The 144,179-nt window shown below is 38.9% G+C and overlaps 1 protein-coding gene and 1 long non-coding RNA gene across 2 annotated transcripts; both read left to right on the top strand.

Moving 5' to 3' along the window:
* The first annotated feature begins 63,383 nt into the window (after positions 1-63,383).
* LOC123390933 (phosphatidylinositol 3,4,5-trisphosphate-dependent Rac exchanger 2 protein-like) lies at positions 63,384-142,879 on the top strand. The gene is made up of 3 exons (XM_045075833.1): positions 63,384-64,084; positions 137,727-137,849; positions 142,604-142,879. The coding sequence occupies exons 1-3, from the start codon at positions 63,944-63,946 to the stop codon at positions 142,841-142,843; spliced, it is 504 nt and encodes a 167-aa protein (XP_044931768.1). The 5' UTR covers positions 63,384-63,943; the 3' UTR covers positions 142,844-142,879.
* Positions 65,144-69,027, top strand: LOC123390934. The gene is made up of 2 exons (XR_006605519.1): positions 65,144-65,184; positions 68,977-69,027. It is a non-coding gene; the product is annotated as an uncharacterized LOC123390934 (long non-coding RNA).
* Positions 142,880-144,179: the final 1,300 nt, after the last annotated feature.

Here is a 144,179-nt window from a genome sequence, read left to right as displayed (position 1 = left end):
AGGCATATGTGGAGTTTGCTGATTGGCTCTAAGGACCCACGCGCGGGAAGAGAGAGGGCGGGAAGGGGGAACAAGAAGGGGGAAGGTAGGAATGCCATCATGGCGTCTCTATTATTTCTATAAGCCAAGCGGTTACAGAAGGGCAAAAGAGCGATTAATAAGCAATTAATAACCTAATTTACGCCTAAAAGCCAGCGGTTCACAGAAAAGGAAACAAGCGGTTAGTTATCCTATCTATCTTCTAGGGGAGGGGTCTTTCATTCCCCCCTTTTTCTTTATCATGGATAGAATCTTCTATCCATTCGTCTTGTTCTTGCATGTCCTGCCCTTGCATTGAGCTAGTCCAGGGCTCTGTTTGTTTGAGGAGTTGGTATCGCTGTGTCAGTACCATAGTCTGAACAACAGACCGGCGATCTTTAATGAACTGTACTAACCTGTTTAAGACACAAGGACCAAAAGTTAGAATTAATAACAGAATGATGAGAGGGCCCGTTATAGATGACAACAAAAGTAGTAAGCCAAGGCAATCTGTTGAACCAGTTTTCGTGGTGGAGAAGGGTGAAGAGGGGGTGCAAGGCATCAGCCCCTTCTCCATCCTCAGCCAGCCTCCTGCTCCTTCATCATTTCCCCCCCCCTGAACAATTTTGACTCTTAAATCTTTAAGGTGGTTGAAGGTGGAAGGTCTCTCATCTTCTGTAACTTCTTCCTGCTGAATAGGGGCGTAGAGCTGTCCCTACCTACTGGGGTCAATATTGATCAGTGGAGGAATGTATAGGGGAGTTACGAAAGGCGGAGGCAGCCGAATCCAGCGCTGACAGCGAAGAGGCGTCCTCTCACGCGACAAGGATCGTCTGTCATGGTGAAGTCATTGCAGCAATGGAGTCTCGGCACCAAGTAGAGAAACATTGAACAAAGCAACATATTAAGGTTAATGAGGTGATAAAAATGAGAAGCCCGAGAAGGAGATTTGGCCATAGCCCTCCTTCAAACCAGGAACTTAACCAATCACTAAAAGAGAGAGAGGGATCTTGTAGGGCCTTAATCTGGGTGTTCATATCCTTTATTATTCCTGTGACATTTTTGCGATAGTCTGGGATGTACACGCAACATTCTGTTTTGATGATTGCACATGTGCCACCCTGGGCTGCTGTCAGGACATCTAAAGCCATCCTATTTTGTAGGACTGCCTTGTGTATCTGTGACACTTTGGTATTAAGCAGGGAGATGCCATTTAGTGGATCATTGAGTGCCTTTGTAGTATATTTATTAAGGGCTTCTACATGCCACATGACATCCTCTAGTCCCGCAGATGGAACAAAAATGGATGCTAAGTGATCATACCATTTAAAAACAGATCGTGTCCATCTTTGTTTCAAGTTGGGGAGATTAGCTGGAGTTGTAATGGTTTTAGTAATGCGCCCATGGATCCAGGCAAATCCTAAAGTACAGCGACCTATCTACCCTGGAGGAAGCCAGGGCCACAGGTTGGTTCCACATATCCAGTGGGTTTCGTTTGGAGCTGGCCATCTAATGCCAGGTCACCTTACCCAATCAGTAGCAAAACATTCAGTAGCCTGGAGTACTATTATTTGGGAACACATTTCTAGTGGTAGCCGTTCTCGATACTGTGTGTTATTTGTCCAAGTATCCTACGTATGATTCTTTTGTTCCCAGCATAAAACTGCCTTTTAACTGAGCTGTCCAATCGTGGGTGTGAACCACAAATATGTATCCCGGATCTGATATATGCCATCTTCAGTATAGCGATAAGGAGGGTTTTGTAACTTAGGCCCATATTTGATTGGGGAGTTATGTCTCGATAGCAATCCCCTTTCCTTCCAAATAGCTCCATGGGCATGTAGTACCAGGAAAGCATATTTGGAGTCAGTATAAATGTTAATTCTTAGACTTTGGCAATTGCAAAGTGCTAGTGAGCACTATGGCACACCTAGCTTTTCTTATTCTTTCTATGAAAACTACTGTAAGCAAGATCAATAACCTTTTTTGCTCTATAGAGAAAGAAGTACAATGGTCAGGTTCAGGCATACAGGTAACTAGGTTTAAAGTTTGACAAGTTTTATTTCTGGCATATTGTTAATGTAGCCCAGTATTTAATAAGTTGGCCTCCATCATCCATTGGTGGCCTTTGCCTTCTAAGACAAATCTGGACCTGATGTGACATCATTACAGTCAAGGACTGTCCCATAGTGAGCTTTGAGGCTCTTTTATAGGAGGGCTGTTCCATGCTTAGCTAAAGCATCTATTTGCAATTGCACCTCAACAGAGGTGGCCTCTAGGATAAATATGACTAAGGGATGAAACCAATAAGACGACCTTTGAGTGGTCCAGCCTTAACAATATCCTGATTACAGAGGATCATTGTCAAGTGAGAAAACTTGTCAAGAGATAAGGGGAGCCCCCCATGGATCATCCAATCCACTCATAAAGAAAGTGGGGTCATCCATTATCTCCACAAGTCCATAGTTAATCCTATGGAGTGTGGTATGGTGGTTTTTAGGCAATTTCATTATCCCAGCCACACATAAGGTGTTAGTTAAGTTATACAATTGTAGGGGAATCAATCCCATTTTCCAGTTGTTTAATCATGTGCTGTGGGGTCTGCTAATATCCCCACAAAATAATAAGATCGACTAAAGAAGCTATGGTGCAACTTCTCTGAAGTTTACCTCAAATTGTTTAGCTTAGGTAAACAAACATTTAAAGACAATCAAATCTAGAATTTAACATCCATAAAGGTGTGTTACTAAAACAATTTTTCTCTCTAAAATAACCCTCATTTCCAGAGATAGCCAAATCAGTACTAATTCACTTGTGAAACAAGTCCAGTTTTAACAAACTTGGCCTAATTATTTACATAAGCTCAGCAAGAACAGTGACTGTGATCAATAGATCTTTTAGAATCTGCTTTGCTGGAACTTTGTATAAGGAATCTCTAGGTTGAACTTTTAGTAGCCTCTCCGGGCCAGAAGCCAAGCCCTGTACTTGCCATGAGGCATGCCTGCAATACCTTTGGGTGAATTCCTCTTCCGGAGACTGCACCTACCAAGGAGTGACATTCTTTACTCACCTGGTGGGGCTGCTGGGAACTCTGTAAGCAAGGTATCAGGCCAACAGTCCCAAGGGGCTTTATGGCTCCAGGTTTCATAAAGTCAACCTTAGTTCCTTAAAGCTGTCTGGTCATATCTGAGTCTTTTCAAATATGACATCCCAGTCAAAGCCTTGGTAAAATAACCCGTGTTTCCAATTCTTTCCTGTTACAAGGAGAACAGATTCTTATTGAACTTATGCAAATGACTGATTGCCATGGAAGAAAGAATACTTACTAAGACCTTTTGGTTTCAGAGGGTTCAGATAAAGAGAAAAGTTGAATGCTTTGAGCACTTTTACAAATGAGCACTTTTACATCTCTATAAGTTACAGATAACTAGGAGGGAGTATCCCTAGTCTGTAAGAGCAAACAGTAGAGAGAACCAGCAATGTTTAAAGTAAGACAAAACATTAAGAGACACAACACTATCATCTTTTAGTTCATTTAGTCCCATGTTACTAATTCTGGTGAATGCGGCTTTAGTCCGTTTTGGAAATTCTTACCCATTTCAGTTTTAGGATTTTCAAGTATATCAAATATCTGTATTTGTCCTGAAAGTCCTTTATAGGAATCTCCTTGAAGATAAAACTCATTTTACCAGAGAATTAAAACAATTATAAATTACAAAAACTCAGAATAGATATGGTTAGAGCTAAAGAGACATGGGAGTTTACAATTTAGCTGCAAGTAAATCAGGTTATTTCTGTGATACATAACATTTCCATAATTACAGTATCAAGCAATGATCTCTCAAAACATTAAAACTTTAGGAAGTGCGTAGAATCTCTAGAATAGTTATAGTATTTTCCCAAATGTAATCCAAGGTTTATCATTGGTTCCGTAGTACTTCATGAGCAACTTCACATACCAAGGAAAAGCCTGAGTTAAAGAGATTTACAATTTAAATCTTGTCAACATTTGCTAGAATCTTATGAAGTTTTAAAGCACATGCCCAAATATAATTAGGGATGTTAAACACCTGATAAACAAAACATAGAAACTGGTTTTTCTTAACAGATCAATTGATCTAAGAAAACACTGTCCTTTTGAACAGAGAATTTCAGTCTTGTACCAATGTACCTTTAAAACCCATTCATTTCAATCTTAATCCATTCTTGACCATAGATAAAATTCCTTTTCTGAAGATTTCCCTTCACAAACCTTCTACAACTTTCCTTTGCATTCAGGTTTTGTCCCAAGCCATTTCCTTCTAAACAACCATCTCATTTAGGACAAAATTACCTTCCTTTACCTTCAACAAAATGTATTCCCATTCCTTAAATCTTTCTTACATATCTCCTACTTTCCTACATACAGAGTTTCCCTTTATTTCCATCAGTCTTAGTTACACTAAGCAGAACTTTGTATTCTTAGAAACACCTTTAGTTATTAACCAATTGTGAACTGTTACAACAGAATTCTTCAGGTGGCAATTTATGAATCAGTTAAGTAGAAAACAAAAGCTTACCAGCAGATTTAATTATACTCTTAGTTTCTTTGCAGTAAGTAAAAAAAAAGCACAAACCTACATCCAGTAATTAATGACTTAGCATTTTATCCTGTTTGGTTAAGACCTAGATGTCCACAATTTAATTCCATTTGTCATCCAAGCAAAACTTTAAAACTTTCAGGTTACCAAAGACTTTGAAAGCTACTTCAGCAATTACCCATTAGAACTTTGAGACAGACAATTAACCCATCAGTTTAGTCATTTCTTTGCTAACAAATTTTAACAAGTAACACAAGCTTATTTGACCTTCAGTAAACTTTGATAGAATAAAAGCTTCACATTTACTGCTGTTACTTCAAAGACAGGTCTTATCTTAATTAAACCAATAAACTTAACTTAGTTCCAACACTGATTTACGTTCCACCTGGGCCCACTCCGTTTTGAATGTTTACCTGAGACATGTGTGGGAAGATCTGGAGTGGGTGTTAGGTCCAGGGGGTTCTCTTCTTGCTCCTTGACAGTGAAGAGAGGAGCTGTGGTGCATGATCTAGAGGCTAGTCATGCAGGTTGCACGCGCGTTGGTACAGAAACAGAAGGGGAAAACAGAGGAAACAAAGTGCTGCCAGGAGGCAGAGAAAAGATTCCCGGTTTCAGAGCTCATAAGCCCCAACAGAGGAGCAGACGCCATGCTTTCCCACCAGCAAGGGGGGAGGGGGGGTTAGGCAGTCCAAGTCAGGCCAGAGAACACAAGGAAACTTCCCCGAAACAAAGAGTTTCGGCAGCTGCTTGGGAATATTCCTTATAGTCTCTGTCTCGAGTTAGACCAACCCCAGTTGGCTCCAGTAATAGCCATTTACATGGGAAGTGAGTGAGGGAGAAGCCCCCCACATCTATTAGGAGAAACAGAGAGAAATAAAGCCAGAGTCCCCTTAAAAAGAATGTAACCTTCATGACCAGTTCAAGGCATGACCAGTACAAGGAACATATATCCACATTTAAAGACATAACATGGAGACATACATGAAGACATACATTGTTGGCCTCCATTCGGAGTCAAAGAAAACACCAAGGACAATAAGTAAGACACACAAAACAATTAACAAGAAGGACGCTGCGCGATTTCGGTACCGAACCGAGAGTACAAATCCAACCGGCCCAGGGGACCCACGAGGTCTCCCTGTGGCGGACAGAACCAGCCCAGGGGAACCACGAGGCTCCGCTGCGGCGGACAGAACCAGCCCAGGGGAACCACGAGGCTCCCCCGCGGCGGACAGAACCAGCCCAGGGGAACCACGAGGCCCCCCCGCGGCGGACAGAACCAGCCCAGGGGAACCACGAGGCTCCCCCGCGGCGGACAGAACCAGCCCAGGGGAACCACGAGGCCCCCCCGCGGCGGACAGAACCAGCCCAGGGGAACCACGAGGCTCCCCCGCGGCGGACAGAACCAGCCCAGGGGAACCACGAGGCCCCCCCGCGGCGGACAGAACCAGCCCAGGGGAACCACGAGGCTCCTCTGCGGCGGACAGAACCTTGATCCCTGGGGCGTCCCCCAGGGTGGCAGGGGAGAAGTCCGAGTTCGTCAACTCCTTCTCAAGCTGCCTACAGAATACAGAGCAACAACACGCGCTGTCGTACAGTCCTATACTACCGAAGCATAGGCAAAACAGAGGCCTACAAACGAGAACACGAGACTGGATACAAATGAGAACATGAGACAGGAGACAAGAATGTTGGCCAGCTTACCTCCCGGTGGGAGTCAGTTGGATCCGTGGGTAGGAGTCCGATGGTCTCGGTGGAACCTCCAAATGAAAGACCCGCGGATCCCCTTACCCAAGAATCCAACACTGCCACTGGATGCAATCAGCAAGAGGTTCTTTATTGTTACACAGGCGCCTGCGGGTGGTCAGCGCGCGCCTGCGGGTGGTCAGCAGCTCCTGCTAGCTGAGCACACCCGGCTGGGGTGGTGCCGGGTTTTTATAGACAGGTACAAACAAGTTTTGGGTGGAGCGCAACTGATTGGTTGACAGTTAGAACTTTTGAAAAAGGCATATGTGGAGTTTGCTGATTGGCTCTAAGGACCCACGCGCGGGAAGAGAGAGGCGGGAAGGGGGAACAAGAAGGGGGAAGGTAGGAATGCCATCATGGCGTCTCTATTATTTCTATAAGCCAAGCGGTTACAGAAGGGCAAAAGAGCGATTAATAAGCAATTAATAACCTAATTTACGCCTAAAAGCCAGCGGTTCACAGAAAAGGAAACAAGCGGTTAGTTATCCTATCTATCTTCTAGGGGAGGGGTCTTTCAAGAACTAGAAGAATCAATAGGAGGTGTGAAAGGTTAAGTCAGGAAAATGTTTCTGAAAATGGATAAAAAGGAAATGGACAATAGATGAAAATTAAAACAAATTTAAAGATCTGTGCAGGAGGTCCAATATTTGAATGATATGAGTTCCAGAAAGAAATACAGAGGAAAGTATGAAAATGCCTTAAATCAGAAAAATTTCTAGAACTGAGGGACACAGTTTTCCAGATTAAAATGACTCACTAGGGGTGCCTAGGTGACTCAGTCAGTTACACATCTGACTCTTGATTTCAGCTCAAGTCATAATCTCAGGGTTGTGAGACTGAGCCCACATTAGGCTCTGCACTGGCCATCAAGTCTGCTTGAAATTCTCTCTCTTCCTGTCCCTCTGGCCCTCCCTTCCTCTCTCCACCACCCCCTCCCCCAAAAAAGAAAAGGAACGGTTAAAAGACCCGTTGAATTTGCAGCCATATGAATAAAGAAAGGCAAATAAGAACAAAAAAGAATCTTAAAAATATGAGAAAGAAAAAAAATCAAGTCCTATACAAAAGATAGATTCTGAATGTCATTCATAGGAATTCTGAGCAGCATCGAGAAGCCTTGTGATTTAAGGAAGAGCACATCCAATATAGAATTTCTAGATGACAGGGAAATCCCTTCATGGAGGCCATATAATAAGGAAAGAAAGGATGTGGAATGTGTCAGGAGTGTGTGTGTGTGTGTGTGTGTGTGTGTGTGTGTGTGAGGAGTCTTGATTGCTGTGAAACCTGAGGTAAGCAGGATTAAAAGGCATGAAGAACTCATGACCGGCAATAGAATGGGCAATCAGCCTGGTCCTGATATAGCCCTTTGTATGGCGGGGCCTTGGCCAGCTGTTGTTTGTTCCTGTATCTCTACTGAGGCAGACAGAGGGGGACTCTGTGCTAATGAAAGTGCAAGCTCCAGCTATCCAGTGGAAATTATCCCCACCGGGAAATACAATCCTCTCTCGAGTCTTATTTTTGAAAGCTTTCTAATATGTGATTGCCAATGCCACCAAGAATTTCTTAAGGTGGAAAAATTCCCTCATAGGAACTATCTATTCCACAACTGCCTTTAGTCTCCATAATTACAGGTTACATGGATATTATACCTTATATGACATGGGATTTTCAAGCAATTGGTTATTTTCCTTTGTGACAAAGGCACACTTTTGAAGTCCTAGTGGAATTTATGTATTGGGCTTATTTTCTTAACAATTGGCACCAGTATGCCATTTGGGGAGGAAACTACCTTTGAGGAAATGACTTGATTAGCCACTGGGTATAAGGCGGGACCCTGTGGTGTGTGGTGTTCAGCAAAATGAAAGCCACAAAAGAGTCTGGTCAAATTGCTCTTAGGAGAATTATAGAGGAATTTCTTTTGTTTCTGAGAGGGAGAGGTGGGGAAGATAGGGAAGCAAAGAAGGGAGGGAGGAGAGCAGAGAGTAGAAAGAGGAAATTGTGATATGTGCTGCAGAATAGGAAGTAAAACAGCCAGTGGAAAAATTAAAGTGCCTGAAGGATTTTCTATGAAGACATATATTGAAGACTCAACATAAACTATCTGCATTTCTACACTAAAGACATTCCTTGGCTTGCCCATGCCACACTGTCTTAAGGCAAACACTCATAAATGGACTGACCAATTGGCTTGACGATAGAGATGATTTTTTTTCTTTTTTTAATAATTTTTTATTTTTTATAAACATATATTTTTATCCCCAGGGGTACAGGTCTGTGAATCACCAGGTTTATACACTTCACAGCACTCACCAAAGCACATACCCTCCCCAATGTCCATAATCCCACCACCTTCTCCCAAACCCCCTCCCCCCAGCAACCCTCAGTTTGTTTTGTGAGATTAAGAGTCACTTATGGTTTGTCTCCCTCCCAGTCCCATCTTGTGATAGAGATGATTTTTATGCCTCAGTCAACCTGATGTTAGAGACAGCAGATCCAGAAACAGATTTGACCTCCAGGAATGGGAAAACTTTGGATTTCCACACTGTGCAAAATGAGAGTTCAAGTCTAGACCTCTTTAGCTCCTAAGAGTAGAAGACTCCCGCTGATACGTAGATTATGTTCCTAGTAATGCCTCACTAACATGACAAAGTCTTAAATGTGACTTTCTTCTCTATAATGGCTGATTTCCTCTCATGTTATTTTGACCTAATGCATATTCAGTGCAAGCCACAGCTCGGTTTTCATTTAGTTACTTTCAGAAAACCCTGCGTGAAGTTAATTACATCTCATGAACGATATGGGTGTGTGTGTGTGTGTGTGTGTGTGTGTGTGTGTGTGTGTGTCCTATGCTTTAAAAAAGGAGGCCAGTTTCTTATTAAATAAGGTTTTTGTGAAAAATCATTTCATTATTCACAGTTGTCCATTGTTTCCCTTATTTTGTGATGCTTACTATTACTTTAAAAACCCTGTTACTATATTGCACTGATTTGTTCCACTGTCTGGTCCTTTCCCCCCTCTCTGCATAGATGGATAGATAGAATTTTTCCCCCTTTACCTGTGCATTATCCAGTTTCTCATCTTTGTAGCTAGGAATTTTGCCTCTTGGCATCTTGCCCTCATTAACAGAAGCGAAAGAAGAGCTTAACAGATCTTCCATTTCCTTTTCCTACTTGCTGTTCACTGTCATTTTTTTCTAACCAGATTAATTTTCTTTTTGCTGACCCTCACAAATTAATTTAAAAGGCTCCTCTGTGTTAGTTCAAAGATTTTTCATAGTTAACATTGCTCCCCTGTGCTTCTTATTAAATTGGTCTCCGTAATGAAACTCATCTCTGTTATAATTAGCTGATTTTTAAAGCTACCAGAGGTATTGTTTTATTTTTCTTTATCTCCAATATCAGGATACGTTCTTTTAACAAGTTGATACTTACTGCACTTACCAGAACATGCCTCTGATAAAAGACCTCATCTCTTCTAACCCACAATTTATTTGGAAGATACTTTTTTGAAAGCTAAACACACTGAATCCATTCCTAGAGTGTGATGTCAAGCATAATTTATAACCTGCTATTTCAAGGTTTAGTTCATTTGTAAATCAGGACACAAAAATCCTATCAGACCATCACCAGATTGTGTTGTTAAATAGTTAATTATTAGAATATGTGCATCATGGGGGTAATCGATGAGAAAGGATCAGGAAAAAGAATACTGCTACTTTTCTAGTTCTTGCATTGTCAACAATACCCATACTCTCTGTTTTCCTTAAAAAAATTGGAGCCACCAAAAGAAATACCCTCATTTTCCGACATGACCAGTAGAATTGCAGGCCTCTTCACTTGTCCTCTTCTCCTTGTTCCCAGATGCATTTCTTTCTTCAAGGTGTTTCCAGGTGTACCTGATATTCCATCCTGTCTCACTTTCTAAAAAAAATCTACTCTACTAGTTAGTTCCTCATCCTACGTTTTCTGGTTTGACCTATCTCATCAGCATTTAAATATGTCCTAACCTTTCCTATCTTAAAAAAAAAAATACAATTCTGCACTCTATTCCCACAACCATTTTAGCAGGTTTTTTCTCCTTTTTACAGCCAAACTTATCAAAAACGTTCTCTATGTTCACTGCCTCTGCTTTATCGCATCCCCTTTGTCCCTCCACACTTTCCATCTGGCTTCCATTCCCCATGAGTCCAACCAAAATGACTCTAAAATCTCCAGAGACATTTTCTATTAAGATAAACTCATGGTCTGCTGCTTTCCTTCCACCTGGCTTCTCCTTATTTGACACAGATTACCATGTTTTCTTCTGTATAACATGACACCTGGGGATTCCATCACTACCCACTCCTCTGATTTTCTACTTCTCTGGCCATTACTTCTCAACCTCCTTCTCTGGGTTGTTTTTTTTTTTTTTTTTTCTTCTCTTTCTTCTTCTTCTTCTTCTTCTTCTTCTTCTTCTTCTTCTTCTTCTTCTTCTTCTTTTTAATTTAAACTAGTCATGGCAGCTGCCCAGGGCTTGGTCCAATTACTTCCTCTCTTTTTAAAAATTTTTAAAAAGATCTTTATTTATTTATTTGAGAGAGAAAGAGAATACACACAAGTGGGAGGAGGGGCAGGGAGGGACAGAGGAGCAGGCTCTCTACTAAGCAGGGAGCCCAATGTGGGGCTCAATCCCAGGACCCTGAGATCATGACCTGAGCTGAAGTCTAACACTCAACCCATTAAGCCACCCAGGCGCCCCACTTCTTCCTCTCCTAATCCTACACTCTTCCTCATGCATTCATATATTGGCAAAGGTTTTGCTTCCCATCTTTTCTCAAAAGATTAATTTAATTGCCAGTGAATAAAAGTAAGATTCTGGTGATTGCTATTTCTGGAAAGCCTTTCTCTTTCAAGTCAGGGAAACATTCACAGGAATGGGTATGTGCAGTAGCTGACATTTTGCAATCCCCACATTGACAAATAATCAACATAGGGACTTCTTCAACAGATCATGGGCTCTTTGGAGAATTTTGATAGATCCATCATTTTGTTTTTCCTCAGGTCTCAGTGTGATCACTCAGAAGATCACACTCAGAGGATCTTCGTTTTTAAAGTTCTTATTTTAGCTTCAAAAGACTATTTCTTACATTGGATCATTGCTAATTTCCACCCAAGGAGAGCACATTTTCCTAGGCTTTTGATAAAATGACCTATTTTTATTATCAGGATACTTGATAATCATCTTAGTTTTCTCAGACATAATCAAGGTTAGCTCTCTGTTGGAAGAACTATTTAAAACATTTACTGTAGAAAAATACCTTAAAACTTTTTTAGTGCAATGTAATATTTTGTAGCTGAATGGACTAAGTGGCATGGTTACTTCAATTAATTCAGAAAACCTTACCTAACTGGAAACTTTGTTTAAAATCCTGTGTATTTGAGTATTGAGAAATGCCAGCACAGTGAAAGAGTCCTTCTCTGTGGGAAATATTTGTTGCTGAATCTATCAGACTGAAAGTCCTAGTTTTATGATATGCTAACTATATATCTCATTTGATCCTTGGTGGGCAATTTCTTCAAGGAATATTGACTTCTTCAATTAACCAGTTTAAAATCTTTCATTATAACCAGCAATTATGTAGAATAGCAGAAAGGTGTGTACATTGGCACTAAGGCAGCCTAGGTTCAAATGCTGACTCAGCCACACATTACCTATAATATTTACTAGGAGATGATTTAACTTTCCTGATTCTCATTTTATTATCTATAAATTAGTTTAAGAACAGTTTTCAGAACTGTTTTACATTTACAACAAAACAAGGGAAGGTATGGAGATTTCCCATAAACAGTTTTTTCAGAACAGTTTTACATTTTTTTCAGAACAGTTTTACATTTACAACAAAACAAAGGAAGGTATGGAGATTTCCCATAAACAGTTTTTTCAGAACAGTTTTACATTTTTTTCAGAACAGTTTTACATTTACAACAAAACAAGGGAAGGTATGGAGATTTCCCATAAACCTCCTCCCCCTACACAAGCCTAGTGTCCCCCATTATTAACACCATTCATCAGAATGGTACATTTTGCCAAGGATGAACCTACATTGACACACCATAATAACCCAAAGCTCATAGTTTACTTTAAGGTTTCTTCCTGGTGTTATACATTCTGTGAATTTGGTCAAGTATATTACATATATAATATGATTACATATATCCATCATTACAATATCATATATAGTAGTATTTTTTGCCCTAACAACCCTCTGTGCTTTGCCTATTCATTCTCTGTCTCTCTTCTGCCTCTATTCCTGGCAACCATTGATCCTTTTATTATCTCTATTGTTTTGTTTTTTCTAGAACATCATGTAGTTGAAATCAAAGAGTATGCATGAAACCTGTTCAGACTGGCTTCTTTCACTTAGTAATATGCATTTAAAGTTCTTCCATGTTTTTTCATGGCTTGATACCTATTTCTTTTTAGTGCTGAATAATATTTCACTGTTAATATTTCACAGATATATTACTATTTATCCATTCACCTACTGAAGATCAGCTGGGTTGTTTCCCAGTTTTGCCAACTATGAACAAAGCTGCTAGAATCAGCCATTGTACATTTGTATGTGTGTTTTCAATTCCTTTGGATAAATACCAAGGAATGTGATCACTGATCACACAGTAAGAATATGTTTAGTGTTGTGAGATGTTGCCAAACTCTCTAAAAAAGTGCCATTCTGCACTCCCAGCAGCAATGTAAGAGAGCTCCTGTTACACCACCCCCCCTTTGTCAGCCTTTGGTGTTGTCAGTGTTCTGGATTTTGGCCACTTTAATAAGTATAGAGTGATATCTCATTGTTGTTTTAATTTGCATTTCCCTGATGACATATGATGTGGAGCATCTTTTCATAAAAACTTATTTGCCATCTGTATATCATCTTTGGTGAAGTGTCTTTTAAGGACTTTGGCCCATTTTTAAATTAGGTAGTTTGTTCTTTTCCTCTTGAATTTTAAGGGTTCTTTCCCTACTTTATATAACAATCCTTTATCATATGTGTCTTTTGCAAAAATTTCCTTGCAGTAGGTAACTGTCTTCTAATTCTCTGAAAATTGTCTTTCATAGAGCAGAAGCTTTTGATTTTAATAAAGTCCAGCTTATCAATTATTTCTTTCATGGATTATGTCTTTGCTGCTATATCTAAAAACACACATTAAAGTCATCTAGGTTTTCTCCTATGTTGTCTTCTAGAAACTTCATAATTTTTAATTTTATGGTTAGGTCTATGATTTATTTTGAGATAATGTTTGTGAAGGGTATAAAGGTTTGTGTCTAAGTAAATTTCTTTGTATGTGGATGTTCAGTTGTTCCAGCTTCATTTGTTAAAGAAACTTTCTCCATTGTATTGCCTTTGCTCCTTTGTCAAAGACAAGCTGATTTTATATTGGTGTATTTCTGGGATCTCTATTCTCTTCCATTGATGTATTTGCTTATTGTTTCTCTAATACCAGATTGTCTTGATTATCAAAGCTTTAGAGTACCTATTGAAGTTGGGTAGCATCAGTCCTCCAAATATATTTTTATTTCCTTCAGTATTTGTGTTGGCTATTCTTGATCTTTTGCCTCTCCTTATAAACTTTAGATCATCAGTTTGTTGATGTCCATAAAGTAACTTGATAGGATTTTGAATGAGATTGCATTGAATCTGCAGATCAAGTTGGGTAGAACAAGCATTTTGTCAATGTTGAGTGTCTCCATTTATGAACATGAAATATCTCTGCATTTATTTAGCTTTTCTTTGATTGCTTTAATCAGAGTTTTATCATTTCCCTATACAGACATTGTACCTATTTAGTTAGTTTGGTACTAAAGTATTTCATTTTCTCAATAGTCAATATACATGGTGTTTTTAAATTTCAAATTCTACTTGTTCATTTTTGGTATATAAGAATTCAGTTGAGCTTTGTATATTAACCTGGTATCCTACATCATGGCTTTAATAGTTTATTAGTTCCAGGAAAGTTTCATCAATTCTTTCAGATTTTCAACATATGACAATCATGTCATTTGTGGGCAACAATAGTTTTATGTCTTCCTTCCCAATCTATGTATGTTTTATTTCCTTTTCCTGCCTTATTATTTTAGTAAGAATTTTCAGTCCGAAGTTGAAAAGCAGTGATAAGAAGGGACATCCTTGCTTTGTAGCTGATATTAATTGGAAATCTAACTTCTCACCATTAAGTATAATGTTAGGTTTTGTGTAGATAGTCTTTGACAAGTTGAGAAAGTTCCTCTTTATTCCTAATTTACTGCGAGATTTTCAGGGTTTTTGTTGTTGTTTTTCTTTTTTATTTTTTTTTTCAGTCACTTAAGCATCTGACTCTTTTTTCTTTAAATTTTATCTTATTTTATTTTATTTTCAGTGTTCCAAAATTCATTGTTCATGCACCACACGCAGTGCTCCATGCAATATGTGCCTTCCATAATACCCATCACCAGGCTCACCCAACTCCTCAAACCCCTCCCCTCCAAAACCCTCAGTTTGTTTTTCAGAGTCCACAGTCTCTCATGGTTTATCTCACCCCCTGATTTCCCCCAAATCACATCTCCCCCACATTCTCCATGTTATTCCTTATGGTCCACAAGGAAGTAAAACCATACGACACTTGACTCTCTCTGCTTGACTTATTTCACTCAGGATAATCTCTTCTAGTCCCACCCATGTTGATATAAAAGTTGGGTCTTCATCATTTCTGATGGAGGCATAATATTCCATTGTATATATGGACCATATCTTCTTTATCCACTCGCTGGTTGAAGGGCTTCTTGGTTCTTTCCAGTTTGGCCACTATGGCCATTGCTGCTATGAACACAGGGGGTAGAGATGCCTCTTCTTTTCACTACATCTGTATCTTTGGGGTAAATACACAGTAGTGCAATTGCAGGGTCATAGGGTAGCTCTATGTTTAATTTCCTAAGGAATCTCCACACTGTTTTCCAAAGTGGCTATACCAACTTGCATTCTCACCAACAGTGTAAGAGCACGCCCCTTTCTCCACAACCTCTCCAACACCTGTTGTTTACTGTCTTGTTAGTTTTGGCCACTCTAACTGGTGTAAGGTGGTGTATCTTAATGTGGTTTTGATTTGAATCTCCCTGATGGCTAATGATAATGAACATTTTTTCATGTGTCTGTTAGCCATTTGTATGTCTTATTTGGAGAAGTGTCTGTTCATGTCTTCTGCCCAATTTTTTATATGATTATCTGTTTTGTGTGTGTTGAGTTTGAGGAGTTCTTTATAGATCTTGGATATCAGCCCTTTGTCTGTAGTGTCATTTGCGAATATCTTCTCACATTCTGTGGGTTGCTTCTTTGTTTTGCTGACTGTTTCCTTTGCTCTGCAGGAGTTTTTGATCTTGATGAAGTCCCAAAAGTTCATTTTCACTTTTGTTTCCTTTGCCTTTGGAGACATGTCTTGAAAGAAGTTGCTGTGGCCAATGTCGAATATACATAGGCCAATACTGCCTATGTTCTCCTCTAGGATTCTGAGAGATTCCTGCCTCACATTGAGGTCCTTTATCCATTTTAAGTTTATCTTTATGTGTGGTATAAGAGAATGGTCGAGTTTCATTCTTCTACACACAGCTGTCCAATTTTCCCAACAACATTTATTGAAGAGACTGTCTTTTTTTCACTGTATATTTTTTCCTGCTTTGTTGAAGATTATTTGACCATATAGTTGAGAGTCCATATCTGGGCTCTCTACTCTATTCCACTGGTCTATGTGTCTGCTTTTGTGCCAATACCATGCTGTCTTGGTGATCACAGATTTGTAGTCAAGCTTGAAATCAGGCAACATAATACTCCCAGTTTTTTTTTTTTTTTCCTTTTTCAACATTTCCTTAGCAATTTGGGTCTCTTCTGGTTCCATACAAATTTTAGGACTGTTTGTTCCAGCTCTTTGAAAAATGCCAGTGGAATTTTGATCAGGATTGGCATTGAAAGTATAGATGGCTCTCGGCAGTATAGACATTTGAACAGTATTTATTCTTCTGATCCATGAGCATGGAATGTTCTTCCATCTTTTTTTGTCTTCTTCAGTTCCTTTCAAGAGTGTTCTGTAGTTCTTCCTGGTGAATATGGATGCCAAGATTCTCAAAAAGATCCTAGCTAATAGGATCCATCACTATTAAAAAGATTATCCACCATGACCAGATGGGATTTATCCATGAGATTCAAGGTTGGTTCAACACTTGCAAATCAATCAATGTGATAGAACAAATCAATAAGAACAGAGAGAAGAACAACATGTTCCTCTCAATTGATGCAGAAAAAGCATTCGACAAGGCACAGCATCTGTTCCTGATTAAAATGATTAAAAGTATAGGGACAGAGGGAACATAACTCAATTTCATAAAATCTATCTATGAAAAACCCACAGTGAATATCATCCTCAATGGGGAAAAGCTGATAGCCTTCCCTTTGAGATCAGGGACATGACAAGGATGTCCACTCTCGCCACTGTTATTCAACATAGTACTAGAAGTCCTAGCAACAGCAAACAACAAAAAGAAATAAAAGGTATTCAGATTGGCAGAGAAGAAGTCAAACTCTCTCTCTTCACAGATGACATGATACTTTATATGGAGAACACAAAAGACTCCACCCCCAAACTACCAGAACTCATACAGTAATTCAGTAATGTGGCAGGATACAAAATCAGTGTACAGAAATCAGTTGCTTTTTTATACACTAAGAATGAAAATACAAATAGGGAAATGACAGAATTGATTCCATTTACTATAGCACCAAGAACCACAAGATACCTGGGAATAAACCTACCCCAAGAGGTAAAGGATCTGTACTCAAAGAACAACAGAAAACTCATTTTAATTGTTTTAAAAAAATCATGAATGGGTACTGGGTTTTGTTAAATGCTTTTTCTGCATCTATTGATATGATCATGTGATTTTTCTTATTTAGTCCACTGATGTGGATTGCATTAATTGATTTTCAAATATTCAACCAGCCTTCCATATCTAGGATAAATTCCACTTTGTCATGGTATATAATTGTTTTCACATTTTTTTAGATTTCATTTGTTAATTTTTTTTAGGGATTTGTATATATGTTTACGAGAGCTTAGATCTGTAGTTTTCTATTGTACAATTTTGGTATTAAGGTAAGAGGCTGGGGGCGCCTAGGTGGCTCAGTGGGTTAAAGCCTCTGCCTTTGGTTCAGGTCATGATCCCAGGGTCCTGGGATTGACCCCTGCATCGGGCTCCTGCTTGGCGGGGAGCACGCTTACCCTCGCAACACCCACATGCCTCTATGCCTGCTTGTGATCTCTGTCAAATAAATAAATAAAATCTTAAAAAAAAAAAAGGTAAGAGGCTGGCTTCATAGCACGAGTCAGGAAAAATTCCCTTTGCCTCTACCTTCTGAAAGAGATTGTAGAGAATTGGTAAAATTTTTTCTTAACTGTTTAGTATATAATCCATTAGTGAAACTGTCTGGTCCTGATGGTTTCTGTTTTGGATAAATTGGCTTCAATTATGTTTATGCCATAGGGTTATTGTAACCATTAGATGAAATGATGTATGGAAAATAACTGGCAGTAATAATAATTATACTCCTAATATTTAAGTCCCCAGTCAGGATCGAAAGTTTCCTCTAGATATCTATGTGTTCCTGAAATGGACATATTTCCAGTTAGACATAATAATAATTAAAAAATGGACAAGATTTTGTGACTTTGTACATATATTATATAGTTTTATTCCTTAAAATAACCACCTGTTTGATGGACTTATCCCTATTTTGGATGAGGAGGTAGATTGTGGGAATTGCTAGATACTTTCTTCATAATTCTCTTCTTAGGTTAGTGCCAGAGGCAGGTGGTAAAATCATAGTCTCTCATTACCTTACAGTGTATTGACAGGGCTAGACTTCTGTAGACTGAAGTTAATTAATCTTAGAGAAAGTGTAATAATATTCAGCATGATGTGTTACACATAGTAAATGATTGTCAAATGAGTCCACCTAGAAATACTACAATGTGAGGCAGAAACCTAATACTTCTTTTACTTTTTTATTTATGATAGTCAAAATAATTAAATATTAAGCCTATTTGCAATACAAACTGAAGGAAAGCTGGAAGATAGAGTGTTAAATTATTTTTTTTAGAGTTGGTAATAAGTTATTTTAAGATAACCAAGAGTTTTATATTATGTCCCATGTGATGACTGTTTCAACCTAACTTTGCCTTTCTGACAACTCAGATGGAGGGTTTTAGAATTTTAATCATTGCAATATGCCAATTTCACATCCTACTCCTATGTTCTTACGTTAGTGTTTTTATTATTTTTTTTTTACTATTTTATTTATTTACTTGAGAGGAAGAGAGAGAGAGAGAGAGGAGGAATGGGGGAGAGACAGAGAGATTGGAAGAAGCAGACTCTCCCACTGAGCAGGAAGCCCCATGAAGGGCTCGATGCCAGGACCTGGGATCATGACTTGAGCCAAAGGAAGACACTTAACCACCTGAGCCAGCCAGGCACCCCCCTATTTTAGTGTTTTTAATACCAAGTGTGTAATCAATTTCTTAATTTTTACCCCCAGCAGGTGCACACATACACACACACACACACACACACACACAGACTTTAATTTCTCATTAACTACTTAGTGGAGCTTTAAACTTTTTGTTTAGTGCATAGTAAATGAGAACATAACTGAAATTAAAAGCTTTTTTTCACAAATTAATTACACTATTTTTAACTACTATTATAGTGTGATGAAAATAACACAAGTAGGAAAATTATTGGGTTCAGTTACTGTAATTTGGAATCACAGTTGTATAGTTGTGTTACAGAATATTTTTTTAAAGTGAAATCATGCTTTTCATAGAAATATAAAATGATTATAGGCCAAAGATTTTCTTATTAATTAAATGAGGAAAAAAAAAGATGTTACAACTAGTTTAAACATCAAAAAGCAGAGACAGTTAGGGATCAGGAATACTGAGTAACTGCAAATGGATGCAACACAGCCTTCCTCCCACTGCCCCCCACCCCACCCCACCCCCGCCCCTCTCTCATCTGGGAGTGGGGGTATGGGGGTGGGCCTTCCCTCCACTGGACAGAATTTCTTCCTATATTAATCACCACACTCTTATTAGTGTTTTATAATACAAAGTTGTAAAGTACCCTAAAGACAATGAAGGCCAAAGAGTGTCTATGGCCTCAGTCAGTTAACCCTGAAGATTGTGCTCTGAAGCCTTAAACTGTGCATAGTTTTCTGTTGAAGCATATGTTTTCCCTATTCTTAGAAAATGGTGATAGGACTTCCCACCTTATGAAACACTGCAGTCAGGTTTGAATAGTCTCTGTTTTAGTGTAGCTTACCTTGGGACAGAAATACTTGTTTACTTCTTAGAGCAAACCTGAGCATCAAAAGAATTCATGAGATTTCATATCAGCATGAGAGAATGGGCACAGGGTAACTTCTATGCTTCTGTTTTGACAAAGCCTCTGAAGAGTTAAATAAGCCATTTAGACCTTTGGACAACTTTTATGGTCTCTTCCAAATCTGTAATTCTAAGAATTTGTAGCAAAGAAATAATTTATTTGCCCCTCAACCCAGCCCAAATATACTGAATCAGTTTTTGCAAGATTAGTGAGAAGTTTCTAGAATTGGGCATTTTTCCAGCCCTCAAAGAGGAAGTGAGGTCCTAAAAAGTGTGTTCTAATTTGCACATTGCTCCCCGTTGTTCATAAATTTGATACAGAATCTCATCTTGAAACTCAGCAAGAGAACATGGCTTTGATTTTTAACAAGCTTAAGTGATTGGACCTGGTAATGCAGTGACCAGAGGTGTTCCAACATCAGGAACTGCTCACTGTTGGTGTAAAAATCCTCCTTAGCAGCCTTGTTTGCAACTGTGAGCCAGGGGGAAGGAAAACAAACATAAAAGGGAGAAGAAAAGGAAAATGGAGATTTGCTACTTTTTGGAATGTCTGTTATTTGAGGAATGTTGGTTCTTCATTTTTGAGAGCTTTCAAAATTGTTGAGTTTCTCACTGTGATCAATGTGCTTGAATAACGTAGTTTACACCATTTGATGGAGTTTGTATTTTTCTTTTAATGAGAATGAAGTTCTCCTTAGCATTAATGACAATTTCACATTGTTCTTGTGCCAATTTGCCAACTACCTTATTTCTTTTGGAAAATGGATATTTTCTTTCCATTTCTCCTAAAACTTCTCTAGCCTTAAATATTCAGGCAGGTCTATTTATTTATTTATTTATAACGGTTTTATTTATTTATTTATTTATTTGAGAGCGAGAGCATGAGATGGGGGAGGCGTGGGGGCAGGGTCAGAGGGAGAAACAGACTCCCTGCTAAGCAGGGAACCAGATGGGGGACTCAGTCCTGGGACTCCAGGATCATGGCGAGCCAAAGACAGTAGTAGCTTAACCCAATGAGCCACCCAGGCACCCTAATATTTAGGTGGATTTAAAATGTGTTTCAAAGCCCATTCTTCTATAACTTCCAAATATTTGCAAGTTACATCTTCATGCAACTTAGTGAGCATATCATGGTAAATAAGTGATGGAAAGAAGTATTAAAATAAAAGTTTAATTTCTTTAGTGGGATGTTTAACACATTCTTCATTAAGAAAGAAATACACAGGGGTGCCTGAGTGGCTCAGTGGGTTGAACCTCTCCCTTCAGCTTGAGTCATGATCTCAGGGTCCTGGGATCAAGCCCTACATCGGGCTCTCTGCTCAGCAGGGAGTCTGCTTCCCCTCTCTCTGTCTCTGCCTGCCTCTCTGCCTACTTGTGATCTTTGTCTGTCAAATAAATAAATAAAATCTTTAAAAAAAAAAAAGAAAGAAATACACATTTGCAACAAACTCCGTTTGTGTGTGTCTCTGTGTGTGCGCGCACATTTGTTTTCCTGCATCTGTTGTAGACTCCCAAGATTATTTTAGTATAAACTGTAATTGTCCGTTTTTGGAAATCAATACAGTGTAATGAGGCATATTTCCTCTAGATAATAGTAATTCTTTAAATGGAAAGTACCTTTGGCCATTGTTTCATTTTTTAGAGGCTCAGATTATTTTAGTATGATTAATGAGAGCAGCGGTTCCCTGACATTCTTCATAACTGTATCCTGTTAGTTTAAGACCTCACTTTGCCCAATTTATGATTAAATGCTCCAATTATACTTGTAACACAAACAGTTCTTGTGTTTGACTATGGCAGAATTTGGAAACTATAGCTTTGATCAAACCAGTATCCTCATGGATATTAGAGAATATAAATAATTACTGTGGTCACCTTATTATCTTGCTGGTGCTTCAGCTTTATTGACTAATATGGAGTAATTTTCCAGTTTAGTTGAAACTCAAAGCCTACCATATAAATCAGTAATTGATGGAATCTCAAAATGTCCTAATAATACTGATTTCCTTAAAGACAATACCTCCCGAGGTCTTACTCCTGTCATCCTTGGTATTCTGAACATGGCAAACCCTTCTGAGGAGGAATAAAAAGAACCTGTTTGGTTCATAGCCAGGACCTTTGTGCTCTCTGTCCTTACTTGTCTCTGTGATTCTTATATTTGTGGAACCTTAGTTTGGTGATGCATTTAGAGTCACCTCTCTGGCCTTCTGGACTCAGCTTTGATTGTAGTTCTTCCCAAATTTCAAATAAGAAATTCTCTGTATTCCTGCAATGACATACATCTTGCCCCTGAATTATTGTGAAGACCAAAAGTAATCTTCAGTCTTGCAGTTCTCCATTATTTTCAATGAATCCAGAATAATCTTTCTTAAAACTCAAATTGCAGCCTATCATTCTCTGCCTTAGAGTCTTTAGTGATACCTCTTTCCCGTCAGCTCCTTTGGGAAGGAAAAGAAGCCAAATTTATGGCTCCAGTCATTGCTCATGCCTTGACTCACCACACACATTATGTTCTAGTCAAGGTATTTTAGAATGGGATGCTCTGGCCAGTAGCACAGCACTACCTGGGAACTTGTTGGATAAGCAGATTCCTCAGGTTTCTACCCCACACCCACAGAATCAGAAACACTGGGATGGAGCCCAGTGATTAGTGTGTTAATTAAGCCCTCTAGGGGATTCTGAAGCAGGCTCAAGTTTGAGAACTACTGTTTTCATCCCAAACACTTGCAATTTTAAAGCACGATTTCTCTTTCACCTTTCCAGAATTAATTATCTGCCTCCCAACCCCCAAACTCAGTTCCCACTGCTCTACCCACCTCATCATTCATTCACTCTTCTATTTGTTCTTCAGTACAAGACAAAACCTGATCTGAGTGCTCTGTATCTTCCATACTAACTCCCACATCCCTTCTTTGTGTCCCCATGCAAACTCTGCGCTATCTTTATGCAAGTCCTTGTCAGCTAATAGCCTGATATTTTGCCATCATGCTCCCTTCTCCTCTCAAGATCATAATTACTACAAAAGTAGGGCAGTAAGCTGATGGTTCATGAAATTTCTTTTTTCTCAGGTGAGTATAATGCCTGAAGCAAAATAGATCAGTAAGTATGAAACAAATGTTTACTGGATGAATATGTTAAAGCTCTTTGCTTTATATTAGCTTCTAATTGTCATTTAAAACGACTGATACCATGTCATACATATATATGAAATGTGTATGTTTCCTTAGTTTGATTTTAAGATTGAAAAAAATCCGCAAGTGTACAGGTCACTCTTTTGGTATGTCCTCCTTTTCTTTCATCAATACTAAAGCAATACCATCTGTACATGGAATTTTATTTCAAAGCATTACCTAAAATGGCATACCAGTAAATGCTTAAAATCACTGACTATTGTCAGGAGGAGGATGAATGTGTAGCCAGGAAGATGTCTGTACCAGGACTAATTTTGAATGAGTCCTCATTATTCTTTTTTGTTCATGCATGTTCATGTATGTTGATTCACAGTATGGCAAAGTCTTCCGGAGTTTTCTTGGAATACTAGACTTATATATCTGGATTTTGAAAGTATGTTCTCCTATTGCCAAGCCTATAGTTTTTCATATAAATAATAACATTTATTCCAGAAAAAAGGCTGACAGATAATCAAGAGATAGTGAATTCCCTAAAATCACTGAATGACTTCTACCGAGAAGTTCTATCTCAACTAGTACTTCCATGGGTAAGTAAAAGAGTAAACAGAGATATCGCTAAGGTATATCCTAATAATTTCCAGGTTCATCCTTAATAAAATCAGTGGATGAGTTGAGTCAGGGTCCCATCTTATGGAATAGCTTCTGAAATTCTACTCTACAAATGGTTAGTGAAGATAATTTAAAAAGTAATTCAAATATGGAATTGCTTGTAATGCCAACGCTGTCAAATATCACTAATCACTTAACTTGTATCTTAAAACAAATGAGAACTGAATATTGAATCATATTTCCTTATGTGATCCAGTGTCAGTCCCTGGAATACGGTGTTCAATGTATGAGAATAAACTTCTAAGAATATGGGTATTTTATTTTATTTTATTTTATTTTATTTTATTTTTTTAAAGATTTTATTTATTTATTTGACAGAGAGAGATCACAAGCAGGCAGAGAGGCAGGCAGAGAGAGAGGAGGAAGCAGGCTCCCTGCTGAGCAGAGAGCCCGATGTGGGACTCGATCCCAGCACCCTGAGATCATGACCTGAGCCGAAGGCAGCGGCTTAACCCACTGAGCCACCCAGGCGCCCAAGAATATGGGTATTTTAAAAGGATTAAAGGGTTTTACTCTCTTCTTTCTGGAAAGAATTATCTCCTTGCTAACATTTATAAACTACTTTTGAAGTTCATATGGTGTAAGATAAAGCTAACTTATTAAGATACTTCCTGGGAAGACACGTGCCCTGACTATTTCTAATTGGAAATATAGACTTTGTTGTATGGGTCAGATAATTAGCTATTCATTTTTAAGAATGGATTGTTTCTAAGTTTTTGTTCTTTTTTTTTTAAGATTATATTTATTTATTTGTAAAAGATATGGTGGGAGAGAGAGAGAGAGAGGAGAGGGAGGAGGATCAGAGGGAGAAGCAGTCTCTGGTCAGCAGGTCTCTATCCTAGGACTCTGAGATTATGATCTGAGTGAAAGGCAGAGGCTTAACTGACTGAGACACCCAGGAGCCCCTAAATTTTGTATAGATTCAGAAAGTCCCAAAGATGAGATGACTAAACCTCAGGATCATGAAATTGAACCATGGTCCTTCATACTTAAAATGAGAGTGTAGGACATCATGATCTCTAAGGATCCTTGATAGTTTTCTAAACAGGAGGATTGTCTAGTTAGAAAAGAGAGGCTTTGTGGTCAGGCAACCCTAAAGCTACCATCTGCTGGCTGTGATCCTAAAAAGTTTTTCGGTCTCTATGAGTCCCACTTTGTAGACCTGCAAACTGAGAACAATATGCCTATATCACAGAATTAAAGCACAATTTCATTCATGGTTAGTGAACCCAAAGTACACAGGACTGCACCTGGCATGGTGAAGATGCTCCTTCAGGAGACGTTATTAAGCAGGTATGCTTCCACCACAGTTAGCAATTATGTGTGTAACTTTAGGAAAGCCACTTAAAAACCAAAATTGCCACCATCAGCCAAACCTGGACTCTGAGGTCTAATAGGAACTGCAGTTGTGAGTCTCTCACATCTACAAAGAATCCTTGGGTGAGAATATCAACCATTTTCAGGCTGACCTATTCTCCTGGGAAAAATATCCCATGGTTATTATTATTTTTGGGTGATTTACTGTTTAAAAATAGATTGCCTTGGGGTGGTGGGAGAAGTGGTGAAAGGATGCATTTTCACAAAATTTGAAAAACAGTTTCATGGCTCTACACACACCCCCTAAAGCAGTTTCTAAAAATGGTGCTTGGTGTTGTATTCCTTGGCACAGAACCTCTCATTCACTATGGGCACACTGAAAATAATACAGGAAATACTTTATTCGAGAGAAGTTAATTTATCCTTTCTTCAGACAGCCTCATCTGTGCCAGATCTAAACCACTCTTAAAGGTCTACATATGAAGCTGTACTGGTTGTGTTTTAAGTGAAAAGGAATATATTCCTTTGTTGCTGGGTTCTAAGATGCAAATGTATGCAGTTGAGTCAACAGTGCAACTGAAGTCCAAGCATGCCATCCCACTACTCAAAACCACCCAACAGCCTCCCAAACACGCAAATCCTCACTCTAGTGGACATAACCCAGCACAACTGGCCCTCTTTTCCCTGGGACCTCACCTACTGCCATTCTCTGCAATCACCAGCTCCAGCCACATCAGCCTTCCCCGATTTTCCTGCCTCAGGGCCTTGACACTTACTCCATCTCTGCTCAGAAGGCTTTTTGCCCAGATACTTACCTACCTTCCTTCTTTTCCCTCACACTTTCTTAAGGCTTTTACTGATGCTGTCATCCTCTCACTGTGGACTTCTCTGGCTACCCTGTTATTGCAACCCTATCATTTATGTATTTCTCCTTAGTAACTCTAAGTAATATTCTATACACTGTATTTATTTATCTTGCTAATTGCTTTCTCCACTACCTTATGGGTTATAGTAAATTATAATGAGTTATGAGTTATAATAAGAGAACAGTTTTTTCCCCTCTATTCACTACTTATAAAGTATTTAAAATAGGACCTGGCCCAGGTTCTTAATTCATTCTTATTGAATGAATGAGTAAATGAATGTTGGTAGCCTCACTGAGGAGAGATCATTCATCAGGACAAACCATCAGAGATCTTATGGCATAAACTCTCAAAGGAAAAAACTAAGTTTTGCTAATTGTCTGCTTCCTGAGAGCTTTGCGAAGCTCAGGCGTATGGTGAGAATACAATAAGTATTTATTTATGAATTAATTAATTTATTAATTAATGATGTAAGCCTAATTATCATCACAGAGTATTCTGAAATAAAACATCATGCTATGAGTAACTGGTTTCATATCATAATTTGGCTATCAATTTTGTTTTAGAAACAAGTAGATTCCTAATATTTTTGAGACTCAAAGTTCATATTTTTGGGAACAGTATCAATTTTTAGTGGAAGTATCTAAGAATTAGAATAGCTAGACTCTATACAATGTCTTATAGATAGTTATAAACACTATATATTATTTTTCTTTTGGGAGGAGTCAAGATGGCGGAGAAGTAGCAAGCTGAGACTGCTTCAGCTAGCCGGAGATCAGCTAGATAGCTTATCTAAAGATTGCAAACACCTGAAAATCCATCGGAAGATCGAAGAGAAGAAGAACAGCAATTCTGGAAACAGAAAATCAGCCACTTTCTGAAAGGTAGGACCGGCGGAGAAGTGAATCCAAAGCGACGGGAAGATAGACCCCGGGGGGAGGGGCCGGCTCCCGGCAAGCGGCGGAGCAACCGCGCACAAAATCAGGACTTTTAAAAGTCTGTTCCGCTGAGGGACATCGCTCCAGAGGCTAAACCGGGGCGAAGCCCACGCGGGGTCAGCGTGGCCTCAGGTCCCGCAGGGTCACAGAAGGATCGGGGGTGTCTGAGTGTCGCAGAGCTTGCGGGTATTGGGACGGGAAAGCCGGCTACAGAGACAGAGCCGACAGTAATCTCGCAGCTCCGTGTTACCTTGAACCGGTCGCAGGCTCGGTGAGCTCGGAGCGCGGCCGGAGGTCAGGCAGACGGGAGTAACTGGGCGCTGTTCTCTGAGGGCGCACTGAGGAGTGGGGCCCTGGGCTCTCGGCTCCTCCGGGCCGGAGACCAGGAGGCCGCCATTTGTATTCCCGTCCTCTGGAACTCTACGGAAAGCGCTCAGGGAACAAAAGCTCCTGAAAGCAAACCCGAGCGGATTACTCACCCCAGCCCCGGGTAAGGGCCGTGTAATTCCGCCTGGGGCAAAGACACTTGAGAATCACTACAACAGGCCCCTCCCCCAGAAGATCAACAAGAAATCCAGCAGAGACCAAGTTCACCTACCAAGGAGTGCGGTTTCAATACCAAGGAGAGCAGCAGAATTCCAGAGGAGGAGAAAGCCAAGCACGGAACTCATGGCTTTTTTCCTGTGATTTTTTTTAGTCTTGCAGTTAATTTAATTTTTTCTTTTTCATTTTTTTTTTTCTCGCCTTCGGGTAAAATTTTTTTTTTTAACTGTTACCTTTTTCTTTTTTAACGATTTTTTACTAGTTTATCTAATATATATATATATATTTTTTACATTTTTCTTAGGTGTTTTTTTAAAATTCTTTTCTTTTCTTTTTTTTTTTTTTTTTTTTTTTTTTCTCTCTTCCTTTTTGAACCTCTTTTTATCCCCTTTCTCCCCACTCACGATTTTGGATCTCTTCTAATTTGGTTAAAGCATATTTTCCTGGGGTTGTTGCCACCCTTTTAGTATTTTACTTGCCCCTTCATTTACTCTTATCTGGACAAAATGACAAGACGTAAAAATTCAACACAAAAAAAAGAACAAGAGGCAGTACCGAAGGCTAGGGACCTAATCAATACAGACATCGGTAGTATGTCAGATCTAGAGTTCAGAATGACAATTCTCAAGGTTCTAGCCGGGCTCGAAAAAGGCATGGAAGATATTAGAGAAACCCTCTCGAGAGATATAAAAGCCCTCTCTGGAGAAATAAAAGAACTAAAATCTAACCAAGTTGAAATCAAAAAAGCTATTAATGAGGTGCAATCAAAAATGGAGGCTCTCACTGCTAGGATAAATGAGGCAGAAGAAAGAATTAGTGATATAGAAGACCAAATGACAGAGAATAAAGAAGCTGATCAAAAGAGGGACAAACAGCTACTGGACCACGAGGGGAGAATTCGAGAGATAAGTGACACCATAAGACGAAACAACATTAGAATAATTGGGATTCCAGAAAAAGAAGAAAGTGAGAGGGGAGCAGAAGGTATACTGGAGAGAATTATTGGGGAGAATTTCCCCAATATGGCAAAGGGAACGAGCATCAAAATTCAGGAGGTTCAGAGAATGCCCCTCAAAATCAATAAGAATAGGCCCACACCCCGTCACCCTAATAGTAAAATTTACAAGTCTCAATGACAAAGAGAAAATCCTGAAAGCAGCCCGGGAAAAGAAGTCTGTAACATACAATGGTAAAAATATTAGATTGGCAGCTGACTTATCCACAGAGACCTGGCAGGCAGGCCAGAAAGAGCTGGCATGATATTTTCAGAGCACTAAACGAGAAAAACATGCAGCCAAGAATACTATATCCAGCTAGGCTATCATTGAAAATAGAAGGAGAGATTAAAAGCTTCCAGGACAAACAACAACTGAAAGAATTTGCAAATACCAAACCAGCTCTACAGGAAATCTTGAAAGGGGTCCTCTAAGCAAAGAGAGAGCCTACAAGTGGTAGATCAGAAAGGAACAGAGACCATATACAGTAACAGTCACCTTACAGGCAATACAATGGCACTAAATTCATATCTCTCAATAGTTACCCTGAATGTGAATGGGCTAAATGCCCCTGTCAAAAGACACAGGGTATCAGAATGGATAAAAAAACAAAACCCATCTATATGTTGCCTCCAAGAAACACATTTTAAGCCCGAAGACACCTCCAGATTTAAAGTGAGGGGGTGGAAAAGAATTTACCATGCTAATGGACATCAGAAGAAAGCAGGAGTGGCAATCCTTATATCAGATCAATTAGATTTTAAGCCAAAGACTATAATAAGAGATGAGGAAGGACACTATATCATACTCAAAGGGTCTGTCCAACAAGAAGATTTAACAATTTTAAATATCTATGCCCCCAATGTGGGAGCAGCCAACTATATAAACCAATTAATAACAAAATCAAAGAAACACATCAACAATAATACAATGGTAGTAGGGGACTTTAACACTCCCCTCACTGAAATGGACAGGTCATCCAAGCAAAAGATCAGCAAGGATATAAAGGCCTTAAATGACACACTGGACCAGATGGACATCACAGATATATTCAGAATATTTCATCCCAAAGCAACAGAATACACATTCTTCTCTAGTGCACATGGAACATTCTCCAAAATAGATCACATCCTTGGTCCTAAATCAGGACTCAACCGGTATCAAAAGATTGGGATCATTCCCTGCATATTTTCAGATCACAATGCTCTAAAGCTAGAACTCAACCACAAAAGGAAGTTTGGAAAGAACCCAAATACATGGAGACTAAACAGTATCCTTCTAAAGAATGAATGGGTCAACCGGGAAATTAAAGAAGAATTGAAAAAAATCATGGAAACAAATGATAATGAAAACACAACGGTTCAAAATCTGTGGGACACAACAAAGGCAGTCCTGAGAGGAAAATATATAGCGGTACAAGCCTTTCTCAAGAAACAAGAAAGGTCTCAGGTACACAACCTAACCCTACACCTAAAGGAGCTGGAGAAAGAACAAGAAAGAAACCCTAAGCCCAGCAGGAGAAGAGAAATCATAAAGATCAGAGCAGAAATCAATGAAATAGAAACCAAAAAAACAATAGAACAAATCAACGAAACTAGGAGCTGGTTCTTTGAAAGAATTAATAAAATTGATAAACCCCTGGCCCGACTTATCAAAAAGAAAAGAGAAAGGACCCAAATAAATAAAATCATGAATGAAAGAGGAGAGATCACAACTAACACCAAAGAAATACAAACTATTATAAGAACATACTATGAGCAACTCTACGGCAATAAATTTGACAATCTGGAAGAAATGGATGCATTCCTAGAAACATATAAACTACCACAACTGAACCAGGAAGAAATAGAAAGCCTGAACAGACCCATAACCAGTAAGGAGATTGAAACAGTCATTAAAAATCTCCAAACAAACAAAAGCCCAGGGCCAGACGGCTTCCCGGGGGAATTCTACCAAACATTTAAAGAAGAACTAATTCCTATTCTCCTGAAACTGTTCCAAAAAATAGAAATGGAAGGAAAACTTCCAAACTCATTTTATGAGGCCAGCATCACCTTGATCCCAAAACCAGACAAGGATCCCACCAAAAAAGAGAGCTATAGACCGATATCCTTGATGAACACAGATGCGAAAATACTCAACAAAATACTAGCCAATAGGATTCAACAGTACATTAAAAAGATTATTCACCACGACCAAGTGGGATTTATTCCAGGGCTGCAAGGTTGGTTCAACATCCGCAAATCAGTCAATGTGATACAACACATCAATAAAAGTAAGAACAAGAACCATATGATACTCTCAATAGATGCTGAAAAAGCATTTGACAAAGTACAACATCCCTTCCTGATCAAAACTCTTCAAAGTGTAGGGATAGAGGGCACATACCTCAATATCATCAAAGCCATCTATGAAAAACCCACCGCAAATATCATTCTCAATGGAGAAAAACTGAAAGCTTTTCCGCTAAGGTCAGGAACACGGCAGGGATGTCCATTATCACCACTGCTATTCAACATCGTACTAGAGGTCCTAGCCTCAGCAATCAGACAACAAAAGGAAATTAAGGGCATCCAAATCGGCAAAGAAGAAGTCAAATTATCACTCTTCGCAGATGATATGATACTATATGTGGAAAACCCAAAAGAATGCACTCCAAAACTGCTAGAACTTATACAGGAATTCAGTAAAGTGTCAGGATATAAAATCAATGCACAGAAATCAGTTGCATTTCTCTACACCAACAGCAAGACAGAAGAAAGAGATATTAAGGAGTCAATCCCATTTACAATTGCATCCAAAACCATAAGATACCTAGGAATAAACCTAACCAAAGAGACACAGAATCTATACTCAGAAAACTATAAAGTACTCATGAAAGAAATTGAGGAAGACACAAAGAAATGGAAAAATGTTCCATGCTCCTGGATTGGAAGAATAAATATTGTGAAAATGTCTATGCTACCTAAAGCAATCTACACATTTAATGCAATTCCTATCAAAGTACCATCCATCTTTTTCAAAGAAATGGAACAAATAATTCTAAAATTTATATGGAACCAGAAAAGACCTCGAATAGCCAAAGGGATATTGAAAAAGAAAGCCAACGTTGGTGGCATCACAATTCCGGACTTCAAGCTCTATTACAAAGCTGTCATCATCAAGACAGCATGGTACTGGCACAAAAACAGACACATAGATCAATGGAACAGAATAGAGAGCCCAGAAATAGACCCTCAAATCTATGGTCAACTAATCTTCGACAAAGCAGGAAAGAATGTCCAATGGAAAAAAGACAGCCTTTTCAATAAATGGTGCTGGGGAAAATTGGACAGCCACATGCAGAAAAAATGAAATTGGACCATTTCCTTACACCACACACAAAAATAGACTCAAAATGGATGAAGGACCTCAATGTACGAAAGGAATCCATCAAAATCCTTGAGAACACGGGAAGCAACCTCTTCGACCTCTGCCGCAGCAACATCTTCCTAGGAACAACGCAAAAGGCAAGGGAAGCAAGGGCAAAAATGAACTACTGGGATTTCATCAAGATCAAAAGCTTTTGCACAGCAAAGGAAACAGTTAACAAAATCAAAAGACAACTGACAGAATGGGAGAAGATATTTGCAAACGACATATCAGATAAAGGACTAGTGTCCAGAATCTATAAAGAACTTAGCAAACTCAACACCCAAAGAACAAATAATCCAATCAAGAAATGGGCAGAAGACATGAACAGACATTTCTGCAAAGAAGACATCCAGATGGCCAACAGACACATGAAAAAGTGCTCCATATCACTCGGCATCAGGGAAATACAAATCAAAACCACAATGAGATATCACCTCACACCAGTCAGAATGGCTAAAATCAACAAGTCAGGAAATGACAGATGCTGGCGAGGATGCGGAGAAAAAGGGGAACCCTCCTACACTGTTGGTGGGAATGCAAGCTGGTGCAGCCACTCTGGAAAACAGCATGGAGGTTCCTCAAAATGTTGAAAATAGAACTGCCCTATGACCCAGCAATTGCACTATTGGGTATTTACCCTAAAGATACAAATGTAGTGATCCAAAGGGACACATGCACCCGAATGTTTATAGCAGCAATGTCCACAATAGCCAAACTATGGAAAGAACCTAGATGTCCATCAACAGATGAATGGATCAAGAAGATGTGGTATATATACACAATGGAATACTATGCAGCCATCAAAAGAAATGAAATCTTGCCATTTGCGACAACATGGATGGAACTAGAGCGTATCATGCTTAGCGAAATAAGTCAAGCAGAGAAAGACAACTATCATATGATCTCCCTGATATGAGGAAGTGGTGATGCAACATGGAGGCTTAAGTGGGTAGAAGAATAAATGAAACAAGATGGGATTGGGAGGGAGACAAACCATAAGTGACTCTTAATCTCACAAAACAAACTGAGGGTTGCCGGGGGGAGGGGGTTTGGGAGAAGGGGGTGGGATTATGGACATTGGGGAGGGTATGTGATTTGGTGAGTGCTGTGAAGTGTGTAAACCTGGTGATTCACAGACCTGTACCCCTGGGGATAAAAATATATGTTTATAAAAATAAAAAATTAAAAAAAAAAAAAAATAAAAAAATAAAAAAATTTATGCAGAAGAAAAAAAAAAAAAATCACTGTAGCTCAAAGGTGATTCCTATGATACAATTTACATTTACATTGCTCTCTTTGAGAAAGAATTTAATATCTCAGCAACAACACAATCAACTGTAATAATAAAACAAATTGTAGATTCATATTCTCTTAAGTTCCTCCCTAAATTTCAAGTTACACCTGTACAGGAAGTATTATAGCACATAAACAAAGTCTTATTCATTGATTACCATAAAAAAAGCGGGGGGGGGGATCTACATCCACAGGAAATTCCAAGCACAAATTCTCACAGCTGCCTCTGTTCACTTGTTGTTACTGCTTTGACCATTGTTTTAACTAAGGCTCAAAAAGAGTGGTACTTTTACTGCTTAAAATAAAATACTATTATTACTCTCCAGCCTTGATGGTTGTAATACCTGCACTTATCAGCCAGCTGAATTAAGCTAGGCAAACTAGGAAGTGAAAGATTAAATTCTGGAAGTTAAATTTAGAGTGTAAAAATTTTTTATTCCATGTGCCATAAAGTGTGTATATAGTTCCTTCAATTGTAGCCCCAGAAATCAGTCTCTGTTGGAAGGCACACTTTATTAGCTTTCAGCTTCATAGGACTGGGGCTGACAAGAACATCATCTTATAAAATTAATAGTATTATGGTTATAATTTTCTTCTTATCATCAGGAGTAGAAAATTTATAAGAATAATTGTTTTAAGGGAAACTTGATAAGGGAACTAATATTATACTGCAGAGAGATTTCTAAATTTATCCCAATTGTGATCTTGCCCTATTTATCTAAATTCCTGGAATTTATTTTTGTTTTGTGCTGACCAGTCTTTGACTCATTCATCTCATTAGTCCTTCTTTGTTAAACTTTAAGCTCAAAGAGAGGCTATGGTTAGAAAACAGCACTGATTGCATGTGGTATAATTTATTGTCTGAGTTGGAAAAATTATCGGTTTTGACAATTTTGGGTCATTTTCTGACTTTTCAGAGTGGTTAAAACTTTAAACAAATATTTTTAAAAGTAAATCAGGCAAGTTAACAATTGGAATAAGTGTGGAAATTTTTTAGATATTATACATTTTGGGGGTAATTTGCTTGGAATATTAATAATATCTTAATATGATCTATAAAGATTGGCTTTGAAAGATTCTTAAATTCAAAGAGAAAGGCTCTCAGTTCCACCCAAATTAATTTTGAACTTAATGTTGGCTACTTTATATTGATTGCATGCTTTGGTCAAGACAATACATGGATTCTCCATCTCTATACAGATTATTATTTTTTTTAAGATTTTATTTTTTTATTTGACAGACAGAGATCACAAGTAGGCAGAGAGAGAGAGAGGAGGAAGCAGGCTTCCCCACTGAGCAGAGAGCCCTATGCGGGGCTCGATCCCAGGACTCTGGGATCATGACCTGAGCCAAAGGCAGAGGCTTTAACCCACTAAGCCACCCAGGTGCCCCTCTATACAGATTCTTGATCCTCTTTTAGATGCAGTAGCGAAAACAACAGTTTTCACTCACTAGATTCTCTGGGTTGATTTTTTTTCCCCTCTGAATAGTCCTCTGGCTAACCAATGCTTTTAGAAGGAGGAAGATGTGATATTTAGAGGCTTATGGTTGAGGTAACATGTCTAATATTTTCATTTATTTATACTACAAATATTTACTGAACACGGCTTTATTACCTATTGCTAAATAACAAACCACTTCAAAATAACAATAGCTCAAAAGAACAATCTCATTATTTTGTAATGATTATGTGTATTGGCTAGTGCTCAGCTAAGTAGTTATTTTGCTGATCTTGCTTGGGGTCTCACACATAAGATTGCAGGGGTTGTATTACCAAGATGGATTCTTCACTCACTGGTTGGGAACCTTGGTGTTCTAACATGTGGCCTTTCTCTCCAGTGGGGCTGGCTAGATTTCTTACACAATGGCTCATGATTTTAAGAGGTAGTTAGTGGAAGCTGTCACACTCCTATAACCTGATCTCAAAGTCCAAGGATGTCACTTCCACTATGTTCTATTGGTCAATGCCAATCACAAGATAAAGCCATTTTCAAATGACTTTTAAAGGAGGGAAATGAGTCCTTCAGCTCAGATTAGAAAGCTGATAAAACATCTCTCCAAATTCCATGATAGGAAGAAAGGACAAACTACATACTACTGACATTTTGTGAGCCCTTCTAAGAATTAAGGTCACTGGACGAAAACTACTTAAAATCTAGAGAGAGAGGCATGTGCAGGGTGAAATAAAATTTGGGCATTTGCTTACCTTGGACAGACCCCACCAAACACCATGTAAGCTGGTCTGAATATTCAGCTAGCAATGAATTGCTAAAGACCAAGTATGAACTTGAAGGAGAAAATGAAGCCCCTGGAGGCTACAGACATGCAGCAGGTGTTGGGATGGGTGAGTGTTTCATCCTCTTGCAGCTTTTCCTTGCAAGAGCTCTTTCAGGTACTGACAGGGAAGACCAAAGATAATCCTCAGAAAACTTCCCTAAAGTACTGGTTTGGGCAGAGAGTAGCAGCCACAGCCACAGCTTTGTCCAGATTTATCTCCCTTATCTCCTTTATGGAACAAAAGTCTTAATCCATTAGGAAAAGGGCAACAAAAACTATAGCTCGAGGGTAGTGGTAGTAGCTGGGAGAGGCAAATAAGAAAACAAAACAAAACAAAACAAAACACTTTTACCCCTGGTGGAGGGAAAGAATATGTGCTAGGTCCAACTTTACATATAAAGAAGATGCAGGAACATTGTGAAGGGCATATTCTCCTGCACTTGCATTCCATTGAGGCTTATTCAGAACACCAGAAAACAAGCCCTTTTCCCCACCATCACATTAACAACTGTTGAATACAATTAAAAGTGGAAGGTACAATGGGAAACCAATACAAAGGAAAGACCTTAGGCCAACCAGGGAGAAGGTGTTGAGAAACCCACTGGCAAATTAACCCTTACCCTAAACATAAGATATCATTAGAAGAATTTGGATCATTAGTGCACTGAGGGTAATCACAGCAACAACAAACTTAAAATCCTGCCTATCTCTGGCGATATTAACATAAAACTCCAGTTTATAAGCCTTACAGAAAAAAGAGGCATGCTTAACATTAAACTTAAAAAAACTTACTTACTTCATTATCTAGTATTTTGTACAACATGACCAGATTCCAACCATAAAAAGTATGAGGTTTGCAAAAAGGCAAAGAAAACAAAGTCTGAAAAAATAAAGCAGTTCTCAGAACCAGACTCAGAATATGACAAAGATAATGGAATTATCAGATGGAGAAATTAGAATAACTACGATTAATTTGTTAAAGGCTCTAATAGAAAAGAAATATGCAAAATAAGACAGGCAATTGCAGCAGAGTGGGAAATTATAAGATAGAATCAAATGGAAATGCCAGAGGTAAAAAACATAGTAGCAGAGATAAAGAGTGACTCTGATAAAGTGATTTTGACTTCATTGGTGGCCTTGACATAGCCTAGAAAAGAATCAGTGAACTGGAAGATAGGTCAATAGAAATTACTCAAGTTGAAAAACAAAAAAAGGAAAAAAAAACTAAAAAAAAAAAAAAATCAAAGATTACCCAATAGCTTGTGGAATAATATCAAATGGTATAACACATGCATAATTGGAATCTCAGAAGGAGAAGGAAAAGAGAATGGTACAAAAGAGGAATATTTTCAAAATATTGGAATATTTTCAAAATTAGTGTCAGACATCAAACCATAGATCTCAGAACCTCAGAAAACACAAAGAAGGGGCACCTGGGTGGCTCAGTGAGTTAAGCCTCTGTCTTTGGCTCAGGTCATGATCTTAGGGTCCTGGGATTGAGCCCCACATTGGGCTTTCTACTCAGTGGGGAGCCTGCCTCTCTCCCTACTTGTGATCTCTCTCTGTCAAGTAATTAAATAAAATCTTAAAAAAAAAAAAAACAAGAAATAAAAACAAGCCTAGGTGCACATCCTATTCAAACTACTGGAAACTGAAAACCAAAAGAAAATTATAAGATCAGTCTTAAGAATACTCAGTGGGTTAAACCTTTGCCTTCGACCCAGGTCATGATCCTGGGGACCTTTGATTGATCCCCACATTGGGCAAATTGTTGGTGGAGAGCCTGCTTCCCTCTCTCTCTCTGCCTGCCTCTCTGTCTACTTGTGATCTCTCTCCCTCTGTCAAATATATAAATAAAATAAGTTAAAAAAAAAAGAATACTTACTTACAAAGGAACAGTAATAAGAGTTAACAAATTTCTTGTCAGAAACAATGTAAGAAAGATGAAAGTTGAGGACATCATTCAAATGTTAAAGGAAAATTCTATATCCAGTGAAAGCAGTCTTCAAAAGTGAAAGAAAAATAATGTCTTCCTCAAACAAAGGGAGAGGAGATAATTTCCACTCTTGATATAAAAAGCATCCTGTGCATATTAGGGAGAGAAGAAATTGGAGGATACCTTTGGAGATTAGCTATAGGCATCTACTGCATGCAAGTTAAGTTTATGCTTTTGGGCAAAGTCCATGTTAACTCATTAGAATTAGTTTTTCCTATCTATAAATTGCTGGTATTGATCTCTATGATTTCCATGATTTTTAAAAATTTTACTATTTATTTTTTCATGGTAGTTGTACATTGTTTTTCATTCTTTTATCGGTCTGGACATAGGCATTTTTGTGTGTAATATATAAAAATAGTCTATTTCAAAATTCATTAACATATCTAAAAAATTGTAGAATGATTGGCTACATATAGTAGCTATGACTGATTATAATCAATGTTTAGAAACAACTCTCTATACATAAGCTGAAGTCTACATGCTAATGATAATAACTGTATCAATCAGGAGTCAAATTGATTAACAATGGTCAGCAAAGATAATTTCAATTTTAGAATTATTTTTTATTAACATTATCTTTGACGTTTCTCTTTTATCTTACGTTAACAAAGAAAGGCCCTGGATATTATAATTCAGTTTTGACAAATACAGATAGAGTCAATCTCTTCACTTTTTAAAAAAGATTTATCTACTTGTTTTAGAGAGAGAGTGTGTGTCAACATGAGCAGAAAGGACATAGGAAGAGGGAGAAAAATCTCAAAGAGACCCGGCATTGAGAGCAGAGCCTAATTCGGAGCTCAATCCCAGGACCCTGAAATCATGACCCGAGTCAAGACCAAGAATTGGATGCCCAAGTGACTGCACCACTCAGGTGCCCCAATCTCTTCACATTTAAAATACTAATAAAATTATTGGAATCAGTTATAGATTTGATACTCTTAAAATTATTATACTGCCACTTAAAAGGATATTTGTGACATGATGTAAACTATGACTTAACACTACAACTTCCAGATAGTCTAAAGCTTAATACATTTGTGTATATTTGTTAATAAAAATATAATTAATGAGGCTTTTTAAGATAGTGAGGTAGACTTTATTCAGGACATTGTGATAGGTGTAGAGACCACTATAATGGGATTGCACAAGGTGGGAGAAAGAAGAGGCTCAATTCCAAATACAGCATGGGCATATGAGAATTTATAGCCAAAGAGCAGGGGGGTGGATCAGTGGATGGAAAATCACTAAGAGGAAACACCAGAAGTAAGGGGGTGGGGGTTGGGTAAATGAACCTAACAGGACTCTTGTTAAAGAGAGGCCAGAGTGATCAAACATCAACTGAGGGATGGAGAAAGAGGAGGAATCTGATCCTATATTGAAGATGATGGAGATATCAAAGATATAGAGTGTGGGTTAAGCCATTTGGCAGGGTTCTTACTAAAACTGGATTTTATATGGAAGTGCACAGATGAACCTAGGAGAAGTTTCAAGAACCTCACTAAAGTTTAGCCAAGCAAAGAATATTTGTCATAATATAATAATCATTATATGATAATATATATTAAAAGGTAGCACTGAATAAAGCAGTGATTCTCAAGTTTGAACAGGCATCAGAAGTACCAGGAAGGCTGGCTTAAAAAACAAAAACAAAAACAAAAAACAAAAAACAGATCGCTGAGCCCTATCTTTATAGCTGAATCAGTAGACCCTGAATAGGGCCTGGGAATCTGCATTTATAACAAGATTCTGGATAATGCTATTGTCTTTGATCAGAGAAGCACCCTTTGAAAACTCCTTGCATAGATGAACAAATTTATTTTCAGATCAGACACACTGGAGTAAAACCAAGATTTGCTACCAATTCACTCTGAGAACTTGGGCACAACCTTAATGTTTTAATCTATAAAATGTAATACTGGGGTGCTTTAGTGGGTCAGTTGGTTAAGTGTCCAGCTCTGGATTTCAGCTCAGGTGATGATCTCAGGGTTGTGAGATCAAGCCCCATGCTGGGCTCCATGCTCAGCATGTGTCTGACCCTCTCTCTCTGCTCTTCTTCCCACTTGCTCTATCTCTGAAACAAACAAACAAACAAGCAAGTAGATAAAATGGAGTATTAATAGCTACTGTGTGTTTATTTCTAGAATCCCATGAAGTGTTTGCCACAGTGTCTAAATCACAGGATAAATCTAATACATTGAAGCTGTGAAACTATTTTGAGTGTTTGATAATGAAGGCATCATTGAAAGAGTATTATTGGCAATGAAGAAGTCAAACTCTCTCTCTTTGCAGATGACATAATACTTTATATGGAAAATCCAAAGACTCCACCCCCAAACTACTAGAACTCATATAGCAATTCAGTAATGTGGCAGGATACAAAATCAATGTACAGAAACCAGTTGCTTTCTTATACAATAACAATAAAAATATATAAAGGGAAATTAGTGAATCGATTCCATTTACTATAGCAGCAAGAACCATAAGATACCCTGGAATAAACCTAACCAAAGAGGTAAAGGATCTGTACTCGAGGAACTCTAGAACCCTCATGAAAGAAATTGAAGAAGACATAAAAGGACGGAAGAGCATTCCATGCTCATGGATCAGAAGAATAAACATTGTTAAAATGTCTATACTGCCAAGAGCTATCTATACTTTCAGTGTTAATCCTGATCAAAATTCCACTAGCATTTTTCAAAGAGCTGGAACAAACAATTTTAAAATTTGTATGGAACCAGAAGAGACCTGAAATTGCTAAGGAAATATTGAAAAAGAAAAACAAAACTGGGGGGAATCCCGTTGCCTGGTTTCAAGCTTGACTACAAAGCTGTGATCACTAAGACAGCATAGTACTGGCATAAAAACATATATATAGACCGATGGAACAGAGTAAAGAGTCCAGATATGCAACCTCAAGTCCATGGTCAAAAAGTCTTCAACAAAGCAGGAAAAAACATACAGTACAAAAAAGACAGACTCTTCAATAAATAGTGCTGGGCAAATTGGTCAGCTATGTGTAGAAGAATGAAACTTGACCATTCTCTTACACCATACACAAAGATAAACTCGAAATGGATCAAAGACTTCAACATGAGGCAGGAATCCATCAGAATCATAGAGGAGAACATAGGCAGTAATCTTCGACATTGACCACAGCAATGTCTTTTAAGACATGTCTCCAAAGGCAAAGGAAACAAAAGTGAAAATGAACTTTTGGGACTTCATCAAGATCAAAAGCTTCTGCACAAGCAAAGGAAACAGTGAACAAAACAAAGAGACAACCCACAGAATGGGAGAAGATATTTGCAAATGATATCCACGATCTGTAAAGAACTCCTTAAACTTAACACACAAACAATAGATAATCACATCAGAAAATGGGCAGAAGACATGAACAGACAATTCTCCAAAGAAGACACAGAAATGGCTAACAGACACATGAAAAAATGTTCATCAAAATTAGCCATCAGGGAGATTCAACTCAAAACCACATTGAGATACCACCTTACACCAGTTAGAATGGCCAAATTTAACAAGACAGTAAACAACAAACATGTGTTGGAGAGGGTGTGGAGAAAGGGGAGCGCTCTTACACTGTTGGTGGGAATGCAAGTTGGTACGGCCACTTTGGGAAACAGTGTGGAAATTCCTCAAAAAATAAAAAATAGAGCTACCTATGACCTGCAATAGCACTACTGCATATTTACCCCAAAGATATAGATGTAGTGGAAAGAAGAGCCATCTCTACCCCAACGTTCATAGCAGCAATGACCATTGTGGCCAAACCTTGGAAAGAACAAAGATGTCCTTCAACCAGTAAATGGATAAAGAAGATATGGTCCATATATACAATGGAGTATGATGCCACCATAGGAGGCATAAAAGATAGGATGAAGACCTATATTTTATATCAACATGGATGGGACTAGAAGAGATTATGCTGAGTGAAATAAGTCAAGCAGAGAGAGTCAAGTATCATATGGTTTCACTTATATGTGGAGCATAAGAAATTACACAGAGGACACTGGGAAATGGAGAGGAAAAGTGAAATGCAGGAAATTGGAGGGGGAGACAAACCATGAGAGACTGTGGACACTGAGAAACAAACTGAGGGTCTTGGAGGGGAGGGGTTAGGGGGTTGGGTGAGCCTATAGGTGGGTATTATGAAAGGCACATATTGCATGGAGCACTGGGTGTGATGCATAAACAATTCATTTTGAAACACTGAAAAGAAATAAAATAAAATAAAATGGAAAAAAAAAGAGTGTTATGCTTTTCTCAATACATATATTTAATTCATATAGCAGAAACATTGAGCAAATTAAGTAAATAGATTGAATATTTTGATCCCGATAACATTAATAGGACTACCTTTTGAATTAGAGGTGACTATTTCAATGCCATTTCTCAAGAGAGATTCCTGTTTTGCAAAAAAAAATTGATCAGTCAACCAATAATTACTGAGGACCTTTGTTCTCAGACAAAATACACTCTTTCACAGACATACTCATATATGCATATAAATTTTAAAGTGAATACAAATTGACTATTTTATTTTTCTTCTCTTCTCTTATGATATTGTCTATGGAATTGGTGCCTCTGTTTGTTGGTGGCATTCCTTTGCTTTGTGCCACCTCCCCCAAGCTTCAACAGACACATCTTGCATCAATTGAGTACCTACAGCAAAAGTGGCAAACAGATGTGTGGGCTCTGTTGTATTTGAGTATTGTAATTTCCTATTACTGGAAAAAAAAAAATGAGAAGTGTCACCAAGGAATCCAGGGGCATTTCCTGACTAGCAATGCCTTTGAAGTTGAAGAATATTTTACAAGAGAGGGTTTAATTGTAAAGAATCTTAATCATGTAGAAAAAATATGCCTTTGAAATATTTTCCTTTGAACAGCACATTTACCAGTTCAGGAAGCTCATTTCTATGAAATGATATTTTAATTTTAATACACTTACTTTCCTTACATTGCATGTATCCATAAAACCACAATTTTATTCTTAGTCTTATTTACTACATTACAATGAAAATTAGGCTACTTGCCTTTAGCTATTCTGTATAAAAATTTTTATTCCCCAAACCCATTATTTTGGAGATGTAATTTTACCTTTAATTGAAGAAAACAGTATAAAGTGGCACAACTGAGATTTTCTGGGTTTATATCCCTGCCATTTCTGCAAGGGACTATTCTCCACTTGAAAAGTCTAAGCATTCCTACTAATGTTAATTCTGGTTATAAACTCATCAATGTGAAAGAAAAGAGATTTTATTTCTGATCCAACTTCCCTAACAAAGGTAATTTGCTTGAAATTTGACTAGACTAGACTTACCTTGACATAGAGATTTGATCATGCAAAAGCTGACACAAGGGGAATGAAAAGCTTATCATTTGTTTAAGATAGGAGATTGACTCTGTTCAGTTTATGTCAAAAACACATATTACCATAAATATTTCATTATTTCTTCCAATTAGAAGGTAAGATTATTTGCTTGTATTCCTATGTAGCATATATATCATGTAGTATATATATCATGATCAGGAACATATTTCATGTCTTGTCATAATAACACACACACACACACACACACACACACACACCCAGGACCATTGAAATCCAAATGAGATGTCATTCATTAGGAAACCACACTGTTCTGAATTAACTGCGCTTCTGAAATGAAATAAATATTTTCAGTTCCTTTACTTAAAACACAGTCACTAATTACAAATGGATGTATTTATATCATCAACCTAGTCTGAATAAAATATCTACCATATTTGTAAATATACTAATAATTAGTATGTATGTATGTATATTAATATATCTTTTGCCCCAGTATCTCTCAAGATTTGGGTTGCAAATTTGATTTCTAGGTTGCTTGTTTTGTCTAGTTTTTGTCTTTAGTGGCGTCAGTATAAACTTGATTTTGACTTGAGGGAAGACCTACTATTATCTTCTTTTATCTTTTCCACAAATACTTATCAAGTTAAAACCTGTGGCTAACCAATAATATTTTCTCATAACAGAGGAAATGTAAGGCAAGGAAGACTATGCCAGGTAATGCAAGTCAGGTGAGGTCTCTTCAGAAGACCCTAGCAGCAGCCTTAAATTTGTGTAAAGGAAAGCTTATAGAAGATGAATCGAATAGGGAGTGAAAAGCTTGGGGAACCACCTAGAAGCTGAAATTAGACTGCACGTTTCACAAAGCTGAGGAAAAGTCAATGGAAAGTCACAAAGAATGGGGGTGGGGAACAGAACGTGTGGGGTAAGGTGGGGCTGGTGATAGGATGATGGAGATTATAGTTACAGTAAAGGTAATATAGAAAGAGGGTAAGAGGTATAAAAAAAGATTGGCAAATTTAAGTGTCAAGAACATTATTTTCTTCTTAACTAGGAGACTTCTGTGCTGAGCTAGTCAGTTTTTGAAAAATAAGAATTGTCTGGACTTCCCAAATATGCTTTCATCTCTGCTTTAGTGAGAAACCCAGAAAAAGACCTAAAGCAGTTTCATAAGACATCATTTTTGGCTAAAAACAAACAAGTACATTTTTAAAATCCCACATTCATCCATCTAAAAGTTTTCTTAGAGTCTAATAAAAATAGTGTTTCTTCTAAAATGAGCATTTAAAAAAACCTTTCCTTCCCACAACATGAGCAATAACTCCTGGGAATACTGGTATACTGGAAATTTCTGATCAAAATCAAGGGCAAATTTTCCAGGGCATTTAATTTGACTACATTTTCCCTAAATTTTTTCTTAAAAAAGAAAAGCTTGCATTAGCTATTCTTCAAACATCTCAAAAGAAATTATCAGATATATTCTCCAATGCCTTTAAATTTTCAAAGACCATGTCAATCATAACAAAAATAGTGCTTTCTGTTTTAGCAGGTTATTTTGAATTCTAGAAAAGAAATATAAAGTGAAAAATACTTTGCTCTGTTCATAAAGATTAGGGATTAAGGTCAACATTAATAAGTAAATATCTTTCCTGTGGCAACAGTTAAGGCATAGTTTGAATTTAAAACACTATAAAAACATTTTACTTATAAATAGGCCAAATTTTGATCTTAAGATCTGAGGGAGGCCTGTGAGCATGAGCCCCACTGCTGCAGACCTTCTCAGCAGACAAAAGGGCTTCCAAGAACTGTTATGAACTAGAAGGTGTTATGCAGGATGTTATAGCTGACCGCAGATAGACCACCCGGACATGGGGTACCTGCTACATGCTACAAGCAACATTAACAGCAGCAGACGAGCAGCTTCACACGTACAGCAGACTGCAGATTAACCGCAAGCGCCCTTGACGCAGTGACTGAACTGGCATATAAGCAACACTGGCCCTCTGCTTGTCAGAGTGTGCTCTTGGGACACTCTCGCTCAGATCATCCTCCCGGTCGATGCATCCAAAAGGTGTGCTCCAGGGAGGGCATCGGTCACCTTCTCCGTCGATGCACCCAAACGGTGTGCTCCAGAGAAGGGGATCGGGCGGGAGTACCCTGGGTCCTCTCCCTAGCCCATGCGGCTAGAGTTGTCTGTCTTGTATTAGCTATTGTGTGGTATGCGCTAATAAACAGCTTTCGCTTTCAGTTATTGTGTGTGACCCGTTTGCTCCCACCATCGAACCGGCTCACTCCCCTGGGAGCTCCGTGAGCGGCAGAGAGCTCCCAAGATCTATGGTTGCAGACATAAGGTCTATGATTCTGACACCAATTCCAGTGTACATGTCTTTTCCCTCATCACCAAGTAAGTCTTGGATACCAGCTCAATGTCCTACAATTCAACTCATTCTGATACTATCTAATTGAAGACAGTGTCTGGTCCCAGAGGTTAATTGCTCAGTCTTACAAGAACCCCCCAACCCCCACCTCAAGTCTAATCACAAGTCTAGGTTGTCTCCTGTGATTCTGACCTACAATAAATCGGAGCTTCCAAGGCCCTTCCTTCTCCTTGGGTTTCATTACTTTGCTAGAGCAGCTCACAGAACTCAGAGAAAGTTTTAGTGACTATATTATTCGTTTATTATAAAAGGATATAACTCAGAACAGCCAGATGGAAGTAATATACAGTGTAAGGTCCAGAGAAGGGGCACAACTTCTATGCTATCTCCAAGCATGCCACTCTCCCAGCGCTTCCAAGTGTTCAGCAACCCAGAAGCTGTCTGAACCCCACCTTTTGGGTTTTTATGGAGGCTTCATTATATAAGCACATTTGATTTAATCATTAGCCATTGGCAAGACATTCAACTTCTAGACACTTTACCCTTCCAGGAAGGTCAGGAGGGTGGGATTGAAAGTTCTAGCCCTCCAATCACATGGCTGGTTCCCCTGGCAACCAGTCCTTTTTCTCAGGAGCTTTTCAAAAGTCACCTCATAAATATAAACTCAGGTGTGGTTGAAAAGGGTTCATTATGAATATCAAGACACCTTCATTGCACTTATCAATTAGGGAAACCATAAGATAGATTTAATGGAGCTCTCAAGTTTGCTTATCATTCTTTTTTTTTTTTTTTTTAAGATTTTATTTATTTATTGACAGAGAGAGACAGTGAGAGAGGGAACACAAGTAGGGGGAATGGGAGAGGGAGAAGCACGTTTCCCACAGAGCAGGGAGCCTGATGTGTGGCTCGATCCCAGGACCCTGGGATCATGACCTGAGCCAAAGGTAGACACTTAACAACTGAGCCACCCAGGCACCCTTTTGCTTATCATTCTTAATAAAAATCAAATCCCTGGAAATACCATAGAATTTTCAGATTCTCAACAAATCTTAAGTGTAGGGTAGCCATTTTTATTCATAACTGTTTCAGAGTCCAAACCATCTAGATTTATCCAATTTCAAGTACTCTATTTGTTGTGCCCTTATTTGTCTCAGAATTTCTGATTTTCTAATACAAAAAACAAAATTTCTTTATCTACTGACCTGAATGCTTTCTGATTCTGCTTCTCAGAAAATTTAAAATAAGAGTAGAAATAAACCTCAGCTTATAAGGTCAATTAATCTACAGCAAAAAAGGCAAGAATATACAATCAGGAAAAGACAGTCTGTTCAATAAATGGTGCTTGGAAAACTGGACAGCTACATGCAAAAAGAATGAAACTGGACCACCATACACAAAAAAATAAACTCAAAATAGACTATAGACCTAAATGAGACATGAAACCATAAAACTCCTAAAAGGAAATAGAGGCAGTAATCTCTTGGATATCAGCCTTAGCAATATTTTTCTGTAACTGTCTCCTCAGGCAAGGGAAATAAAAGCAAAAATAGAGCTTTTGCACAACAAAGGAAGTGGGTCCTCACCAGAATCTAACCATCCTGAACTTCCAGGCTCCAGAACAGTGTGAAAGAAGTTAAATCCAGTCCCTATTATTCCATAATGGCCAGAAGCAGATCCTAATTTTCCTATTACATTCTTTTTCAATTCACAAGTTTTTATTTAAATTCCAGTTAGTTAACATCCTTATTATATTTGAATACTGCCTATGTCAGATATTGAATTTCTACATATATTATATCTATTGACTATTCTCTGTTAAAGTAGCCTATTCATGTGCTAATATCATTCTTTTGATTATGGTGGCTTTATGTTAAGTTGTAATATTTGCAAGGCAAATCTCTCCCCTACTTTTCATACATCTTTTATTTACTGCTCCCAGATATTTTTTAATGATAGAAAGACTTTCCCTTTTTAGACTTTGTTATATGACCTCAAATAACTTCTAATTATATTCAACTAATTGGCACTTTATCCTTACTGTTAGAAATAAATCGAAGGTTTTTAACCACATTATAAATGGAACATATTTCATATTTCTGTTTATTGCTTATTATTCCCAATACAGAATATAGCTACTAATTGTTGCATGTTTATCTTTTAAAAAGGAATCAAATCTTCCTGTTAATAATACCATAAATCATTTAGCAAAAAGATAATCTCTTCTTTCAATATTTACCAATACAGACTTTACCATATTTAAGCCATTTATTTCAATGCTTTCTTAGAGTTTTTATTACAATTTTGGCTGCCTTTTATCAAGTGCTATTTCAGAATGTATTGAAATGAGGAAAACAGTTTCTTCTTTAATGTGTTAATTAGGGAATTATGTTAATTGGGATATTCTGATGTTGAATTCCCTTCCATTCCTAAAATAAATCCTACTTGATAATTTTGATACAGTTATTATTATTAAAATTCTAAATATTATTAAATTCTATTATTAAATAGAATTCTATTATTAAAAGTCAGACACTATTAGATTGGATTGAAGAAAAGCCTAGAAATAGGTTGATTTCAAGAATTATTCTTAAAGCCAATAATAAAAAATACTGCATAGTGCAAAAGGGTGCAATAACATAAAAATATAATTAATTATAGTGGGAATTTTGATATAGCTCTTTCAGAATCTGATAAAATGAGAAAACAAAAATTAATTAAAGATATCATGCAATTAAATAATCCATAAAATCTTAATTTTATGTATATATAATATAACACTCTATATTGAGAATAAGCTTTTTTTCCCACATGATCAGTGCACGACTTTTATAAAAAGTTTTATCATAAATAAGTTTGCCACAAATAAATACTGAGTGTAGTGACACCTTGGTGGCTCAGTTGGTTAAGCTGCTGCCTTTGGCTCAGGTCATGATCCCAGGGTCCTGGGATCAAGTATCCCATTGGGCTCCTTGCTCTGCAGGGAGCCTGCTTCTCTCCCTACCTCTGCCTGCTGTGTGTACTATTTCTCTCTCTGGCAAATAAATAAAATCAAGAAAAAAAATACTGAAGGTATTTTTTAAAGATTTATTTTTATTTATTTATTTTTTATCTGACAGAGATCACAAGTCGGCAGAGAGGCAGGCAGAAAGAGAGAGGAGGAAAACAGGCTCCCTGCTGAGCAGAGAACCCCAATGTAGGGCATGATCCCAGGACCCTGGGATCTGAGCCTAAGGCAGAGGCTTTAACCCACTGAGCCACCCAGGCACCCTGAATGTATTTTTCAAAAGCAGAGATCACTAATTATCATTTTTTAAGAGTTAAAAATAAAGGGGCACCTGGGTGGCTCAGTGGGTTAAAGCCTTTGCCTTAGACTCAGGTCATGATCCCAGGGTCCTGGGATGGAGCCCCACATCTGACTCTCTGCTCAGCAGGGAGTCTGCTTCCTCCTCTCTCTCTGCCTGCCTCTCTGCCTACTTGTGATCTCTGTCTGTCAAATAAATAAATAAAATCTTAAAAAAAATATGAAATATATGACCCAAACTAGTGACTTGAAAATTAAAAAACACACTCCTAAATCACTTGGATCAAAGAAGAACTCAAAATAGAAATTACAAACTGCTAAGGAAGCAAGGTAAAGAAGAGAGTTAAAATTACTGAGATGTAAAAATCAAAACAAAACAAAACAAACAAAAAAACTGTGCATAGGAAGATGTATAGCCTTAAATAGCTTCACCATTAAAGAAAAATTATCGATTGTATAGGATCTTAGTAATTATCTTAGGAAATGAGAAAAACAGCAGCAAGAGAAATGTGATGAAAATAAGAAAATAAAATTAATAAAGAGGTAAAAATAATTAAAGAGGAAAAAAATGTATAAAGAGTAGAAATTCCAAAAGCTAGATCAATTTACAGACCAGTAAAACAGAAAACCTCCTCACAAACCTGGTTAAGAAGAAAAGGACACAAAACAAATATATAAACTATTAGAAATAGGGGCACCTGGGTGGCTCAGTGGGTTAAAGCCTCTGCCTTAGGCTCAGGTCATGATCTCAAGGGTCCTGGGATGGAGCCCCACATGGGGCTCTCTGCTTAGTGGGGAGCCTGCTCCCCACCCCCTCTCTCTCTGCCTGCCTCTCTGCCTACTTGTGACCTCTGTCTGTCAAATAAATAAAATCTTTTAAAAATAAATAAATAAAATAAAATATAAGGAATAAAAAAGACACAACATTGATATAGAAGAGATTAATTTTGTATTTTTTATAAACATATATTTTTATCCCCAGGGGTACAGGAAGAGATTAAAATATGGCATTTTTGTATTCAATTATATGGCAATGAAATGAAAAGCTGGGGAGTAATAAAGATTATTGTGCAATGGGGCACCTGGGTGGCTCAGTGGGTTAAAGCCTCTGCCTTCAACTCAGGTCATGGTCCTGGGGTCTTGGGATAGAGCCCCGCATCGGGCTTTCTGCTCAGCAGGGAACCTGTTTCCTCCTTTCTCTCTGCCTGCCTCTTGCCTATTTGTGATCTCTGTCTGTCAAATAAATAAATAAAATCTTAAAAAAAAAAAGATTATTGTGCAAAATGTAAACTACCAAATTTTTTCACAAGAGACTATAAATAAATGTTGCAAGTTAGGTTAATCACTACTATTTAAATAGGGACTATAATTAGATGGGTTGACTTCCAGGCTCACATGTTTAATCCAGATAATTTCGATGTTATTTAAACTATTCCAGACCACAGATTTTTCTAGATGATTTCTCATTTATGGTAAGAATTCAGGTTAACTTTAATAATAAAACTTGTTAAGGAGAGCACAAAAAAAGAAAACTAGGCATCCAATGCTTTTATGAATATGGATGCACATATTGATGATCAAGTAGAACCCATTAAGTTGGCACCACATTTTAAAAAATAAAATATGATTCAAATGCATACAAATGTGAGAGGACAGAATGTAAGAGTTGAGAGAAATCTGCCTGGGATATGCATATTCCTTTCCAGCTTTTTCTTTTTCACTCTCCCCTCATTCCACAGACTACACATGTCAACCTGACCTCGGGTGCAGCTGCAGAGCACTTTCAAAGCAGCAGCCAAATATAAGAAGTGGGAATACACAGAACCTCCTAGGGCTTCACAGTTGTTAAAGTGAGAAAATCCTCTCTGGCAGCTGTTGAGGGAATGTATGAATGAGATCCTGGAGCAATGAGACACTCTTCAGGGATCCAGATGTTTGACTTCCAAGAGAGGCCCACAGATCATTCTGGGTGGCAGCTGTGGCGAGTGTCCTAGAACTCAGAGTACTTCCTAAAATTCTGGCTCCTCCACTGGACATTGACTTTTCTCTCTTTTATAGATGATTTTGCAGTTGAAGCTGTTCTTGTCACCTCAAAGCTACTGTGCTTCTAATGGCAGGGATACATAGCCTTTTCCAGACCATCTGTGAATTCTGTGCCTTTGCAATCAAGGTGGGGCCAGATACTCTCCTCTTCTTCCCCATTTGTCCTTTATTTCTGCTGCCTCATGTCTTCTGTCTTTCCAACTTTACCTTCTTGGTTAGACCTTCTCTATACCCTGCTCTCAGCTCAGTTTAGGTTGGAATGCAGTCCAGCACTTTGACAGTAGCTGCAGCTCACGCTGAAAGTCATGATTACTGAAGCTATGAAGTAGTTTCATAATGTTGGCAGCAATGGCTTGAAGTAATGGCAGCAGTGATTAGGTAGACTCAAAGGTGACGATTCTAATAGTTGCAAGTTGGGCAAAGGTGCCAGCAGTTTCCATAGTGATAATGTTGGTTTCAAGAGAAGCAACAATGAATAATGGTCATGAACAGAAACTTTTCCAAGGTGAGTTACTAGCCTCCTCCCACCTGTCCTAAACATTGTAATTGCCTCTGTAGCATCCCCTTTACTCCTACTCCACTGGTTTTCATGAGATTGAACTCACCCTCAGTGCTAGGGATGACCTGGTTTGACCTAAGCCACTCATGACAACTTCTTGCTACACTAACTAGTTCAAGGAAAAGCAAAAATTCAGACCAAAGCCAATCAGTATACAGAATTCCTTCAGTCACATTAATTGCTGAAGAAATGAATCTGTACCATTAAAATGGCCCAATAAGAGGGTCACTTTGGTGGCTCAGTTGGTGAAACATTGAACTCTTGATTTTGGCTCAGGTCATGATCTCAGGGTTGTAAGACAGAGCCCCATGTCATGTTGGGTGTGAGCCTGCTTAAGATTCTTTCTCTCCCTTTCCCTCTGCCCCTCCCCCACCCCTAAAAGATGTTCAATTAGACACAAAGTTCAGAACTTCTGTTAGAGGTTGTTTTTAAAAATCCATTGCTCAAGAAAAAAAAATACATTCCAAAACTTAGTGACTTAAAACATCAATATTTATTATTTTTCTTAATTTTGTGAGTAGACCACGTGAGTGTTTCTTCTTTTGGTCTTGCCTGAGCTCATTCATATGGTTGCAGTCATGTGACAGCTCACTTGCAACTAGAGTCCCATCTGGTATCACTCTCATGTCTTACAACTGATGATGACTGTTGGTTAAGGTACTTTGGCTCTTCTCCACGTGGCTTCCAATCCTATAGTAGGTTAATCTGGGCTTTTGTCTAGATGATGCTCTCAGGTTTTCAAGATGGCAAAAATGGAAGTTACAAGTTCTTCCAAAGGCTTAATCTCTGGAACTTATAGATCATCACTTCTATCACATTCTTTTGGAAAAGGCAATTCACGACGTCAGTTAAGACTTAAGGTAGTGGGAAAAAAAGACTCTATCCCTTATGGGAGCAACCAAATTGTGAAATTACTAAATGATGTGGATATAGGGAATTCATTAAGGGGCATTAGGTACCTACAATGGTTGAATGAGGTCAGTTATGCTGTAAAATACCACATGTTGTGTAACCCACTATCTAGTATTATCTTTAAAAACTTATGTAGGGGTGCCTGGGTGTCTCAGTGAGTTAAAGCCACTGCCCTTGGCTCAGGTCATGATCTCAGGGTCCTGGGTTTGAGCCCTGCATCAGGCTTTCTGCTACTTCCCCCTCTCTCTCTGCTTGCCTCTCTGCCTACTTGTGATCTCTCACTCTGTCAAACAAATAAACGAGATCTTAAAACAAAGAGCCACTTACTATTTTTTAAAAATTATATAAACTCTTCCATCTAGTGTATTTCAGTTCCATAACGTTCCTTTTAGAACTGGTTATTTGTTCTACCACATCTTGTGTGTGTACACTTATTTAAGTGTATGTATACATGTCGTTAATCAAGATATGAAGTCACCACTAGTTTTCTCTTTTTGGTAATACAGACTTTTTTATTTAAATGTTCCACTGGCAGCAGTGTTACATAGAATTTGAAATTTGTATTTATAGATGGTACAAGATAATGGACAGAGGGTGTGTGTTTTTCCTTAATCCCTTCAACCCCCCCTACCAACGTTCAGTAAGAGTAAAAGAAAACACCCATTGCCGCAAAGGGAATAAAATAGAAACATGAGCAGGAGAGAGATTTCAACACATTTATGAAAGGTAAAAAGAGGATGGAAGATTTTCAACAAAAAAAAAGAGAGTGAGGCAGGTGTAGAGCAGAAAATAGGAGAAGGTTGACCTAGAGGAAAGTTGGAGTGGGTAAAGGCGACAAGAGTGAGAAGGGTGGCATATCTGAGAAGGCTATTTGCACAGCAGCTTCATGTTTTCTCCCTGACATGCTCATTTCTTTGCTTCCCTTCTCTGTGTAAAAATCAAGCATCAGTCTCAGACTAAAAACACCTAAGGATTCTTCTCTAATAAGATGCAAGCATCGATATAGGCAGAATTGGAACTTTTGGTGCCAGCACCCCAGAATAAAGTTCTCCCATTTTGGCAGTTGGGACCTCCACAGCTAAAGACCTGTTACCTGCCTGTACCCATTAAATAATTCATCTCATTTAGACAAGTCCTAGACACCTACATAAAGGTCTCAGTAAATGTCTATTAATGAGAGAAACCAAGTAGAAAAACAAACCCACATAAATAGAGGAAACACATCCCTGCTACAGAGAGAAACAACCCCATTCCCTTTTCTTAATTGGAATGAATATACTGTCAACATCACAAAAGGACTGGATAAAAGAAAGACAAGACAAAAAAAAAAAAAAAAGAAAAAGAAAAAGAAAAAGAAAAAACCCCAAAAAGCAACAACAGAAAAATTGTTGCTAGAAGAAACAAAGAAATTTCAGAGAAAGATTTGAGAAGGTAGTACCCCCAAGTACAAGAGCAGAATGCTACAAGAAAGAACAGTCAAGGAACAAATTGGAACATTCATTATATATTTAATTATATGCCAAATGAAATATTTAAAGAAGGGTTAGAATATAATGTGAGTAGTTCTCGCACAACATAAAGAGAAAAACAAAGAGATTGAATGAGACAGAGGCAACAACAACAAAACAAGGAGATTGAACACTTGAAATAGATAAGATATTCAGAGTATAATTCTAAGAGATCCAACTCAACTAACAGGATTTCCAGAAAAATGGGCATACATTAACAAAGGTAAAGAAATTTTAATTTAAATTTTAAATTTTAATTTTAAAAATTTCTATGCCTAGCATGGAGCTCAATGGGTTTGAACTCACAACCCTGAGATCAAGATCTGAGTTGAGATTAAGAGTCAGACATTTAACCAACTGAGCCACCCAGGTGCCCCACTAAGAGAAAGAAATTTTAAAGAAATACTACAAAAAAACTTTCCCAGAGGTCAGAAAACACTATTCTGTTTGAGCCTATCAAGTTTCTTGTAAATTAAGAGAAAATCCACATGTAAACGTATGCCTGAAATCTTTCTGTCAGAACACAAAAGAAAGAGAATTCCAAAAAACTTTCACATAGATAAAATAGGTCATCTACAAAGAATAGAGAGTCAAAGTCACACTGGACTTCTAATCACCAACACAACTGGTAAGAGAAAAATGAGCAATGGTATTTACAGTTCTAATGGATAATAATTCTGAAGCAAATGCATCATGGCAAAATAACTACATTTTAGATATCCTAGGACTCAGAAAATTTATATCTCATGTACTCTTCTAAAGGAAGTCATTTGAGATATAATCCAGTAAAATGGATGTAGATATCAAGTGTTGTCAGTTGAATTGTATGCCCCCATAAGATTTTGTCATTCTAGTCCCCAGTACCTATGAATGTGACCTTCTTTGGAACAAAGTTTTTCAGATCAATTTAAGATGAGGTCATTAGGAGAGACCACAATCCAATATGACTGTGTCCTTCTAAAAAGGGAATAAAGACATGCACAGAAGAAAAACAGTGTGAGGACATGGAGAGAACACACCTACAAGCTAAGGAGTATCTAAGAATACCCAACAATAGGAGAGAGGGATGACCAGATTCTCCCTCACGGACCTTAGAAGAAATCAACCTTTTTAACCTCTTGATCTTATACTTTCAGCTTCCAGTACTGTGAGATGTTAAAACTTAGTTATGGTAGCCATAGAAAATGAATATACCAAGAGAAAAGACTCTGAAAAGAGAGATTGTGGAATTCACCTGAAGGCCTTGGAAGACCAATCCCAGGATGACTGTTTTTGATCAGGTACTTAATCAATCAGTCCAGTGTGGGAATGAAATCAAGGACTCCAAGAAGAATGAACAGAATAAAAACAAAACAGAGCAACAGATAGTACCTAAGGGGCTGGAGAATATTAATGATATAAAGGATATACTTCTTCTTTTCACAGAAAATTAGAATCTCTACCAAAAATAGAAAATAAAACCCAAACCTAACAGACTGTGTAATAAAGTCATGGTTCAGATATGAAAGAAACCGAATGTCATGTAGGTCTTTCAGCAATTGATAGTGTGTTATGAAACAGAATCCATTTAACCTAGAAGAGGTCCCTGAGTGTCCTGAGTGTTATGAATTTGGACCTAAAGAGAAGGAAGTACAATTTTATTGTACTACTTATTTATGCAATGAGCATTATTTAAGTAGTCATATAATATATACACTGTTAATTGATTTTAAACTTTTAAAAAGAAACGTGGGTGTCTTAAATGTAGTTACAGAATACAAGATAAATATTATCAATCCTGACAGTACAAAACTAAAGATACTGATTAAAAGGTAAAGGTGGTAGGTGGTGAGTCAAAGAAAGAAAGGCAGAATTGTTAATAGTCTCATGTAATACAGTGGGTAGTCAGGAGACATTGCATAACTTTTCTGTAATAGGAAGGAGTATTTTAAGTGTGCTGCTTATTTACAGATGTTGCCAATATAAGAATTAAAACAACTATCAAAAATGGGCATACCCTCTCTCAACTTGATAAAGAACATCCTTGAAAACCTACAACTAATATCATACTTAATGGTGAGCAACTAGATGCTTTCCCACTAAGATCAAGAATACGGCAAGGATACGTGCTCTCACCCTTCTATTTTATATTGTATTAAATCATAGCTAATGCAATAAAATAAGAAAAGAAAATTAAAAGTATACAGATTAGGAAGGAAGAAATCTGTCCTTGCTGTAGGATGACATGACTGTCTATGTGGAAATCCAAAACAATAACAATACAAACCTCCTGTTACTAGTAAGTGATTAAAACAAGCTAGAAGGATACTAGGATAAAATAAAAGTCTAATTGCTTTCTTCTATACTAACAATGAATAATTAAAATTTGAAATAAAAAACACAAGACCATTTACTGGTAAACCTCATGTCCACACAAAAACCTGCACACTAAAGTTTATAACAGCTTTGTTCTTATTTTTAGTACCAAAAATTATACTTAGGTATAATGTTAACAAAGTATATGTAATATCTATATACGAAACATAATGAAACTCTGATGAAAGAAATCAATGAAGATCCAAATAAATGAAGAGATGTTCTATGTTCATGGGTAGAAATATTCCATATTGTAAGTATGTCAGTTCTTTCTAACTTGATATATAGATTCAACATAATTCCAAACAAAATCTCAGCAAGCTAACTTGTGAATATTGAAAAAACTATTCTAAAGTTGATATGGAGAGGCAAAAGACCCAGAATAGTCAATTCGATATGACAACAAAGTCAGAGGAGTAACTTTAAGCCATAGTATAAATCTAGAGTAATCAATACAGTGTGGTACTGGGGAAAGAATAGACAAATAGATCAAGGAAAGAGAATAAAGAGTCCAGAAAAAGACCCACACAAACATTATCAATTGATCTTTGATAAAGGAGCAAAGGCAATTTAATAGAGAAAGGATAATCTTTTTATCAAATCATGCAGGAACAACTGGACAACCAATGCAAAAAAACAAACCAAAAAACCCCCACAAATCTAGACAAAGACCTTACACCCCTCAAAAATATTAACTCATGGATCATGGGTCTGAATGTAAAATGCAAAGCTAAACATCTGAGAAGACAACCTAAGAGAAAATCTGAGCGACTTTGGGTGTGACAATGATAAATCCAAACATATTTCGGATAGAGTGCCAAAAATGTGATCTATGAAAGAAAAACTTGATAAGTTGGACTTCATTAAAATCAAGATCTTCTCTGCCAAAAGACAACGTCAAAAGAATAAAAAGACGAGCCACAAACTGGGAGTCATTATTTGCAAAAGACACATCTGATAAAAGGACTATTGTACAAGATATACAAATAGCTCTTATAGTTCAATAAAAAGAAAACAACCTAATTAAAAATGGACCAAAGACCTTAACAGACAGATTATGAAAGAGAATATACAGAAGACAAGTAAGCATATGAAAAGATATTCAGTCTTGTATGGCACTAGGGAATAAAACAACAATAGGATGCAACTACATACCAATTAGAATGGCCAAAATCCAAAATCCTGATACCGCCAAAGGCTGGTGAGGATGTGGAACAACAGGAATATTCGTTCACAGCTGATGGGAATAAAAAATGATACAGTCTCTTCAGAACAGTTTGGCAGAAATACACTCTCATCTTGTGATCCAGCAGTCATACTCCTTGGTATTTACTTGAAGGAGTTGAAATGTTCTATCTGTATAAAACCTGCCCAATAATGTTCATAGTAGCTTTCTTCCTAATTGCCAAAACTTGGAAACATTCAAGATGTCCTTCAAGAGGTAAGTTGATAAGCTAGTACATCCTGATAATGGAATTTTATTCAGTGATAAAAAGAAATGAGCTATCAAGCCATGAAGAGAGATGGAGGAAACTTAAATGCAGATTACTAAGTGGAAGAAGCTTGTCTGAAAATGTACATAATGTATGATTCCAACTATATGTCACTCTGTAAGAGACAAAACTACAGAGACAGTAAAAAGATCAGTAATTGCCAGGATGGGGGAACAGAGAGAGAAGCAAATACGTAGAGAGCAGGGCACTTTTAGAAATTATTTTCTGACCTGTAATGGTGGATATATGTCATCCATTTTTTTAAAAAAGATTTGTTTATTTATTGAAGAGAAAGAGAGCAAAAGAGCATGGTGGAAGAGGCAGAGAGAGAGAGAGGCAGAGAAGCAGACTCCCCTCTTAGCACAGAGCCTGATGCAGGGCTCAATCTCTGGATCCTGAGATCATGACCTGAGCCAAAATCAAGTTAGACGCTTAACAGACTAAGCCACCCAGGCGCCCCTATATCATACATCTGTTAAAACACACAGAATGTGCAACACAAGGAGTGTATTCTAATGTAAACTATAGATTTTCATTAATAATAATTTATACATATTGTCTGATTAATTGTAGCAAGCGTGACACACTAATGCAAGATGTTCACAATAAGAAAATCTGTGTTGGGAAGGTGGAATATAAGGGGGTTTACAGGAATTCTCTAGCCTAATACATTATATATCTGTTTTCAGTAAACTTGCTTTTCTGCTTTGGTAATGTGATTTCTTTCCTGAATTTATTATCATGTATTTCTTTCAGTTTTCCATGTTTGGTTTAGGAATAGTGTTTATTGATTTTAATTATGTGATTGCCACATTTCAGGGGAAATGAATGATACTTCTTTGAGAATATAAGAAATTTAATATTTGTAGTTTCTTCTTGTTCCTTAAACAGGCTCATAATTCACAGTGACAGTTATTTACATATACACCATTTTTCTCTGAGAAAATAAAAGGGTATCTATCTTGCCTTCTCCTGAAGAATGTTAGAGGAGAAGCAAAAAGCCAAGTCTAAACAAAGACCATTTATGTTTAGAGAGAATGATTAAAGAGTTCCAGTGCAATTCATTCATTCATTCATTTGACCAACAAATATATATTTAACAAGACTGTATGCCAGATTCTGGAGAAGCTGTGGTGACACTGTCTTTTCCTTGAAGATATTGTGGTCCGCTAAAGAATTCCATCAAGTGATCTGGCAATTATAATGAACGTAATGGATGCTATGATAAGGAAAAAGGACTGTGCTATGGATCTTGGCATTTAAGAATTCTGAAAGTACTCCTGCATGGCTGGGGTTCCTTTGCCAAGGTGAGAGTGGCATGAAATAAACCCTGAAAGGCTGGGTCATAAATGACATTTGCCTTTATCTTGAGGTATTTGAAGCAGATTCAAACCCCTTCTTGTATTCCAGGAAAAACTCTCTTGACCTCTTCTCTTATTCTTGATGACCATGGATGCAGTTCCTCAAATGCTCTCACCAACTTCATACAGGAAGAATCTAAGAGTGCCTCACTCTTCTTGCTTCCTGACTCCAGTCTTATCTGTGCAAACCTCTAAGCATTCACGCAAGGGCACCATGCAAGTATAAAGTCCTATGAATGCCTTATGAGCAATCCTTGACCACCTGGGAATAGGAAATAATGAATAAATTCTTCCCTCTTTCTTCCCCCAGGATAGTTCTGAGATTATTTCATAAGACTACTCAGAAGGTCCTGTAGAAGAGAGCATCTAGTTTCCCACTGGAATGGTCAACTCTATTTTGTATTCTTGTATTGGTTTTCCCTTTTTCTCTGTTTCACTCTTTCTTCCCTAGAATCACATTACCATATATATTATCTTCATGTTAGCTATTGTCTCCTCTCTGCTTTCTAAGAAAACCAGGATAAGACACACAGGCAATGACATGAAAGACATATATTTTTTATAAATTACATATATATATTGATAATAATAAAATATTACATATATTATATACTTTATGTACATTTATATATATTAGAATGAAAACCTTGGAGGACACAGGAGAGGGTGTTAATAGAGGCAACAAGACAACCGGGTAGAAGTTTTTATGGGGAGGAGGGAAATAACATATAGCTTGCAGTTTATGAGGTTGGAGAGGATTTTTAAAGGGAGCTAAGCAGGCAGATGGTACAATGTAAGAACGGTATTCTTCTGAGATTAACCATAGACAAAAACTGGCTGTTTATTTTGCAGGCATGGTTGTATAAGGACCTATTTAGCCAGAGTGGCTCCACCTTGGTAGAACAGCCATTTTGTTTTTTATGCAGTAAGCTTAAACAGACCCAACCCCCACCCCCCTCAAGGGGAACTTACTTAAAAGGAAGTCCTGGGAACCAGTAAAATATGGTCAACCAGTTCCTGATAACAGAGCCCAAATACAAGGGCGGGTCAGGTCAGGTGGAGATAACAGAGCTTGAATGCAGGCATGAGTCGGGTCAAGTGGAGACATCCAATCAGTGGAGTACGTATGTTGTCTCCTAGCTACCAAGGAGTGTGGGCCCCACCTTTTGGGTGCCTTTTGGGTGCCGATTCTGACCAAGGAGATAGACTAGTTCAAATAGCTACTATGGGGTGAATTGTAATACAATTGGCCACCTGTGTGTGACCTAGCATGACTGTGCAGCTTTCTCTGTGTGTTGCAATCTCATTGGCCACCTGTGTGTGGCCACACTCAACCACATAGCCTTTGCTCTATAAAAGTTAGTCTGTGAGGCTGGGGGAGGCCGCCCTCTCTTTAAGAGGTGGCCCTGAACGATCGGTTTGATTCTCGATGCTTGGCGCGAAAAAAAGCTTTGTATGACTTTCTCTTTGTATCAGTCATGCTCCTTTGATTATGAACCTAACAGTTGTTTAAGTTTCCATAATGAGGAAAGTGATTATCCATTACATGTTAGATTATGGCTGTGAGGATGATTTGAGGTTGATCAAGCTAGTGTAGAAAGGACCACACTTTTAAGAACTTGAGAGTCTTGGGGGTCCTGGGTGGCTCAGTGGGTTGAGGCCTCTGCCTTCGGCTCGGGTCATGATCCCAGGGTCCTGGGATTGAGCCCCGCATAGGGCTCTCTGCTCAGCGGGGAGCCTGCTTCTTCCTCCCTCTTTCTTCTGCCTCTCTGCCTACTTGTGGTCTCTCTGTCAAATAAATGGATAAAATCTTAAAAAAAAAAAAAAAAGAACTTGAGAATCTTCCTAAAGAAATTATATTCAAACATTTATTTAGTTTGCTATGCCATGAACATTGTATCTAAAATTAAAATATGGCTGTGAAACTATATTTGTTCTTTTAGGTAATACACATTCTAAAATCCTAAAGTAATAAAAGTATTTTTAGAATTATTTCTTGTCTAAGACTCTTCATTATGCTTTATACAGCTCCAACATACCTTTATTTTTGTACGAGTATAGTCTAGAATCATCTATCATAGGCTGGAGTAGTAAGGGAAATGCCAGAATCAATTTTACTTGTAAATAAAAAAGTCTAACTCCTAGAATTCTCTGTTTAGCAAGATGGCCGTGCAAAGAAGTGATCTTTCTTTCTTTTTTTTAGCCACTGCTATTGTCTTTTAATGACTTCCACATCAATCTGATTTATTACTTCACCTGGGCAAACACTAGTACCAGAATGGCAGGCAAGCTAAAATGATCTCTATCATAAATAGAAGTTGGGAACTTTTTTTTTTTTTTTTTTTTTTTTTTAAAGAGACCATCTTGTATTCTTCTGTCCAGGAGTTGTTCTTCTCTAAGTCTGACCAAAGAAAACCTACTGTGCATTGTACTTTGGCTCTTTGAACCTCATAATAATAGATTCTAAACCAAACAGTACATGCATATGAAATAAACCTAATGGCTGGGCTAGTTTACCACTTAGCCTTTTCTCACTATCTTCTTTTTCCCCATCCCTTTTTTATTGGATGCTTCAACCTCATTAGTATTTCAGGAAAAAACTGGATCCTGTCCATCATTTTTGTTGTTGCTTTCCTTTTCCTGGCAGACAGAGCTTAAAGTTTCAATAAAGGAAGTGGGGAGGGATACAACACATTCAGAGTTTATGAAAGACTTTATTTACCATCAAAGTGAAGGTTTCCAGATACTCTGACCCTGTTTTCTTATGCTCTTAAGTCTTTGATAAGGAATTAAGAACTCCTGCCAGGGCTACAGAAGACACTGAGAGGTGCCTGGCAGAAGGCACTAACTACATGGTGTTCTGAAGCTATTCATTAATTATAAATGGTGTTGAGGAATAATACACCAAGGAACAGAAGAATGGGGAGAAACTGTTAATATCATAATAATTTCTACATGGGCACTTCTGAGAGACAATTGGATGTCTTCGATATTTTTCTGTTAACGTCCTTGCACTTTTTTTTTTTTTTCAAAGCATGCCTTGCAGCTTCTTTTTAACAGAATTACTTATATTAATAACACTTTCCTACTCAATTACAATTCCTTAGGATGGTGGCTCTTAAATAGTAGTGGGGCTAAGAAAAATATGAAAACCCGTCAAAAGAGTTTAGGGTTTGCATCTCTGAGATTCTCATCCAATACATTTAGGATGAGGCCCAGAAATGTTTAACAAGACCTCCGTGTAATGGTCTGTGAAATACCTTCAGAAATATTTGCCTAGACATCAAGTCGCTGTGGTCCTCAGGCCATAGGTCTATGCAATGCACATAGAAGTACTCAATACATGTTTGTAGATTCAAGGCAAATGGTTTGGATAGGTAAAACCCCACTGGAGATTTAAGCTCAATATATTACTCTCAGAGATGAGGCTGAAGCTCTAGAGGGTTGTATATAAACTATTTTTGATAGAAGGATAATGGCATAAACAGCTCTCAAACTTGGGGGGAGTAATTGGTTAGAAATATATATATATATATTTATCTGTAAGAGTGCCTGAATGGAAAACGTGATTTGTTTAATTAATTTTTACATTGGAGAAGGGTAGATGTAAGGAGGAGGAAATGCATTCATTCCTTGCTGCTTGTGGTACATTGTGAAAAAGCTAAACCATGTTTGATTTTCCCATTCATTGTTGGATGTGTATTTCCTTTGTCCTCCCCTTGTTTCTTTTGTTTATTGTTTACTAGGGGTTATGAGATCTGCTCTTTAAGGCTCCTCCTTTTTTGTGCTTCTGTCACAAGGTGTGAAGCCATTTGCTTATTTGTCCTTTGCTCAGAGCTACCTGTAGATAGGCATGCACAAAACAAAGGAAAATCATATCTTGTCCATCAGCTCCTCACACATTCAAAAGCTGTGCCCTTAATAAAAGAAGAATATTTCACTCTCTCTTTGCTCTTTGAGGGACGTAGGGATTCATCATGCTCTGAAAAGATATCTCTGATAATTATTTTAATGTAAGTAATATGGAAAATATCTTTTATTTTTAGAGTTTTGCTAATGCTTTCCACTATTGGAAAAAATTAACATGCTACTTTCTTTCATCAAAACCATTCACTCTTCAATTTATTTAAATGTCATTAGTGTGGAGTGCTTCAAGTTCTAAGTAGGAAAAAAAATGACACTGAAAAATCAATGTGGATAATATAAAGACAAAAGTATATATGGATTATTCTGCTTGGAATTGTAAATGTTCAGTGCTCATTAGCTTCTGATTCTGTATCCAAGTGAGAAAAGGCAATAAATATACACATTCCAATCAGGACATGCTCTGTGTTTCTCTCCTTTTTCAAATCCTAAGAATATATCTGTATCTATATACCTTTATGTGTATCTACATATCTTTTGATAACCACTCAATAAGAGCTTTAGACAAAGCTGCTCATTTAGTGACACTGTTAAATCATAGCAACTCTTAGAAACGAAATTGGCACAAGTATTTTTGCCTGTGATTGAATTTCATATTATCTTGCTATTGGAAAAAAGTCATAGGCATGCAAAGCATCCCTCCAAAACAGCACAGTGCAATGGGGATGCTCATTCTATCTGGAGTCTGTTGTTTGGGCCAGGGCTGTCACTTTCCCATAGTGTCTTCATTTATTATGCTAATTGACTTTCCAAGAGCAGGCGGGAGGGTATCTGCCTGGTGAATTATTCTCGGTTGGGGGTCTTTTAAAAGCAAACCTATTTTGTGCCCAAACAAAACCAAAAATCAATGTGTTTCTTTTCAAAGATGGGAGGGTCAATACCATGGTTGTTTTGTTCCCATCCAGTTATGTAATCGTGGGGACTTGTGTCTTTGCTTTCAGGATTTGTACAAAACACATTAAAGTTAAACAATAGGCGGGAGTCATAGAAGCAACCCTCGAGCTGTGTCTTGGAGTACGTCCTCCTAGGTTTGGGAATCTCCAATTAGTTCCAACTCAAGTGCTGACTCCGTGTGTGTGTGTGTGTGTGTGTGTGTGTGTGTGTTTAGTTAGCTGGCATGCAACACACTTCCCCAGGGTTGTTTCCTTTTTCCTGAGATTTGGCGAAGGGTAAAGGGTCGGAGTCACATGGATACAAAGCATTTGATTAATGTCCAAGTCACCGCTGTGGCTGTCGGAGCTGCCTCCCCGCCAGCCCCGGCCGCGTGAGGCCGCAGCCGCGGGGCTCGGCGTGCAGATCCCGGACCGGGGCCGCCTCTCCCGGGAGTTGTCTGCCCAGAGCCTCGCGCCTCCCGCGCCGGAGTTCCAGCGAGCGCCCTCTCCTCTCCCACCAACCCAGCCTCTCCCCAGCATGTAAAGTCGCCCGTACCTCCTCGGGCTTCTCGGAGGCAACAACTTTCCCCTCTGGCCGGCGCGGGGCCGGACACCGGTTGGCGCGCGGGATAGCGCGCAGCACAGCAGCCCTGCGTCCCGCCGCCCACCATGACCGACGAGAGCCGCGGGGACGGCCGAGCCGAGAGCGCCAAGGACCTGGAGAAACAGCTTCGCCTGCGCGTGTGCGTGCTCAGCGAGCTCCAGAAGACCGAGCGGGACTATGTGGGCACGCTGGAGTTCCTGGTGTCGGTGAGTGTGTCCCCGCGCGGCGACGCAGGGTGTGGCGGGCGGCGCGGGGCGCGGATCCCCGAGCGGCCGCGGGCGCGTGGCATTGTCTGCGGGGGGACGGGGCACCGCTCGGGGCACCGCTCGGGGCACCGCTCCCGGCATCGCGGGACCATGAACCCGCGCACGGACACTCTGCTCGCCCGCGCGTGGACCCCGGGCGGGACTGTTTCACGCCTGGACACGGAATAAGTTTGCCAGGGCCTTGGACACATGCGGGCTTGAAAAGTTAGGTCCAATGGGAGAAGACTCTTGTCCCGGGAATCCCTGCGTACCGTACCCACCTTTCCTCACTCTTTACCCCGTCCCTGGCTGCCTTGTGTAATTTTTTTTACCCTGTTCTCCTCTTCCCCTGGGATTTTAAGACTTTGGCTTGGTGATTAAACTCAGTCTACTACATTCAGGTACATTTAGTTAAAAGAAAAAAAAATCCTTGATTGTTTTGGAGCTTGAGTTCATTATTCAGATTAGATGGCAGCGAAGTCCCTTTAGTTATAATAATCTTTAAAACACAGGATTCTGGCGGCGGGTTGTTGGGCTGGCAGGAAGGGGGCTACCAAAGATGGCGAAAGTTCCCGCCACAAGACCTGAGCTCGGACAGGAGAACAAAGGCCCAAGCAGGAATCTGAGACCCCCGCCCCGGGCTCCTGTGGACCAATGGGATCCCGATGAGCAGGCGGGATATCCAAATAAGGGAAACTTCCAAAAGACCCCTGAGCTTCCTCCGAGACCCCTTAAAAGCCCCCTCCTCCCTGCCTTGGGTGCGACTTCCGCCACTCTGCTTTCCAGAGTGGCGGAACCTCGCCCGAGGGTGCCCACCTCCTCCCGGCGCAACTTTCCTGGCTCCCCTTCTCCTGAGCCCTGAAACTTCGCCGGAGAGCGTTTTTAATAAATCTTGCCTTGCACCCACTCTGCCTGGTGTTGTGTTTATCTCGCCAGAAAAAAAAAACTACATTTGGTGCCGAGACCCGGGAAGGAGATTGAGCCCCCACACAGTGGGGAGGCTCTCTCCTTTCCCTGGCTGAACCGGACCTGCCTTTCCGAACGCCACTTCCGAAGCTGTGGTGAGTTTCCCCGATTCCGCGCCTCCTTCCGGAAAGCCCTGCCCTAATCGCGGCCGCGTCAGGGTGGACCCCGCCGGTCACCAGGTGACCTCCGTGACTCCGAGAGGCTGGGAGACGTCCTAACCTCTACGGCAGTCGACACAGTTTTTCCGCAACCCAGTGGTGGACGAGGGGACGCCTTCCTCCAGCCCTCGGGTTGCCCGGCAACGAATCGTGGGGACCTCCCAATCCAAATTCGACCCTAAAACATCCCGGGGGTGTTTTAGGCCTGCTGGCCAATCTTAAAACCCTGGAACTGGACCAGGACCTGCGAAAACGACGTTACTGTACTGTCGCTTGGCCAAAAATACCGATTAGACAATCAGTCCCAATGGCCTCCGGAAGGCACGTTTAACTATCAGACTTTCATGGACCTAAATAACCTCGGCAGGCACCAAGGCAGATGGGCCAAGGTCCCTTATGTCCAGCTTTCTGGACTCTGCACTCTCGCCCCTTCTCACTGCTCCACCTCACAGGTCCTCTTGGCCCGCTCCCCTCCCCCTACCCTGCCACCCACTGCTCCCAAAGACTCGGACCTCTCCTCCCCGTCTCCTCTCTCTGAACCCCCGGAGAGCTTCACCCATCCACTGACAAGAGGGCCTCTGGTTCCTCCTCCTCCTCCTCTTTACCGCGATCCTTCACCCCAAGGTCCCTTAAATTCAGGATTTCTGAACCGGCGCTCTCGTCTACCCCTCCTTCTCCCCCTCCCCACTCCTATCCGAACTCCTGACAAATTTATCCGCAGTAAACCGGAAACTCCAATCAAAGTTTACTGAAGGTCAAATAGGCTCTTGTTATTTGTTAAAATCTGCTAGCAAAGAGATGACTAGAACTGCTGGTTACTTGTGTCTCAGAGTTTTAATGGGTCATTCTTAAGGTAGCATTCAAAGTCTTTGGTAACCTTTAACAGAATGGGATAAAATACCCGAGCGCTGGTCGCCAGAACTAGGTTTACGCTTTTGAAATCTGTTGGTAAACACCTTTTGTGCTTAATTGAATTCTGTTGTAACAGCCGCAGGGCTACTGTTTGAGCTAGATGCTTTCGTAAAGAATGGAAGGGGAGACTGATCACCTCCCATTAGCCAGGGATACCCAAAGGGAGGGGGTGTCCAATCTGTTTGAATCTGAAGAGTGCCTGACTGCGTGAATGTGTCTGTGTGGCTCCAGCCGCACTAGGGCTCGAAAGCCCCCCGCTGAGTTAGTCTGACCCCCAAGGGAGGTTGCTGGAGATGAGGAAGTTTGAGTTCATGCGCCCATCTCTCTACAGGACCTTTCCCAAATTGAGAAACGTTTGGGCTCCTTTTCGGCCAGTTCTGATAACTACATTAAAGAATTCCAGTATCTGGCCCAAGCCTATGACCTCACCTGGCATGATTTACATGTGGTCCAGACCACCACCCTCACCATAGAGGAGAGGGAACCCATCCAGGCTGCTGCCCAGGAGCACGCGGATCAGGTCCAGCTCACTGATGCTGGAGCCCGGGCGGTCCCAGCTGTAGAACCAGGTTGGGATTATCAGGATGGCCAAGATGGCCACTGGCACCGCGACCGCATGGTCCAGTGTCTCATAGCCGGCATGAGGGCAGCCTCTAATAAGGCCGTTAATTACGACAAGATTAGGGATATTGTCCAGGCCCCTACGACAACCCCACCAGGTTTCTTAACCAGTTGACCTAACTTTTAACCCAGTACACTCGCTTGGACCCTGCCTCTCCTGCGGGGGCCACGGTACTGGCTACTCATTTTATCTCTCAATCGGCACCGGATATACAGAGAAAGTTAAAGAAGGCTGAGGAGGACCCTCAGACCCCCATTTCTGACTTGGTGAAAATGGCATTTAAGGTCTTTAATTCCCATGAGGAGGCGGCTGAGCTTAAACGACAAGCCAGACTCCAGCAAAAGGTTCAGTTGCAGACCCAAGCCTTGGTAGCAGCCCTGCGGCCGGCCGGCTCTGGGAGCCAGCAGAGAGGGGAAACCAATCGCACCCCGTCGGGGGGCCTGTTTCAAATGCAGGGCCGAGGGACATTGGGCTCGTGAGTGCCCCAATCCAAAGCCGCCAACTCGGCCTTGCCCTCAATGCCATTTGATGGGCCACTGGAAATCCGACTGCCCTAACCTCGGGGTATCTTCGACGCCTCAACGTGGGGGACCCCCCGAGATAGTAAGTCTGGCCTTTCAACTGCTTGGATTGGAGGACGACTGACGAAGCCCAGACTCAGCCACCCCTCTCACCCAGGCCGAGCCCAGGGTTATGCTCCAGGTAGCGGGTAAGTCCATCTCTTTTTTGCTGGACACGGGGGCTACCTACTCTGTTCTGCCTTCCTACTCGGGACTTACTCGAACCTCACCAATTACTGTTATGGGGATCGATGGGACCTCCTCCAATCCTAGGGTTTCCCTTCCCCCACTCGTTCCTATGATTCCTTCCTGCCTGGTCCCTCTACTGGGTAGGGACATTCTCCAGAAACTAAGGGCAACTATCTGCCTCTCCCCTTCCTCCCCTCTATCCACCTCAACCCGTCTCATCCTACACCTCTCCACTCCCTCGACCCCCACTCCAGATGACCTACCTACTGTAGACCCTCAGGTGTGGGACACCTCAGAACCCATCATTGCTTCCCACCTTACCCCGGTTCAAGTACAGCTTAAGGATAACTCTAAGTTTCCCTCAAGCTCAGTTCCCTATTTCCTTAGCCCACCTCCAGGGCCTGAAACTATCATAGAACGGCTTTAACGTCAGGGACTCCTGATCCCCATCATTTCCCCCTGTAACACCCCATCCTCCCAGTACGCAAGCCCTCAGGGGCTTATCGACTGGTACAAGACCTTAGGCTTATCAACGAGGTCGTGGTCCCCCTCCACCCAGTCGTTCCTAACCCTACTGTCTCGCGTTCCCCCAAACACCTCTCACTTTACTGTACTGGAGCTCAAGGACGCTTTTTTCACCGTCCCCCTTGCACCCTGATTCCTATTTTCTTTTTGCCTTCACCTGGGAGGATCCTGACACGCATGCTTCGGGACAATTAACTTGGACTGTTCTACCCCAGGGGTTCAGGGACAGCCCTCACATTGTCGGCCAGGCCTACAGACTTAACAGCAGTGCGTCCTTAAGGCCAGGACTCTCCTACAGATGTGGATGACCTCCTCCTCTGCAGCCCCTCCCTCTCGGTCTCCCAAGACGACACCTCCACCCTACTTAACTTAACTTCTGGGGGCCAAGGGATATCAAGTACCCCCCTCTAAGGCCCTCAACATGACCTTAGGGCAGCCCATCACGGTCTACTCTCCTGCTGACTCACAGTCCTTAGCCACCGATCCCTGGCCCATCTGACTCCTTGTCTCCAGCTATTCCATCTGCTATTCCTAGAGAACCCGCATCTCTCTCTCTCTACCTCTCCCCGCTTAAACCCTGCAACTTTACTGCCTACACCCTTGCCAGATAAGGGGTGGATCTACATCCAGGACAGGATTGCCCTGCCAGGCAATCTGGTGCACACCTTGATTACTGACATCCACCAATCCCTCCATAGTGGCCCATAGGCTCTCCACTAATTTCTTCAGCCATTGTTCTATCATCCTTCCTTATCTAAGGTAATCGAAGTTGTCCACAGGGCTTGCAAAACCTGTTCTGCTGTGAATTCACAAGGAGGAATCTGCAGACCAGGGCCTAACCAACAGCTCCGAGGTCATCAGCCGGGGGAAGACTGACACCTGGACTTCACTCCCATGCCTTGCCATAAAATTCATTCACAGGCTGGATCGAAGCATACCTCATCGCCCAGGAAACAGCAGACGTAGTGGCTACAATACTCATCGAGCGCATCATCCCGAGTTTCGGATTGCCCCAGACCCTCCAGTCGGACAACGGACCTGCCTTCATCTCCAGTGTAACCCAACAGGTAGCTGAGAGCCTCAACATAACCTGGAAACTTCACATCCCATACCACCCACAGTCATTGGTAAGGTAGAAAAGGCCAATGGGCTGCTCAAAGCCCAACTCACCAAACCTACTCTAGAAACCCGTCTTTCCTGGCCTACACTTCTGCCTATGGCTCTCACCAGACTCCTGGCTACGCCCCGCGGGTCTTCAGGCTTAAGCCCATTTGAATTACTATACATCCGGCCCTTTCTTAGAAATCACAGCCCTCCAGCCATTTCCCCACCTCTTTTATCCTATCTACCTTACCTCACTCCTTGTCGTAGGGATACCCCACCCTATTGACTGGCCACTCCCCAACTTCAGGGCCACAAATAATATGGTCCATATGGGCCCCATCGGGGGAAACATACCTATTATTAATGTGTCCTCCCTTACCACCGCAGCTGCCATATCACTAACTCCTCCCTCCTGTACTGTACTCCCTCGGGAATATTTCTCTTGTGCCCTCAGGGAATCTATCGCTGCCTGACCACTAATGACTCCCTGGGCTGTATATTCATTCTACTATCTCCTACCACCATCTACTCTGAATCCCAGCTGCTGTCCATCCTATTTCCCCAACACCATGGAGGAAGGGCTGCCCACCTCCCATTCATAACAGGGGCAGGAATAGCCACAGGGGTGGCAACTGGAACAGCGGGGATAGGAACCTCCATAGACTTTTTCTTACAAACTCTCCCAAGCCCTGAATGATGACACGGAACGGGTTGCTGACTCCCTCACAGCCCTACAGACGCAAGTCACCAGCCTGGCAGCCTTAGCTCTACAGAACCGACGGGCCTTAGACCTTCTGACCACTGAAAAAGGGGGGGACCTGCCTATTATTAAATGAAGAATGTTGTTACTTTGTTAACCAATCATATAGTTACCTCCAGGATCAAAGAACTCAGGGATCGGATCCAAGCACAGTGGCGAGACACATCCTCCTGGGGCCTGGACCCCTACAACTGGGTAACCTGGCTGCTCCCTCTGGCGGGACCCTGTAAGCATAATCCTCCTCCTAATCTCAGTTGCTCCCTGTCTTTTCCGGTACTTGCAGGGTCGCCTACAAGAACTTGCCTGAGTATCTGTCAATCAACTCCTCCTCCAGCCCTACTCTCGCCTGCCCACTTCCGACTACCCCTACGACGACGCCCCCTGTCAGCAGGAAGTAGCCAGAACCGAGTCAAACGCCCCTGACACCATTATATTAAGCAAAAGGTCGGAATGTTGGGCTGGCAGGAAGGGGGCTACCAAAGATGGCGAAAGTTCCCGCCACAAGACCTGAGCTCGGACAGGAGAACAAAGGCCCAAGCAGGAATCTGAGACCCCCGCCCCGGGCTCCTGTGGACCAATGGGATCCCGATGAGCAGGCGGGATATCCAAATAAGGGAAACTTCCAAAAGACCCCTGAGCTTCCTCCGAGACCCCTTAAAAGCCCCCTCCTCCCTGCCTTGGGTGCGACTTCCGCCACTCTGCTTTCCAGAGTGGCGGAACCTCGCCCGAGGGTGCCCACCTCCTCCCGGCGCAACTTTCCTGGCTCCCCTTCTCCTGAGCCCTGAAACTTCGCCGGAGAGCGTTTTTAATAAATCTTGCCTTGCACCCACTCTGCCTGGTGTTGTGTTTATCTCGCCAGAAAAAACTTTACACGGGTAGAGAACGAGCAGTGGGGTTATGATCTCTAGCAGCTGTTGGATATTAAAGCCACCTGTGGTGCTCACCCTGTTCTAGCCCTGCAGTCTCCTACCCCCCATCCTCCATCCCTGGTTTAAATTTGCCCCCCGCTCAGCTTCTGGATTCTCTGTTCACACTGAGCCCAGGAGAGCAGTATAATAAAACTAGTGTCAAAAAAACTTCAAGATTTCATAGAAAGAACTGGCAGGAACTTTGTTTCAAAGTTTCAGCTTGACGTATTGGAAGCCTGCTCTGGAAACGTTTCATTCATTTTAGAGCCAGAAGGGGCAAAGCTGAGTGAAAGAAACTTCTGAGACATCACTCAGAAATTGAATTTTTTTTCTATTCATTGTTGCAAAGACAAAAGAGTTTGAGCATTGGCTGCTTTCCACCCAGATGCCTGGGAGAGCATAGGACTGAGGAGCTCTTAGCCTTTGCAATCTAACTCACATCTTCAAACCTTCTGCTCCTTCCACCTCCGTGTTGCATGCCCTCCTGGTCCAAAGGGAAATGTTTCAAAGGCCAAAACTTCCAGCTCAGTGTTCTGTAAGATGTAAACTTTCTGCTTATAATTATGGTAGAGGAATTCACTTCCTCGCTGTGTCAAGAAGGAGAGAACAATGTTTCAACACAGACTGACTTCTGGTTGACTTCTCAAATTAAAATCAGTATACTCAGGTATACTGAGTGTACCTGGGGCCACATTCTTTGGAAATATTTAGATATTTGAGAATATATGGGTAATTGATGATAAATTGGATTGTTGTACACTTCCATGCAGCAATGTCAAAAAAGCATGGTTTTAAGATTTGACTTTTTTTTTACAAAGTTATTACAATGTTATAGACTATATTCCCTATGTTGTATGTTTCTATGACTTATTTTATAATCAGAAGTGTGTACCTCTTAATCCTCTTCATCTGTTTCACTTATCCCCCCACCACCCTCCCTGCTGGCAACTACTTGTTTGTTCTCTGTATTTATGAATCTGTTTCTCTTTTTGTTATATGTTTGCTTGTTTTGTTTTTTAGATTCCACTGTAAATGAAATTATATGGTGTCTTTCTGTCTGACTTACTTCACTTGGCATAATACTGTCAATCTGTGTTGTCACAAATGGTCAGATTTAATGCTTTTTAATGGCTGAGTAATATTCCATTGTGAATTTCATATTCTATTCCATACTACATCTTCTAGATCAATTGATCTATAGATGGATGCTTAAGTTGCTTACATACTGTAAATAATGCTGCAACAAACATAGGTGTACATATATCTTTTTGAATTGGTGTTTTCATTTTCCTCAGACAAACGCCCAGAACTGGAGTTACGGATCATATGACACTTCTATTTTTAGTTATTTGAGGAACTTCCGTACTAATTTCCATAAGGGCCCCACAAATTTACATTACCACCAACAGTGCATGAGGGTTTCCTTTCCTCCATGTCTTTATCAACACTTGTTATTTTTTGTTTTTGTTTTTGTTTTTTTTTGATACTAGCCATTCTGACTGATGTGAGGTGGAGATTTGACTTTTAATAGCTTCAGATTTGCCTTTCATGAAACTTCATTGGTAACAAAGTCCTTTGACTTTTGAAAAATCTGAGCCACTACTTAAACTGTATTAGTTACTTCTTTCTAGAGGTATTTGAAAAAAGTACTGTGCAGAGTCCTGAATTGTAGAAATAGCTAACCTAATCTACATCAAAAACCAATTTGTTGATCTTTATTTAATATATGAGTTGATTATTAAAATTTATTTAATATATGACTTGATTATTAAAGTTGAAAACTTATTGATAGAGTTGGGTAAAAAATTGTGGGAGGGGACACATGGGTGGCTCAGTTGGTTAAGCATCTGTCTTTGGTTCTGGTCATGATCCCAGGGTCCTGGGATTGTGCCCCACATTGGAGTCTTTGCTGAGCAGGGAGCCTGCTTCTCTCTCTGCCTGCTGCTTCTCCTGCTTGTGATCTTTCTCTCTGACAAATAAACAAATAAAATCTTAAAAAAAAAGAAAAAAAAGAAATTGTGGGAGGTTAAAATAAATTATATGTACCTATTTACAAGTAGTTCATTTAATGATTTCATTCTTCTTATTTCATTCAGAAATTATGGACTCTTCCACTTTTATTTTTCTTTGCCCATTATTTTGTGCACATAGGTCCCATACTTATGCACAAACTGTTCACACACACACAAACACACTAATTGGCCTGTCATCCTAAACAAAAGTTTACCCTGACTTCTTTTTAATCATAATCATTGAAAGCCTCAGATCTACTTGTAATACACGTTTAGATTTTCTTTTCTGAGTATTTATTTTTTCATTATTATTTATAGTAACACTGAATACGCATGTATTATTACTTGGTCACCTTCTGTTGATGTAGTCAATCTAGTCCTAACTCTAGCATAAGCTAATAATATACCAAGCTTTAAAAATATTCAAACTCTTTGGCCTGGCAGTTCTTTTTCTAGGAGTCCCATCTTGAAGGACTGATAAGAAATGTAGACAAACCATAAAAGTGATTTTTAAAAAAAAGTTAACACAAGTATTAAATAAGGGGCACATTTGTTGTAAAAAATCTGATAGTGCATTTCTAAGTCAAATATAAATATTTGTTAGATTAGTCATTGTTTTAGATTTCTGTCATTGTTTCAGCCATTAACACGCATGAAGGGTAACTCTTATCTTTATTATGAAGAGATATAAAATGTATTTTTAGTTTTATCAAGAACATATTTTTTACGTCAAGCCCATAAATAATCAAACAAAATGGTATTTTTTCTCTTGATTAAATGATCATATGACCTGAAGGGAAAAACTTTTCATACTAAGATCTTTTATACTTCTTTTTCTTTTAAAGATTTTTAAAAATTTTATTTGAGAGAGAAAGAAAAAGATCACATGATCATGAACCAGGGGAGAGGCAGAGGGAGGAGGAAAAGGAGAAGCAGACTCCCTGCTAGGGGGAGCCTGACTGGGGTTCGATTCTAGGACTCTGAGACTAAGACCTGAGCATTTAAGTCAGATGCTTAACTGACAGAGTCACCCAGGTACCCCTAAGATCTTTTCTACTTCTAATTCCTTTTTGTTCTGATTTCCAACCCTTTCATTTTTTAAAGCGAGAACAACTTTCCCCACTCCCACCCCACAGAGAGCTGGTATATAGAGTGATTCTCTCTTCCCATGGGATCTCTGGCTTCTTTTGTTTCTTGCTAGCCCTTCTATCCTTTTGTATTCTCACTGGGCTTTCAGGGCTCCGTTCCTTCAGGAAACTTCATAATCCTGTCCTCTCTGCTGCCCCCCCACCCCATCACAGTCTACAGTGCTCACTGCTTTGTAGTTTCTTCTTCCCTGCACCAAAGGAGGCTTATACATGTATGTGTTTACTTTGGTCTCATTCTATTAGAATGTAAGCTTCTTCAAGACAGGCCCATATTTTACTTGTCTGTTTTTCCCCAGAATTTTGTGCAGTGCTTGTGAAATCATAAGCCATACCAAGATCAGGATGTCTTCCCAGACCCATCTGAGTGAACAGAAGAAAAGCAGAGCAGGGCCAGCTTCATGGGTGTGCATGCTCTGCACTTTGCTCTGGGCTTCATGCTCAGAAGGACCTGGGACTTGGTTTAGAGCTCTGCTAGCACTGTCTTGAAATTTGTGCTCGTTTTATCTTTGAACTTGTGTTTTTACAAGTGAAGTTCATTGGGACAGTAGAGTGTGAGTAGAGCTAATATATGAAAGAAAGAGAAAAGCTTTATATTTCAGTACCACTTTTATTTTTTTAAAGATTTTATTTATTTGACAGAGAGAGACAACGAGAGAGGGAACACAAGCATGAGGAGAGGGAGAGGGAGAAGCGGGCTTCCTGCTGAGCAGGGAGCCCGATGTGGGGCTCAATTCCCTGACCCTGGGATCATGACGTGAGCTGAAGGCAGAGGCTTAACCAACTGAGTCACCCAGGTGCCCCTATTTCGGTACCTTTAATAACACATTTCCCCCTGGTTTTTGAGCAAAAGGCCTCACACTTTTATTTTGCACTAGGCCTGGAAAATCTTGTAGACACATTTCACTATGGCATTGTGGCTGGATGGCTCTGAACATTTTTGTCTAAAATGGGACACTTCTGAGAGTGAAAGGGAGTGCTGTTAATAATTACACTGGAAAACAGATGTAACCCTGGGGTGTTCCTGGCAAATCAGAATGTGCTGTTCCTCCATGTTGCGGGCACATGAAGACAAAGACTTTGAGTTACATGTCTTGTCATAAACAAAAGATGTTGAAATTTGTTACCTGTCTAGGCGTTGACCTCAGATAGCCCAGAATCTGAGTGCTGTTTCTAATATACTAGTTAACTTTGGACACATTCCTAAACTTTTCCAGCCCCATTTTCTTCATCTGTAAAATGGGGAAACAATAGCATTTCTCAAGGTTGCTATAAGGATGAGATGATGGATGCTTTGGGCTCTGCCCAGTCCCTGACTTACAGGAGTGCCCTATATATGGTTACTATTATTTCTTCTGATACTACTGTTGCTACACAGAGGTACCCATACTGGTCAGCCTTAGTGTCTAATTTTTGCATGTGTGATATTCCTCTTTACACTTTCTATCTCTGAGTCTCTTCTTTACTTCTTCCCCCGGTGTTTCCCTTTCTTTTCATGCAGTCCTTCTTCCCATGATATTCTTATTTTTTAAAAGATTTTATTTATTTACTTGTCAGAGAGAGAGAGCGCGCAAATACACACACGAGCAGGGGGAACGGTAGGCAGAGGGAGAAGCAGACTCCCCGTGGAGCAGGGAACCCAGTGTGAGACTTGAACCCTGGAATCATGACCTGAGCCAAAGGCAGACGCTTAACCAATTGAGCCACCCAGGTGTGCCCTGTGATATTCTTCTACATGCTCAGTTGACTTAAGACTGCGAGAACACTTTGCAGTCTACAAAACAACAACAATAGTTAGTATGCTATTTTACAGTTTACAGTAAACAATTGCATATTTATTATCTGATTTGGGTTAATATATGTGCCCCTTACTCTTTCAAATGGTGCTCTCTAGGGTTCCAGGGTTCTGTGGTTTGGCTTCAGGGTTCTGTGGTTTGTCCCTCATAGAGGGTGAGCAGGAACTGAATTGGATGGCTTCAGGCTTTCCACTGAACCTCTCCTAGCATAGCCCCACCTTCTTCTGATTTGTGCCTTTGCTAAAGCAGTTAGAAAAGCCTCTTACCTAGATAATAAACTCCAAGAGAACAGGAGTGGTGCATTTTTCTCTTAGGTACAATTTTCTTGGCCTAAATATAGTGGTGTGTAAATAGGTGCACAGGGAAACAAACAAATCAAACAAAAGCAAACACACAGTTTGAATGATTCCAAAAACAAACTTCCTTCAGTCATGATCTAACTTTTTCCAGGCAAGGATAAACTAATTCAACACATTATGTTTAGGTTTGTGCGATTCTGGCTGAACTGTGTGACCGTCAAATTCATATACTGCCATCCTAACCCTCAATGCCATGTGGGCGAGGCAATGATAGAGTAATAAACAAAGTTGCATGGAGACATTAAGCGTCCCCTTCAGTGCGGGGTCAAGGGAAGCTTTGGGAAAAGCTTCCCTTTGGGAGGACTGGGAAGACAGCTAACTATCCACCCGGAAAGAGCAGTGTGTTCCGTGTGACCTTTATATGACATTTTGGGGCTGCTGGCATCACGTTGTGTAGGCGATGTTGACAATTCTCTGTTGATGGGAATTGATAGGTTCTATATCCTCTTTGGATACTTTTGGGTATTGGTAAGAGATGAAGTAAGTTCAGTCTAGTTTGAGAAGGATTGTATGCTTAAGAATTCTTTCTCCCTTTCTTTCTTTCTCTCTATTTTTATTATTCATTTGAGAGAGAGAATGAGAGGAAGAGAGAGAGAATGAGGAGGGGAGAAGCAGACTCCCTGCTGAGCAGAAGCCCGATGCTGGACTCAATCCTGGGACTCCATAATCATGACCTGAGCTGAAGACAGTTACTTAACAAGCTGAGCCACCCAGATGCCCCAAGAATTCTTTTTTTTTTTTTTAATTTTTTTTTTATGTTTAAAGATTTTTTTAATCTATTTAAAAGAGAGAGTGGGGGAGAGAACATGAGCAGGGGGAGGGACAGAGGGAGAAACAGACTCTCCACTGAGCATGACCTGAGCCAAAGGCAGACACTTAACTGAGTCACCCAGGCATCCCTATTTGAAGAATCCTGACTTGTGAGGGGACACCTACTGTCCTGTTAGTAATAAACAAATTTGAGACCGCCAAAGTTGGCACTAGAAAGGGATGTCTTGTGGGATAAAGTTACTAGGCCAACATTTCCTGAATCACTGTCTCTGAATTTCACCTGATTCCTTCTCTTCATTCCCTATGTCTACGACCTCTCTGGTCATCAGCAATCCATATAAGCATACAGAGAAGACCTTTCCTTGCTTCTCTTAATCTGGGACATGTTATAATCTTCAAAACATTATTCTTGAGTAGGGAAGAACAGAGGCCGGTAATCCTAGAAACAGCATGAAATACAAACATAATCCAACTTGTATAATACAGATTCCTGCTCCGAACAAAGTGATCTTTTAGGTCCCGGAGACTCAGACCTATTTTTATCCTAAGCCCCAAGGTAGTTACTCCTGGGCTGACTTGGGGGAGTGCTTTGTTTTCTAAACATTAACTTGAACATGTATGTATGAGGATGGCCTCAGGACTCTGCCCTTAGGATGTCTTGAGTCTCGTAGTGAATACACCTTAGTTCATTCATAATTCAGATATTTGGAATATTAATCATTATGGCCAGAGCTTACTCCCTATACAGAGGAGTGTATCTTTTGTCTTATGGTTTCATCTGCATAGCTGTACCTTATTATAATGCCATTAATATAAGAATAGTATCTACTGAGATTAGCTTTGTTTCTCAGCAAGAGAGTTCTGTCAGTAGGATTGAGGAATGAAGACTGGAGTCTGGTTACCCATTGGGAGCTTCTGCCATTGCATTGGTCCAGGTAAGAAATGTGGAATGTCTGATTTAAGACAGAAGCAATGAAGAAGATAAACAAATCAAAACAGAATAAAAACCAAACCAAACCACAAACAGGCAAACAAACACCCACCAACTAGGAGACATCCTTGGGTGGAACTTTTGGTATGTGTGTTCCTTCAGAAGTGGAAGTTTCTGTAGAAGGGAGAACATTGTGTGGAACTTGAGCCTGTAGTTTGAAAACAAGACGGATACAAGGGGCAGAAGAGCATTGGGAGGAGGAAAAAGGTGAATTTGGTTTTGGACCTGCTGGGCTGCAAATTCTGCTGCTTTTTGAAGATATGTATATGAAAGTTAAGAAAGAATTTGGGGCAAAAATTAGAGTTATAGAAATTAACTTATATTTTTTGAAGTCATTAGGTGGATGAGATGCCCTAAGGGGAAGAACTTGAGGAAAAAAGCCATATAGACAGAGGGTAGGTTGTTGGAAAGCCAGCATTTGAAAGATGGAGAAAGAAATAGACTGCGCTGGTGACTCAGACTGAGCCATCAAGGGTTGAAACAAAGAACCAGGAGAGAGTGATCTCTTGAAATCCAAGGAAGGACCTACTACCCAGAAGAGAGTCTTCCTTAGAACTTTTGAGAAGTAGGTGTTGGGAAGACTGGAAAGGCCCCTGGATTTGTCAATTAAATGCCTGTCATTGGGCTTTAGTTCAGGAGTATGTGTGAGCAGAAGACTGACAGAGGATGAGGTGAGACCCCAGTGGAAGCTGAGGGCTGAAGACCAGTGGAAAAACTCTCCTGAGTCTTTGTCAGTAAATGCAAGGGGAGAAGTAGGTTAGTAACAGAAGCAGGTGATTTTTGTCCAGGGATGTTTGAGGAACTGCCATGTCACCAGGAGATAAAGAAGATCCTTGGCAAGATTCAATGCCACGAAACACCCACAACAACACATCGTTGCAGACTGTAACGCCAAGAGTGAGCCGGCTATCTTGGATACTTTTAAATTTCTGCTGCTTCTTTAGTGTAGCATGTGAGGAACTGCTGGGATGGCCCTTGTGCCTCCTTTTGCACACTCACCAGTGGCCCTGCTGGGACAGTAGGGTGCGGTGCATGGTACAGAGCATGGGTTTAGGGAATCTAAGGACCTGGGTTAAAGTTCTGGCACTGATACTTACAAACTGTGTGTAACTTGGGGCAAATTACATAGCCTCTTTATTCTTGGTTTCATATTTGGAAAACACATTTAATAATATCTCACAGGCTGGCGTCAAGTTCAAATCAGCTTCTGTAGGTAGGTACAGTCCTGATAGTAGTAAGGCTTTCCTCTTTTTCCTTTCTCTTCCTGCCTCACAGATAGAGTCTGGTGGTTGTTGAGGCCACCTAGCCTGCTTCTGTGCCCTTTCTCTTCCAGCCTGGAAGCATACTGGAGGTTTTAATAGATAAGTTTTAATAGAAAGGTCCTGAGGAGGCTGGAGGGGCCTTCAGGAATGCAGGGGAGGTGTGGTCTTAGAGGAGGAGAGGGAGTGGTAAGGGTGTGGGAGATGTGATTGGGGGTGTGTGTGCTGTGGAAGGTGCAGAGTAGTTTGCCTCTGGGAGGAACAAAGGATGCAATGCCCAGAGTTATTTTAGAGGAGAGGGGGGTTTGAGGTTTCTGCCTGATGACCTTTACTTTTCTATGAAATTGAACTATTGTTTTCTTTGTGTTCTATTTTGTTTGTTTTTGCTGAGAGTAAGGCCTATGAAGACAATGATAAAGATTTGAAACATACACTTTCAAGAACAGTAAGGGGAACTGAACTCAGGTATCTGATGTTGGATGTCTGTCTTTGTGTAATCATTCTTTTATTTATTTTTTATTATTATTTTAAAAGATTTTATTTATTTATTTATTGAAAGCGTGGGGGAGAGAGAGCATGAGCATGAGCAGAGTGGGGAGAGATAGATGGAGAGGGAGAAGTAGATTCTTCTACTAAGCAGGGAACTCAACGAGGTACAGGGGGGAATGACTCAATCCTAGGACCCTAGGATCATGGGATCATGACCTGAGCCAGAGCCGAAGGCAGAAGCTTTTAACTGAATGAACCACCCAAGCGCCCCATACGTTTTTTTTTTCCATTCTTTTCAAATGTGACTTTCTTAATGCATAAACATATATTTTTAATTTAGAAACTTCACAGCATTCAAAATAGAATGAATAATGCCTTCACCCTAATTTCTTTTATATTATGACTAGGTTCAAATCTTCACCTAATGACATAATCATCATTTTTTTAAACCATGACACAAATTGTGTAGAACATCTATACTATTACATTTAAGGCACACAGCAATTACTGTGCATACTCTTTGAAAAGAAACATTGATTTATCTGACAACATTTTGATAACATTACATTTTTTTTTCTCAGTACTGTCTTTTAGCATTGTTCTGTTGAGTGTTCTCTTTATTATATTCCTGGTTTATCCTTTAATTCCAAATAAAATTGTTATGTTTGAGTTTTGAGTAAAATTAGTTTGACCTAAAAATAGTTGTTTCTGTTTACATGAATTCTTTAAAATTCTTATCTATAATACTTACTTTTCATAATAGATGAATTTTTATTCTCAGTGTATTATAATTGCATTAGCTATATTAAAACCAAGATTTCTTTGACTTATTATATTATTGCCTCAAACAATAACAAATTCAAAAATCACCCCTTAATAAGTGTTTCTTTGCTTAAAAAACTATGGTTGGGTCACTTTTCAAATGGTGTTGAGTATATTTCATTCAAATCCTGAGACATCTTATAAAAACTTTTTTTCAATTTTTCCCATTCTCATGAACAATCATTGAATTTTATTCACAACCATTGAATTCAATGATTGTAATTTTAAGAAAATTGATATGTTAAGTTGAGGTTATGGTTTTTAAACATCTCTAGTTAGTATAGATGACTTCAGACTTTGATTCCATGCATAAATTTGTAGTAGTTTAGCCTTACCATATAGCTAAGCATACTGTATGGAAAAGGACCTGTGTTTTTAGAGAATAGCTAAGCCAAGGACATTATGTTCTGTCATCAATGTGAAATGAGTATTTTCCATTAAAAGACAACCCCTTCATTTGGAAAGGTTAAATGGTGTAATACTTAGAAATGACGGCATATGGTTAAATTTAGAATACTGACATAAAAATATTCTCTGGGTTAATAGCAAAAATGCAGTAATATAGAATATGAATGAGTAAACATTTTTATTTATTAAAATTTTTTTTTTTAATTTATTTGACAGAGATCACAAGTAGGCAGAGAGGCAGGAAAGCAGGCTCCCTGCTGAGCAGAGAGCCCGATGTGGGGCTCGTTCCCAGGACCCTGGGATCATGAACTGAGCCGAAAGCAGAGGCTTTAACCCACTGAGCCACCCAGGTGCCCCCATTTTTATTTATTTTAAAACTTTGTTTCTCTGAGAGAGTCGCCTAAGAGTTGATATCTGTGTTTGACTTTACTTTGCTACTTTTGTTCTTTTAATTATCTATTTAAGTTGTCTTCTTGACAGTAGAAGAGGTTTTATAGAAGGTGACACATTTTCAGTGATTGTGCAAGAAATGCGGATGTTTTCCTTTGATGCCTTGTAATGCTTCACCTTGGCCTTGTTCTCATGTTCCTTTGGTTTCTAGTTTTTTTCTTGTTTGAGACTATTGCCCCAAAGAAAGAAATCTTAGGATTCCAGAAATAACATCTCCCATTCCAAAGTTTTTTTTTTTTCTGTTAGTAACACTTGGAGGAGAGCTATGGAAAGACATTTTATCACCTAGATGTTAGTCCCATACTTGCAGATTCCAAGATTGCTTTAATAATTCATTATTTCCCCAGAACTAAAATTATGGAAGCAAAGGGAATTTTCATTTTCTACACTGTGTATCTGTGTGTTGGATTTTGTGTGACTTTAATATATTTTTGTATGTTATTTAGGAATATTTTTGTATTCATATATTTATTCTCCTAAAAATTTTTGCATATTCTAAACACTCTATGCCAGGTTTTCTAGTATCTCTTGAATAATGAGATGTCTGGCAGAGATTTCTAATTGCTCCCAATGTCCAATATTCTTTTCTTCCATAGTGATAAAAGTTTTAGCTCAGGACACGATTATCTAACTTAAGATTGCATGTCTCAGCCTCCCTTGCAGTTAAGTGTGGGCCTATGAATATGGTCTGGGCAGTGGGTTGTGAGCAGAAGTGGCATGGGTAACTTCCAAGGTGTACCTTGATAATGGAGGAGTATGCACTCTCTCCCTTCTCCCTGGGTGGTGTGAGGGTGTGATGGTAGGAAATGAAGCAGCCATTTTGGACAATGATTTCATTGACATGGAGTCACATGTTGAGGATAATAGAACAACAAAAACAGAAAGAGTCCATTTCTTTATTAAAAACAGTCTAACTGGTATCCTGTCAAAAATGGGCCTGTAAAAAATAAGTCAGTATTTACTTAGCTCTGTCTTAACATCATCTTTTTTGACATTTGTACATTGTGCTTCCAATTTTTCACTGATTTATGCAAATTATTAATGAATTGGCAAACTTTAATATATTTTTCTGCCTTTGTCTTAACTGAGTAATCCTAACGTGTTAAATTTATTTCTAGCTTTTCTTTAATGAAAAGCTCACCAGCGATTTCCCTGGATTACACTAAAACTACACTCTCTTTTGCTCTTGGTAAACTTTCTTTTTTTGTTGTTAGAAAAAGAACAGTATTATTTTTAACCTATGCTTCTATATTTTTTTTCCTGAAGACCAGAATTTGTGTGTTCGTTATGTATATTTATAAGAACATTTGTTCAGCTGCTTTCACTGAGGTTAAACAACAGTAGTTTAAACAACACGGATTGTTTGTGACTCTGAAAGCCGTATGTAATCAACATGGCTTTTTTTGTGTGTGTTCTGTCTTGGAGCTCTGGTTATTTAATTTTTCAGTTCGATTGCCTAACAGTATTTCAGAGGAGTAAGCCGCTCGGCTCTATCAGGTCATTGAGTATCCTGTTCCTTCTATCTTATTGCTCCACCATCCCCTAGGACCCATTAAATCAAAATCTATAGGAGAGAGAGCCAGGCATCAGTATTTTATATAGTTTCTCCATGTGGTTCCAATGTGCAGAAGGTTGGAGAACCAATACACGAGGGTCTTCTTGTCCAGATGGTCGAAGCTGGCTTACAGACCCCTTTCTCATTTCAGCTCTAAGGGGACAGAGGCAAATTCCACACATCACTTTCACTCTCATCCCCTTGGCCAGAATGTCATTACATGGCTGAACCAGCTGTAAGGGAGACTGGAAATGTGCCATCTAGTTGGGTAGCCATGTGTATGGCTGAAATTTGGGGAGTTCTGCACTAATATAAAGAAGTAGAAAATAAATATTGAGGAGCAAGGTGTAATTTCTGCCACACTTTAGGCTCCAGTGAAACCTTAGGATTGGTTCTTTTTTTTTTTTTGAAGACTTTATTTATTTATTTGACAGAGACTCAGCAAGAGAGGGAACACAAGCAGGAGGGACAGGACAGGGAGAAGCAGGCTTCCAGCTGAGCAGGGAACCTGATGTGGGGCTCAATCTTAGGACCCTGGGATCATGACCTGAGCTGAAGGCAGATGCTTAATGACTGAGCTACCCAGGTGCCCCTAGACTTGGATCTCAGAAAATCTTTTATATTAATTCTTGGGTTCCTTAACTATAAGAATCAGTTCTACTTAACATATAATTTGGATTATTTCCCCCTAAACTAATATATTCTTGTCCATATAGAAATCTATCTAATATTTATCTATCTTTTCACACATGTTTGTAAGAGCAACGTAAAGGGATTTTGTGTTTTTGTTTTTGTTTTTTGTTTGTTTTTGTTTGGTTTTTGTGTTTTTTATGCCCCCATTGGTTTTCACTACAGGAAGAATGAAGAGAGGGTTTGGAAATTTTGTGTAATTAAACTTTTTTTTTTTTTTTTCTGAAGTCTCAAACAAATGATAAAACTGTCCCAGGAAAATACGGACATCATTTAATATGTCTTTGTTCTATGTCAGGCACTGGATATTCATGTATAACTCACAACTCCTTTCAAGGCTTGTATCATTGTAACAAATACCTAAGTATACTCTGGTTAGTTCCTCAATGAGAGAGGGGGGATTCTGAGCTGATCCATTGTGCAGCTATTCCAAGAGGTTCTGCTGGTGATTTACTGGCCCAGGCATTTCTAGATTGTGGGAGCACTGTTATTAATCAGGACTCGGAAAACCAAGGCAGATGTTGGGATCAGGGCGCAGAACTTGTTGACTCCGGAAGTACACAGACGCTAGAAGTCAGGAAGGAACAGTAGTTCATTTCAGGCAAAGGAACAAGAGCAAAGGAGCAACAAGAATCTCATGGTCAATCCAAGACAGGGGTCAGAGCCAGGCAAGCACTCAGGAGCCAACAATTACCCAGAAGTCAAGAGTTTCCAGGACAGAAATGAGGAAATGCAATGAATCATTTAAAAATAGACAACCTTAGTTCTACTGTTAGATATCTGTTAGTGTAGATCATTGCTAAGGGTGATTTCAATGTGGATACTTTTGGATCTCTATGTGCTTAATTACTTTCTACTTACTCTTGGTTTTATGTGTTGAAAGTGGCTCATGTGTGTCCTCTATATGATTAAATCATATGCTATTTGAAGCAGGGATTAAATACACACATGCACATGCACACACACACACATCCTCACTCTTCAAAATGTATGTATTGTTCTGCATTCAGTGGATATTGTATAATTGGCATCGGTAGAAAGCATTAATGTAATTAAAACACAGAGGAAGTGAACTATAATTCAAATGATTGTTATTCCTGGAAGTACTCTATTTGCCAGGACTACTTCTTTTGATAGGATAGACAAGGGAGAGGAACAGGCATTGTAGTAATCCCAGAATGACGTTTGATAAATAAGCCATGTTATATAGGTGGGGCCATTTTTCTTATTTTCTTATTCTAGCAAGGACAGTTAGCACAGCTGTGTAATCTTAGAGTCCAGAAGGGAATCATGCTATTGATAGATGAATATAGCTTTCAAGTAAAATATGAGAAGTTGATGTTTCTCATGTATATTTTGAAATAATAATTCTCACATATAAATTGTACCTTCTCTGTATGGTGAAATTTTCTGAGGATAGCAAATATTCTTTGGGCTTTAGGGCTGTTTTTAAAAAAAATTATTTTACATTTAAAATTGACTTAATTATAAGGAATTTAATGAGTTAGGTTATCAGAAAATTTGAAAGTTTAGTTGACAACTTCATTTTAAACATTCACATTTCTATAGTTGAGTATTTGGTTCAGATTCAACTTTAATGGCATCAGAAAAATATACACAAACCTAAATGAGAGGTCCAGGAAGTCAGCCAGGATATTTGAATAAAATCTTAAAAATGAAAAAGTCTGCTAACTAGATTTATTTATTTTTTTATTTTATTTTTTTTTAAAGATTTTATTTATTTATTTGACAGAGAGAGTTCACAGTAGACAGATAGGCAGGCAGAGAGAGAGAGAGGGAAGCAGGCTCCCTGCTGAGCAGAGATCCCGATGCGGGACTCGATCCCAGGATCCTGAGATCATGACCTGAGCCAAAGGCAGCGGCTTAACCCACTGAGCCACCCAGGTGCCCCTGCTAACTAGATTTAAAGAGAAAATTATAGCTTTACTATATTGTATTATATATTCTTTCTACAAACCATTTCTTTTCCAGCTTGTCAGTATTAAAGTTCCAATTATTCTGTGATATTCTAGAATTTTCTTTTCTAGAATTTAATTTTTGCCAAGTGAAATCTGTAGTAATTTTGTAATAAGTAAAGACAGAACTAAGCAATCAGTTAAAACAAACAAACAAACAAACAAACAAACAAAAATTACTACGGAATGGAATTGGAGTGATTTTTAAATTTATTTCAAAACCAACTTACATTTGAAAAACCTTTTAACAGTGCAATTTATGTCTCAGGTCAATTAAAAAAATACCTCTTTTTTATACTAAGCCTTATGATTTAGTCTCTTCAATAATTGTTTTGAAAGCACAAGATTCAGGTATTTTGATTCTTTTTTTTTTTTTTTTAAAGATTTTATTTATTTATTTGACAGAGAGAAACACAGCAAAAGAAGGAAGAGAAGCAGGGGGAGTGGGAGAGGAAGAAGCAGGCTTCCCGCTGAGCAGGGAACCCCATGCGTCTCAGGGCAGATGCTTAAGGACTGAGCCACCTAGGCACTCCTGATTCCTTTTTTAAAGACTTATTTATTTATTTGAGAGAGAGAAAGAGAGAATCTTAAGCAGACTCCCCATTGAGCACGGAGCCTGATTCCAGGATCAGTGGAGACCACCCCTGCCGAAATGAAGAGTCAGATGCCTAAGCGACAGAGCCACCCAGGCACCCCCAGATATATTTTTTTAAGATTTTATTTATCCATCTGAGAGCGAGAAAAAAGTGAGAGGGAGAGAGCATGAGCGGGGTGAGGAGCAAAGAGAGAAGCAGATTCCCAGCTGAGCAGGGAGCCCCCTGTGGGGCTTGATCCTGGGGCTCCAGAATCATGACCTGAGCTAAAGGCAGACACTTAGCCAACTGAGCCACACAGTTGCACCAGTTTTTGATTCTTAATAATATTCATTAAGCACATATTGCATGCCAATCACTGTGCTAGGCTGGGAGGAGGAGTTAAAAAAAAAATCCCCTGTTTCATGGAGCTCCCTTTCTAAAACAGTAGCTACCAGGTAAACGAGTGAAATGTTTGGTATATTAGCTAGTTTAAATGGCAATGAGAATGAGTGAAGCAGATGGAGAATAAAAATCTGTATATGTTTTTACATTTTATATAGGTTGGAAAGGCAGAAAGTCTCTCCTTTCTGCAAGGCTCTAAGAATATTTAAAAATAACTTTTTTATTTTTATTTTTTTACACTCTAACTCAGGCAGTACCTAAGAGGAAAGTGCTACTCAGGTTTCTTGTTCAGCTCTTTAGTATAATTATAATTTAATGATGAAATTAAACCCAGATATACATTGCTAATGAATTTAATGGAACAGATTAGCAATAGCTTAGTGAGTGTAAGACTTAAGGCTTTAACTAGCTAATTCTTTAGCTGTCATTTCTCAGTACCCTGACTTTAATAGAGTAGGCATATGTTTTTTTGGAGGTTCAGCAAACTAACAATATACCTACCTCACCCTGTCACTGTTACATGTTTATGCCTTTGAGAAGCTTATTTTGTAGAGTGTTTGTCAATACGGTTTCACATCCTGGCAGCTTTGTGTCTAGTGGGAATTGCAGCCAGGGTTAGAATCCATCACTGGTGGGAACCAGCCAGCTGAGCAGTGCACCACCTCGGGGAGGCTTCTGCTGGAAATGAAGTGTCCTTCAGCTGCGAGTGAACTAAAGCATTAAGCAACGAGGGTGGGGGTGACAGGTTGAGGATCCTGAAGGTGCAGCAGGATCTCAAGCCAGTTTTATAACTGTTACCTTAGATAATCCCAGATGAGTTAAAAGGTAAGGTATGGAATGCTTTCTTCCATTTTTATCCATTAAGGTCTTCCCCTGAGAGGAAAAAGGAAGGGTAACGAGTGTACCTTGCAACCCCTCCCCATTCCTTGTTCTGATAGTATTAGCTCCCTTATGGCCCTGTAGAAGTGACTCCCTGGAGAAGTGTGGACAGCTGGAGGATCCCTCTGTGGCCTATAAAGTGTCATTGGGAGCCACAGCCAGAGACTGTGGTGGAGGGAAAGGGTCACTTCAGGACTGTGGAAAACACTCCCTTTTCTCTCAGCATCCTGAGGCCTTGTTTCTTGCGTTATTGTTAATAGAGTCTGGGAGCTTAGATTCTGGTGCTGAAATTTTTTTCCGGGTTAGTTCTATAAATGATATTTTTAAAGCAACCTTTTGTGGAGTTTCATTCTTTAGTTCACTGAATTTGTAGCACAAAGGAATGGAAAGAGATTTATTGCTATCGTCATTACCAACTTCAGAATAGAAATTGGTGAGTAATTATACTTATATTAGACTTTAAAAAAGTATAACTGAGGGAAAGGGACTCAGCTGGCTGTATTTTTTGATAAGGTTCTGTGCTTTCCTCTTCCGTTTCTCTTTAGAGACCATTCTATGGCTAATACATCATAAACATGAAAAGGAAGTGCAAAAACAATTACCACAGAAAGTCGAAATCTCTTCCATTCACTTCTTTATGCTGTTTGTGACTTGTCTGCCTGATTGTTTCAAAGTAAGAAAAAGCTTGGGATTCTTATCTATCATTATCAGTGGTACTGGTTTTGAGTGTGTGGTATGGTTCTGACAAAACTGGGACAAAATCAACCTTCATGCTAGCAGCCATTGTACCAAACTAATCACAAGAATGTGTACAGAATACACACAGTGAGCTTTAAAGGCAAGTACATTTGTCTAATGAGATAATGCAAGATACAATGCAAGGAGGGAGATCAGATACAGAATGAACATTCCGTTAACTCTGTAGCAGAATGTTCAGTGCCATCGGTAGCTCTTCCATGGGGGCTTTGAGATTTTCTGCTCCACTCTGCTCAGTTTCTTAGTCCTCATCCAATCCTGAAGCCCCCAGAGGAGGAGCTGAGGGCTGATGGGGCTCCTTAATCAAGAATAGAGTGAATGTGGGTGAGGTGATCCCTGGGAAACAAGGCTGGGTTTAGAATTTGGTCTAAGATAACATCTGGACATTTCAGAGGTCCCAAAAGGATCTGGGGTCAAGGGTTAACACAGCTGAGGTCTGCAGTCTGTGACACAGAGGCAAGGAGCAGCTCCGGGGGATTTCCACCATCTTTTACACTTGAGAAATGTAGCTTCTACTCCTTAGCCCTTCCTGTGCCCTCTGGTCTAGTCATTCCCTCTCCCCATTCACTTTCAGGTTCCTCTAGCAGTTTTCCTAGACTGACCAGGTAGCTTTGAGTATGGGCTTTAGGCTTATGGTAACTTCTGAGGGATAGATAATCCCATAATGATAAAGATTAGGATCAATATTTGTAATCCAAGATGAGGTCGATTTTGACTGCTTCATTAAACTTATTTCATTAGATGATTAGAATAATCATTTAAACCATTTGGTTCATAGTTACTCCCTTAATGCATTTTTTTTCACCTAGAAAGCTTTACTAATGTTTTATGATTCTTGTATAATTTTGAAGAATATTTATCGGACTTGAAGAACTTCCCTGATAGCTCGAGTCTGGTCTTAGCAACAAACTGTGTCATTTGGAAAAGCTTGAAAACTTTCCTGACCACTTGTTTGAGGTTTGCTGTTTATTTTGATCAACAGGTTCACTTGGCTACCCCTGTGGAAATGTTAGAAGGGTCTTCTTTCAGTTCATTTTTGGTCTCAGGTAGACACAGATGAAGTGAGTTGCTCCAAACAAAAGCAACAGAGTTAGAGAATCTTCCGCCTATCATCTGAGCCAGCCTTGTCTTAACATCTTACAATTCAAGTTTCTATGGCTTGATTTGTTCTAATTCCCAGGACCTGGAATATTTCTTCTCCTTTTTATTTATACCATTGCTATAATTTGTTTAGAAATTCAGGAAGTATGGAAGAAAAATTAAGAGAGAAATCAGTTATCTCCATTTTGGGAAACCAAAGAGCAAAGTGGTTTTGTTTATTAACTTGATGTTGTATGTTTGAGTAACAGTTGTTGAGAGGTTAAGGTCTTTTTCACAGAGTCATAATCTCTGAATTTCACATAAGACAGTATAAGGTCCAGATACAACTTAGTTTTCAAACTGCCACCCCAAACTGAAAACAAAAATGAGTAAAAAAAACAAAACAAAAAAACCCCAAACCCCAAACCTCAAATGAGAGCTATTCCTGTTCACATGAAGAAATACTGTAATGATCATCAGCCTTTCAACAACATGGGATTAATTATCCCAGTAAAAAGAACAATACCCCTAATCTGTTTTCACGCTTCTATGTCTCTGATGGAACCAATTTACAAATAAAGGCTGACATTTTACTTTGTAGTTCTCAGCCTTGCCAATCCCTCATGGCCATTGCGCTGGCCTGCCAGTTTGGGAAAATACACTAAAAATAACTCGGAGTTAAGAGTTCTCACACTAGTAGCTATAAACTCATGTTTTCTCGATCAGGAGGTAATCCTCTTTTGATTTCAGAGTAAGAAATGCGAAATGCATCAAGAGAAGACCATTCTCCTCTTCTAAGATTGTGATGCAATTGATGCAAGGATCCTCAGAACCTGCTAGACTAGAGCCTGGAGGGTCAGGACAGAGACCAATGGTTCAGGGCTCCCTTCCTCCACCTGTTGACTTAGTAGAGTTTCCACTGTCTGAAGGATTTATCAGTTATGTTCTTATACTAATTTACCTAATGCAAACAGATTCTCCTTCCTCTGTCATGCTAGTGCCAAAGAGGAAAGGCCTATGGTTTTTGATTAGATTATACTTTTGATGGAAGTTCCTGGAAAGACTGTCTTATTTTATGGTTTTGTTTTTTGTAGAACAGTTATTAAAGTGGTCTGACCAAAGGATTGGTGTAAGGGAGTCGTGGGTGGTCAAGGTAGCCTAGGGTCAGATGGTTGAGTGGCCTTGAATGCCAGATTCATTTAGAGCTATTGGTAGACAGTGGAGAGGTAGGGAGTTTTTTGAGCAGAAGTCACAGAATTGGGCCTTGATTCAAGAAGGGTCATCTGGCAGAAAGTCTTTTAGCAATAGGTTGTAGGAATGGCTTCATTGGGCATAGGTAAGACTGGAAGAGACCAACCGATGAAGCCCAACAAACGTCAAAAGATTAAATGAGTGGAGAATATGCTGAGGCCCCCACTCCAGACCACCTTAATTAGAATCTTGGGATGGGGAGAGAGAGTGGAGAGTCAAGAATTAGTATTTTTAAAAGGCTTCATAGCTGATTTGAATGTGTAGGTAAGGTAGAAAAATAAAAGGAAATGAATAAAATAACATTAACAATATATAACAATCAGGGATTGAGATGAATAATTTATTTTCCAATATGCTGCTAAAAAGTTGATAAGTGTGGTTTAAGTTGTGGGAATGCTTTCTTGAAAAGAGAGAGAGCTCTGAGATGACAGAGGAAAGATGTTGAGTTGAGGACTGGTATGCATTATGGAGTAGTTTAAAAACCATCACCAGAAAGACATTATTGCGTTAGCCAAAATGATCAGAAATGGGGCAGAATGATCATAATCATGACCCAGAACAAGCTTTTTCTGCAGTTGAATTTGTTTAAGAATTTTGTTTCTCCCTTTTCATGCTTTGATCTATTTCTCCAGATACATGAATCTCGGGGTGGGGGGGGGGAGTTTTTGTTTGTTTGTTTTTTTTAAGTTTAAAGTACTGTGCAGTGGGATAGTTAAGTGAAATCTGACTTCTGGCCCTTCTGCTACTTATTAGGAAAAGGGAGAAAGTAATTGATGTGTGCCAAATAATTCCCATACAGTGGGAATTTATATACATTATCATTAACCTGCCCAATAGTCCTGTGATGTAGGGATTAACCTCCTAGTTTTACAGGAAATAAAAGGAGGCTCTAGCTTTCAAGAGAGCACACACCTGCTCTTGCTCCCAAGCCTGTGCTATTTCTTATTACCTGTACTGTCTCAGCAGACATGAGAAACAGTGGAGATAAACCATGAGTGCAAAGGTTAGTATTATTATTGTCATTTTCAGGTATTATAGAGATAACCCAGATGGATGGCTCATTCAAGGCTATGTGAAAGTAAATGACAAAGGAGAAGGTGTATGGAGGAAAGCAGAGTTCATGAGCATACCCAAAGAACAGAAGGAAGGTTTAGGCTGAAGAGACAAGTAAATTCACTTCACTCTCCTCACATTTTCTTTTGAACCCAACCCTATGGGCTTTTATTTCATCACTCCACCAAATATATATTTATCCAAGTCACCAGTGCTATCCACGTTGCTAAATCCAGTGGCCATTGGCCAGTTTCTCAATCCTCTTTTTGCTTGACCTAACGGAATGTTGATCTTCTAATTGAAACACTTCCTTCCAGGACAGACTTTGTTTCTGACTCTGTGCTCCACAATCTCAGTGTCCTTTGCTGGTTGCTCATCTTCTCCATGATATGTAGCTGTTGGAGCCACATGGTATCTATCCTAGAGACACAGGATTCATTGTTCTGACCATTTTTCTTCTCCATGTACATTTATTCCTTTGGTGGTCACCCTGAACTTCAGTCTTGAATGTCTGTGTCTTCCATGAATGTCTAATATGTGTCTTAAACTTAACATGGCCAAAATCAAACTGCTTAACACCTCCCCTCACCTCATTCTACCTTCTCCCAGCCAAAACCTCATCTTTCTGAGATCTTACTCTTGTCAGTAAACAACTTAATCTTTTCTCATTGATCACATTTAATAGTGGCAAATCCTTTTAGCTCTATTAAAAAAAAAAAAAAGAAAGAAAATCCAGACTTTACATATGTTCATGATAAAAAAACCCTCAACAAAGTAGGCTTAGAGGGAACATACTTCAACATATGTGAAAAACCCACAGCTACCATCATTCTTAATGGGGAAAAAAACTGAGAGCTTTTCCACTAAGGTCAGGAACAAGACAAGGATGTTCACTTTCACCACTTTTATTCAACATGGTATTGGAAGTCCTAGCCACAGCAATCAGACAACAAAAAGAAAAATAAAAGACATCCAAATTGGTAAGGAAGAAGTATAACTTTCACTATTTGCAGATGGCACGATATTATATATAGAAAGCCCTAAAGACTCCAACAAAAAACTGCTAGAATGAATAAGTGAATTCCATAAAGTTGCAGGATATAAATCAAAGTACAGAAATCTGTTGCATTTCTATAGTGAAGCAACTGAAAGAGAAAGCAAGACAACAGTTCCATTTACAACTGCACCAAAAATTATAAGGTATCTAGTAATAAACCTATACTCTAAATACTGTAAAACACTGATGAAAGAAATTGAAGATGACCCAAAGATAGGGAAAGACAGTGCATCCTCATGGATTAGAAACAAATACATTAAAATGTCTATGCTACCCAAAGCAATCTACACATTTAATGTAATCCCTATCAAAATACTAACAACATTTTTCAATGTAGAACAAACAATTCTAAAATTTTTATGGAACCACAAGACTTTGAATAGCCCTAGCAATCATGAAAATTTGAAACAATGCTGGAGGTATCATAATTCCAGATTTCAACCTATTTAAAAAAGCTTATGTCATCAAAACAGTATGCTACTGGCACAAAAAAAATGGACACATAGATCAATGAAACAGGATGGAAAGCCCAAAAATTGTTCTATGAAAAAGGAGGCAACAATATGCAATAGGAAAAAGTCTCTACAACAAATGGTATTAGGAAAACTAGACAGCTACATGCAAAGAATAAAATTGGACCACTTTTTTTTTTTAAGATTTTATTTATTTAACAGAGAGAAAACAGAGATCACAGGTAGGCGGAGAGGCAGGCAGAGAGGAGGGGGAAGGGGGAAGCATGTTTCCTGCTGCTGAGCAGAGATCCAGACATGGGGCTTGATCCCAGGACCCTGAGATCATTACCTGAGCTGAAGGGAGAGGCTTTTTGAGCCACCCAGGTGCCTCTGGACCACTTTTTTTTTTTTATTTATTTACCAAGATTTATATTTATTTATTTGACAGAGAGAAATTACAAGTACACTGAGAGGCAGGCAGAGAGAGAGAGAAGGAAGCAGGCTCCCTGCCGAGCAGAGAGCCCGATGTGGGACTCGATCCCAGGACCCTGGAATCATGACCTGAGCCGAAGGCAGCGGCTTAACCCACTGAGCCACCCAGGCGCCCAGGACCACTTTTTTATTATACCCCATACCCAAAAAATCAACTAAAAGTTGAGGAAAGACCTTATTTGTGAGATACAAAACCATAAAAATCCTAGAAGAGAAGACAGGCAATAATTTCTCTGACATTGGCCATAGCAGCTTTTTTCTAGGTATGTCTCCTGAGGTAGGGGAAACAGAAGGAAAAATAAATTAGTGGGACTTACTCAAAATAAAATGCATCTAATTAAAGAGGGCACGTATTGCATGGAACACTGGGTGTGGTACATAAACAATGAATCTTGAAACACTGAAAAAAAATAAAAAAGTAAAATCCAAGTACAGAAAAATAAAGGTCTATCACTGCTGTGGGTAATTTTTCAAAATGCAACGGAGAATATAAATGTAACTCCAAAGTAAAAATGATCGAACAATGTGTTAAACTACTATAAAAATCACAAAAATAAGTGTGAAAAGAATAATATTCTTTAAAAGCTTTTAAAAAATAAAATGTATCTGCATAACAAAGAAACCATAAAACTAAAAGACAACATGCTGGATGGAAAGAGATATTTGCAAATGACATATCTGATAAAGTCTTAGTATCCAAAATGTATTAAGAACTATACAACTCAATCCTAAAAACCAAATAATCCGATCAGAAATGGGCAGAAGACAGGAACAGACATTTCTCCAAAGAAGTTATCCACATGACCAACAGACATGAAAAAACATTCAACATCACTCATCATCAGGGAAGTGCAAATTAAAATCAGAATGGGATATCACCTCAGACCTTTCAGAATGGCTAAGATCAAAAACAGAAGAAACAGCAGGTGTTGGTGAGGATGTGGACAAAAAGGAAACTTCTTGCACTGTTGCTAGGGATGTAAGTGCTGCAGAGACTGTGGAAAACTGTACAGTGGTTCCTTAGAAAGTTAAAAATAAAACTACCCTATGATTCAGCAATCACACTACTGAGTATTTACCCAAAGAATAGAAAAACACTAATTCAAAAGGGATACACGTACCCCTATGTTTATAGCAGCATTGTTTACCAATGCCAGGATATGGAAGCAGCCCAAGTGTCTATTGGTTGATGAATGGATAAAGAAAAAGTGGTATATGCACACACACACACACACACACACACAACACTGGAATATAAAAAAAAAAATTAAGTCTTGCCATTTGCAAGGACATGTATGGAGCAGAGAGTATTAATGCTAAACAAAATAAGTCAGGGAAAGGCAAATATTGTATGATTTCACTCACATGTGAAATTTAAGAAACAAATGAGCAAAAGGGCCTAAAAAAGAGAGAGAAAGAGAGACAAACCAAGAAATAGACATAACTATGGAGAACAAACTGTTGGTTACCAGAGGGGAAGTGGGGGGGCATCAGTGAAACAGGTGATGGGGATTAAGGAGTACAATTGCTATGATGAGCACTGGGCAGTGTAAGGAAGAGTTTATTTTTTGAAGATTTTATTTATTTATATGACAGAGAGAGCATAAGCAGGGGCAGTGACAGAGGGAGAGAGGGAGAAGTAGCCCCCCACCCCTACCCCACAGAGCAGAGAGCCCAATGCAGGGCTCAATCCCAAGACCCTGGGGTCATGGCCTGAATTGAAAGCAGATGCTTAACCAACTGAGTCACCCAGGCACCCTGACATATGGAAGTGTTGAATCACTATAGTGGACACCTGAAACTAATATGACACTGTATGTTAACTAACTGGCATTAAAATAAGGACTTTAAAAAATTCACACTTTAACCATTTTTCACTACCTCTGTCCACTGCTGTTATCCTGACACAGCAGCTTCCTGCTTGGTTTCCCTGGATCCCTACAACCAGGGTAGCTGGGTAATTCTTTATGAGCATGTCAAATCATTTCACTCTTTTGGTTTAGGCCCCTCCAAATACTTTTCATCTCCTTCAGAGTAAAAGCCATGTCCCTCTAATGGCCTGTGAGACCTTGTGATCTGCAGTCTTCTCTGTTACATCTCAATCTCATTTCCTGCTATTTTTCCAACTTGCCTTCCTCTGATCACAGTCACCCCTTTGCTGATCCTCAACCATGCTGGGCATGCTCCTGCGTCAGGAACTTTGCAGTATTGTTCTCTTGGCTTGGAATGCTCTTCCCCCAGGTACTCTCATGCCCGCCCTGACCACTGTGTACCAAGTTGTGTCTCTTCCCTTTTCAACCCAACATTCCTCACCCACCTTTACTGCTTTCATTTCTCTAAAGCACCTGCTGACCTACTAAATACCTCGGTTATCTTGTTTGTTCTTTTCCCACTAGGAAGCGAGTTCATTAGGAAAGGAAGGAGATCCATGAGTGCTTGTTTATGGCTATTCGCACAACCTCTAAAACAATGCTTAGCACATAGTAGGTGTTCATAAATGTTTTTTGAATCGATTGGTGTGACTCATACTCAATATCATATAAGACATATATATGTGTATATGTGTATGTGTGTGTATTTAAGCCCTTTGTTAAGAAAACTTAAAACATACACAATGCATTGGAAAGGTATTAGAAATCTCGTAAAGGGTTACAAATTTGAGTCTGATCTATAAATTCTAAGAGTTGAACAAAGTAGATATTGATAATAAAATGGATGATGAGAAAGGATATGCTGACAAAATTAACTCATAAAACTAAGAGGCAAGTAAACATTGAAGAAGATGCTAAAGAGAAATGAAATTAGCTAAGGGGCTGCATTTATAAGGAGATGTCATTCAGTGATTACCCAATAATACTTTTTAAAATTACTGAGAAATACTGTAGTGGAGGAGATATTGTTAAACTTTCGATTTGTCTTAGAAAGCAGTCAACTGGGCGCCTGGGTGGCTCAGTGGGTTAAGCCGCTGCCTTCGGCTCAGGTCATGATCTCAGGGTCCTGGGATCGAGTCCCACATCGGGCTCTCTGCTCAGCAGGGAGCCTGCTTGCCTCTCTCTCTCTCTGCCTGCCTCTCTGTGTACTTGTGATCTCTCTCTGTCAAATAAATAAATAAAATCTTTAAAAAAAAAAAAAGAAAGCAGTCAACTAATTATTTTCCATGTCTCTGATCAGTGTAATAAGACAACAGTGATTAGTGGAAAGTACTTTTGGTGTGGGAAAGGAAGTATACTACTTTGGGAAATAAGGATGTTGTAGAAATTAATATTTTAAAGTCTTAAGAGGATTCCCATAGGAGGCTGATGTATTTTCCAAAGTCCTTTGTTGTGATGAAAAATGGAAGGTTATTTTCTAAGTGCCAATTTGTGAACATAAGCATATGTATGCCAAGGGAGATTTGAAATTCAAGAAACTGATTTATATGAAACCACTTGTTTGATGTGATGTCCTTAATGATTTGGTTTTATTTTCATCCAATCCCTATGTCTAAACACACAATTAAAGTTCACCATTGTGAGAGGCTCAGATGTCCTTTCTTTTGGCTGTAATAGTAGAAGTTTGATTTCCAGTTCTAGTAATTCTTATAAATGAAGTCTACTGGTGATCTCCACAGAATGTAGGCTATTACTATATATGAAGAGGCAGAAAAAGTGTCATTTTAGTTTATATCTTTCTATGGAAATACCTTACACTATCAGATTAGGTAGGTCTTTTGTGTTGAGAAATATGAGTGAAACCTCCTGTGGATTCCATTGCTTCTTGCAGCTGCTGTGGAAATTCTCTCGCAATGCTTTCAGACTCCTTTCAGACCACACTGTTGTACGTATTTACTGTTGCACTGACTGCTTTCTTGCCCTGTTTGAGGCCTTTCCCAACCTGGCTTTTTTTTTTTTTTTTTTTTTTAATTTCACAGACAGAGATCACAAGTAGGCAGAGAGAGAGGAAGGAAAGCAAGCTCCCTGCTTAGCAGAGAGCCCGATGCGGGGCTTGATCCCAGGACCCTGTGACCATGACCCAAGCCAAAAGCAGAGGCTTTAACCCATTGAGCCACCCAGACGCCCCCCAACCTGGCTTCTTGACCCTTCTTTGCAGAAGAAAGACTCCTAACCTTTTCCCCATGACCATCTTTTAACCATATATTTTAACTCTGCCCTAGTAGGATCTCCTTTTGCTTCCCTGTGGCATTTGACATTGCTCATCAGTGTTGCTTTTTTGAAATTTCCTCCTTGGGTAGCATCCCTTGGGTTCACTGATGAAAGTCTATAATATCCCCCTTTGCTTTCAACTCTCGTTCTTGGCTTTTCCTTCCCTTTTTTATATAAATTTTATGTCTTTTTAATAAACTTATCAACTCATCATGGCCTCTACAATTACCTTTACATAAATAAAACTAAAGTCAAATATATCATTCCAGTTAAGATGTTGAGTCCTAAAGTCATGTCTTCTATATATGGGACATTGCACCATATGTTTCACTTTTGCCTCCAATTCTGTCATTATTTTTCCTCTCTTGGGCCCTACTACTTTCTTATAATTGGCATTTTCCAATTTCCTTAGACTGGAAGGCTCAGTGTCTTTTGGTCTTCTTTTTTTTTATCCCCTATTAAACCAGTCCCAATGCCCTATTGATTCCCTCTTCTGATTGTGTTTAGACATTTCTAAATGTGTCCAGGATGCTGCTACTTACATAATGAATTGATCTCCCTTTGTTCAGGGGAGATGTAACAATGACAGAGCGGGCAGAGTGATAACCATCCAACAAACATGCCCAGATTAGTTTTCCTAAAACACTATTTTCATCCATTTATTTATTTATTTATTTATTCATTCATTCATTCATTTATTTATTTATTTAGCCAAAGACAGACCTCACCTCCTTGAGGCTCACACGTCCTAATTTCTCCAGTTGACATTCTAGAACCTTCACAAAAATCTCCTTACCGTATCTGTTCACACTTACCATGGCTACCCCTAACAAATCTCTCCTGTAGGGTTAGTTTGTTTCTTAAGTAATCTAATCAGTTATCTTGCTGACTTATCTGATTGTCTCTGCTCATGCTCTTCTTTCTGTTGGGATAAACTCTTCTCTGTTCTTGGATGTCCATATTCCACTTGCCTTGTAAGACTTGATTCAAATATCACATTTCTATAAAGATATCCCATACCAATCTTGCCTTTCAGCACCTCCCAATGTTTTGTTGTTCATATCACAAATTTCATCATTTCAATGCTGCTTTTCTTGCATCATCATTTGATGACATCATTTGATGATGTCTTGCATCATCATCATCATGTGGCTTCTGTAGTAATTATTTGTTTGGACATCACAGTTTACAAGTCATTATTGTATTTGTGCCTGATAATAAGACAAATCAGTAATTTTACATTTGGGATCAATAATACTAGTAAGAATTTCAGAGCACACAGATAGTGAGAGTAAAATGTGAAATAGAAGTGCGATGTAAGGATTAATGCTAAATGCAGCACTTTTTCCATCGCTTTCAAAGTTTGTTCTTCCTTCCTTTCCTTTCTTCTCCTTTCTTTCTTCTCTTCTTTCTTTCTTTAAGATTTTATTTACTTATTTGACAGAAAGATACACAGAAAAGGAGGGAAAAAACACAAGCAGGGGAAGTGGGAGAGGAAGAAGCAGGCCTCCCACTGAGCAGGGAGAATGATGTGGGGCTCAATCCTAGGACCCTGGAATGATCTAAGTTCAAAGCAGATGCTTAACTACTGAGCCACCCAGGCGCCCCTCAAAGTGCTTGCACTTATTGCAAAACTTAACCCATTTTTTTCTTTATGCTTTCCACAGAACCTAGCTTATGCTGTTACCTAGTAGATGTTAAGTATCTTACTGGCTGATTGTAATATATGCAATAAGTAATCAAGAAAATGTTTTCTGAGTTCTAAAATTGCACTTAAAAATTTACCTTTCTGCATTTAGGGAGAAGGAACAATTGGAGAAAAGGTCAAATATTACTAAAATTTGCTTTGCTGTGTTCTGATAAACAGCTTTCTTAAAATAATTCAAATTCTAAGAACCTCATGTTTGAAAGCTCCTCTCTGAGAGTTGCTTTTGTAATACTACTCTGGACTTACATTGTTGAAATAGAATTTTCCTCATGTCTTGGTTAAGAAGAAAAAGCACGATTATTAGGTTGAAAAAAGTAAAAGGTATACATTTTGAAGGTATAAATTTATGAGCATTTTTATGTCATGTTCTAAAAATATATTTAATATATCTCTCTATATAAATATATACACTTTATATTTTAATAAATGTATCTTAGAACATGGCATGAGACCAGTTAGCTTAAATATTACCCAGAAATATTCTATTTTATTAAGGTTTGGAGTTAATTTTCCCAAATAAGGAATAACAAAAGGATGAATGAAAGGGAGTTGATTTTTTAAATAATGTTTTTGTAGTAGGTTAAAATAGTGTGATTGGTCAACTGTGAGGTTGGCAAAATGTTCCCATTATTAATCATGCAAATTCTGAGAATTTGTTTGGGACTGGTTGTACAAAACTAATACAAAGAAGTGACTTAGCTTTACTACAGTGAGTAGTTATGCCTGTTCTAATCAGAGACAATATAATGATGCCGTTTTAAAGATAATTGTTTCAAATCCATTTACTGCTTAGGTCTCTTTCAGTTTTACTCCCTGTTCATGTGAGGGTATAAACAATTGGATATTAATTTACTTGTAGAAACAGGTACAAAAATGGACAGTTTTTGTGTTCAAGCCAGTCTCTATTGTATCCTAGTTGCTATGTCTCAGAACCAGCACCTGATTTCTTTGTTCCTGGCTGTTTCTGCCACTCCCTGGTTTCCACGTTTGTTCCTCTTTCTGGAGCTCTCTGAACTGGTTTTTGCTTTTATTATCTCTCAATTTTTCCTTGCTAAGAAATTAAATTTCCTAATGAATGTACGGCTTTTACTTTATTCTTTTCTCTCTAAAAAATGTAAAAGAGCTCAGTGACTTACTGAGAACCAGTCCAAACTCATGGCCTCTTGTGGTTAGAGCCTCCTAGTCTTTTGAACTCTTATGAACAAATGAACTGGAGCACCTAGGTGGCTCAGTCGTTAAGCATCTGCTTTCAGCTTAGGTCATGATCCCAGGGTCCTGGGATTGAGCCCCACATCAGGCTCCCTGCTCAGCAGGAAGCCTGCTTCTCCCTCTTCCACTCTCCCTGCTTGTGTTCCCTCTTTCGCTATGTTTCCCTCTATCAAATAAATAAATAAAATCTTTAAAAAAATAGCAACAACAAATGAACTGATAGATCTGGTCAACGTTATGAGTGCATAGCCTGTGCTTTTCTGTCTCTATGTCCTTTTCATTGTGTTTTCTCTATGTATCTTTAAGCAGAAACTGTGCCTTTCTCCTATTTTTATTTTCTATAATTAGTTCATAATGCACTGCCAATCCTATAGTGAACCTAGAGAATGAATGAATGACCAAATGCATTTAAAGTGAAACAAATAAATGTTAGTATACATCTTTTTAAAAAAATCTCTTACATTTCCAAGTACATGATAGTCTGAATAAACTAAATATAGGAAAAGATGAGGGCAATGGTGTTGAACAAAGTGTTCGATGGAGATTATCATCAACAAGTAGGGCAAGGAAGTAGTGCCTAAGTAAGTATTATATTTTAGCATGTAATTATCTTTTCAACCATATCTTATTCATTTAATGTTCCCAGTATTTATCAGGAATTCAGTAACTGGTTTTTGTGAAATGAATACATGAATTATGTCTCATATATTTTTAAGTATTTGCTTAAATAATAATGCATGGCCGCAGCTGATTTCCAAAGTTGTCTCCCCAAGGAACTTTACCTCCCAGTGGTCACACCTTCGTGGCATCCTTTCTTTGACTCTGAGTTGACCCTGTAAGTTGCTGTTGACCAAAGACTCCTAGATCTAGGTCTTAAGAAGCTGTGCAGCTTGAAGGAAGATTTGCTTTTGTGATGCTTCACCTCAAAGCCAGCCACCATGTAGAAGTATACCTATTCTGAGACTACTGTGCCATGAGAAGCTTGAGCCATGTTAAAATCACACAAAAGAGAAAACACAGTCAGTGTACTATACTGTAAAAATGTACCTGTAAGGAGAACCATGCAGTTAAACTCATGTTAAAGGTAAACTGTTTTGTGTCTCCTATTTTTCACATACTACTGTTAGTGTAATTTACCTGTAGTTTTTTAATTGCTACATTGTATCCCATTCTGTGAGTGTATCACAATTTATCCATTCTATTCTTGATGGACATTGGAGTAGTTTCCTCTTGTTGACTAATATGGATAGTTTTGCTGTTAGCATTCTTATAAATGTCTTTTATAAAAGTAGGTACCCCTTTCTGTTGGGTGGTTTTGAATTGTTTTATGGCTACTTTGCATTGCATTAGTTTTGTGTCTGCAAGTAGCCTATATGCCATTTTAGAGTGTAATGACTAGGGTGTATGTGTTTCTCTTTCTCATCATAATGCCTACCAAGCAGAGTTTATAGTTTAATTATTCAAGAAATATACATTGATTGTTCATTTAGAAATTTTAAAGCACATATGCTTGGCTTTTCAAATAACGTTCTAAATTAATCATAGAGTTTGTACTCCAGTCTTTAAGGACAAAAAATAGGGAATATCTTTTTAATTAGACATTCCTGTTGAATAAATAACAGTTTGTTGGAAAATATTTCATCTGCCCAGAGCTATTGTTTATTGTTTTACAAATAGCATGAGAAAGAAAAAAATCACTTTTCTCATAATGATAAACAAAAGGATAGTAATAAACAACTGAAGTTTCTGTATACTATTATCATACCTTAGGGTTCTAAGCTTCAGTGAATCACTTGTTAGGATAGAGCTTATCAATTATCCATGTGTGTAACTTGAGAACAGTGTTAGAGTACATATTTTCTATTTGATGAGCTATGTTTTAGAGCTGCCTTAAATCATTTACTGTAATATAAATTAATGGGTACTAAAATTACAATATTTTTTCCTTCACAGCTAATCAACTTGAGGAATTTCCTTGTTCTTTGCCTCTTTGCCGTAACATTTGGATTATTTATTTTAAAAACTACAATGATAAAGCTATTCCAAATAGGCCAGGTCTGATTACTTTCCATCCCCAGCAAATTTACTTTAAGTGCCAATACCATATGGAAAAGTTTGACTTTGATATACCAGACTTTTTTTTTTTTTCTTTTTTGGTAAAGTGTAGCTCTTGAACAACAAAAAAGTGAGTGACATGGAGATTTAAATTAATTTCAGATGGTTCATAGTTTGTGCTTTGTGGTTGTTAACTCTAAAGAATCAGGATATATAAAAAGATTAAAGAATCTTTTCAACTACCAAGCTTAAAATATCCGTGTTTATGAACAAATGCCATGCATTTTCTATCTTGGTTTATCCTTGTTCCTTTCATTCCTCGTATTTTTTTTTTTTTTTTGAATACCATGATGTCTTTTGCATCTTCCTATTCATGTATTTATTCAGCAAACATTTACTGAGTGTTTTTCGTGAGGTAAACATTATTGTGGGCCTTCCATTTTCAGAGACTTGGCTCTTCCCTGGAGGAGATCAAGTGTACTGGGAATACCAGCTATAGACAGATACAATATAATATCAGTAAACCTGGGCAAAGTAGTATGAGAGCAACTCGTTCTGCCTAAGGGAGTCCAGGAAGTTGTTCACAGCAGATAACATTGGAAGGGAGACATGAAGAATGTATAGTAATTTGGGAAAAAAGTGGAAGGAAAGATCTTCTGTGCAGAGAATAGTGTAATACAGAGGCACAGATATGAGAGAGGTTTGGCATGTTCAAGAAACAATAAGTGCCATTTTCTTAGAGCTTAAAGCACACTGGGATAAAGAAGAGGGGGAAGACTTGAGATGAAGAAGGTTACCATTTCCACTGCTAGACATGAAAAGCACAGCCTTCCCCCAGAATGACCCCCTCCTTTTTCTCTTGGAACAGAACAGTAATATGGGAACTGGTAACCCTTTGTACAATTGGCAGGAATTGAATAAAAGTAGGCTTTTGATCAGCAAAGAAAATAGGATTGAGTTTTCTAAAAAAAAGTGTAAAAAGGACAAATGAGAGTAAAACCCCAGCATAGTCTCAGAGCAATAAGTAATCAGTGGTCATTCCCAAAGTAGAGATGCTACAGATAAGAGGGAAGGAAGCCTCCGTTAGAGTGCCTTTCAGCACTGGGTATGGTTTTCTTTATTTCTTTATCTTCCTTTATCAACCTGGGTGAAACCACAGAGGACAACTGGATGGAATTAGGTAGACACTAATGTGGTTGATAACAGAAATAGGCAACAGAATGATTATGATAGGGAGATATGCTGGTCTGAGAGTGAGAAAGTAAAGTTTAAAGGCATAAATCCAAATTTCTGCAATTCTATAATTACTGGGAAAGAGATGTTCTATGTTTTAAACAAGCCCCTAAAAGAAGGGAACAGTATTAGAAGACTGTTAGGAAAGTAAATGTGGTCTTACCAGGAAGGTGTTGGTAAAGACAGGTGACACTGGATAGAGGTGTCACCTCCATCAATGCATTTCCCTTTGTTCTGGAGGCCATATTTTTAGAGATAATTACAGAGAAGAGAATGGCCAGGGAAGGTAAACCAGGGTGGTGAACGGTCTGGGAAGAATATTGCAGGTAAAAGAGACAACGGAACTGAAGCTGATCAACCCTCCCATTGAATAAAGGAGACAAGATAGTCTAAAAGCAAGAATTGTCTAGAGGGAAGGCAACAACCACTAACTGGAGGTCTGAGGAGTAGATTTAGTTCTATGAAGAAATTTAGTTCTATGATCTTTCTTACGACTTTCATTGACAATAAGGAAATAAACAACTTTGGATAAAATACCTCTGTGTATGAGTTCTCTGTGTATTGTTAATGTTCAAGCTGTGATGGGTGCCAACTTGTCAGTAATGCTGTGATTTGTAGGCATTTTGACTAATGACCTTCAGTGTCATTAGAAGATGTCTGAGGATGTAAAATATGACACTCTTGATAACCTTAAGATGTATGTGAACCAGATGGCCTCAGCTGGATACATTTAGGAGCCGTGATGCCAGCAATCCCCTGGGCATGCGGTAGGGCTACATGAGAGCTTTCTTTGGAGATATGAATGGTAGGAAATGACCTAGTTGCTAAATTGAGATGAAATAACAATTAAAGCCATTAGGAAATGAATGCCTGCTAGTGCCCAATTCTCAGCTGGGTACTTTATACACACTATCTGACTTAGTCATCACAACAGACTTGGGTGGTGGAGTTTATTATCTATACCTTGTTTTATCAATGAACAAAGAAAGGATTGACTAGAGTGAGTCCAGCTGCAACATTTGTCAGCTGTGTCACTTTGGAGATTCACGTGTCTCCATGCCTCCGTCCCCCCATTGAAAAGTGTGGATAGTATGAGTGGCTGCCACATAGATGAGGGTTAAAATGTGTTTAGTACATAGTAGATGCTTAGTACAAGTTTGCTATCATACTTTAATTTTTACTATGGCTCCAAAGCTCATGCTGTTTTCCCTGTGATGCAATGGGTTGGGGGGGAATGTCACAGCTAAAGAAATTTGAAAAAATATTAGAATCTTCATTCTTTTTTTTTAAGATTTTATTTATTTATTTGACAGGGGGAGATCACAAGTAGGCAGAGAGGCAGGCAGAGAGAGAGAAAGAGGAAGGGAAGCAGGCTCCCTGCTGAGCAGAGAGCCCTATGTGGGGCTCATCTCAGGACCCTGAGACCATGACCTGAGCCGAAGGCAGAGCCACCCAGGCACCCCTAGAATCTTCATTCTTTACAGGGGTATATGTCTATATATTTATATATATATATATATATATATATATATATATAATAAAAATATATCATTCCACTTGGAGTTTGGGAGAGAGCCAGGTAGCAGTTGATGCTTACATGAGTAGTCTCGTATATTTATGTATAAGAACGGTGTACAGTATGGGGCTATATATCCTTCTTCAGGTAAACAACCTCTCAACACAACCAATCCAAAATGCTACTTACTTTATAAAATTTTCCGATCCTCTAACTGGGATGGGATAATGTTTTCCTTTAACCGCCCACCCCTGCACACACACACCCCCCCCCCCCGGAATGTTCTTACTTGCTTATTATTCCCTGATTTATATCACAGTTACGTACTCTCCAAAGAACCTGAAGCTCAGCTTTGGCCTGGCCTTTAGCATCTCCTCTGTGGTATTTCTTGGAATACCTCAGTTCTGGTATGCAGGTACTCCAGTCTTTATTTGAATTGAGCTGCATTATTAAGTTTTCATTTTTATCTTTTTTTTTTTTTTTTTTTACTGACCCCTTTAGACAATACTGAAAGGCATCCACAGAACATTTACTTTCTGTAGACCATAGAGTTTGTTTTTTTAAAGCGATAGGCTAATTCCTAAAATTTTAAGTTTGTGTACTTTAAAAACAAACATTACTTTAATGAAAAACAGATCCTGAATTTGGTATCTGCATACCAATGATTAGGAATTGGTGGGGGAGGAAACAAACTTTGTTTCACTCTGGCACCAAAAGGCTTTCATGCAAAAAGACTAAATGCTCCCTTTAACTGACTCAGTTGCACAGATGTGTGGATGCCTATGTCCCCCTTCATCACCCAGCCATGCTGGTGCAGTGCTGCTCAAATGTGCACACGCTTTGCAATACTTTCCCCCGCTCCATCTTCACTGTCACTTAATTTAAATTCTTATACCTGAGTTATTGTATTAGCTTCCTCATTGAGGTGCCTGCCACCATTCTGGACTCAGGTAAGTCCCCACCCTCCATGATCGTGAACATTCTATGCACAGAGCTGACCATGTTCATGGACCTAGAATGCCACAGGAGTTTGAAGCAGTGAAGCTGGCCTCAGGGTCCTTCCGAGATCCCCCTCTCCCCACAACAGATTTCTAGCAGCAGTCTTTCCCTGTCCGTTTCCTTCTGCCAGACCCCTTGGATTTTATGCTTCAGAAATATAGGTAGTTTTTTGTTGTGTTATTCACTCTTTGATAACCCCTTAAATGTTATTGTAGTTATTAGGGATGTGGGCTCTACATTCAAATTTTATTTCCTTCAACTTTCATAACTGTAAGATAGGGATTATGTTAGTGCCTATTGTTATGAGGATTGAGTTAATATGTGTAAAGTAGTACATTAGTGTACCTCTGTGCTCTGCCCTGCTTTGGGAATGTGTGTCATTATTCCTGTTCCTGCTGTTCTCTCTCTTTTTTTTTTTTTTTTAAGATTTTATTTACTTATTTGACAGAAAGAGCATACACATGAATGGGGGGGAGGAGGGGCAGAGAGAAGGGGAGAATCAGGCTTTCAACTGAGCAGGGAGCCCAATGCAGGACTTGATCCCAGGACCCTGAGATCATGGCCTGAGCGGAAGGCAGATGCTTAACCAATTTAGCCACTCAAGCACCCCTGCTGTTCCCACTATCTTAAGAGTTCTTCTCTATCTGAAGAATTTCTATCCATTTCTTTAGAACCCTCCTTTAAGACATCAGTCTCTTTTCATGTTACCCTTTATATGCTCAGAAAGATCTGATACTCCATCTACTTCTGAACCTTGAAAATAAATTTGCATGGAACATACTGTAATGCAAATATTTTTATATGTATCAGTTTCCTCTACTGGACCATCAACTCAACTCATGAAATCATTGTTGACTTATCATTGGTTCCTCAGAAGCTAGCTCAGTGTCAAACACATTATTTTTAATAAATAATCTTTGGACTTTTTTTTTTTTTGACTGAACAGAGAAGCATTTTACGACAGAACATAGTATTGAATTTCAAGATTTCGTTTGGACTTTGGTCCAGAGCATGGTGTTCTTGTGTGATTCTGATAGGTATAGATACATATCTGCATATGTGTACTTTTATTAGTGTATGCCTGATTAAATACAATCATTCCTTCCAGTTTGCATTTATTTAACTACTTCTGGTAGCTTATAAGAAATTAATCTTCTGACTTCCCATGTAAAAATGCAAGCCGGGAGTTGTGGTGATTCCGTGCCAAAGATCTGTTGCTGTTCACCTGGAAGACTGACGCGTCCTCTGGTTCAAGCTGTGCTTTAATAAACAGGAGCTCAAACACTTTGTGATGGGAAGTACAGCTGAGGACTCTTTCAAGTGCACAAGCGGATCATGCTGAATGCTTTTCTAGGTCATGTTCATTTCATAAAAACAGTCAATTCCCAGCCATCCCAGAAGAGGAAATGCTGAAGGTCCCTTGCTGCACTGCGCGGTGAGGAGGAAACCAAGTGCTGCGAGCGGGAGGGGCCCCACCGCCATACCCTTCCTTGGCTAGTAACTGGTGGGCATGGAGCCCGGTTGCACAGGTCCCCACACACAGCAGCTTTCAGGCTAAATTTGTGCCACTGTTTCAATGCAGAAGTTTTTTTGTTTGGTTTTGTCCCCCCCCCCTTTCCTTTTGCAGCCACCACATAGTTCCAGGGACCAGAGCAACATGACACAGAAGCAGAGAAAACACACTAAGTTCTTGCCAGTTGCTAAGCAGAGAAAATGCTTTTGGATGTTTGAAGTATGCTTCCCATGTTGATTTCCTAATCATGACTTGTTTTCAAAGCCAAACACAATAGCATCCTGAATACTCATCAGCATTTGGCCAGCTTTGCCCACAAGCTAATTAACAGATTTTTATTTAGAGGGATGAGAATAAAGGCGATGCTTTTGTTAAAGAAGTACCATCGTGGGAAATTTGATTTTTCTCTTCTGTTCAAGGATTGTTATTTCTAATTTTTGGATATTATGGTGTAAATATTAATTCCACTAGCCATGTTTGCTTTAATTTGAATATACACAGTTTTCAGATTATACTGACCATTGATACTGACACATTTGTGTTGGATATTACCAAGTTATCTTTTTTTAAAGATATTATTTATTCATTTGAGAGAGAAACAGTGAGCAAGAGCATGAGAGAGGAGAAGGTTAGAGGGAGAAGTAGACTCCCTGTGGAGCTGAGAGCCAGATGCTGGACTTGATCCTGGGACTCCAGGATCATGACCTGAGCCAAAGGCAGTTGCTTAACCACTGAGCCATCCAGGCACCACCAAGTTATCTTTTTAAAAACTTGATGAGTTATTGAGAAGGTACCACTTTGGATCTAAATGCCAAGATCAGAGCAGCTGACAAGTAAGTCTACTTGTGTGCTGACAAAACTTATTTTTCCTTATTTTCAGGGATTAGAAAACAACGTTTTAGTCTGGAACAGCAGGCTTCTCACTGCTAAGCCGTGAAGCCCGAGAATCCCAAAACCAGAGGCAGAGAATCCTGTGGAGGGTGCTAAGTGTAGGGGGCTGAAGGGGAATTGGGAAGGAATCTCTCTTCTGTGGCATGACCACACATTTGGAAGGGAGAGGAGCAGCTAGGTCATTGGAGGCAATTTGAGTGCAATGTCCGGACAGGGCATTTGGGCTTGGCTAAGGTCCACAATTTATCTGGGGTGTGGAGCTACTCCAACCTCATACAACCAGTGCTTCCCACCAAAAATATCCAGAATGATGTCTCTTTAATTCTGTTATCAGGACCATGAGGTTTCTTGTAGGGAACAGCTCTGCTGGAGGCTTTCAGGAAGTTTGATGAATAAGAAGACTCATATAGTGGTGGAAAGATCTCAGGCAGCTGTCACTTGGGAGATGGAAGTTCAAGGTTAATTTCACTTGGTTGGCAAACGTGTATTGAGAAAAAAGTTCATTTTCATAATGCTTCTTTTGGCTGGAGACAGGAGAAATGCAGGAAAGATTAACATTTTTTTGGCTCTCTTTTGGGCTAATCAGGTTATACTAATGACAATATTTTAGTGTGCAATACACAGTGTTAAGTGCAACATGTGTGTAAATTCTTTTAATTCTCACAGTAATCCCATGAGGTAGGTGCTCTTATTCTGCCTTTTTTACAGTTGGGACATTGAGGCACAGAGAGATTAAGTGATTGGCCCGGAATCACCCAGCTGATCAGTGGCACAGCTGGGATTTGAACCATGTCTTAGAGTTGAGCTTCTGCTCTTTGTCAGGACACTGTACTGCCTGAGCATGCAGGGAGCATATAGATACAATAGTTGGATTGGTCTCCGAGCTCTCTGTAACACTTCATGGAGCATTGATTTATCTCACTGGGTTTAAGCCATTGATTTCCATTTATATTACTTCTCTCCTTCTGTAACCTTCCAAAGGCAGGGGTTTGACTTTGCAACCCTGGCACCAGCTTGTGTTCCTGGCACCTTAGGAAGTTTTGGAACATGATGCCAGCAACCTGGGGTCCAGAAGAACAGCAAGGCTGGGAAATTCAAGTGACCCTGTTAGAGATAATGTGTCAGAGTTTAGAAGTCACTGAAACCAAAGTTAAAGATGAATAGAATCACTGATTTGTGATGGGTTTATGTTTGCTCTCCTTTTATTATCAGTATCTTCATCTTTCCAGAACTATGTAAAGCTGGTCAGTGTTCCCTGGAAGGTAAGCTAGTGAGACCGTTAGCTAGCAATGCTAAATAGATCAATTCAGAGCCACTATTGACATTATAAAGCCCGATTCTTTTTCTCTGTCCTGGCTGGGCAACTTTAAGATATTTATTATTTCTTTCCAACCTGCTGCTGTACTTCTGCAGGGATTCTGAGGTTATCTCTGGGGCAAGCTGTGTGCATTGGGAACAAAGATTCAGTTACTGAATGTGTCCAGAATTAAGTCGCAGACTGACAGTTCCTCTCCAGGTTTATTTCAAGTTCATCCGCCGCCTTGTTCCCCCAAGTCTCCATCTCGTGCACTGGACTGACTATTCCCACATAGATCTGGTAGCTGCTGCCCTTGGGTCTGGCCTCAGATTGTTGCCTTTTCGAGATACCCGATACCCCCATTTCTTTCTTCCTCTTTTTGGAAACCCTTCTTGGTCTATGATGTTCAAACTCCACTTTTTCTAAGCATCTGTCCAGAATCTCCCCACCTGCATTTGACTTCTTCCTTCCCTATTCTGATCATCCTTCTTTCTAGACTGTTCTTACTAAGACAAGCCTCATATTAGGTATTTGAATGTGTCTGTCTTTTTCATTAGGAATTTTGGAGGTCCAGAAATTGTGTGTGTGTGTGTGTGTGTGTGTGTGTGTACATGTGGTTACTCCCACGCACATAAATATACCCAATGTATTTGCTGTCCCATAAGGCAGAATAGCAGGTACTCAAAGATACTCTTTCCATTTGAATGACCACCCTCTGTCTTCCTGTTTACCTTTTGCCTTCACACATCCTGGATGCCTCATTCTGATACCACAGAAAATATTTGAACACTTCTGTTTTCTAGTCATACAGTTTTTGGATTGTTTCTCTTCCCATTCTTTTAATTTCTAAAATGCTACAGAGTCCACAGCCACCTAGCATCTGCCTGGCCTCAGTTCTAGCCAGCGCTCCTCCACTTCCCCCTGCAGTGGGACGAGGACTGGAATCAGAGCAGTAGGACTGATGATGATAGAGGTTTGGTGAAAGTCAATGCACTCCATAGCAAACATTCTCCTGGCAACCCTTCTGTCATTACTCCAGGAATGTTGCTTCCAAGGAGGAAACTGAAGCTCACGGAGATGATGGAGTGCAGCTGGGGGATCAAAGCCAGATTTCGCTACCAAATCCCATGTTCTTTTGCCTACCATTCCCTAAGTGTCCTAAGCCCTGAATGTGCACGACACGGTGCACTCATCACCCTAGTGACTCTTTACTCAGAGAGAAATTGGTAGCCACATTATCCAAAGAGAGCAAGCTCCACCCAAGGCCCCACCAATGATAGTGGGAGAGCCCATGATTCAAGCACAGATGTTCCCCACTCTTCTCTTTCCATTGAACCACACCATCTCCTGACACCCCAAAATATATATAGGAAACTTTGTGTGTCTTCTTTATTTCCGAGGCTTGTTGCCTGTCACTTGTTTTTTTGTCTTCCAGGCCCCTACCTTAGTTGTGGAGTCTTGTTCCTGAGTTAGGAGTCTCTTACTTGATTAGTTTATCCTTTTGTTGGAAACTCAGAAGCTTCCAGAGGTAAAGCAGTCAACGCACACATAACAAGCAGGTGGTGATAACTGGGTAGGTGGAGGGAGCCTGTGCCCCATCCAAAGGGGCAGCGATACTCACGTCCAGTCAACTGTTGCTAAAAACTGTGACCCCAATGTTCCAGGAGCCCCTTCTTTTCCAGAATAAGATAGAATTCTGGATTTTTATCTGAGTTTTCCAAATTTTTAAAATGCAGAAGAAGCAAACCAATCATGTGTATGGACCAGATTTCCAGGTTGCTGTTTTGTGGCCTCTGCCTGGGGACCTGACTGCCTGCCACTACTTTGCTGTTTTGTGTGATTTCCCTACCCTGTAGAGATCTGGGTTTGTGATCTTGTTTGGGGGAAAGGAGAAGGAAATTAGTACATGAGATACAGATATGGAAAAAAAATTCAAAAAGTGTTAATATTTGATTTAAAAGATTCATGCTTAAATAAGAAGGGCACATTTAAATTTACATTTAAATACACATGGCATCCTAATTTAGTGACTACAAAGAATATTACATTTCCTCAAAATAGAGTTTTCCCCAAATTAGTTATCCCTCTACTTAAATTTTGCCTAAGAATGATCTTTAAATGTATCTTAAAAACATCTAAATCTTAGATATTTTAATAATTAAAATTTCCAGATCTAATTAAAGACTGCTAAAGAATAATACTAATATTATTTTCTATACATGTAGTTTGATAAGCATTTAAACTGTTTAGCCAAATTAGCATAGAACTTACATATATATTAGCAACATTTTAATAATGTTGCTCTATATTTCCTGCAAAACTATTGATGATTTTGTTATTTTTAAGTAGAAAGCTATGACTTCTTTATAAAAATTTAAAGTTGTCTCACTATTAATTACAACTAGCTTTATATGTCAACCTTTAATTACTTAATGTGGTATTGCTAAATTCAGTCATTTTCTGAAGACTCAAAATTATTGTCCCTCAATCTGTGGAATGCACTTAAAACAGGCATTTAAAATCACTTGTGTGGGGATACTTGAAGAAATACCACATTTGTAAACAATGATCTTCCTATTTTTAAAAAATGTAACTCACTTAATCCAAAATGCAGACATGTTTACAAAATGAATATTTTCTGTCAGATGAATCAGTAATTTCTAGATTTTAATGCTTCCTAAGCTGCTCATTTTTTAAAATGTGAACCCCTGTCTTGTATCTTTCGAGAGTCCTAGACATGGCTGGAGAGGGCTGGTGCTCTCTCTGCCATGGAACAGTGATTCTCAAGCCTGTCTGTACATTAGAATCACCTAGATCTGACTTGCTTGTTTTGGTGTAGGACTTGGGCATTGTTTTCTTTAGTTTTGAGACTCTCCGCAGGTGACTGTAAAGTATAGCTAGGTATAAGAATGGTCCCGGGACTTCGAGGAGAATGCCAGCCATAACTGATACAATGCACTGAGTTTCAACCTGGGTCCACCTCACTCAAGATCCCCAGCAGCCTACCCAGATTGTGCTACCGGGGCTGTGGCTGGTGTTCCCTTGGCCTAAGGCTGACAGCCTCCGAGGTTATAGCTCTATACACCTAATGCAGTGGGGCAAAGGGGGTTTAATCTAGCCCCACTCGTGTGTGTCTGTGTGTTTTCCTTAATAATAAGTATATTTATGGATTCACTGGGCTCTGTACTTGATGTCCAATTGTTATTTTTAATTTCCCCAACAACTTTATAAAGTAGTGAAAATTATTATAACTTTTCAAGGAGAAAACAAAAGATCAGGGAGAGGGAAAAAAGTAATACGCCCAGGGTCATACAACTAGAAAGTGTTGGGATTTAAATCCAGGTAGTCTAACTGCAGAGTTCACACACTTAAACCAAAGGGTTCGAATAAAATGCTCATGAGGTAAGGCAGGGAACAAAAATGGCCAAAGCTGATCAGGGGCAAACACTAGGGAGTGGTGAGGACTGGGGAGCACAAGGAGGGCAGCACCCCTCTGCTCCAGCCAATTGCTGCCAGGCAGATGTGTGGCCCCAAGTATAGTTAGCACATCTGATGTTTTAAGAGGTACTCTAAAAAATCTAAAATTTTAATTTTTAAATTTTATTTATTTATTTAAAGATTTTATTTATTTATCAGAGAGAGATCACAAGTAGGCAGAGAAGCAGGCAGAGAGAGAGGAAGGGAAGCAGGCTCCCTGCTGAGCAGAGATCCTGATGCAGGGCTCAATCCCAGGACCCTGAAATCATGACGTGAGCCGAGGGCAGAGGCTTTAACCCACTGAGCCACCCAGGCGTCCCCCAAATCTGGAATTTTTAATATGAATCTTCCTCAACTTTTAAACTAGCAAACCTCTGTTATAAATTATGCTGTCTTCACTGTTCTTCATTCTCATTAAGGGACGCCCTAGTCACAGACAGAAATACTGAAAAGACAATATGAGCAATGCATTAAGCTCTGTGAAAAGAAGGCATGTACATTCTTTTGGGGGAGGGACTGGTCTTTCCACATACAGGACCTGCATTGATCTACATCCTCTTTGTGTTACTCTTCTGAAACTGGTATATACTGTTCTTTGTGACATTAAACTAAGCTGCAGGTACGGGAATGTCTTATTGATCTGAAGGTCATATCAAGGACATCTCTCCAGTTTCTTTGTCATCTCTGTGCTCTGTGGTTGAGCACAAGTGAGGGTATCATGATATCATAAACACAGGTGTTAAGATATAACCTGCCCCCATCAACTTAATATCCTAATTTTGCTTAATTTTCATGTATAAATTTCTCATTTTTGTGTATGTGCATTAATTAGACTCAGCTGAGAAGTATGATGAACATTTTCTTAGTATTTATTCATTCAACAAACATATAGGCTGAGAAGTATTTATGAACTTGGAAAAATAAAATGTTTTATAATTTAAGGAACATTGCTTTAAATCTGATTTGGTCAGATATTGAGCCTTTCTAAATAATACCTAAGATTAAGGAACATTAATTATAAGCAACTTTTTGAGACATAGATTTCTCCTTAGTGTTCTAATACAGCACAGTAGTTCAGACATTCTTAAAACAGTGCAGAGTTTTGCAAGAAATGTCTTTGCTAATGGCAGTATAACCATGGGACCAGAATGATAGCACTTTGATTTAGAAACAGTCAAAAGCTTATTTTTCATAGCCTCTATAGCAACGGTTTGGATTCCATTAGTTTGAGTTATTCATCTGAACATAATAGGAACTGTCTTCTTGTTAGAGGAACCAAACTGAGTTCTTTTAGAAGATGTAGGGGGTCATAACTGGTACCTTAGAAAAACAGGGGCAATGCAATTCGTTATTCTTAAGGAAAAACTTCAGATGAATTCATTTCTCTTGGAAAACCTAAGGTTATGAAAAAAATAGCACTGTTTATTTTAAAAAATAAGTTTTGAAGATTATGGATTGTTTATTTCAGAACTTGAACTGCTTAAAATTATCCTTGGCTTAAGTTTGTAAACAGATTTCAAAATATTCTGTTTATTGGGGCGCCTGGGTGGCTCAGTGGGTTAAGCCACTGCCTTCGGCTCAGGTCATGATCTCAGGGTCCTGGGATCGAGTCCCACATCGGGCTCTCTGCTCGGCGGGGAGCCTGCTTCCCTCTGTCTCTCTGCCTGCCTCTCCGACTACTTGTGGTTTCTCTCTGTCAAATAAATAAATAAAATCTTTAAAAAAATATATTCTGTTTATTTTTCTTTTAATGATGAGGAAATAATTATTAAAATTTGTTCTAGATTTATAAGTATTTAGAGATATGTGTTCTATTGTTTAAGAATTATGTTTCTTTTAAATACAGGTAGATCCTCAAATTAATGCCATGCTTCAACTTGACTTTCTAACCATACAGCACATTTTATTGGACTGTGTTCTTTTTCCAGTAACATCCAGTAACATCCATTTGTAATCATATGATTGAAGATGAAATGTTCAATTTGTACATAAAATTCTAGTTTCTTAGAAAGAATACTATGTCTAACTTTTTGAAAATTTAGAATTACTACTTCAGTTTGGTAGCTACTTATTAAGTATTTTATCTAGTAATTCCATGGGTTATCTAATTAAGAAAAATAATATATGGGCCAAAGGATTGGAGGTAATCTTCTGGAAGGAAGTGGGCTTTGATCTAGGCCCTGGAGGATGGATTGAAACCTTCTTTCACCACTGCAATAGTGGCTGCAGTTCCTATCAATGACACTGGTGATTGAAGGGAAATGATTGGAATTAGAGTATGACTTTGAGACGAGGAAAGGCTGAGCAATAATATTTAAAAAGCTAAATGAAGTTCTGTACGAACGATTTATATACTTTTAAACTGATTATTGCTCATCTACTATCATCTGGTCCTGGGTGATTCCACTGGTAAAAGCATATATCTAGTGCAAGCCAGATCATGCTTGCAGCTTTTTCTTCTTCTTCTTCTTCTTCTTTTTTTTTTTTAAAGACTTCAGTTATTTGACAGACAGAGATCAGAAGGAGGCAGAGAGGCAGGCAGAGGGGGGATGGGGGGGCAGGCTCCCCGCTGAGCAGAGAGCCCAACGTGGGGCTCCATCCCAGCACCCTGGGATCAAGACCTGAACTGAAGGGAGATGCTTTAACCCACTGAGCCACCCAAGTGCCCCTCGTGCTTGCTTCTGTTCCAAGGCTATAGACTACACTTATTATCTCAGAAACCTGCAGCTTGGGTCTTTAAGAAGGTGGCTATTGACAGGCAACAGGAAAAAAAAACCTGCATTAGCCAGCCCAGGAATCTTCTCTTTTGCCTTTGACAATTATTTGACATGGCATAGATACCAGAACAAAAATTCAGTTGGAGTTGCCTTAATATTGTCACTGAATGCATTATTCTAAGTTTTCTGGTAGAGAAGAGAGCAGATTCTTTCACTGTTTACAGCCCTTTGATGCTAATTGTTTCTCTTAAATCTTGAATGAAATATCTTCCTGTGCTTGAAGAAGATAATACAGATAATTATGAGTTATTTACATATAATCATATATTAAGCAGCTGTTGGAAAATTGGAATTCAAAGAAGAACACTAGAGAAATGAAATCGCTATACCCGATGAATTTAACATGTTTTCGTTACTCATCTGTTATGAGTGAGATTCTGGGCTAGATTCTGCGAGAGAATCAGGGAAACAGATTTAATCCTGTCTTTAAGAATTTTATCAGTTACTACCATTGCTGACTCAGTATTCAGGAGCTGCTTCACCATGAAGTCCAGATAATGTGTTAACACATGTGTATGGAGCTTGTGCTACGTGTCAGTCAGTATAAAATCCAGGACACATTAAAAGTAAGAGCTATGCCTGGAGAGGACACAGGGCTTAGACCTTAGAAGACAGTTTATGCAAAGGAGATCTATACAATTTGAATATAATTCGATAGGTGTATAATTCTATCCTAAAACTAAATTTTTAAACATTTTGAGGGGAAGAATTATTTCATCTTTTCTCTTTTCTTTCCTTCTTCCTGTTCCATAGTTTTCTCCCTTCTTTTAGACAGTTTACTTAGTACACTCTTTATGTTGATTGCCCTCCATACATAATGATATATAATAAAGCTTTACAGATAGTGGAAGTATAAGTTTTAGAGTTATTGTAAATCTACCAAATAGAATACCATTCTCATGCTTAGATTCCTTATAATTAGTATAATGCATAACATTTTCTTATTTAGCCTTTTATTATGGTTTTTAATTTTTTTATTTTCACTGCTTATATATTACAGACAGGCTATGATATAAATTGCTCTCCTGAAGATGATTGAGAATTGGCACTTGAACTTATTTTTAGAGTGTCATTTGTAGTCCTAGATAAAACCACATTCTCCCCAACACTTGGTATTGTTAGTCTTTATAATTTTAGTTCCTGGTATTAGTGTATCTTATTTTCATTTTAACTTGATTGTTCCTGATATTGGATTGGATGATCCAAGCTGCTCTTTTAAGTGTTTATCAGCATTTTTGTATCTTCTTTCTGTTCAAATGTTTACCTGTTAAAAGATTGTAAAGTATTTCTTTTTTTATTATTGATTTTAAGTTTTTGTATATTCTACATAAGGAGCCTTTGTCAGGCATACATATTACAGATATTTTCCCCCAGTCTGTGGTTTGCCTATTAATTTCCCTAATTAATGGTGTTTCAATAGGGGCAAAACTTTGATTTAACATCATAAAAGGAACAGTTAGCTTTCTGGAGAATGAGTGCTTAGGATAATTATCATCATTATTAACTCCATTGGTCATCTTCAAAGGAGATTTTATGCTGTTTTGAATTCATTAGTACATTGTTTTGGATGTCTGAAGACTGATTCAGGGTTTCAGGGTTTGGGATGTATCCTATGTCCTAAACCCTTATAAGCTCCTGTATTTCTCTGTGTAGTAGTAATACAATAATTTTGGATGAAAACAATAAGTCTAAGTATCTAAATTCCTCAAATGGTGAAAGGCCATTTCCATTTGTAGGTGAAACTAGTGGGTAGTATGCTAACCAGGCAGACTTTGGTCTGCCCCTGGTAATTGCTGGAATTCATTAGCTGAAAATAGGTACTCAATTGTATTGTGCTCTTTAATGTGGTCTTAACTTACATGCTATAATTAGGTTAAGAGGACAGGATTTTCAGAGAATTTTCTTCTGTAAGCAATATTCTGTTACAGATATAAGAGCTTACTCAAATTCTGTGCTTTTTATTCATTTCAGGAAAACGTCCCTACAATCAGATCAAGTAGCCTTAAACAGAAGCTTTCTGTGCTCAAAGATATGAGGGAGTGCCATCCTTTTCCAAAGCAGGGCTAGGAATTTTGGAAATCAAATTTAGAAACTGAACACAATTTGGTTTCTGTCTCAGCCTCTGCATGAGGTCTCCTGACTTAACTATTTTAATTTCCCTGTGGGGGAGTGTGGGTCTCATAATCCAGTGAGCTATGGGAGAGTTGGTGCTGAGTCAAGCATGAATATAATCCAGGCTCCCTCATATCCTGACTGCTTGACCTTGGAGAAGTTACTTCACTTCTTTGGGACTCAGTTTCTCCATTGTTAAAATTCAGCTAAGATTATATCCAAATTTACAGGATTATGGAAACATTAGTTGAGTTAATTTATATAACTGGTGAAAAAAAATGGACACTTTATTTATTAAATCATTAATAAATTAAATATTATTGCTCTATATGTGATAGAAATAGTAAGTTTGACCAGTAACCTTAATTATTCTGTACCTGCCTTTCTTTTTCTGTTCATGCGGCCATGGTTAATTATTTTATGTCCCTTTATTCATGTGTGTTTTTATTAATTAATTCTTTAGTGAATAGGCATCAAAGCAGTTATGTCTGTCTTTACTTAGCCAACTGAGAATTCAGAGTTGTTTATATTTCTTGCCACTGAGAAAAGGGCCATGTCAATTTATATGAAATACTCTTATTTTAGATTTTTTAGTTTAGTATTTAGGCAATTTACTTGTTGATTAAAATAATGTTTAATATTTTTCTTAAACAGTCACAATCCATATATGAAAATGTATATAACATTTCTCATTTCTGAACAAATATTTCAGCAAGTGTGGACTTTTGACCCGGGGAGTTCATCATTCATTTTTATCACTTTGGAATGAGAAAAGAACCCAGTATGGCCACATCCCATTTATTCTTAACTTAATGAAGTGATACATAAGAAAGCAATTGTTGACACTATAAGTAATATTTTTTGATGGCTTCCTTATTTCAGTCTACAGAACAGAAGGGAATATTTAAATGAAAAAGAGAAACAGAGAACAGAAGAAATAGTCATACATCTATTCCTTAACTGGCATTTTAAATGATTTTGAGAAATAAAAAATGGGATTACTTGGCTCAGTGTTTATTAATGGAAATTGTGTATGTGTGTGTGTGCACGTGTGCATGTGTGTGAAAAACATTTGTAATTATGGAGGTACGAACAAAATTCATTTTAGTGAATGAGAGATGCAATAGCTTCATCACTCATCTTCCTGCTTCTGAGCTTGCATCTCATTTTTTATTATCAGAAAGCTACCAGACTCCATCTAAAACATAGGCCAAGTCCTGTCACTACTCAGTTTGAAACCTTCCCCATTGCACTTTGAGTAAAAGTCGAAGTTCTCATAATGGTCAACAAGGTCCTATACTCTCCCCTCTCCTTACCTCTCTGCTCTCATGCTCTACCTCTTTTCTTTCTCTATAAGGTGATACTATTTTTGGCCCCTGCTTACACGTGAAGAAACGGAGACCCAGAGATTTCTTAATCTAGCTTGCATTCAGTCCATTGTTCATTTCTGAAACATTGAATTTCTACTATGTGCAAAACAATGGCCTGCTATTTTGGGTATAAAGGCGGTTAAAATATTGTGTTTATCCCCATAAGCTTCAAGCTAGAGGGGGAGAGGGGTACATAAATTTAATGCAATCAAATAGTGCACAAGGTACAATCATGAGAAAGTGCACAGGGCATTCTCGAAGCCAGAAGAGCAGAACCAACTCCAACCTAGAGAATTAACGCAAGGCTACCTACAGAAGAGGACCCTGAACCACTGTTAGGGAGGAGTAGAAGCTGACTAAATTTGGAGTGGAGGAGGGCATTCCAGGGAGAGGGCATGGTGAGGACACAGGCACAGAGTACGAAACAAGGTGATAAATGGACACTGGGAGATGGCGGGTGTTTCAGGGCCATAAACTTAACACAAAGCAACAAGCGATAAACAGACTGCATCGCCTCTTCCACCCTGGGAAGCAGGATCTGGAATTAGTTTTACTGTCTCAGGTCCAGGGAACTGGACCTAATTCCTCAGTTTCAAGCTGATAACGCACTTCTGCAGTGTGACTCGGCACTATAAAGTCACATGCTACTTCATTTCTGAATTTTATTCCAGTTCTTTATCAGCTTTAGGGTCCAAATCTAAATCCTATTGCATTTGGAAGAGGCCATGACAATAAAAATTATTCCCCGGTAAGTGCCATTTTCCCTTCCTCCCACCTCCTCTTCTCCCCACTCCACGTCAAGGAGCATCTGTATATTCGTATAACTTTCAGACCAATGACAGCGGGACACATGCTCCCATCTCCCTGAATATTATCATTGCTGCCTGAAGTCTTCTTGCTGGGGGCACTTAGGACTTCCAAACAAACCCCCAAATATTGGGTGTAGTTCTGATTAGATTTTAGTTTACTGTTTAGTTTGTTCTTTATATTGTTTGCATTTTCAAGCTCTAAGCTCTGCAAATAATTGCCCTAACCCATGTTAGTAATGTGCACTCAGCCTAGGGACAATTTCATTTATATCCCATTAAGGCTGCTTCTTGAGGATCTAGGATGATTTAAGTGTTCTGAAACAATGAAAGTACTGGTATTAGAGGGTATTTGCTGTTTTGGAGCAGTAAGCAAATCTATTGCATCTTTGTGGATATATAACAAAATTCATAAAGTTTTGAATGAACATTAGCTTTTTCTTTGTTATTTTACATAACCCAGGCCAGAAAAAATGCATAAATTTTTGTTGTTGTTATAATTGTTGTTATAATTTTCCTGTAAGGGCAGTTTTCTCATTTACCTGCATCCAACTTGCTTCATGAATATTCAGCTGTTGATGGAGCTGCAAGCTAATATCCATGGAAATGAACACATTAATAGTATTTTCCTCGCTCCTACTTGGTTCATGAAGTATACAGACCATTTATGATATTTCCTATTTCATTTTCCTGTTGGCTCTTGAAATATAATGAGATTATTGATAATAATTGTTATCCCAGATTTTCAGTTATTTTTTTCTCATATTTCTTGAGTGCATAAGCAAAATATTTCAGATATTTGCCTTTTTAAAGATTGTTAATGTGTACTTATAAAGCAAATTATGAATAAAAATTATAAATGGATTAAAGACCAAGATATTTTACATATTTATACATATATGATACTAATCCTTTTGTTAATGCATTGATTATCACATGTTGTATAAAAGACTGATTCTTCTTGAAGGTCTTTCAGAGATTAAATGTACTGTCATTTAATGAGAATAACATCTGGCAAGTATATTTGGTGATATAAAATAAAATAGGAAAAAAATAGTAGTTATAGCTAACAATGATATATTGGTTTCTGATGTAATAGTTGCTTCACAAATATTAATTTATTTAACCTTTGCCTGAAGGCTATAAGAAGAAATACCATATTAATTCTCATTTTACAGATGTTGGGACAGCATCAGGGAAGTAAATTTACTGGTGAGATGTCTTCTATCTAGCATTTGGTAGACCTGGGGTTTGAATCCAGGCAGACTGGCTCTAGAATTCAAACTTTAAAACCACTTCATGTTCTTTTTTTTTTTTTTTTTTTTTCTGTTGACAAAGTCTGCAAACTGAACTGACTGTTGTCTCAACACCTGTGCATTCCTTCCCCACTGATTTAAAGTACTACGTGCTTCATGGGGCATCTGGGTGGGTCAGTTGGTTAAGCCTCAGACTCTTGATTTTGGCTCAGGTCATGATCTCAAGGTTGTAAGATTGGGCTCCACGTGGGGCTGTGGGCCAGCATGGAGTCAACTTGAGGATTCTCTCTCTCCTCCTCCCTCTGCCCCTCTCTCCTCTCCCCTATGCATGCTTGCAAGTGCTCTCTTTCTCTATAATAAATAAATTAATTAAAAAAATAAAGTGCCACTGGTTTCAAATACAGAATTCCCTTCTACTCAGAGTGTTTTCTGGACTCTCTTCTGTTCCACTGATCTGTACTAGCCCCAAACTAACTGTTAACATTACTATACATTAGTTCCTTTTAGAAATAGAGTTCAGATAGAATGAAAATGGAAAGGAAACAGAACTATAGACTGAAAAGTGGATGGTATCGTGAATATCTAGACATGAAGAAAGGAGAGAAGGGGGTATGGTAAGTCAGAAGGGCAAAAGAATGTTGGTAGAAAAGTCATATGTATCTTAAGGATAGGAATGGACAATTTTAGGAGTTCTGAAGAAAAATTAAAATAGATACAGAAATTTCTAAATAAAAAAAGTTCTTTAAATTAGTTCAAGCATACATGTATCATGAAGCAAATTAAAAAAAAAAAAACCTTTCTTCTCGACCTTGTGGGATTATATAGTGAGCTTGAACAGAGTGTGGAAAAAAAAAAAAAAAAAAGAGGTCTGGATGCCAGGCAGAGACGAATCCTCGTGTTGGGATCCTCAGTCATTTCTCTGGGTTGTTTTCCAGCATTAAATACTTTTCCTTCCCTCGCTGTTACATTTCCTTTTCATGGGAACTGAATTCTCAAATAACAACTTAAACAGGAATAGTGTTCTGCACTTTAAATTGGGGAAATGACCAGTTTCCTGTACCAGAGAAAAATTTGTGCTTGAAAATATTATCTATATAATGTGCTTTGTACTTCCTGCTTAGCCTTTTCTTTCACTGTGCTGTATTTTTTAAGTTATCTGATATCACTGTGAATTCCTGAGCAGCACAATATGAAGTATTATATTAGAGCCACAGTAGTCTCCTGGCATCTCTGAATAAATATTTGTGCAATATTAAAAATAAGTTAATTGAGCTGGCATTTTATTGAGATAAAAATTTCACAAATGTGTTCCTATAAGCTTATGAAAGGCCCTTGGAAATTCATTTTATCCCATATCGATCACCAACACCGGAAACATACTTTTATCTTATTAAATGCCACCCAAAATTCTGAGATATTTGAAATACCCTTTTTTGTTATTAATTCAGAATGTAATGAAAGGTTCATTATTTTCATGTGACTTTGAGATCTTTTACAAATATTATGACTTGTAATACTTAAAGGAATAGATTTTAATTTTTGTTTTATAATCTCGCCTAATGCACCATATTTGTTTAATGGTTCTCTTGGTGCTATAAAGAATTAATAGTATTCAGAAGAGCTAAGGCAACTCCAAGAGTATTAGTCTACTTTCTGTACCTGATTTTTCTGTAGAACTTTTTTTCAGATTGGCCTGTCATTTTATTTTATTTTAAACTATTAATATTTTTTGATAAAGTGATTTTTTGGCAATAAATTTCTTTTGGCTTATATATTCAAAGTATCATTTGATTCATGATGATCTTGTATTCCTTGTATTGTTTTGAATGATTGAGGTCTTTTTCCAGAATGGTCAGTGAAACACCAAACTTCAGGAAAAAACCAACTAAATAAATAAGATTAAGAAGTGCCCAATGTTTATTGTTTGCTGTTTTTTTTTTTTTTTTTTTTTTTTTAGATTTTTATTTATTTATTTGATAGAGATCACAAGTAGGCAGAGAGGCAGGCAGAGAGAGAGGGGGTAGCAGGCTCCCCGCCGAGCAGTGAGCCCGATGTGGGGCTCGATCCCAGGACCCTGAGACCACGACCTGAGCCGAAGGCAGAGGCCCAAACCACTGAGCCACCCAGGCGCCCCTATTGTTTGCTGTTTTGAAACCCCTCAGAGCTAATCCTCCTCAACACACCTATAAACACCTACGCAGATACAGGATGTCTCAGGCAGGGAATGCAGCCAAAGCTCTGAGCCTTGGTTTCCTCACACATTAAATTAGGTTAGAAATATTAGTACTTTGGGATGTTTGGGTGGCTTCGTTGGCTGAGTCTCTGGCTTTTTGCTTTTGACTCAGGTCACTATCTCAGGGTCCTGGGGTAAGCCCCACATCCAGGTCTGCACTCAGCAAGGAATCTGCTTGATATTCTCTGCCCCCCGCCCCGCCCCTACCGCTGCTTATGGGTGCATGCTCTTTGGCTTTCTCTCTGTCTCTCTGTCTCATTCTTGTTCTCTCTTAAATAAATAAATAAATCTTTCCAAAGAATAATAGTACTTACCTCACAGAGAGGTGAAAAGAATTCACAGAGGTAATTTTGTCGGCACTTTGCACAGTGTCAGTGCATAATCAGAGCCAAATAAATGCTGACTGGTATTTCTGCCACTACTGCTGCAACCACAGCATCTACTGTGGTAGATCTATTACATCTACTGTGGTTTTATTTATTCCTAACACTAGAGAAAAAATAACTAAAGGGTAAACCCCCACCTCCCGTTTTTGCTCCTCTCTTAACAGTAAATCAAGCCAACTAATGCTAACTTCAAGACAATTCCTTGGTTTCAAAACAAATAAGTCAAGGTATTTGTTTGGAGGGGGTGCTATTGTTTGCTAAAATATATGTATATTCCATATTGTCATATAGTATTGGATCTTTTCTGCTCAGAATTCCAGGTTTGCCCTCAAATGTGGTTCATGTCAATCAATCTCTTCAGTCCTATTTTCTAAACATTTCAGAAATTTAAAAACTAACAAATGCAAAGAAGGTAGAAAAACTTAATTCAAGATCAAACTGTAAGGTGTTTATAGAGACTGCAGCCCATCTATAATCCTTGAGAGGACTTAGAGCACAAAGTACTAATATAAGTTGAACAATGTATGTGGAGTAAGGCCACACTATGGCTTTGATTTCAGTGATCTGCTAAATGATCTTGGTATGGACAGAACTCACACAGGTTGATTAAGTAAAATGACAGACCCATCCGAAAAAAAAAAATGTAAACTTTATGTTAGAATTAACATCTAATGTAATTGTTAATGCCTTGGAAAAACAGATGTTAAGTAAATAGGCTCCAATTTTCTTCGTGCTATTTCTTTAAGCTTTTTCTCTTCTCATCTGGGGACTTTTTCACTCTAATACTTTAAGACCATGTGCCATTTTAAACTCTCTCGGGCTCAGTCAGGGGACCATGCGACTTGATCTCAGGGTGCTGACTTCAAGCCCCACCTTGGGTGTAGAGATTACTAAAAATAAGCAAAACTTCGAAAATAAAATCAAATAGAGGTTAGAAGTATGGAATTATAAGGGCCCCTCCCGCCAGAGGGAGCCATTTCCTTGTGGGCTTGGGTTGACCCTGACCCTCCTGGAGTAACTTGCTTGCAGGCCCCAGATCTGGGGGCGGGCCAGGTCGGTTGGAGACATCCAATCAGTGGGGCACGCATATATTTGCCGTGGTAAGTTGGAATTTAATTGGCCACCGGTATTGCTGAGGGAGGGTGACTGCAGTTTTCCCTGTTTGTTGCAGTCTCATTGGCCACGTGTGTGGGCGGGGCTCAACCGCCTCCATAAAGATTAGTCTGCAAGGCAGGCAAGTAGTGATAGTCGTCTGGGTAGTAGTGGTAGCGTTGGGGTCGTTGGGGTTGTCGGGATTGTCAGGGTCATTGGGAGCGTCATGGGCCTCAACAGGGAGCGGCCTCGCCTCGCGGCCTGGCTTCACCAGGTAAGGGGAGTGGTCTGGCCCGGCCTTCCCTCGGCGGGTAAGGGGAGCAGCCTGGCCTGGCCTGGCCTGGACTCGCCTCGCCTGGTCAGGGGAGCGGCCTGGCCTGGCCTCACCTCAATGGGTAGGGGGTGGCAGCCTGGCCTCCTCTCGCCTCGCCCGGTGAGGGGAACCGCCTCCCGGGGTGAGGGGAACTGCCTCCCGGGGTGAGGGGAACCGCCAGGGTCCGTGTCCTGGTCCTCGTCGCCTCTTTGTAAGAGAGGGCCCCAACTGGTTTGGTTTGATTTTCGATGCTTGGTGCGAAGTAAAGCTTTGCTTGACTTTCACTTTGCGTTGGTTTCATTCCTTTGATCACGGACCCCAGCAGACTGATTACTATTAAAGAAAGCTTTATAAAAGCCCACAGGGCCTTGGCAAAACCTCAAGATTATGTGCTGAAAATTTAAAGGGCCACAGAGATTTCTAAGTCACAAAAATCAGTAAAATGAATTTTATGTAAATTAGATACTAATATTAGTGTCGAGAATAAAAAACAATTGCCATTTAGTTTTGGTCTGGGGGTAACAGGGAATAGTGATGACTGCAGGGAGGGAAGGGAACTTGTGGTTGCTTTTGCTCCAGGCTATTGCTGCCATTCAGGAATCTGGAACCTGGGTTGATTTTTTTTTTTTTTTTTTCTAGTGTTTGAAGAGGGACTGTAATGATTGATTTTTATGTAAATGTTCTTATTAAATGGAAGCCGTTAAAACAATATCTTAACCAGTTGTGTTATGTTCAAAAATACCTCCACTTCTTTCAATCTCCGCTTTAGACTTAACTCATTGCCTTAAGTCAATGGAAGTTAAATATCCAAAAAAGATGGCTATTATTAATCTACTTTTATGGGTTGAGTGGTGAGGATGAGACGGCAGGAACTGAAATCACAGAAACACAAGAGAAAAACAAAAACTTAACAAAGTAACAAAAGTTGACAAAAAACACAATTCAGAAAAGTTTGCTTTTATTTTGGTACGTTATTGAAATCACTTAATAAAATTCTGATTTTTACTCTTCGTTCAATTTTATGCATCTCCGAGATTCCATTGATCATGGTTGTGGTTTTTCCTTCATCTTCTGTCCATTTTCACTAGTGGCTTTCTAGCCACCTCTTAACCACCCTTAAAATCTTGTGCCTTGTATGTAGTTAGAGTACCGATGACATGCTGATCCTTCATGAATTCTTTCCCCTGAGAAGTCCTGAAGAGCACAGTTCTGTCATGCTGCCTTTTAACACATTGAGGTCAAACAGAAAACACTAAATAATGTTTTAATTATCCTCAAATCCCAGGAAGTTTAAAAAGTATGGTTGTATGGTGAAAAATTATCTTCGCCTAGATGTTGGTGATGTTAATTTTGGAATAATAGTTGTTTTGAGAAAGAATAAAACATCTTTTGTGGGAAATTAAGTATATATTAATAGGCTCTCAACAAATATGACATTATAAATCCTTTTGATTCTGAATCATGAAAAACACCAACATTCCAAGATTTTTTTGGTCTGGATATTGACATAGTGTTTGGTATCACTGTGATGTTTTTAGGCATCTATCTGAGTAACCCAGGGTGGCATATATTTTCTTTTAATGGTTTGTAGAGAGATAGATGCCCAAGAGGGTCAGTCTTCAGTGCTACTGAACAAGTGACAAGTGATTTATTATTCTCTCAGTTTTTGGAGTTTTATACGGATGGAATGTTGTCATGGCAATCTAGGGTCAAACTAATATCTGTTCCAAAAGATGAAAACATGCTGCCCATACATTTTCTGTAGCATCATATAGTCTGATGGAGAACAGACATGCAAACTCAAAGTATTTTATAATTGTTGTTCATTGTGTCTGAGTTGAAACTACACAGCAAAGGGAGCTTTAAAAATTCCGCTTTGTTTGAAAGGAACTTTAAACTCTGCCTAATAATTTTATAAAAATGTGGTGGACTTTTTACTTATAATCTAACGAAATCATTGTGGGACATTGCTAAAGCCCAGGAAGCCAGAAAAAATTACTTATTTTTATAATGTAGCCCAGAGATGTTGATAATGCAGATGCTTTTAGTCTCAAATTTGTGAATCTCCTTAACAGTGCTATAGGTATTTTAGGATTGTATATACCAGGGATGCTCAACTGCACCACTGTGGTGGTGCTGAGTCATGGCAATGTGGAGAGACATTTTTGGTTGTTGCAACTGGGATGGTAGTTGCTGTTAGCATCTAGTCAGTGCAGGCCATGAAACTCTTAAATATCCTACATGTAAGGACAAACCCCACAACCAATATTTTTCTGGCGCAAGTGTCCAGAGTGTTAATATTGAGATACCCTGGTATATGATGATGAAAAAGAAAAGCAATTGTATGATATTTTTATACTCTAAGTTGCTGATGATTAGATATATTCTAATATCTGGGAAGATAATACAATAGGGGAATTAATACTACATAGTCTGGTAGTCTTTAGAAACGAAGATCTAGTAAAGAAAATATTTTTTACTTATACCACTAAACTTATTGAGTGCTTACCAAGTGCTAGGCATTGTTGGGAGACACTGGGGAAACCCAAGTGAACAAAACAGATAGACTGCCTTCACAAAGCTCTGGTATGAATGTGGGAGACTAGTAAACTAATACATAAAATGGGACATGGAGGAGCAGGTAGTGCCATAGGGTAGATAAAGTGGAGTAATGGGGTAGGTAGGTAATGATAGAGGGTGGGAAAGGGAACACTTAGACTGGATGGCCATGAGAGACCTGAAGCTTAGGAGTGAGTGACAGCAGGAGGCAGCCTGATGAAGTGGGTTTTAGGCAGAGGAAGAAAGTTGTGAAAAGGTGTCAAGGTGGAAAGTAGGTGTGGCTTGCTGGGAAGGCGCAGAGAGGTGGCTGTGGTTGGGCAGTGGTCCAGAATCGGGAAGCTGGGATGAGACAGAATACAAGAGGAGGGAGGGGCCAGATCATGCTCATTTCTTTTTTAGGTTGAGAATATTCCATTGTCTGGACGCATTTATCCATTTACTTACTGAAGGACATCTTGATTGCTTCCAACTTTTGTCATTTATGAATACAGCTGCTATGAACTTCTAGGTGCAGGTTTTGTTATGGATAAATTTTTCAGCTCATTTAGGTAAGTTCTAAGGAACACGATCCTTGAATTCGCATGGTAAGAACATTTATGGGAAGAATATGCCAAACTGTTTCCAAAAGTGGCTGTATCAGTTTGCATTCCCACCAGCAATCAGTGAGAGTTTCTGATTATTCGCCATCCTGCCAGCTTTTGGCACTCTGAGTATTTTGGATTTTGTCCTTTCTGATAGGTGTGTAGTATTTCATTGTTTTAATTTGCAGCTGCCTAATGACACTAGATTTGAACACCTTTTCATATGCTTATCTGCCATGAGTATATCTTCTTTGGTGAGGGGTCTGTTCAGTTCTGCCCATTTTTTAATTTCATTGTTGACTTTCGTATTGTTGAGTTTTACTTTGTACCTTTTGGACAATGGTTTTTTTTTTTTTTTATCACATGTGTCATATAATTCTTAGGGAAATACTTCCTGGTTTGTGGCTTATCTTCTTCTCTTGTCATTCACAGAGGAAAAGTTTTTAATTTTAATGATGTCTGGATTGTCAATTATTTTTTTCATGAATCATACCTTTGGTGTTACATCTTAAAAAGTCATCACCATCGGTGGTGTCACCTAGAAATTTTCCTCTATGTTAATTCTAGGCACTTTATGGTTTTGTATTTTATATTTGGGTCTGATCCATTTTGAGCTAATTCTTCTGAAGGATGTAAAGTCTGTGTCTAGATGATGATTATTATTATTATTATTATTGTCTTTTTACATGTGGATGTCCAGTTGTTCCCAGCACTGTTAGAAAGACTGTCCTTTCTCCAATGTATAGCATAGCCTTTGCTCCTTTGTCAAAGCTTATTGAACTATATTTGTGTGAGTCTGTTTCTGGGCTCTCTGTTGTATTTCATTTATCTATTTGTTCTTTAACCAAATCCATATTGTTTTGATTATGGCTTTATAATAAGCCTTGAAATCAAGTAGTGTCAGTCTTCTGACTTTTTTCTTATTTTTTAGTACTGTTTTGGCAATTCTGAGTCTTTTCATTCTCCATATAAACTTATCATTTTGTTGATACCCACAAAAGAACGTGCTAGAATTTTGATTAAAGTTGTGTTAAACCAGGTTGGGAAGAACTAGCATCTTGACCTTACCAAGTCTTCCTATCCATTAATGTGGACTACCTCTCTCCACTTATTTAGTCTTTTTTGGTATATTTTTATCAGAGTTTTGTGGCTTTCCTCCTGTTGTACATATTTTGTTAGATTTATACCTAAGTATTTCATTTTTGGAGGTGCTAATATAAATGGTATTGTGTTTTTAATTTCAGTTCCATTTGTTCATTGCTGGCACAGAGGAAAGTGAGTGAATTTTTTATATTAACCATGTATCCTGCAACTTTGCTATAATTGCTTCTAAGTTCCAGGAGGTTTTTTTGTTGATTCTTTTGCATTTCCCACATAGATAATCATATCATTTGTGAATAAAGACAGTTTTGTTTTTCCTTTCCAACCTATATGCCTTTTACTTCCCTTTTTGTCTTATTATATTAGCTAGGAAATAGAGGACAATGCTGAAAAGGAGTGGTGACAGGAGACATTCTTGCCTTGGTCCTGATTGTAATGGGAAATTTTCTAGTTTCTCACTTTATATATGATGTTAGCTGTAGGGTTTTTTTTTTTAAAGATTTTTTTAAATAATGTTGAGGACATTCCCTTGTATTCTTAGTTTACTGAGTATTTGTAATGAGTGGGTGTTGGAATTGTCAAATGCTTTTTACTTCATCTTTTGATGAGATCATATGATTTTTCTTTTTAGACTGGTAATGTGATGGATTTCATTAACTGATTTTAGAATGTTGAACCAGCTTTGCATACCTATGGTAAATTCCCCTTGGTTGAGGAGTACAATTGTTTTTAGACATTTGTGGCTTTTATTTGTTAATATATTGCTTAGAACTTTTATACTTATAAGAGATATTGGTCTGTTATTTTCTTGTGAAGTCTTTGGTTTTGGTATTAGTGTGATGCTGGCCTCATAAAAAAAGTGAGGAAATATTTCTTCTACTCATGTCTTCTGAAAGAGATTGCAGAGACTTGGTGTAATTTAAATGTTTGGTAACATTTAATAATTATTATTTTTTTCAAATGTGTGTAGATATGTTTTTATTATTACAGTAAGATCATTGCTCAGTTTTAGCACCTAGCTTCTCGTATGCTGAATATATGTTTATTGCGTATTGTCTGCCTCCTCCCACTAGAATAAGAGCAGAAATTCTTGACTATTTTGTTTATTTGATATGTTTTATATGCCTAAAACAGTGGTTCTCAGTGTGTGCTTTGCAGTTTCTTGGGGTTTTGCAAAATCCTTTTGGAGAATATAGAAGGTCAAAGCTATTCTTGTGGTAATACTAAGACTAAGAATTAATTTGCTTTTTTCTGCCCCACTGTGCTGTTGCTCACACTGGTCAGGGAAAATCAGTCATGTGTAAAACTGCTGATGTTTTAGTGTGAATGGAGCAGTGGCACCAAATTCTACTAGGAGCTACTACATACTTCCTGGTCCTCCCTCATGAGGGAGTGACAAGGGGATGCCAATTTCACTTAAAGCTGTAAAAAATATGAGTTTTATTAAGTCCTGACTCTTGAGCATGTGCCTTTTTAATATTCTGTGTGATGAAATGGGAAGTATACCTAGTACTTCTGCTGCATACTCAAAAATATGGTTGTCTCCAGGGACTAGAATTTGTGATTGAGTTGCTATGGAACATTATATTTACTTGAAATAACAACTGTGAGATAAACTATGTTTCAGTTTCAGGGCACTCAGGCATTTGGCAGATACTTTTTTACAAAAAAAGAATGAAGTAAGCTTTTCACCTCAAGGAAAACAACTAATAGTACTTGTTGATGATGATAAATTCAAGTTTGCAAGTAAACTTCGAGTTTTGGAAAATTTATATCTATGAGCTGGATACTTTCCTAATACCTACAGATTTTTCTATTGAGTTGGATACTGATATTAACTATTGTGATGGTGGGTTTTCTTTGATATAAAATAACAAAATGTGTTAATATCTTGAAGATATATTTAACTCCCAGTGAATCATTGCTAAAAAAAAAAAAGTACAGCATCAAGCATATGTAATCGATCCCTTCAAACTGCAGATAGATTAGTTGGTTTTAATGCAACAGAGTGTGGAGAGTTCACTGATATCGTTGGTTTCAGATTAAAAATCATGACTACCCTTTAAGAAATGACCACTTAATGAAGTTTGGTGTTGTATTAAAGAAGAATATCCACAACTATCTGAAAATGTTATAGCAATGAACATGTCTGTGTGACTTTTAAGAGTGATCTACTGTGCGTGCCTGACAGGAAGAGTGGGGAGGACAAAAATGAGTTGAAGGAGATAAATTAGTACATCAGAATTATAAAGTAAACTGGTACATTCTGAGAATGAAATTCATCGTGGAGTTTGTCTTACCCTTTCAACAAGCAGTGGCCCAGATGGGCAGACATGGAGGAAGGGAATTGCTGTTTTCTCTCTCTTTTATCCTCATGAGTTTTCTTCCTTTTTTTACTCTCTTGGTAGCACATTTGTGACATTTTTAGCTTTCTTAAGCTTTAATTAATATATGGCATTTACCCCGTTTTACCAAATACATGGTAGGAAAAAAACAAAATGGAAGAAACTGAAGAGGAGATGAAGAATTCTGTTCTTGGTGTAGGGAAAGAGAAGCCCCTGACTGCAGTGAATCTAGGAATGTGTTGTGTAATCATTGTTAGCTGAATGCTGGCAAACTGAGTTCATGCTGACACACCTGCAAGCTGGAAGGCACAAGAAAGTGGTAACTGTGAGCCTCACCTCTTCCAAATGCAATGTAGTCTGTCTTAGGTCACTGGTCTCTGGTCTCTGCATCTCCCTAGCCTTCAGACATATTATGCCCCGTTTATGCAGCCCATATTTGAGGTTCATGGTCCAAACGGTATCCTCTGGTATGATGATCAGGAACACCAAGTGGCAGATCCAGAGGTTATTGTGAATAGAGGGAGCTGACATAGGGTTTGAAAATAAAGAAGAAATAACTGAACCCATTTTTGCTATTGAGACTCACTTATTTCTTCGCGGTCTGTTTCTTTAGTCTTTGGAAGAATAAACTCACAGGAGTGTTCATCAGATGTGGTCTCTATACCAATTGCATCAGAATCATCTGGGGAACTTACCAACGTGCAGATTTCTGGGTCCTCAACTAGTCTGCTGAGTCAGACCTTCTGGGGATAGGGCAATCTGCAATTAGAAGAAACTCTCCAAATTTCATGCACAATAAAAAGCTTGAGAACCACTGGCATTACAAGCTTTTTCCAGTACTTACTTTCAATGTATTCATATCAAAGTGAAGATGACCTAATTCTGATGAAACTCTGGACCAATAAGAATTAATGAATGCAGAGATAAAACAGTGTATGAAATCTCTCATGTATTTTTGTATTTAGGTATTAATGACTAATTGGAGAAAAATGCTCCAATTACAAAGACTGAAAGGACTTTGTAGATGCTGGTTTTTACAAGAGGATTCTGAAAACATGTTATTTTTCTTTATCTTAGGGAAAGAAGACTTACATGTTTTGTTAAGAATGTCAGTTTTAGTGATTTTGTGCTCTAGGCAAACTATCTGAAATCTGACTGAACGATGTGTATAAAATGAAGCTCTTAGAAAGATAAATGCCTCATCAGAAATGTTAACAATTTCCAGGTTTTCTTTCATATACAGTTAAACAAAAAGTTCCATGTTGTCACAGAGGCTAAGAAGATAAAAAGTCAGGTGAAGATACAGTTTTCTTTCTTAGTTTGTATGTGCCTTTCTAACTCATATTTTGATCCATTCGTACTGTCTCCTTACTTTAATTCATGGGCTTCAGAATGTGATTGAGTTTAGCTCCTAAGAAAAGGTTTATAAATGTAGAGGTGAACTTTCGGTTTTGCTTGCATGAGAGGTTACCTGTTTACTGTGTGGTCAACACGAAATGTAAACTAGGCGACTACACCACCATGTTATTTTAAGACTAAGTGGAAAGAACTGATGGAGCCTTCTGATATGAGTGTACAAAACCAAATCTAAAATTAAAAATGAGACTGATAGTGATTAAAATGGGCAAAGTCAGAAATTTGAAATCTCTTTTCATGAGTAATTTTACTTAACTCTAGATAATAGTTCAAAAATCATATCACAAGTTTCCAATTAAAAAAACAAGGACAAGACATTACTTTCTTATTAAGTTTATTATTACTTTCTTATTAAGTTTATTTAATTCAGCCGAATTATTTCATTCTGTTGAGGCTGTTAGTATTGATGTGGCTTCGTAATTATAGACTGAAACATGAACTAATTGAATCAGGAATAGAGATGAGTTTGAAGCTAATGCTAGGAATGAGGTCCTATGGCTCATTTTTTAATAGTTTTGCTTTTCTTTTTACTAATGTTACAGTATGCTCACAGCCAAATATTCTGTGCATAAGGAGGTATACAAAGGTCACTTTAACCACTGTTGCATTTTGATATTTGCTACATATTTTTTCTTAGTATGAATGCACACTGCCATTACACAAGTATATTTATGCCTATATGCTTGTGTGTGTAATATGTATTTGTGTGTACATATAAGTGTGTACCTATCAAGAAAGCTGTTTGATAAATTTGTTCATGAAACAATATTTTATAGACATCTATTTACACATATTTCTATGAAATTTTTGTCACATTCCACTTATGATTATAGTTCTGCATAGTATTTTGTAATTTGCATGTACCATTATATAAATGATTCCCTTTTGAATGGGCATTTATGTTGTTTCCAATGTTTTCACTTTTTGTAATTAATATTTCATCTTATCTGAAAAGTTTTCTTGAGATAAATTCATGGAGGTAAGAATTTCTGGGTTAAAGGGTATGCCCATTTAAAATTTTGAGATATATGGTCAAGTTATTCCCAGATATGTTGTGCCATTTTATATACCCCCCCCCCTTTTTTTAGAGAGGGAAGGGGGAGGGGCGGAGACAGAGGGAGAAAGAGAATCTTAAGTAGGCTTCACACTCAGCCCAGAGCCTGATGTGTGGCTCTGTCTCACAACTCAGAGATCAGGACCTGAGCTGAAATCAAGAGTTGGATGCTTAACCAACTGAGCCACTGAGGCGCCCCTGTGCCATTTCATATTCTTACTCCAGTGTGCTTGAGAGTGATTTGGAACATTATGAGCAATACTGGGCTTTCTTAATCTCTTAAGTCTTTGTAAATATAGCATGTCAAAAATGGGATTCTTACTTTAATCTTCATTTGTTTGATATAGTATCCAGAGGTTCCTTGGAGAGTCTGTGTGCCCTGGGGATTGATGGGCTATGTACTCATACCCCAACTTGGCTGGTAGTACTTGAAGTTCTTAAGACAGACAGGGAAACAATGATTTCACCTGGTTACTAGGTGGCTAATGAGCAATGTCTTGAGGACACAAGTGACTGCATGGAAAGTCACTTCTCCTTTTGCTTCCGAACTTTCTCTTTTAAGGCCCAATATAAAAAGCTCTTTCTACTCTTTTCTTCGTTTGCAAAAATAATAGCTTACTTGGTCATGGGTCCAAGTTCAATTAATGACTTATTAAGGAGAGTCCAGATCTTTGAAATACTAAGGAACTTTTCTGCCTACCATAGGGCTTTGGAGAGCCCTGACCTGATCCCAGAAATGCAAAATCTGGCTTTCTAAAACTTGGCAGGGGGTAGTTAGGAAGGGAAGGGAAATTGTTTCATTCCTTCTTGAAGAGTCACTTTCTTTCTCTCTTTCTCTTTCATTCTCTTTCTATCTTTGACTCCCTACTTCTTCCTTCAGTCTTTCTCAGTCTATCTTAGTTCCAAAGGATCATCTTGGAATTTCTGACCCCTCCCCTTTTTTAAAAATCAGAAATCCCATTTTTCATTAGATCTTGGTGTTTTGTGCTTCACAAGACTTAGAAGTTTAGGAAACATTTGACTCCTGTTTACCACAGAACAATGAGATCGTGATGGATAAATTTAGTTCATGTATATACATGGTCACTTTTGGGCTTGCCCCCAAATTCTGAAGGATATAATTCCCAGGGAAAAACCAGGGAACCAGGGTTTCACTTTTGAACAAACTATTATTCTCGGGCGCCTGAGTGGCAGGGTTTTCACTTTTTACACAACAAAAAACTATTATTCTCAGTAGTTATTGGGTTTTTTAAACTCTGGCTTCCTACAAAAATTTCAGTTCTAATCAATACCCTGTTATTTTACTAACCTAATGTTGCCTTCACAAAATCTTTTTTTATTTGTTTGTTCATCATGCAGGCATTCTTACAAGAATGAACCAGTGTGCAGCATCAAAAATTGATAAAAAATGTAACAAAAAGAAACAGTAAAGGTGAGGAGGCATAGTCAGCCCTTAACCCAAGTACACATTCCCTTTTAGTTAAAATTTCTTCTGTGGGATGTTACTCTAGGCTTTTCAGCTTCTCCTCAGTTCCACTATAAGTTCTGCACCAGTTACTTGTGTGGGCAACACCCTGAGATAAAGGGAAAGAGGGTTTGGGAAAAGAAACAGAGACTGATAAGGATGGTGAGAAAGACACCAGGAACAACTGCTTTCTGCCAAGGCCTTAGGACAGTTTGAAAAGACTCCAACTTTCTGACCAAGAACCTCAGTGTCTGTGAGCAGGGGGGAATAGAGCCCCTAAGTGGAAGAATTGCCAGATGTGGCTTAGGAAGGCAAGGGTAAATGATTTGAGTGGTTCCGTGGTGCGGATAATGTCTGCATAATGTCTTCAACTCAGAAACACATGTATAAGCCCTTCCTTTTAGGCTGCAGGAAAGGAAAATGATGAAGGGTTTTGTAAAGGGGGGAGGAGGTAAATGAAAATTAATTGCACTACATTACTATTCATTTAAGCTGCCTAAATTATTACTGATGTTTATTTTTTGGTGCTGATTTGCTGTTTTATTTTACAAAAAATAAAAAATTCCCAAGGATTTTTATAGGCTCTTCTGACTATTTTTTCATAAATTAAAAATGAACTTTCAAATTCTCTTACCATGGGAGCATTTTAGTTTGTGTGCTTTAGGTCTCAAGCAAAAGACACTTATTATTCAAATGACTTGGAGACACTTCAGCTCTCAATTGGGGACTCCAGACAGAAAGAGAAGGTTCAGGACCTGTGACTCAGGGAGGTCGATAAGATTGCCAGGTTCTGTCTAGCTCTTCACTTTGCCATTCAGGTTATCCACTTTGCCCCAGGAATGGCTCCTCTCATCCCTGCAAAATGACGTTGTAGCTGTCCAAGCTATCACTTCCAGACACAGCACCTTCCCAGAGGGGAAGCTGTCCATTCCAGGATGCCGTTCCAGAACCAAAGAAGCCTTTGCTCTGAAAAGCCTACCAGCAAATCTGCCTGCACTATGTTACCTGCTGCCCATTCTCACTAATGGGTTTGGGACTGTCATGCTTGGATTTAGTCACTCGGGCTTTTCCTGAGAGCCAGGAATGGGTTCCTGGTTCCCAGAGCTGTGTAGGAGTAGAAAGGATGTCCATACAAAATTGGTCCTCTGCTCTCTGGGTGGGGGTGGAAAGGATAAGCATGCCCTGAAATTTTCAGCTTGGAAAGAGAATACATCCTCTCATGGACTTTTTTTTTTTTTACCTGCATCATTATTGCACTTATATTTATTTGTAGATGCTGTTCTCAAACATTGAAGATATCCTTGCTGTACATAGGGAATTTTCAAAAGTCGTGGAAGAATGCCTGCATCCAGAACCTAACGCTCAACAAGAAGTGGGAACCTGCTTTCTTCACTTTGTAAGATCAATTTCTGTTTATTTTGGAAGCTCTGCCCCACCCCACCCCCCAGATTTTAAGGTTTAGCTTTTGGCACAGTAGCATGTGAGAACTCAGTGTAGAAGTAAAATGTGACACGGAAAGTTTGGGGTCTTTTAAGGCCAATGAAATCTTCCACTGAGAGCCAGAAAGGGGATGAGGGCCTCACATCATCCATTTTATTCAGTGAAGAACAAACAGCCTTTTCTTTTTCCCAGCAAGTTAGTTCTTTGCATCCTCTGTAGCTTTGAGTCCTAATGAATATTCAGGCTGTTCATAATGAATGGATTTTTATGTTTCTCCCAAAGACAGAGCATTTCCCTTTTGAGGCAGAAAATCCTTACTCTTATAATGGCGTGATGAGCCTTTTGTGAGTCAGAATGTTTCCTTGTTAATCGGCTGGTGACAAGCCTGCGGGTGAACAAGGGGTGTCACTCTAGGTACACAGACACCAGAGTCTTGGTGTTTCTCAAGGGTAGTTTCTCAGAAGGTCATACTGAGTGGTGGAGAAGTATAACCAGTCAGTCCTCAGTTGTTTCAAATTACACATCACGCTCATGTAATCATTTCTGTCTCTTTGGACAGGATAGTTGAAATTATTTGTGCAATTGATTTATAAAATAAGAAGTCACCTATAAAATGAAAATTATTTTTAGAACTGAAGGGCATTCATAGCAAAAAAAAAAAAAGAAAAATAGTGCTGCTATTTATAGCATTCCACAGACGCTAATTTTCCGAACACCTACCTGAATTCCTTTCTATACCAAAGTGCTATATAATTGATGTTTTATTTTAAAATGCATAAGAGTATTTTGTCACAGAAGTCAATGTTTGTTTATTTTTATTTCTATTTAGCCTTTAGAAAGGTAATGGTATGTAGTCTCTAAGGCTGTAATTCTGTATGTAGTGGGCAGAGCTGCATATGTCCTTTTTATAATCAGGAAATATTTCATAAAGGTAATTAATATTAAATGGAGAGAGGCTCCTTGGCATAGGAAGATCAAGCCGTACTTTCCTTGGGTATGACTAGAAACCATGCATGTTTGTGTCCACTTAATCCAGATTTTTCCTCTTCATGAAGGAATTCCCATCTTCTGCCAGATCAGCATTTGCTGCCTTAGTCCAGGGCCTCACATGGGAATCTTGCACTCTGACATCCATTTCCTCAGTAACACACTATGAATCTGTCATCCGTGAATTTAGCTAAACGATTTCTGAAGCATATTTCATTCTGGGTCATACCATCTCTTGAAATAAGTAACTCAATATATATATATATATATATATATATATATATATATATATATATATATTTTTTTTTTTTTACTTTATCAAGTTATCAATGATTTTTTTAATACTTTTTATATTTTCAGCGTAACAGTATTCATTATTTTTGCAGCATACCCAGTGCTCCATGCAACCCGTGCCCTCTCCAACACCCACCACCTGGATCCCCCGACCTCCCACCCCCCACCCCTTCAAAACCCTCAGATTGTTTTTCAGAGTCCATAGTCTCTCATGGTTCACCTCCCCTTCAAATTTCCCTCAACTCCCTTCTCCTCTCCATCTCCCCTTGTCCTCCATGCTATTTGTTATGCTCCACAAATAAGTGAAACCATATGATAATTGACTTTCTCTGCTTGACTTATTTCACTCAGCATCATCTCTTCCAGTCCTGTCCATCTTGCCACAAAAGTTGGGAATTCCTCCTTTCTGACGGAGGCATAATACTCCATAGTGTATATGGACATCTTTCTTATCCATTCGTCCATTGAAGGGCATCTTGGTTCTTTCCACAGTTTGGCGACCGTGGCCATTGCTGCTCTAAACACTGGGGTACAGATGGCCCTTCTTTTCACTACATCTGTATCTTTTGGGGGTAATACCCAATAATGCAATGGCAGGGTCATAGGGAAGCTCTATTTATAATTTCTTGAGGAATCTCCACACTGTTCTCCAAAGTGACTGCACCAACTTGCATTCCCACCAACAGTGTCAGAGGGTTCCCCTTTCTCCACATCCTCTCCAACACATGTTGCTTCCTGTCTTTCTACTTTTGGCCATTCTAACTGGTGTAAGGTGGTATCTCAATGTGGTTTTAATATGAATCTCCATGATGGCTAGTGATGATGAACATTTTTTCATGTGTCTGATAGCCATTTGTATGTCTTGATTGGAGAAGTGTCTGTTCATATCTTCTGCCCATTTTTTTGATATGATTGTCTGTTTTGTGTGTGTTGAGTTTCAGGAGTTCTTTATAGATCCTGGATATCAACCTTTTGTCTGTACTGTCATTTGCAAATATCTTCTCCCATTCCGTGGGTTGCCTCTTTGTTTTTTTGACTGTTTCCTTTGCTGTGCAGAAGCCTTTGATTTTGATGAAGTCCCAAAAGTTCATCTTCGCTTTTGTTTCCTTTGCATTTGGAGACATATCTTGAAAGAAGTTGCTGTGGCTGATATCGAACAGGTTACTGCCGGTGTTCTCCTCTACGATTCTGATGGATTCCTGTCTCACATTGAGATCTTTTATCCATTTTGAGTTTATCATCATGTACAGTGTAAGAGAATGGTCGAGTTTCGTTCTTCTGCATATAGCTGTCCAGTTTTCCCAGCACCATTTATTGAAGAGACTGTCTTTTTTCCACTGTATTTAATTTTAGACCAATATCACTGATGAATATGGATGCTAAGATTTTCAAAAAGATCCTAGCAAACAGGATCGAATAGCACATTAAATGACCAGGTGGGATTCATCCCTGGGTTACAAGGATGGTTCAACATTCGCAAATCAATCAATGTGATAGAACAAATCAATAAGAGAAGAGAGAAGAACCACGTGGTCCTTTCAATTGATGTAGAAAAAGCATTGGACAAAAATCTAGCATCTGTTCCTGATTAAAACACTTCGAAGTATAGGGATAGAGGGAACATTCCTGAACTTCATCAAATCTATCTATGAAGACCCACAGCAAATATCATCCTCAATGGGAAAACGCTTGCAGCCTTCCCATTGAGATCAGGAACACGACAAGGATGCCCACCCTCACACCACTCTTGTTCAACATAGTATTAGAAGTCCTAGCAACAGCAAATCAGACAACAAGGAGAAATAAAAGGTATCTAAATAGGCAGTGAAGAAGTCAAACTCTCTCTCTTCGCAGATGACATGATTCTTTATATGGAAAACCCAAAAGACTCCACCCCCAAACTACTAGAACTCATACAGCAATTCCGTAACGTGGCAGGATACAAAGTCAATGTACAGAAATCAGTGGCTTTCTTATACACACTAACAATGAAAATACAGAAACTGGGGGCATCACGTTACCTGATTTCAAGCTTTACTACAAAGTCATGATCACCAAGACAGTATGGTACTGGCATAAAAAAACAGAAGTGGCGGGGGGGGTGGGGGGGCAGTGGGAGGTTGGGGGTACCAGGTGGTGGGTATTATAGAGGGCATGGGTGGCATGGAGCACTGGGTGTGGTGAAAAAATAATGAATACTGTTTTTCTGAAAATAAATAAATTGAAAAATTAAAAAAAAAAAAAAGACACATAGACCATTGGATCAGAGTAGAGAGCCCAGATATGGACCCTTAGCTCTATGGTCAATTCATCTTCCACAGAACAGGAAAAAATATACAGTGGAAAAAAGACAGACTCAATCTATTTTTTGCTGGCTATATAAAATAGTATGCATTGTTGCTTTCCAAATGTATGTCATAGAAATTCAAGAGGGTACTTCGGTTCTAATATTTGATCAATACATTTTCTGTGTCTTCCTGGTATTGGAGCTGCTTTGGTAGATACTAATCCAAGCCACTGAGAGAAAATCTAATGACGGAAGGATGCTCAGAGGCCATGATGGTGAAATTACTCCCTTTTTGAAAGTACCCCTTCTGTAGCAAATACGAAGGTTATTTATTTTGTTCCGACTTGATCACTTTTAGTGAGAACTATAAACACTAGAAGACCTTTATGTTAATCCTGAATCTGCCTACCACTGCCCATTGTGGATTGCCCTTGCAATTTCCACCCAGTGGTCTTGGATTTTGTTTTGGAGCTACACGCTGTTGTAAGTCCTATTACAGTATGACAGCTGTCTGAAAGTAGCTACCATTTCCTTACTTTATTATACTAACAAATCATTCTACTTGAAATTACCTCTCATACTTTTTCACAGAGAGTCTCATATTAGAGTCTTCAAAGTCCATCATTATCTTAGTCACTTGTTGCTGACTATTCTCATTTGTTCGTGTCCCTCCTAAACTCTGCTGTCCAGATTGGTGCATGTGAACTGCAGGGTACTAGGTCTCTCTATTCTTGCATGATCAGGCACATGTTTTTCCCTGTTCCTAAAATGCTTTCTTCCCTCACCCTGCCTGGGAATGATGGATTCATCTCTCTGAAACTTGCTCAGATACTACTTTTTTTTTTTTCTTAAAGCTGTATCTGAACCCTCTCAGGAAAGCTAAGCACTCTCCTCTCTGTAATTTGCTACCATTTGGCTCATTTACTTAGTATTGCATACATCATATTGGACTCTAGTTAATATGACCTTTTTCCCTAGATTATTATTCTTGAATCAGAGAAAATACATACATAGAATAGAGCTCCCAAAATATTGTAAACACTTTGGACACATAAAGTATGTTCACAAACATCATACAGGTTAATCTTTCCAAGTAACTACTGCCATGACTCTCTCTAACTTATCCTTATTCAAATTCACAGAAAGACAAGTTTCGTATATATGATGAATATTGTAGTAACCATGAGAAGGCAGAGAAATTGGTTCTCGAACTTAACAAAATAAGAACAATCTGCACATTTCTTTTGGTAAGTATATATATGAGTGTTACCATACGCTGTGATTTGTTGATAGGCTCTCTAAGGAACCAAGGACTAGCATCAGTGTGGTGTAAAAAGTACTCATGGGACAATGCTTTAAATGTGTCTAACCTAGGAGACTAGAGTCCCAAAGGACTCTAATCATAAGAAGAGAGAGTTGGCAGGAGCTCATGGATGGGCAAACACTGATAATGCCCTCTCCTGGGCTGACTATGAATTGTTTGTGAGAACCACAGATTCTTAGTGAGAGAAGACATTTATGCTCATCATCGCTTTTATATCCCTCAGCTCCCTAGGGTTTCATTTGCTTTTCTAAGAGAGCTGTAAGTGGGGCAGTCACAGGAAGGAAAAGCAGATCCTGGATATGGTAGAAAAGAAATTTAAAGATTGACCTTTCTTCTGCATAAATTCTTTACTCACTTTCCACAGAAAGAAGAAGAATCTATGTTTCATTTCTTCAGGATAGCACAAAGAAATGCATATTTTGGTAGTAATTTGGGCAATTTAATTGCCAGTGAGGACCACATTGTAAGTGTACAATTCAATAATATCTAGCCAGTTGTGGAGTGGAGGAATAATCCCCAATATCCAGTTATAGATATTTCTAGCACATCCCTCATGCCTGCTCATGGCCCATCTCTACAACCCCTGTAAAACTTTAGGCAATCATTGATTTATTTTCAATCTCCGTAGTTTGCCTTTTCTGGATAGTTCTTACAAATGGAATCCTTCAATGTAAATATTTTACACCTGGTTTCTTTTACTGAGTAAAATGTTTTGAGGTTCATCCCCATTGTGACATGTATCCATATGCCATTCATTTTTATTGCTGGATAGTATTCGTTGTACGGCTATACCATATTTTATTTATCCATTTGCCGGTATATGGGCTTTGGTCAGCAAGCAGGTATGATTAATGATGGGCCTTGAAGATCTTTTTGGAGAGAGGTATTAGTATAGAAAAAGTCAGGAAATGTCCAGTTTGAACTGTTTTTATAAACGATGCTGAGATGAACATTCATGTACAAGTCTTTGTGTGGATATTTTCATTTTCTTGGATGGATGCTAAGAGTGGAATTGCTAGGTCATAGTAAGTGTATATTTAAGAAACTGCCAAAATGACTGTGCCATATACACCAGCAATGTACGTTTGCAGTTTCTTTATATCTTTGCAAACACATGGTATTACCAGTTGCAATTACAGCTGGTTTAGTGGGTGTAGTTTTATCTCAAGAGTGATTTTTTATTTGCATTTCTCTCATGACCATTGATATCAGGCATGCTTTCAATGATCTCATTAGACATTCATATATCCTATTGGTGAAAAAATGTTTATTCAGAACTTTTGCTCCATTTTTAAATTGAGATGTTTATCTTATATTGAGCTACAAGTGTTCTTTATTTTGGAATACACCTTCTGTATCTGACATATAATTTGTGAATATTTCCACTCAGTGTG

Source organism: Mustela putorius, unplaced genomic scaffold, assembly GCF_011764305.1.
Source record: "Mustela putorius furo isolate JIRA1106 unplaced genomic scaffold, ASM1176430v1.1 tig00000165_pilon_pilon_pilon, whole genome shotgun sequence".
Lineage (NCBI taxonomy): Eukaryota > Metazoa > Chordata > Mammalia > Carnivora > Mustelidae > Mustela > Mustela putorius.
Note: the sequence above shows the minus strand (reverse complement) of the source record. Positions and strands in the feature narration are given on the sequence as shown.

Bases quoted from the DNA above. Each gene is read 5' to 3' on its own strand.
- LOC123390933 (XM_045075833.1), top strand. From the start codon at position 63,944: ATGACCGACGAGAGCCGCGGGGACGGCCGAGCCGAGAGCGCCAAGGAC. The intron at 64,085-137,726 runs GTGAGTGTGTCC...ATTTATTTGTAG, and splicing joins CGCTGGAGTTCCTGGTGTCG to ATGCTGTTCTCAAACATTGA. The intron at 137,850-142,603 runs GTAAGATCAATT...TCAAATTCACAG, and splicing joins GAACCTGCTTTCTTCACTTT to AAAGACAAGTTTCGTATATA.